Genomic DNA, 139174 nt, shown 5'->3' with positions numbered 1-139174 from the left:
AGAAAAAATAGACTGTCAGAAGAGTAAAGAGTAGTTTACCGACCCTACGTGTTTCACACACAAAATTCTACATTTTTCACTCTGTACCAATTCGATTTTCACTTTTATTTTAGGAATTGCAAAACAACGTTAGTATGATTTTCAACTTTCGCAACATAACCACTACTTTTACTGCTATGTTATATGGAGAGGTAAAATGATTCAACCACGAATCAAAACAAAACACAACTCGGATCAATTTTACACTGGTGCAAAAACGTCGTAATTAATTGAACAAAACGATGTAACATTTTATCAGTAAGATTTATAGATAAATTATAAAAAATACTATAATTGGGTGCGTGCTACTTGCATGTAAAGTTTTGAGGATACGCCTGAAGAAACAATGACAAAATGTAGATATATTTAAAAAAGATTAAGAAATTAGTTTATAAATCTTCCCAATTATTTTTCTCCAAACCGTTTGAAAAATATTTAGGTCGATTTAGGAAAATCATAAGCAGTTGCTCTTGCGACAACTTTTGAAGTTGTCAAAGCCTTTTTTTGAATCTATAGAAATTCTAAAAATATGTTAAACAATTCTATCATGAATTTTTTGAAAAAAGAATCTATTAAGTTTTCGACCAGGGAGAGTAGTGTTTGATCCTTTGCTCGCGTCGCTTGCTCCTGCGGGTGCGGGTGATGTGAGCAGGATCAATCGTGTTGCGCGTCGCTCGCACGGCATGAATAAATAGTTGCGTTTAACGGGTTAGGCATGAATGTGTCATGGATCGCATCACCAACCGTTGGTGACTCCTAGACCTTTACCTTATCCCACTAACTGGATATCCTTTCCATGACAACTGTGGAGATGCAGAAGATTCTTCGGTCTCTAGTAACAACGGTTGTCTAGCTAACATTCCTTCCCTTCCCCGATGACCGTAAGGACGTGGCCGGCGCCGTTATTGACTTTTAAAATTTGAGCTCTCGATTTGTGCACATTGAATAATGGTAAGCTAATCCCAAGCCCCATTAATTGATTCCCTGTGCAACTTCAATTGCTCTAGTCAATCACGGAGTAGCAACTACGAATTGTACGGTCATATATGCTCATGCTCATGCTCTATTAAGTTTTCGACCAGGGATTCCATTCCAAGCTTTACTGTAGCAGGAATTCCACACTATGATTTTTAAAATTATGTATTCTTGAATTCAGAACAGGAGAAAAATACCTACAAAAAGTTTAGGTTTTATTCAAGAAAACGGATTCACATTGATTATTAACAAATACACTTACTTCTGATTTTTCCCATTCACCAGCCCTTTTAGAGCCCCTCAAAGTTTGCATTGAAATAATTATGGGAAAAGTAAGCATTCCACTCAATCGGTAATAGTGTTTGTCCATGTGCTGTTACACACTGAGACGGCCTTTCAGTTAAGCTCGAAATACACGTATCTGTCAGAGGATACAAACTCTAGTGCAGTGATTCCCATAGTGGGCGTTTTCGTTCCCCTGCATACGATTTTCAGTTTCAGAGGGGCAAAAATTTGTAAAATTGAATTCAGGGGGCGAAAAAACTGAAAAGGGGGCGAAAATGTGGGGAACTGAAAACAACAATACATAACATTTGCAGAATTGGGTGTCTTCTGCAAATGTTATGTATCCAGTAGAAGATTAAACTCTAATAATTTCAAGACTAATTGATTTTGACTTTTTTTTTTGACATTTACCTTTCCCTCTAAATGATTGTAAACAATGTCAAAGACAAAACATGTTTGATTAGCATTCCATTTTTCAAGCATTTGTGTTCTCTATGATTTATGAATTGGAACCAGAAACCAACGTGAAGATTATTTATAATACAAATTGTGATACGAATTGGCACAAAGTTTACCTATAGTTCGATTAGCAAAATTTCCGTGAAAGTTTGGTCAAAGGAAAACGCTACTACTGGACCGAAATTCTTTAAATGATTTCTTCAGAGGTAGGAATGGTGTTCTTTAAGTCGATACCTCTCTAATTCGATGTTTCTTTCAATATCGACTTATGGAGAGTGAACTGTAAATCAACAGAATATAACTTTCAATCAATTAACCTTTCGGTTCTTCGCGCGAATTTTTGTAACGCGAGTAGTCGCGCGTTGTACTTTGTACAACACCCTTGGTTTTGCGAATATCCCAGGAGTTTGACCACTTAGAAAGATTACGTCTTCTGCAAAGTTGTTCAGTAGCTCAAGGGCTATCATTATTTGAGCAAAGAAATGCGAGATTTTGCCACTAGGCGTCGCTAGTGAACATGAAATTTTTGTTTCGCAGATCTCAGGATCCTGACCACTTAGAAAGATGGCGTCTTCGGCAAAGTTGCTTGGTAACTTATGGACTATCATTGTTCGAGCTATTTGATTCAAAATTTTTCCACCAGGTGGCGCTAGTGAGCATAAAACATTTGTTTCGCAAATATCTCAGGAGCCTGATCACTTAGAAAGATGGCGTATTCGGCAGAGTTGCTCGAAAGCTCAAATTATTTCGCTGTTTAATCCTTGGGCTCATTCATTTATTTCATAAAGCCAAAAATGGCCTTTTTTGATACCCACCCACCCCCTTGTAACGCTTTTTGTATGAAAATTTAACAAATTAGGTATGAGCCGTAACATCATGAGGACACCCACCCACCCCCTAAAGCGTTATGAAATTTGTGAATAAGCCCCCTTAAAGTTCGAGATTTTGTAAAATAATGATAGTTCCTGAGCTTCTGAACAACTTTGCTGATGGTGCCTGTCTAAAAAGTCAAGATCCTACAGTATCCGCAAAACAAAAATTTTATGCTCACTAGCACCGCCTGGTGGCAAAATATCCTATTTCTTGGCTCAAATAATGATGGTCCTTGAGCTACTAAACTACTTTGCCGAAAACACTATCTTTCTAAGTAGTCAGACTCCTGAGATATCTGCAAACGCAAGTTTCATGCACACTAGCACCGCCTAGTAGAAAAATTTTGAATCAACTAGCTCGAGCAATGACAGTCCTTAACTTACTTAACAACTTTGCCGAAGACACCATCCCTCTAAATGATCAGGATCCTGAAATGTTTGCATAACAAAAGTAAAACTTCCATGTCCACTAGTGCCACCTAGCTAGCTTAGCTTAGCTTAGCTTAGACTGACTACACATATCAATGGTTGCTATTCCGTGATTGACCGAAGTCAGTGAAAATGCACAAAGAATCAACTAGAAGTTTGGCTGGGATTGGCCATAATCTTCTTCAATGTGCATAATTCAGTGCCTCTATTTATACAGGGTCAATAACGGCGCCGGCCACGTCCTTGCAGTCAGGTGGGATTGGGGGAAGGAATGTTAGTGTGTAACCTTTGCTATTTGGAGACCGTGTTTGCCTCTGCATCTCCACAAAGGTTACTGGGAGGGATGTTTGTTAATGGGAAGGATCGTTGGGTCACAGGATTCACTTTGATAAGCGATTAGACCATGATAAATAATGATTTGTGAGATATATACATGCTTATTTGTAAATATAATATTTTCATTTGATATGAACAATTTCTATGTAGTGGAAAATTATGCCGACACTTGAGGTGACGAACCATTCAAAGTTTGTTGAACAAATACCTAAATGTAACATTCCTACAGCTGTCAGGACGAAAGCATGTGTTATTATATTTTACTTATTTGAAAAGAAAGAAAAAACTTGCTTGGTTGGAACATCATAGAACACTCTTATTCTTATGCCGACACTTACAGTGGCGAACCATCCAAAGTTTGTTGAATAAAGTGAACCTTTCGCAAGTCTACACTTGTAGTGTCGAACCATTCAAAGTTTTTTTTTATAATTACAAAAATAAAGATAAAAAGAAAGGGGTGTTTTGAAAACAAAAAAATGTTGTTTATTGTTTATTATGGAGTTTATGTCGACACTCACAGTGACGAAAAATTCATAGTTTGTTGAAAATTCATATTTACGTCCCACAATTGTAACGATTAAATGTGCAGTCATACATATTTTATAGATTAGAAATAGTAGCATGAAACGAGCTCACCAATTGATCCTTTATCCTTCACTGTGCAGCCACAATCCACTCTCAGCCTCACTCGTTTGCTCGGCTATATAAAAGCACTCAGAAAAAAAAGGCGCGCGACCGGAGAAGGAAAAAAAAGCTTGGCTTTCTTGACGCACTGCCCAGCAGCAAGCGTCAAGGTCAAAGGATCAAAAAGAACTAATCGATCACGCCACTTTTTCACTTACTAGACCGACGCGCGACATGTTTGATCCTGCCCTCGTCGCTGGCCCCCGTAGGAGCAAGCGTCAAGGTCGAAAGATCAAACAGAACTCCTCAACTAATGTTTGATGAACTTTCAGTAATATATTAATCAAAGTTTAGCAAAGTAAATCGTTCAATACAAATATTTCAAAACCATATCAGGGCGATTTCAAAAATATGTTGGCCTCAAGGGAGCGAAAGTCAGAAAAGTTTGGGATACATTGCTCTCGTGGAATTGAATGGTATAGTACTCAATTTGGGTTTTATTTTATTCATAGGTATTCCACTAACTAGCTCGAAGATTGACTATCACATTCTAATGCTTTCTATTCTCATTTTCCAGAGCACAAATCTCACTAACCAATGGATCTTCAAAATATCGTTTTTTGTGCAATCACTGCGAATACTGAGACGCATTTTCAGAACGATTCGGTAAAACGAAAAAAAAAATTCTCGAGAAAATAAGAGCCTAACAAGCTTAGGCTTAATCAGGCGAAGCGCACCTTAACAACAACCAATAACTCAATCAAAGTTAAAAGCACGTGCATATTATGCGAGAAAAAGTTCAATTCCTTCCGCATAAAGAAAAACTTAAAACCGTAGTGATTCAAATTGCAGACGTTATGTGTTATTGCTGAGGAAAAATTGTTTCAGGAAAAATTTCATGAAAATGTCAACCATCATGGTCTTAATTTAATGCTTCATTTCACTATCCCAATTGAATGATTCATCTTCTTGGCATTAACGTCCTCACTGGGACAGAGCCTGCTTTTTAGATTAGTGTTCTTATGAGTACTTCCACAGTGATTAACTGAGAGCTTTTTTTTGCCAAATTTGCCATTTTCACATTTATATCTCGTGTGGCAGGTACGATTATACTCTATGCCCAGAGAAGTCAAGGAAATTTTCATTACGAAAAGATCCTGGACTGACCGGGTATTGAACCCAGACATCTTCAGCATGGCTTTGCTTTGTAGCCGCGGACTCTAACCACTCGGCTAAGGACGGCCTCTTGGCTGCGAAAACAAAAATCATAGCTCAATTTAGAAAAACAACTTTAAACTATCAATCTTTGAAATCGTTTTAATGGATGCAATCCAAAAATAAACCACGTTCTCACATTTTCTACCGTAACTATAAAAAGTTAAAATCATCTTTTACTGTAGTTGGGTGAAAATCTACCAATCTACATTGCTACAAACGTTTATGGAAAACTTGCAAAAATAATAATTTATAAAAAAAATAATACAGATTCTCTTGTGATGGTCAACTAATCTAGAAAAATAAAAGACGCATGTTGTTCTATTTCGTCAAAAACGCTCTCCTTATTTCCAGATAAATTGCCATTTAAAAATCTATATTGCTTGAACACCAATTAAGCCTCAAGTGTCCGTAATATGAAACCGAACGGTGTTTAGTAAACTTCATCAGTTTCAGAGGATAACCGCATCAAGCTGCAAAACCCATATAACTACTGGCGTTACATTGTAAACCGCATATAAACACCATGCAACGGGAAAAACCTGCCCTTAAGTGGCATATTGATAAGAATCGTCTATGAGGGATGCTGGATTATGCGCGATAGACCATATATTACGTTACGTTTGCAGCGGGAAGGAGACAGATTCGATGAAGGGTGGTGATCCACATGTATCCATGCGAAAAGTGGGCCATAAAGAAAAATGGGAGTTAAAATTGATCAAATTTTACGTGAAGACGTATTTAATGGACATTCCTATATTGCCGTATCAAGATGTTTGGTTTTCCTGGCTGCCAATCGATACTCACTATGGATAAATGGCAAGGTGTAGCCGCCTATTGAACTGTTTTTGTTTTTATTCTCAAGTACTCATAAAAATTATAATGTTGTAATTGAATTTCATGTGATGGCGTAACTTATGCTTGCTTCTTCCCTGACCTCGCTTGTTTGGCATCGATTGGTTTGCCTTCCGGAGGTCTGTGGGATGCAACACCCACTCAGCGACCGGGAGGATAAGTTGTTGCTTAGGGCTCTGTTGATCGGACGGGACGCTGGCTGGGTTTCCATTGCGTCATCCGTGGGTTGTGCTCAAAACTAGGCTAATATTAATTTGGTTGTTTTTGACCAGCTATTGTCAGCCTTTGTTTTGAATCAAAACTCTGTTAGCATATTTATTTCTTTACAAATTGGAAAGTCGTCACTTCAACAGTATTTAATTGAGAGCTTTCTTTTGCCAATCAACTTTGCCATGTCGTAAGGTAAGTACGAAGATACTCTATACCATGGGAATCAATAAAATTCCCGATCCTCGATCGGCGTATGTGAAACAGTTACCATTTCGACTCAAATTTATATGAAAATCAAACAAAAGTTGATATTTAACACTAACATAATACCATAAGACGTATAGTTCTATTTCATAAAAAAAAATGTCATATTTTTTGATATTAACTCATCTACTAGCAGGATTTTTTACCGCAAATCAATATGTTTTGCATCACTTATCATAATACCCCGGGATTTGTTTTCTAGAATCTTGATAGATTAAAATCATTGGTAATTAAGTCAATCATAGCTTACTCGATATTTGGTACCGTAAAACGGGGTAACTTTGATAGTTTTTTCGAAGAAAACTTGAATATTTATACATGCTGTTTCGAAGAATTATAATTTATATTTTTAAAACAAGTAGGGGAATTCGGGGCATAATGGACACATCAAGCAAATGCTTGTTTTAAGACCATACAGTGAAATTATTTTCAAATTACTCCCGGCTAGTTTTCAAGTTTGATATTAGTACGAAGTGCTACATTAATTCGTGGTAATAAAAATCATATCATATGCCAGAAAAATGAGATAGAAAATTAGGTCCAAAACAAGGGTAGTAAAAAGGTATCGGAGCAAAATGAACACTTGCATGAAATCTAATGATTCCAAAATCCTTTCGTTCCGAAATCGTTCCGAAGTGTAAAAGGGCTCTCCCTTTATCATAAGAGCTAGAAAAAATAATTCTGGGTTTGTTATTTGTGTGTGTGTGTGTGTGTGTGTAATCCAACTAACACCCACTGTCCGGCAGTGATATTATGGAAGAAATCTTTCTGCAATGTTTTTTGATGCTATTGCAGATAGCTTTAATCCAGGAGTTAGAAGGTGATAGCTCTATTGCAGATCCAGTGACCCATTTCAGAATGGCTGGAGAGACACGTCCATTCAGAAGTCACTTTCACCAACAATAAGCCCCGCATGTGTGCATTACCGTTATCAAATGGATAATGATAATACAAACACACTTCCAAATCCAAAGATATGCTTTTTTGGAACTGGCACGTATTTAGTATATCAAGGTAACAATGCAGATCAGAACAATCTCACCAAATTTCTTGACTACGACGCTGTCGACCCAATAATTCGAAGTACTTCCTTCATATTTTCACTTAGTCAATCAAGACACTCGGTCATCGCTAGACCGCAGGCCCAAGCGGTATTACTGTGCAAATTTTGTCGCGATTAACTCCCAAACATCGAGGCAAACATCAAACGTGATACATAATTTGCATTAAACACTGCGAAGCTACATCGGTTCCATCGGTGGCATTCAAAACCATCTAAGTACTACAATCGCAAAATTAGAGTTTCAAAATCAGCCGTACACCAACACAATACACTACCGATAATTAAAATCTTCACATATTTACTATTTTTGCACGGATTACGCCGGTGAAACTTCACAAAGCAGCACTTTTCTTCTAAATCTATGTCGGGTGGCATAGCACTACCAGCCGTTTTGCTCTTTCATCGGCCGAATCGGCGGAACCGAGATAAACGTGACAGCGAATTCAAAAACGCAGCCGCTTGCGCGCACAGCCTGCTGCGATGCTCATAATTCTGGGTTTGTTATTTTGCTCAAAAATTAGATTCTCCCACCGCCTTGCTTATATGCCAAATTGAAGCAAAGAAAAACTTAAAGTAAAATTTCGAAGGACAATTGAAGCAAAACACAAACTTTTATACCGTCAAACATTTCAAACGTAATACAGATTTCATGCAGTGTATGAACTTTTGATGAAGTATGCATATTCTCAGAGATCAAGAGGGTGTCCATTTCGCCCCCGGCTGTTCATTATGCCCTAATCCCCCTACTGGCATCCTAGCTATCGATTGTAGTTGATAGATTGTTAGAAGATTTATTTTCAATGGATATATAATTTTTCATATAATCGAAAGTCGGTTTTCTGTTTTGGGGTAACTTTGATAATGGAACAAAATTAAATGAATTACATAACATTTATAGGGCATTGCATACCATTAGGCGTTTAACGTTGTAAATTTCTGACTTAGATTCCAAAAATGATCCCAGTTTATGAAAATGTTTTTCGCTAAGAGATTTGAGACCATATTCAAGTTCTATGATAACCAGGCTATTAAAGATAAGTGACCAACTATCAAAACTACATCAAATTGTAGAACAGATTGTTAGTAAGCGTTTCGAAAATGCTAAAATCATGTCAATTTTTGATATTCGTATATAAAGCCTCAAATGTTCTCGATTCAAATGAAAATAGCTCTTACATGAAGTGTCATAGTAATATTCTCTAGTTTTGAATTCGTTCTGCTTAACCGATTAACAGAAATTATGATATTTCGTTTAGTATGTGGTGGGTAACACACTATCAAAGTTACCCGCATTATCACAGATACCCCGTTTTACGGTACCTCTATTTAGAATTAGAGCGAAAAAAAAATACGTTGGTTTTTATGCCTACCTCGATGATCCCTTGGAACGCATGTGCACTGGATTTGTGTTCCATAATTCGATACCTCCCTAGCTCGATGGTCTCTTAAAATATAGTTCTGGTGAATTCACAGTACGGTTTCAGAGATATTTTAAAAATGTCCTGGGGCAGCGGTTTTCATATCGTGCTCCGTGGAGCACTTGGTGCTCCGAAAAGCCTAGACAGGTGCTCCTCGACAGATTTGAAAATTTGAACCAGTACATTGAAATATTTCAACTTTTTGCTTTGAAATAAGCTTCTAATTATATCAAACCCAACCAAACGTTGAATTTTCTTTTAAGACCACTGTTTTATTCTCCAGATTAGTTTCCTTGAAAATTTAGAGGTGATTTTTAATTCATTTTCACCTTATGATGTTTCAACGTTATGGTCTTATATTGGTATCAAAATCTCGATTTACTACAGAAAACCGTGCTTAAATCTAGAGTTATATGATGAAGCAATATTTCAATGAATAGTGATAAAATCGAGAAACTACTTATTTATCTTTCAAGTCCGTGACCACTTGAAATGTATGAGGAGATCAAGGAGAGTAGATACTTTCATTTGTATTGTAATGAGTAAAACATAGTAACTTAATGCTTCCCTTTTTCTAAGGTTGTTCTTGGTATCGGGTATTGGTATTGTGGAAAAAATCCCTTATTTCATTTATAATACATTAGATGGTTATGCTTTTCATGAATATCATTATTCGCAAACAAAAATGGAATAAAATCCACCCTGGTACTTTATAATAACTGAAATAGACCAGAGATGATCACCATAGAAATTTATAATGTTTAGGTTCATTGAAAATTCTGAAACGGAAAATGTTAATTCAAGTTTGTTACGAGAAGGGTTATGCCAATCAATATTACCTCCATTGGCATATCTAAGGGGGGAAGAATAACCATTCCAAGTGTATAGCCGCCCTTGAGAGAAAAAAGCTAGTAGCTAAAGTAGGTACTTTGCTCAAGGAGTTTTGCTAACTAATAGGGCTAGCCCTGCCATGTTGAGTAGACTGGCCCTTAAACAAAAAAGTTGTAAAATTCAACGGGGCACCCCCTAGATATGTGCCTTAGAGTAAGAAAAAAGCTCTCTCAAAATTTCAACTCATTTGGTTGCTCCCCCAGCTGGCGCATTCAATTCAATGTTTGTATGGAATATTCGTCTCAAATATATTGAAAATTGACCCTATGTCACTGTTTCGTGTCGTACACTAGTTAATCGCGTTCAATTGAGCCCAGAATGACAAATTCACTAGTTGATATGCTAATGAACATAGTTGCCGAAGGTTGTATCTGGATTTAAGCTCATTTTCATTAAGCTTTCAGTTGTTGAAAGTTAGGCTTAGATCAGCATTCCCGTATAATCACACACGTGCATGCACCTTGTACCGCAGCTCGCCCAGCGTAATAGGTGGCTATGATGCGCTTAGTGGATACCACCCAGCTAAGTTGAAGGAATACTAAGCAATATTGCAAATCTACTTCAGATAGTTAAAACACCAACTTTATCAATTTTAATCATCATACAACCTTCTACAATATTGTTCGCTATAGTATCAAGTAGTGTTTTTGACATTCTGGGTTCAATTGAACGCGATCAACAATTTTTCTGACTCAAACAGTAGATGATGTGCTGTTTCCTATATGTTGGAGCTGAAAATCCCATATTAACTTTAAATCAATTGCGCCAGGTCATGGAACGACCAAATGAGCTGAAACTTTCAGGAAGTCTTCCTCTAACCCTAAAAAATAATCCTGGTGGGTGCCCCGTGGAATTATACAACTTTATTTTTCTTCCATACTAAGGTGGGCCAGTCTAATGTTGAGCTCTAGTTACGCTAATAACCAAAGGGCGTACGAAATCAAATTGCACCACTTTCCAATGGCTGTAAATTTTTACCCGTTGGGTACTTTCTGTTCAAATTTTAGGTGTAATTTGTTCAAAGTGTATTTGTTTACGCTGTGTAAGTTCGAGATGTGGCAAAGAAACTGTCCAAAACTTTCATGCAAGATGCGAAAAAACGCGTAAAACTACATACATATAAAGGCCCTAATCGAAATGAACGGCAGAAAACGGTAGGTAAAACACGTGCACGGAAGCTCTACTCTCAGATGTTGACGAAACCACATTGCCTCGTTATTAATGTTGAGACGTATGTAAAAGCAGACTTCCGGCAGCTTACGGGGCTCCAGTTTTTCACTGCTCATCATAAATTCGATGTCTCTGAGGACGTTAGAAAGCATAAGATGTCAAAGTTTTCCAAAACATATATGATTTGGCAAGCAATTTGCTCGGGTGTAAAGCGGAGCACCCCATGACAACTGAAACGGTCAATAGGCAGGTTTGTCTAGAAGAATGTCGCCAGAAGCATCTACTTCTGCTTCTGAGGAGATGAAGAAATAGTCATATGTCAGTGTGCTAAAACGCTTCTGAGGAAACACGATGGTGCTACGATTTTCTGTTCGGATTTGGCTATGTGCCATTACTCGAAAGAGGTTTTGTAGTAGTACAAGGCTAACAAGGTCAATTTCGTGCCGAAGTACCTCAACCCACCTGAACCCCAATTAAAAAGTACTGGGCCATCATGAAGCAGGTACTTCGGAAGCATCCTAAAGAAGTTAAATTAGATAAAGACACAAAGAAAAAATGGACTGCCACGCAAAAAAAAGTTGGTCCAAGTGTTGTACAGGACCTTATGAGTAATGTGATGAGAAAAGTTCATGCATTTGTATGTGTAATTGAAATTTAATAAAACAAACATGTGAAAATATTAATAATATGTTTAATTTAACTCCCTGAAAGTTTAAAGATTAGTTAAACGTGCGAAGTTTGCCAAATGTTTGTGTGTATCGCAATTTGATTCCGTGCACCCTTTAGTTACCCCGTGCTTATCAATCACATTCTCTTTTACGATGCTTTGAAAACGGTACGAATATTCATATCTTTGGAATCGTAAATACTCGAATACCTACTTCAAACAAGTGTGAGTTCCTTATCCGAGTGTTTGAGTCCGCGGCTAAAAAGTAAAACCATGCTAAAGGTGTCTGGGTTCGAATAGAGGAAATTTCCTTGACTTCCCTGGGCATTGAGTATCATCGTACCTGCCACACTATATACGAATGCGAAAATGGCAACTTTGGCAAGGAAAGCTCTCAGTTAATAACTGTGGAAGTGCTCTTAGAACACTACGCTGAGAAGCCGGCTCTGTCCCAGTGGGGACGTTAATGCCAAGAAGAAGAAGAAGAAGAAGAAGAAGGCAGATGATTATTACATAATCATTTATTTAATTGACTTTCACAGTAGATTCTCACATTTAAATTTTTGCTAATAGCAGTGTAACGCAAGAATACATTGAGTTTCTACAAACCCTGGTAGAAATAGTGCTCTTTTGGACTCATCGGCAATGAAAACCGTTTTACAACATAATGTGTAGGTAACAAACTGATGGAGACGCATGGTGTAACATTAAATACAGTGGGAAAAAGCAGTGCGCACACTCAGTAAAAGCTCAATTCACAGTGAGCTTTCACCACAAACTAAGAACCTTCATTGTTGGATAAAGTTACTCGAAAGCCTTGTATGGATTCATTTTCCCATATTGTCTTCCATTTAGTACTGTTAAAGTTTGCACAGACGTTATAAGTAAGATGCCTATGATCACATTCGTCTTTTCGTCTAGTCTACTGGAGTGAAGAATGTTCTTTAGAATCCAATGAAGGTCACGGCTCTTGATATTTTCTTAACCCTTCAACGCTAATAGTGTCTGTTGAGCACCATCACTTTTTGGCGAATGCAGCATATACTTATTCAGTTCGGTATTATAAAGTAGGTTTTGAAATCTGATTATAAGTTTTTTGAAACTTTCATATATCCTACTTGTTGATTGTGTAACAAATGATATATAGGTAATCAAATAACTATTGACTGACAAGCAAAACTTGTTTATTCATTTCGATAAGTTTGGACCAGATAGCCGTAGCGGTAAACGCGCAGCTATTCAGCAAGACCAAGCTGAGGGTCGTGGGTTCGAATTCCACCAGTCGAGGATCTTTTCGGGGTGGAAATTTTCTCGACTTCTCAGGGCATAGAGTATCTTCGTACCTGCCACACGATATACGCATGCAAAAATGGTCATTGGCACAGTAAGCTCTCAGTTGATGCTCATAAGAACACTTAGCTGAGAAGCAGGTTCTGTCCCAGTGGGGACGTAATGCCAGAAAGAAGAAGAAGAAGAAGTTTGGACCATTTCCAACAACTTTTGTACAGGCAATTTAGAACATTTTTTCACATCCTAAATTTTGAAAAAAGACCTGGGTGAGAAGGAATTTCAATTATAAACTCGGGGCGTGGAACTGAAGATCTTTCAACTTCATTGGGAGCAAACGAATTTTCTCCTATGTACTGAAAATCCGTGAGTTTGGCATCGTAGCGCTGCTGGAGGTGTGCTGGACAGGATCGATGGTGCGAACGTTTAGAGGTAACCATACCATCTGCCAGAGCTGCGGCAACACACACGATCTAGGAACAGCTTTTATAGTGATGGGAGATATGCAGAGACGCGTGCTTGGGTGGTGGCCAATCAACGAAAGAATGTGCAAGTTGAAGAGCAAATGCCGGTTCTTTAACGTCAGCATCATAAACGTACACATCCCTCACTCCGGGAGCACTGATAATGATAAAGACGCTTTTTACGCGCATTTCGAACGCGAGTACGACAGCTGCCCAAGCCAGGAGGTCAAAATCATCATAGGAGATCTAAGCACTCAGGTTGGTCAGGAGGAGGAGTTCAGGCCGACGATTGGAAAGTTCAGCGCCCGCCGGCTGATGAACAAGAAAGGCCTACGACTGATAAATTTCACCGCCTCCAAGAATATGGCCATTCGTAGCACCTATTTTCAGCACAGCCTCCCGTATCGGTACATCTGGAGATCATCACAGCAGACGGAATCACAAATCGACCATGTTCTGATTGATGGACGGCATTTCATCTACATTATCGACGTAAGGAGGTATCGTGGCGTTAACATCGACTCCGACCACTATCAGGTCAAGGCTCAAGCAACCGGAAGTCGCAGCACCTCGAGGCTGCATTATCGGAGAAGGGTGCGCTGGATGAAACCCCTTTTGAGGACTCTCCAGCAGTCCAAGAAGTGAAAGAAGTCATCAACAATGCATCTGTGAGCAAGGGGCCCGACAGAACGTGGAACGTTATAAACGGAAACGGTAACAGTAGACCCGCCTCTTTCGGGAGAAAAAACGCCACCTGGAGGAGACGGGTCAAGAAACACGTATGTTCTATCAGAGGCTTAACGCATCCCGCAAAGGCTTCGTGACACGAGCCGAGATGTGCAGGGATAAGGATGGGAGCATTTTGACGGACGAGCGTGAGGTGATCGAAAGGTGGAAGCAGCACTTCGACGAACACCTGAATGGCGGACGATGGAAGCTGAAATCATAAAAAATAGCCCGGAGAAGCTGTCCATTTGTCTGCATCGGCAGACAGTTACTGGAGGAGTGAAAGGAAGGGGTAATATGCCCCATATACAAGAAAAGCGACAAGTTATGTTGTGAGAACTTTCGAGCGATAACCATTTTAAATCCGGCGTCTGTCACCTGTAGTATACGAGTTCGTAGGAAGTAATCAAGCTGGCTTCGTTGACAGCCGATCGACAACGGACCAGATCTTTACTGTACGGCAAATCCTCCAATAATTTCGAAAAACCCAGGTCCCAACGCATCATCTTTTCAAAAATCTCAAAGCGGTATACGGTAGTATCGACGGCGTAGAGCTATGGAAAATCATGGACGAGAACAGCCTGTTCGCTTCAAATCCTGTTGGCACAATAAGGCGTAGAGCACAGCGAGTTAGGTGGGCGGATCAAGTGCGCGTCGATTTGGCGAGCGTGGGGCAGAACCGAGGATGGAGAGATGCAGCCACGAACCGAGTATTGTGGCATGAAATTGTTGGTTCAGTGTTATCTGTTTAGATGTTAATTAAATACAATCAGATAGTGTTTACCTCCAGAACAACTTTACTAAAGAAACCAAATTTTCAAAACTATATGGATTTTGAGATATACCGATTTCAAATTGTGGTTTACTTGAATCGTATACAATGTGTTCATTAATATTCGACTTCTTTGTACATTAATAGATTTTTACAATTTCTCATCGTAATAGGCCGTTTTTCATCACGCCAATCCGTCATGAAACGGCCTACTTTCCTGCACTGAAGTATACAGTGCGAGAATAGTCATTACGTAACTGAAACCAGTGCTGTAATGATTCGTTACGCAACGCTTTCTCATATCGCAACTGTTTTGAGTTGCGTAATGAATCATAACACAACAGTTTTTTCAGAAATTGTAAAATAATGGTGCATGCATTCCGATATAATTTCTGATACCCTCAAGTGGTCTTCTACGAAATTGCAAAAAATGTTGTACATAACTCGTTGCAGAACTCGATTTTACAGCACTCGTCATAATTATCCTACTCGGCAAGCTTCGTAGGATTAACTTACGACTCGTGCAACTTGTTCCGTAAACAACTATTACCGCATCATAAAGATTCATACTGTAAACAAAAACTGTCGACTATAGTTATAAAGAAGATTTTTGAAGAATACATTTTGATTTGGTGGCGATAGATATCTCTGTTGCAAAATAGTATCATATAAATCACAACTGTTGTACAAAGTTCAACAGCGCGATAGCTCGAAGGTTAAGGTCTGTATCGAAAAGTAATAAGCAACATTTTAAAAAGTTAAAAAAGAAGTAGTAAAGATCTTACAAACTTTTTTATGGTTGAAAGTATTGTGTATATCCTCAATAATAAACATGGATGATTTTTTCAGCATTGAATCGACACAGTTTACATCAATGAGTCATTAGAACCGTAATCTTATATTATTTGAAGAGCACTTGCGAAAATTTGTCGAAAAAATAAAAACCATTTATTATTAATAAAATAGCCATTCAAGTCATCAGGCAAAAGTTTGGGTGCACCCCATAGTATGATGTGAGTATCGTTCAAAAATGTTGATAGCCGCGACGCATGCAAATCAATTTTGGTTATATCTCTGCCATTTTTCGACCAACTCCAAAAGTCTATGGCATATTTAAACGTAAATCATGAGGTGAACTCAATTTAACGTGTAATCACAGAGTTATGGACAAAACACTTTTGTATGTTTTTGAGGGGGTGAACCCAAACATTTGCACGAGAGTGTACGTTTTAAGCATTGAAAGCAAACAAAAAACGAAACATTAAACTGTTTTGCTGCCCATAAAGGCATAACAGTCCCACATGAGTTTCCGTCAATGTTTAGTTAATTATGGGAAACGTCATTAAATTGCATGCACTTTCATAGTATTACAAGAAAACAATACGTTTGTTCTAGAAATGTTAAAAAAAAACACATCAGTCTCAGCTACAGCTACTGTCGATGTACCAATAGACTGGCCCAGGTCAGTATGGGAGAAAAATAAAGTTGTATGATTCCACGGGGCACCCCCTAGGATTATTCTTTAGGGTTGAATGAAGAGTTCCTGGAAATTTCAGCTCATTTGGTCGTTCCATGAGCTGGCGCATTTGAATTCAAGTTAATATGGGATGTTCAGCTCAAACATATGAGCAACAGCACATCATGTACTATTTGGTTCAGGAAAATTGATGATCGCGTTCAATTGGACCCAGAATGTCAAATCACAATCAAGGCAGACTTGATGAAAATCACTAGTTTTCTTTTGTTGTGTTCATTCGATCGTTCTGGACAAACATGGAAAAAGGGCCAAAGATTGCTATGCATTTCATTTTCGTTTTTATTGGAAAAAGTAGAATAATGCGAATTTGAATACTTTATATTCAATCAGAATAAAAGGTGCTATTGTGACATTACTTTTAGATAAGCATGAATAGCTTTTCAAACGATTTTTTGTCACATTTGATAAAATGCAAAAATATGTTTTAATCAATTTCGCGCTTTTATCATGTTTGTCCATTGTTTAAGATCTGGGCTCACAGTGACAGTTCGTGACAGCAGAATCTCGGCTCACTATGACGTACATAAATTTCGTATCGGTTTCTCCCTCCCAGGAGGTAGCCACTAAGCACATCATAGCCACCTATGACGCTGGGCGAGCTGAGGCACATGTCGCATGCATATAAGTGACTATACGGGAGTGCTGATCTAAGCCTAACTTTCAACAACTGAAAGAGTAATGAAAATGAGATTAAATCCAGATACAACCTTCAGCAATTATGTTCATTAGGGTATCAACTAGTGTATTTGTCATTCTGGTCTTATTTGAACGCGAATAATTAGTATACGGAACGAAACAGTGACATAGGATCAATTTTCAATATATTTGAGACGAATATTCCATACAAACTTCAAATCGAATGCGCCAGCTGGTGAAGCAACCAATTGAGTTGAAATTTTGAGAGAGTATTTTTCTTACCCTAAGGCTCATATCTAGGGGGTGCCCCGTTGAGTTTTACAACTTTTTTGGTTAAGGGCCAGTCCACTATGGTTTAGGAATCAGTTTTACGCGGAAAGATGCATTTTGAGTTTTAGAATGAAACATTAGACAAAAACGGTCTTCTACAAAGTTGTTTATATTAGTTGAGCCCTTTGTTTGGTTTTATTAAAAATTAGGGTGGACCACATTTTCATAGAAATGATGCAACTAACTTTCTTATTTGTAGAAATTATACTATACATGCTTAAGCAAAGTTGTAGACCATTCAATTTCAAGCAACACTGCCAAAAAAAATTTTTGCGTCTCTTAAATTGACGGATTTAGAGCTTTTTTTCCTACGGTGACATAAAGTGGTCCGAACAAAACTGGTTTTCTGGCTCTAGAGTTTTCAATTCAAGTTTCTCATCAAAATAGTCTATGAAACACTTTTAGAGCTTTGAAAAATGCGTAATTTGGTGAGTGAAGAAACTCGCTATCTCCTTCCGTTTAGGAGTTATTGTTGATTTTCTCTCAAAAACATGCCTACTTTGATTGTGAATTTCTCTGATTAGGGCAAACATAAAAAATATCTTTTGATGGCGTTTAAAAGACAAAATAAAATTGTATGTTATATCAAAAAATTGCATATGTGTTATTTTTGTAACTCTGATAAAACGTCTTGAAAGTCAAAAAAAAATTTTATCGCAAAAACTTTAATAACTTTTGAACTAAAATAGATATTAACAATCTTTTTGCTTGAAAATTTGCGTTTTGTTAAGTTCTAAAAGTCGTTCATAAACGACTTTGACAAGAAAATAATATTAAAAAAACTAGAGTTAAAAAACTTATTTTTGTTAGACCACCGTGAGATGATTAGGAAAAAATGCTCTAGATTGGTCAAATTTTGAGCTTCAGAAAAAAATTTTTGGCAAAGTTGATCAAAATTTCAAGTTCTACCGCTTTGCCAAAGAGCATAGACCAGTATTTTTGCAAATAAAAAAGTTGATTTTATGATATGTGTGATATTGTGGACCACCCTAGTTTCAAATGACACAGTATGAAAGCTTACATTTTTAGAAGCAATTTTGTAGAAAATCATTTTTATCTAAAACTAATGGTCCCGGCAAACTTCGTCTTGCCATCAAGTAGGCTGTTGATATACGCTATGGATCGTCCCATACAAAATGACAGTTCCGTCCACTCTCGTTTTTCGGACTTTCCCGGTGAATATCCTGGGATTTTTACATACCCAAACACGTCGGAACCCTTAACGAACAAAACGGAGATATATTCATTCAAATCCGTTCACCCGTTCGTATGCCATTTCGTGACATACAAACACCATTCCATTTTTATTTATATAGATTTCATTTTCATGCTCAAAATGCAAAATAATAAAGAAATACATACTATGAAAATCTTCAAAATAGTTTTAGAGCTCTATCTTTCTTATTTCAGATTTCTCGTCAAAATGGTCTATGAACGACTTTAAGAACTTAACAAAACGCAAATTTTCATGCAAAAATATTGATGATATCTATTTTAGTTCAAAAGTTATTAAAGTTTTTCTACTTAAAATCCTTTGTTTTTCAAGGCATTTTATTAGAGTTATAAAAAATAACACATCTGTAATTTTTTGATATAATATACAATTTTATTTTGTCTTTTGAATGCCGTCAAAAGATATTTTTTATGTTTGCCCCAATCAGAGATATTCACAATCAAAGTAGGCATGTTTTTGAGAGAAAAACAACAATAACTCCTAAACGGAAGGAGATAGCGAGTTTCTTCACTCACCAAATTACGCATTTTTTTAAGTTCTAAAAGTGTTTCACAGACTACTTTGATGAGAAATTTGAATTGAAAACTCTAGAGCCAGAAAACCAGTTTTGTTCGGACCACCCTATGTCACTGCAGGAAAAAAAGCTCTAAATCGGTCAATTTAAGTTGTGTACAGAATAATAGTAGTGAAAGCCGATTTTCATACAAAATGCTCAACTCTGGCATGCTGTAACTTTGTTTCCATATGAGCAATCAGTATGAGTACTATTATTTTGAGCGATTTAACCTGGTGCTTAACTTTTAAGCCGGTAGTGTGAAAATTTTGAAATCTCGTGATAATAAAATTGAGTATATTCGTAGTTCACTGCCAAATTTTCATGCTGATTGCTCATATGAAAACAAAGTTACAGCATGCCAAAGTTGAGCATTTTGTATGAAAATCGGCTTTCACTACTATTATTCTGAACACAACTGTATGTACCGTAATATCGGGTGAAATTGATTATTTTTCTCGGTTTTTCTAGTCTGTTTTCTATAATGTTTACAATGCCAAACAACTAAATGCAAGAAAATAAGTACGAAGGTGCGCCTCATCGACTCATGTACCGAAATTATCTAACAAATGTCATTTTAGTGTTAACAAATAACTCTAAAATAAAAAATCAGGGATCTCATTTCGGGGTGAAATTGATCACTTGTCAATGCCATTATTGTTAGTTTTCAAAACAACTCTACATGATAAACTTGAGCTCCCTGAATCCGAATATGCTTGTCAAAATCTTAACAATGCAATATTTATATAAATAACGAATAATTAAATTTCAAGAATTACGCGGAAAACGCCTAAATGTATGCAATTTCCTAAGGAAATCAATGATATCTAACAGAAATTCAATTATTTCAACCATTTGAGCTAATTGGTACGAGTTTTGGTGATGAAATCTGGTTTGCGGATATATCTCAAGCATCCTCACGAACTTTCAGGTTTAGAAATAGAAGTTTATAGGTGTTTGGCAATACTGCACCGTGCATGATTTTGAAATTTTACATTATTTTCATAGTAATAAACATTCTTCAACGCAAAAAACTTCACAACACACAATTCGACAATAGTTACGACAAACAACGTTCATTTACTGCAGCTTACATTGATATTTATGCTCCATTACGAAGAAATAAAATCGTGTGATACGATGATCAATTTCACCCTTCTGATCAATTACACCCGATTTTACGGTACCCAACATGTTTCTGTGCGAGAACAAATGGAACACCAGCGACATTCATCCTCTATAGTTTTCTATCTCTGTTGAACAAACCCAAATTCAATCTTCCAACGATTTCCAAACAGCTTACCCAATGCTAAGGGTACGTTTTCGGTGGAAACTGAAAGCTGCCGTCACAGACGTCCTTATCGTCGAAACCAGCGAAGTTGTCTTCGGAGCCCGCTTCATTGTCCATCAAGCCAAATTCCTGCACTGCCATTGCCATCGGCCAAATTCCTGCACTCATTCTCGGAACTATCAGAAGTACCATAACTTTTCAAATAATTGGAAGAGCAGACATTTACGCGACTTTGAATGCGGACACTAAACTATTAAAACAACAATAATTCACATGTGAAGACCGATGCATCATAGTGATTACTGATACCGTTATGCGTTTATTCTCGTACATTCAAGAGCAAATAAACGCATATCAGTCACGCGTACATTTTCCCGTACATTAATTAAATATTTGAGAAAATTAATAAACAAAATGTACGTAATACTGTAATAAATAGTTCATTGCACCGTTTGAGTGCAAATTTGGATGCGTAAACATCGCATTTTCAATTTAATTGGAATAAATAAATCATAAAAGTGTTCACGACTTCTATCGCGTTTTTCTTAGGTGCGCTGTTTTGCTAGTGGGACTGGTATGCATTTATGGGCAGTTCAGTTGATTATAGCAGGATCTCAATATAGATCGTAGTTTTGCAGGCCACCATTTTTTCATATAATAAGTTTTCTGAAAGCTTTTTTTGTCAGAGTTTTACGAAGTTAACATAACTTTCAACATAAATGATATTTTTCCATTTATTATTTGTATAAAATCCGTTTATTATTTGTATAAAATTCGTTCAATTAATTGATGAATTGCACAGAAAAGTTTCAAAAAACACATTTTGTGCAAATTTAAAATGTATGAAAAAAAATATTGCATAAAATTCGGTACAAAATATTCATTATGCTTGGAGAGTAAGCATCATGAATGTTGCTAATTTCTTTTCGTTACACTCCTGTGTGTATTACGCTATTATATTCAGTTTTCAATTTTGAAGTAACTCGAAAAATAAATCACTTGAAAAAGCCTGGCCTTCATATTCGCTGTTAGAGGCACAAGACTTAATTTAGTAACGGTATTTTAATTCTACCGAATATTTTTTACATGTGTGATCAGTATTACCTCAGATCAGCAAGTTAAGCACTCAAATGTGACATTGTATTTTAAACATGTTCGAAACTTTTTGAATACAATGCTAGCTTTAGGTGCCAGTATTTGCTTTAAAAATATAAAACTCACAACATTCGCATTCCCAAATGCAAGTTTGAAGAAATAACGAAAAAATATCAACGTTACCCCGTAATATGGTACCGTAATTTCGGGTGAAATTGATCATTTTTCACGGTTCTTCTAGTCTGTTTTCTATAATGTTAAAAATGCCAAACAACTAAATGCAGGAAAACAAGTACGAAGGTGAGCCTCGTCGACTTATGTAACGAAAATTTCTAACAAATGTAATTTTAGTGTTAACAAATACCTCTAAAATAAAAAATCAGAGGAACTCATTTCGGGGTGAAATTGATCACTTGTCAATACCATTATTGTTAGTTTTCAAAACAACTCTATATGATAAACTTGAGCTCCCTAAATCCGAATATGCTTGTAAAATTCTTAACAATGCAATATTTATATAAATAACGAATAGTTAAATTTCAAGAATAACGCGGAAAACGCCTAAATGTATGCAATTTCCTAAGAAATTCAATGATATCTAACAGAAATTCAATTATTTCAACGATATGAGCAAATTGGTACGAGTTTTGGTGATGAAATCTAGTTTGGGGATATATCTCAAGCATCCTCACAAACTTTCAGTTTTATACCATGTTCAAATCCTTGCTTATCAATAGAAATTCATAGGTGTTTGTCAATACTGCACCGTGCATGATTTTGAAATTTTACTTTATTTTCATAGTAATAAACATTCTTTAACGCAAAAAACTTCACAACACACAATTCGACAATAGTTACGACAAGCAACGTTCATTTACTGCAACTTACATTGATATTTGTGCTCCATTACGAATAAATAAAATCGTGTGATACGATGATCAATTTCACCCTACTGATCAATTACACCCGATTTTACGGTATCTTAAAAATGGCAATAGTTTTGTTGAGTAACGCAATAAATTCAAACTATTCTCTGGGATGACGATAGTGTATAATTTTATTATACAAGAATTGCAAACTTAAAGTCTAAGGTTTCAGTTCTTTCCACTGCTGTTTTGAATCGCGGATTCTGACTGTTTCTTCTGGTGATGCCCTCGATAGATTGAAGCTGCAATTGATTGTTTTCATATTTTGTGTTTCAATTTAATACATCTTACTAACTAGTTTTATTTTATCTAACGCATCTGCATTTATCTCAGCTTTTGTTCGCTCTGCCCTCCCGTTCAGAAACAGCTAACAGCGTTGAAGTAACACTTCCAGTATCGGCCCTTTTTCGTTTTATCTTCAGTACCCCTCGTTTGAATGTCCATCTAAAATGGTTGAAAGGAAGTGCAATTAGTAACGTACCGAGAGAGCACCATTTACCGGCTTGTCCACACCAATAGAAAATTCGTTTTCTTTTAGTTTTTTACCATTTCGTCCAGGAGCTCCATACGGCCCTCGAACTCGTCAAGCTCATCGGGTATCACGTTGGCTTCCTCCGAGTCCTCGGCCTCTGCCTCTGGAATCAATCAAACTTTGGCTCAAGAGGATGCCGCACCATCGTTTTTAATGACATAAACATTAGCATGCTCAATTTACCGGCATAATACGACTTCATCAGTTGCTCCGTCTTGCTGGGTTGCGGTTGCAGTTGAGGGTGATGTTGCTTGACCATTCCGTTCGTGACCGGACGCCCACCATATTTAGCATCTCGGTATACCTTATTGATGGGCCGTCCAGAACCATCCTCGCCTTCGCCCCTCTCCAAAGCGTGATGCAGCGCCACCATCAATCGATCCAGAAGCATCGCTGCTCGCTTCGGAACTACCATCTGCAAGAAGAAAATGATAGTTTAATCCTTTCAATCTCCTAGAATTATTCAGCTGCTAGTGCGCGAGCGAAGTTGGGAGGTTGATAACATAAAAGTCATTTGCATAATGCAAAATGTGTAATCAGCCATGTGGTGTATGCTAACGCAGTTTCATATAATTAGTCAAGGAAACGTCATCTATAGAGGATTTAAAATGTCAAAATGTTGCATGATACGATAGAGCATTATGGCAATTTTTTACTTTTCTTAAAAAATGAAAACATACGCAAAACATTATACTGTTCATGGTGAGCGAGGTCTTTCCACATTTGTTGTACAAAATACAAAAACACGACAATCGACACGACTTCTGAAGTATTGATCCATAATTGAAGAATATGTTTTTCCGCACAAACAGTGTCTTGTTTCTATAATACAGCATTTTTAGAAAGTTCTCAATAATTCTGGTTGAACTTTCTCGGAAATTCCTCCAGGATATTGACGATAATATTTTTTAAATTTTCACCTCTACAAAAATTGCAACAACTTTAACGAGCAATTTATTCAATTCGCTTTATTGACGATGGGAAATACCTCCAAAAAATTATTAAGAAAAAATCAATGAAATCCACCCAAAATTTCATTAAGAATCCTATCAAATTATCATCTAGGAATTCCACCAACTACCCATAAAAGCTTTTTACCGGAATTTTCATTGAAAATTACTCTCGCCAAGGGCCATTCAAATAACGAAAAAATAAAATAATAGTATCTGTATTACTTTGCATTAATTTCCATTTTCCAAGAGAAATCCCTCTACTAACTTCATCAAATGATCGCCACAAATTCAGTCGAAACATCTTAAAAAATCTATCACTTCTTGCTCCAATAATTAGGTTTTGAATATTTAAAAACGATCTATTCAAAATTCACTACAAGTTTTCGCAATCATCATTCATAATAATCCGCCGTCGTAGAGTGCATTATAAATCAAACTTTTATCTGAACTATTTGAAAAGGTTTACTTATTATTAGTATTATTGTTATTATTATTTACCTTGCTTAAGTTATTTTAGGATCAACTGAAAGGACATATTTCTTCTTTGATTGCGTTGACAATTTAAAAGAATTCTTCCAGACACGGCTCCAGGATTTTTCCAAGTACTCCGTACTCCCACCAAAAAAGTGTACTTGGATCAAATCTTGGTATCGCTATGACTGCACTTCCAAACTGAAATTCCAGCACTAAGTCGCAGGTACGAAGTTTAGTATAGAAATTATGTTTTAGTATTGCCAAGTCTTCTTATTACTTAAGAAATTTTGCATTTGATTTTCAATAAAATTATATTGCTGTGTGCGTTTGAAATGTAAATATCAAATGCGGGAACACCAAATGCGGTAAGATTTTTCACTAGTAAGGCGAAGTCAAAGATAGCTTCTCTTTGCTAGGTTGGCGGTGATATGGATCACGGTTGCTAAGTGTCCTTTGATTATGTTGTGTTACCGCATTTGGAACGCATTTGAACAATATTTGCACGTCAAACGCAAACTAGCAATATCATTAACTGTGACGTCATGTTTTTCAATTCATACGCAGGAGAAATTTGAAACATACCAAGTCCTTTCATATGAGCTGAGAACACGTAAAACCAATTGAACTTCCATCACCCTTTGCTTAAAGTGTACCAATAGCCTCAAATATTAACCCGGAATATGAATAAAATTACATAGTTTTTATCCTAATTAATTTTTACCCAAAGCGGGGTTTGTAACAATGTATGTTACAATGTTGATATGCTGTAGTGCAAAATTTAATTATTTTAACAACTAGAGTTCCAAATTCGACTTCCCGGGAAACGGGAAATAAAATTGTCATTTCCCGGGAATTCTTAAAAACGTAAAGATCAAGCTAATTTGAAGTAGTTTTTTTGAAATAACACTGCAGAACACGTTTTTGTCTCAAGCACCAAAATACCGCTATTCACTGTTGATTTCATTGCGCACGGTGCACCAATTACCGTTATTATCAAATAAAATATACCATCTAAACGGCAGTCGGCAGTCGGCAGTTGGTTCCTGACCTTGTTCTGCACCTCTGGGCCGAATTTGAAAAAAATCCTTAGTCAGAATTTTGAGTTACGCCCTTTTGAAGTTTATATGATAGAAATCACATGGTGTATACCACTTTAATTTGTTTAAACAAACAGATTAGAATCAAATTTTGTAGTTTTATTTTTTTATCTGGTTTTAGATATTGTAAAATCCTTTTTTCTAAGATTTATCTAGACATTTGATAAGGGCCAATGCTATGTTTAGTTATTACTAATCAGCTAATACACGAAAAATGATATCTACCAATCAAACGCCTGATAGTGATTTTAGAAAATTGTTCTAAGCATTCAAATGTGTATGAATAACTCTTGGACAGGATATTAAGATACGCTCTTTTGAAGTATATGGAAAGAATATTGCATGGTGATTTCCGTTCAATCTATAATCAACGGTTAGGTTCCAATTTCATTCAATTTAGCAAGTTGGGGGTCATGCACAAATTACGTCACGCTCCAAGGGGGTCGAGCCAAGCGTGACAAGCCTTACAAAATTTTCGGAGGATTCATACAAAAAGTGTGACAAAGGGAGGGGAGGGGGTCGAAAAAGTTGAAATTTAGCGTGACATAATTTGTGTACCATCCCTTGCATATAATTTACACGTACACATATTGTCAATACTGACATTAGAAAAGAACCAAAGTATAATTGAAATATATAACAAATCAATATAGCTGAACAATGACTGTATCAAAGTTGATCGTAACACTCAAACATCACATATCTGTATCTTTATTATATATCTAGTTCATTCTATTAAAGGCTTTTCTATTTTAGTATGTGCTATTCTTTTCAATTCTACTCTACATAAATTTATTTTAGTCTGATCCACCACCATTTTTTTTTAAATGGACTTTGTAGCAATCAAAAACTACACGCAAAAGATTTGAACAGTGCACTTTAGACGTTTGTACGGCTTTATAGCGCTCCCAGGTCTGTGAAAAATCGGTATGCACAGACTCCTAATCCACGCTTCTCATATGCTCCAAGAAAATGAAGATTTGAATCTTCCCATCTCGCGAATAGGGAATCGTGGCTTCGAACCCCACCGGAGCACGTAGATTCTTTTCGCAGTTTCAATTTCAATTTGTACCGTAATTCGGGGTGTAGTTGATCAGTGGGGAGAAGTTGATCATTTCCGTACCCATATGTATGAACTGCCAGGAGAGCTATTATCCGTTTTCAATTATCACAAGTTATGTCATATCGTATTACCTGATAGTTGCTCTTGATGTTTCTAAATTCGGTTCGTCGTTCAAGATTGTTGAACCATGGAAAAAACAGATTTTTAAGGAAATGTTCGATGAACAGTTGAAGGGTTCTACCCCAAACATTCGACTATTGCCAACGCTATATAAAGACACCATTTAAATAAACTGTTTCGTACATTCCATATATGTTCTGTGATCCCAGTTTTATATTTGCATTGAGGATAAAAAATCATTTTCAGAGATAAAAATGTTCTTTTTGTGAGCGAGTTGCAAATTTCAAAGAAAATTGCATACCTCTAGGCGTTTTATTTGATGTATTCTGGATTTCACAACATTTAATTCTAAAATTGACCGATTTATCAACAAGTTGTAAGATTTTTGAGACTTGATTCGGGATAAGTGATCCCAAATTTAGTAAATAGCATATCTCTTTATTTTAGGAAACGTGTCACAGTAATTGATCAACTTCACCCCGGAATCAAAAATTCCATTTTTTGATTTATAAAAAATGTTTTTGTTATTATGATAACAATTCGTAAAAAAATCGTTTGTATAATTCGATAAACATCCAACCAGTACAGGTTTTAAAAATATTTGGATGAGAATACATGCATCCTACTAGGAATTATAGAACAGCACCGCTCAAAAGTGATCAACTTCGCCCCATTTTACGGTACATTTGACAAATGTTTCGTCGTGTAAATTTTATGCAATTTGCTAAATTGAATGAAATAAGAACAACCGCAAAGGTGTAATGACTACGTATGCACCTAACCGTTGATTATAGATGGAACGAAATTCATCATATTCTATCCATATACTTCAAAAGGGCGTATCTTAATATCCTGTCCAAGAGTTATTCATACACATTTGAATGCTTTGAACAATTTCCTAAAATCACTATCAGACGTTAGATTGGTAGATATCATTTTTCATGTATTAGCTGATTAGTAATAATTAAACATAGCATTGGCCCTTTTCAAATGTCGGTTTAAATAATTTTTAGAAAAAAAGTATTTTACAACATCTAAAACCAGATAAAAATAAAACTATATATAAACCAAATATTATTATAATCTGATCGTTTAAACAAATTAGAGTGGTATACACCATGTGATTTCTATCATATAAACTTCAAAAGGGCGTATTTCAAAATTCTGACTAAGGATGTTTTTCAAATTCGGCCCAGAGGTGCAGAACAATGTCAGGAATCAAGTGCCGACTGACATTTGGATGGTATATTTTATTTGATAATAACGGTAATTGGAGCACCGTGATTGCCGTTTTAAAAAATATCATAGCACGTCTAGTTTTTGAGATAGTGGCTGTTGAAAATGCAAAAAACTATTATTTTAGCCAACTTGCATGCAAGTTTTCCAGCTTGTAAGGCAATTTATATGCTTAATTTGCCACAGAATTCAAACTTTAGGTGTATAACAATACTTATCAACAAAGTTCATAATTCTTTCAATGTGGAAAATTTCTTTTTTGATGGTTTAAAAAAGTATTGCATTTTCCCATATAAGAGAAACGAAGAATTTTGTATAGAGATAGCAAGCATGTAGAAAAAATCGATTTAAACTAAATTTAATCAAGTCATTTCAACCAAATTATATCTAAAATGGAAGTTTAAGTCCTATTTTACATGCGTGGTGAAGTAGATCACAAAAAAGGTTGATAAATTATACATTAAATTTAATATAAACATCAATAAAACTAGAGTTTTGTACAACTTTGGCGACCTGTAGCTAAAAATTGTGACGTGCTAGAACATTTCTGAGAATGGCATCAGATTCAGCAACCCCAAATCTACTAGAGACACGTAATTTGATCCTTGAGACACGCAAAAATGTCATTTTTGTTACGCTGTGTAAATCATATTTTATGTATATTATATTTTAGCCCATTGTACGGTTATTTCATTTTTTATGAGTAATTTATTTATGTTTCTAAAAAATGTTGGCAGTCTTTATATCAAAAAAGTTAATAAAATTAAGCAAAATTCTATGTGGAGGTCATTCTAACCAAATTGCATGAAGTTCAATTGATATTTCTCATTATTTAATTAGTAGTATACGAAACAAGTTTCAGAATGATGATTTTTACAGTACGAGTCGTATAAATATCCAACGTGGCTTGCCGAGTTAGATAGTTACGACGAGTGCTGTATTTTTTTTGCCTACAAAATGTCAGTGAATTACATCCCGATTTGTTCCATTTTTTGGTTAATTACCACCATAATTTTAACTCACAAACACGTCGCATCTCTTGTAGAACTCAACAGTGAAAGAATGAAGTCGATCCGTTAACCTGTTCTCGAGGCATTTCATGACATACAATTCCATTATTCCATTTTAATTCATGTGGATAAACTTTCTTGAAAAACATATTGTTAGAAAGATATTCATTTTTCAATAAGTATTTGATTACGAACAACAACCAATAAAAATCAACACATCTAGTGAAGACATTCTTTGCAACAATATGAAAAATAAATTGTGCGATGGTTTTCATTTTAATATAGATGGTCAATTCTGTATTAAAATAGAGCTTCTTGGGAACTACGATAATCCCGGGAAACAGAAAACCATTTGCCGGGAAACGGGAGTCCCGGGAAATCTTATTTCCCGGGAAATCTCATTTCCCGGGAAATGTTCCCGGGATTGGAAGCTCTATTAACAACATCCTGCATCTAAACAATCGGAGTTACAAGAAAAGATCGTAACTAAATAAATCATCAAGTTATAATTTTGATAGCTTCAGCTAGTCGGGTAGCGATAAACAGCTTTTCAGTAAGACCAAGCTGAGGGTCGTGGGTTCCACCGGTCAAGGATCGTTTGTAAAGGAAATTTTCTCGACTTTCCAGGGCATAGAGTATCTTCGTATCTGATACATGATATCCACGTGCAAAAGTTGTCAATTAGCAAAGAAAGCTCTCAGATAATATCTGTGGAAGTGCTCATAACAACACTAAGCAACAGGCCCTGTCCCAGTTGAGACTTAACGCTAGAAAGAAGAAGAATTCATAAATTTTTAATTTGCATTTTTTCATTCAATATTATGTCAAGTGCATAAATAGCTGATGCAATTCCTCTAAATAGATTTTTTCTCTTTTTCCCGAAAGCGAAATGTTAAGTAAAATATGTAAATTTCTTGCAGTTTTTCAAAATGAAAATATAAGAAGAATAATTTGCAGAATTCATGAAGCAGCTTCTGTTTAAACTATTTGTTTTACTGTTTTACTGAAAAAAGGTTTTCATGAAATTGTAATATAATCGCGTCGTATTGTAAAGGAATACTTAATGGAATATTCAAAGGAATCTACAGACATATTTTATTTGTTTTAGATAAACCTAAGTAGTTATTCAGCTTTAAAGTGAGTCTCCCATGATAGATTTGTGGCAATGTCCTTCAAAACATAAACAATCTTAGAAACTTTTGAAAAATTCTAAAAAATGCTTCAAAAATTTGCGTTTGATTTTGCCAATAACTCTTTAATTATATGTAAATAGTAATTTAACTGTTCATTTCACTTAACAATGAAAATTAGCTTTTTCTCGGATTCCTATTAAAACAATTTCTGTGACGATGAATGCGCTAGAATTGCTTTCAGAATTAGCTGAAAAATCGTTGACTACACCATCAAGAAATTCTCCACCGGGCATTGTTCACGGATTTGTATCAACAATTCTGAATTTGATTTTTGTTTATGTTGCTCTCTGAATTCTTTTAGAGGTTATTCTTGAGTGTTTTCCGAGAAATAGTTTCAAACCACAGAGATTTCTCAAGAATTTCAAATGTTTCGATGAAAATTCATACACAATCAATCTAAAACATCTTAAATGTTTCCCAAATGAAAACATGTTTGGCCATCTGACCCATCATATCATAATCACAACAATAATTCTTGCGGAAATCCCTGATAGAATTATCCAAAAATCCTTTTTTCCTTTTGAATTTCCAGATCAAATTGTTAGACGTTTTCTTGAATGAATTGCGTCTTATATTTCCAAAAGGCTAAAAGAGTTTTCAATGAAAATTCAGGAAGAATCGAATCAGGATCGATGGTGCTATCCCAAGAAAATCCCTTCAGTTCATAGAAAAAATCCTTTAACTGAATCCTAAAGGAAAACTTTCAAAGCATTACAGGAGATATGTTTGGAAGGATTGTTGGTAGTTTTCTTTGAGTTTTTCTTTTAATATTTCTGGAGCAATCAATAAGTCTATTGATCTGGAATCTATCTCTGTAGGAATGTATAAACCAGTTGTTTAAGATAATTTTAGAGGAACGCAATGAAATAATGACAAACGGAAAATAGGTCTGAAAAAGATCTATCTAGAATAAGAAAAATCATACTAAAAGCCTATACGATGCCTTCAAAAAAGTTCTGACGGAAAAAAGCTTAAACAATTCTTGATAGAATAAAATTAGAAAAATATTTCAGAAATCACTGAATAATTCGAATAATCGATGCTTAGAATTGTTAGGGAAAAAACTAAAGATTTTTGGAGATATTCGTGCATCAAAATCTGGAAGGATTTTAGTACAATCCGTGAAATAACCTCATGTAACCCGTGGAGAAACTGCGGGAAGAATTCATGCAAAAGTATAGTGTGAATGTCTAGGGTATTCGGGAAAACTCGTGAAGTGCTTAGGTTTTTTAAAAAGTTTGAAAAAGACTTTCCCGAAAAATCTACAAGTATTACTAAAACCTTTGGAATCTTTAAAAAAAATCTCGTGGGAATCCCAGAATGCAAAAGATACGATTCTTGGAACGACTCTTCGAACGAAATTTTTTTACGGATCCAAGAATTCAATCCAATTTTTCACATTTTTTTTTTATATTATAAGTATAGGTCTAAGTCCACAAAATCAAAGGAAATTTGAAATATTTAAACGGGTTTTTATTGGTTGTTATTATAAAAAAAATAAACCTTCAAAATTTAATAAAAGTAGGTTTTTTTAGTTATTTGTAACCTCTGGGCGGAGTTTTGAACGAGAAGATCGTTGAAATTTTTAGTTACGCCCTTTTTGAAGTGTAACTATTAAAATTCTTCTTCTTGGCATTGACGTCCCCAACTGGGATAAAGCTTGCTACTCAGCTTAGTGTTCTTATGAGCACTTCCACAGTTATTAACTGAGAGCTATTTTTTTGCTCAAGTTGCCATTTTCGCATTCGTATATCATATGGCAGGTACGATTATACTTTATGCCCAGAGAAGTCAAGGAAATTTCCATTGCGAAAAGATCCTGGACTGCAGTGAAGCGTATAATACATTTTTGATGCTATTGTCGCATTGCTGTTACATTCACATGCAAGAGGTTTCGAAACATTCATTTGTGACATTCAGGTTGCTACTGATACATTCTTACTGCAGCCATGAATGTATTATCTGACATGGATAAGAGTAGCGTGCCGTTCTTTTCAGCATCCCATGAACGTTATGCTGTCGTGGATGACGGGAATGCGAAATGAATGTAAAAAAACAATCACGACGCAGCTGCGATCGTAGCGACAACTTTTCATACGTTTGCTTCTGATTCAAATCGCCACTTCATCACAGCTCTGAACTGTCAAATGCCGCCTTTATGACGTTATCTTGCAGTATTTTGTACAGCATGCGTTTTCACTGCTGCACAATGGACCGATGCACGAGTACACTATTTGACGTTTTTCGTGACCATGGCAACGAGTGAATTCGGCACCGCTCAAACGTCAAATAAGTGAACTCGTGCATTGGTCCATGGTTCTTTGCACGAGTTCACTAATTTGACATTTGAGCGGTGCCGTATTCACTAGCTACCATGGTAACGTAAATAACATGGCACCGCTCAAACGTCAACGACTGAACTCGTGCATTGGTCCATTGGAGGAGAGGGCGTTCATTGGAAGCAACAAAAAAGTGGCACAAACGGAGCAACAGGGTTTTTTTAGGTTTGCTTCTACCCGCTTTATTCGTAGGTTTCTGCTTCGAGCCGTTCTCGCACAAGGTGCTGTCCATAAACAACGTGGTCATCCATTGGGGGAGAAGGGCGGGAGTAGTTTGTTTGACCAGAGATCACGATCGACACATTTTTTTTTGTATAGACGAAAAACCGACCGACGCACAGTGCATTGAATGTTTGGAGATGCGGGACAAAAATCAAAACTGGAAGATCTAGCCATTTGAGCACCATGGTATATAAGGGAAAGTTGTTTCTGGTCAAAAGAGCTAAAATTTGCATAAATGACATACAATATACGCATAATTGCAAAACTGTCTCAAACGCCAATTTCATTATTTTCCAAGAAAAATTTGTAATTTGTACTTTTATTGCTCATAATGATGTAATAAGTTATTCGCAAATATGTCTCTTCTCACTCGTAGCTGCAAAAGTGACTTATACGTCTCCAAATAAAAAAAAAAACGATTTTTCTTAGATTTTTCAATTTTTTATATAAAAATTGAATAAAATCTTGGAAACCACATATAAGATATATTATTTTAAGCATAAACTTTCTCTGGTTTAATGTCTGATTGTGCCGAGACCACATAGCGTTGCAAGATTTTCGGATTTTTTATCACAAACAACTCATTTTCATACTTGTGCTGGTTAAGGAGTATACCTAAAAATAGTCAAAAATCTCGAAGAGTTGCAGGGAGTTGCAGCTGTATCTTTAAGACCTCTTTGAGGACATTCTAAGAAACATGTATGTGCATGATTTGTGGTGGAACTCGGTGGAACTTTTTTTGAATCGATAATCAAAGTTACATGCTTGGTTACATGTCAGTATTTCATAGGTTTGATTTCATAGCCAACTCAACGTGCCGATTTCTCATATTCAAAGTGAAAATTGGTGTTCTTATCACATCAAATATACTTTATCAACCTTCAGCCATGTTCTATTTTAGATTTTGATAGAATAAATAGGTTTCAACACTCTCCATGCTGGTTGAAAAGATTGCTGAAAACATGCGACAAAATCAAGTTTTTCTGCTACTGCGACAACTGTCACTTTCGACGCTTGTTGTGGTAGTTTTAGTGCTTTCTATAGCTTATAAATACATGTTTCAATAACGGATGCCATCTATAAACACTTGTGGATACTTATTATCGCCGGATAAAATAACTTGAAATTCGATTCTTGGCTATGGAGCAACGCACTGTGCGACGAAGGAAGAGAAGCCTAAAAATAGAAAAATAACCCGTGAGTTATGGACAACCCTCAAGCTGGTGCGGCTGGTTGATACAAGAATGAAAAGAAAAACATATTTCAATCGGTGCCTATTGTGACTGGCACATTATGATAATACAGATTAACGTCTACTATAGTAATTCATTACAACCATGATACATTTATTGCTGACCAAAAAAAAGTCACAGTCGCGCATGACTTTTATTTTCAGTATCACATGAATGTGTTTGTTGCATGAGAGTCATGCTAGTCTATGTGTGATTGTCACGCTCACTACAGTTTTTGATGGTACATTTTGGTTCACTGTCCTGGACCGACCGGGAATCGAACCCAAGATACCTTCAGCTTGGCTTTGCTTAGTAGCCGCGGACTCTAACCACTCGGCTAAGGAAGGCCCTATTAAGATTACTAATTTTAAATAGATTAATTAGGAATTTTAATTTCGGTAAGCATGTTCAAATGTTTTCAATGACTCATTGCACTTATATGCCATCAAAATCTTTCACAATCGACTGAGGCTCAAGCGAAATATGACATTACGGTACCAATTTCGTAATGTACCCAAATTAGTTTTTATACAACATTATTCAGGATTGTGGGGTGAAGCAATGAACTCACGGTTCAGAATATTTAACATGCAATATCGAAGCGGGAGTTGACGTCAAAGAATACTTTCGGACTTGTGTTTTCGGTTATGAGTAGTAGGGTATGGAATAAAATGAAAACAACAATTTAGCATATACGTTATTATTTTGTATAATATTATTTTAAATCGTAGCACTTACAGAGATGTTTGCCTTTCTCACCTATGAAAAGTTTGTTTAGCGAAATATGATTTATTTTCGTTTGTCTTCACTAACTATAGCAGTGGGTGAGTCTTAACTTAACAGGCATTTGTTTGTTTTCCAGTACCAAAAACTGTCAGTTAAGTCTTTTTTTTAAGTAGATGAAAAAACCGAATTTAGTACTATACCATTTAATTCCACTAGAGTTTGTATCCTTTGACAGATACGCGTATTTCGACCTCAACTGTAAGGCCGTCTTCAGTGTCGTGTACGAGTCTAGTACACGACACTGAAGACGGCCTTACAGTTGAGGTCGAAATACGCGTATCTGTCAAAGGATACAAACTCTAGTGGAATTAAATGGTATAGTACTAAATTCGGTTTTTTCATCTACTTATAGGTATTCTACTAAACAGCTCGAAGATTTATTATCATCTTTTTTTTAATTATATCCCTCTGAATACTACCCGGAATATCATGAACCCGAAGACCATAATCTCGAGGGGTTATGGGGTAGAATCTTTTCAAGAGAGATTTGATTTGAGTGTTGATTTTTAGGGAAGATATGTGAAATTAAGACAAAATCCCCGTGTCGAAACGTTAGGTTAAGTTCCATAGTTTTGCCAATAGTGCATTACTCTGTAATTGAGGTTTAAGTTCTGGGGCAGTACTAAGTTAGCCAGAACAGCCGGGGGCAGCTAGTTGGGTTATAACAATATTTTATGACTTATAATAACAATACAAAATTCGCTCCGTAATGCCTTCTATCGCTTGAACCTATGAAAAATCAGTCAATTATGAAATACTTTGACGGCATAAACGTTCAATGTGCCTAATGTATGGCATGTACGTGTAGAATTCCTAATTATTCTATTCAAAATTATGTATTTTTGTATTATGTTGTATTATGTATTGTTTTTTCAAGCAACACTTTAAAATGTTGATCATTTTTATTCATTCATATATTTTCATATTAAAAACTATATTCATCGATCTTTTAGACCAAAGGTTTTGAGCCTGCTTGGCTTGTGGAGCACTTTTTGAAATGAAATTGTTGCGCGGAACACCTGTCCTTCATCATCACTTCGTTCGAAATTGATTTTATTCACACTGTAAATCCTACGCAAATCTTGAAATAAGACTTATGTTGTTTTATCTTTCATTAACTTCAAGTTAATTTTTGAATTGTAATCTAAAAGGAGTTGTTTCAATCAATTGAGCAAACTTGTTTATAGCAAAGTTAAACTCTGACAATAAAGCAAATAAATCTAAATAAGTTATATTTGTTTTTTCGTTAAATATTTCTAAATTCGTGGCTTGAAATTGCTTTAGTTGGGAACTCTTTGATGAATGTTCGAATCCTCTGAGCAGAATCTCAAATAGAGAAACTTTAAAGTAGATGGAGTACCGTGGATCCCCTGGATACGAGTAACTGAAACTGAAGAAGACTGCAAGTGGTAGTCGAAATACGCGTATCTGTCAAAGATAAGCATTTAGGAGCGGAATTAAAAGGTACACGGTACTCCATCTACTTTTTAGTTGGGAAGTTTACCGTCTTTTGTTGTTAGTTCTATTAACTGAGCGAGCTAGCGAAATATCTCTTAAGTCTTCATTAATATGTCTGAATGGATTAACCATAAGTTCAGTACTCTCGGAAATTGTCATAATATTGACAAAACTCGTGAATTACTCATAACGGGAAGATTAACAAATAAGATCATAAATCTGGAGAACGAAACAGTGGTCTTAACTAAATGGTCGACCAAATGTTCATCGTGATCGGTTGTTTTGTTCTTCGAATTTATAATCTTGAAAATCCTAGATATGGCTTGTTTGGTATAATTAAAAGAGTATTTTAAAGGAAAAAGTTGACATAGCTCAAGGCAATGGTACAAATTTTCAAAACTGTCGCGGAGCACCTGCCAAGGTTTTTCGGAGCATCAAGTTATTTATTTATAATATAATATTTATAACTATAATAATTATATCTATTTATCATTAACACTTATACATCTGTGGCCCTTTAACTTGCGTGACTTTGAATATTTACATAAAACATTTGTCGTATCTCAAAAACTTCCCAGAGATCACTGGCCATAAGCTTAAGTTTGAGCTTGATTGGCCGTCCATGGTTTTAGTATTACTAGATCCAGTATTCTCTTGCAGTTCATTTACTTATTTCTTGAGTAATTCGTATGTACAATCTCCATGAACCTTCAAAATTTCATTAAAGGTTTCACACCAAGTTCAACCGATACTCAAGTTATTATTTCGCTTAAAACTCTTGATTTGTTAAATCACTCATGCATTCCCCAGGTTTCTCAGTTTGTAAAAGAATAACAAAATGATGGCTCCAGAAAGAATTCTAGAGAAAATTTCTGAATTGAATTTTTCTTTTTTCAAGAAAATTATGAAAAAATACATACAGTAATACGAGCATACATGTCGAAATTTTACGAGAAATTCCCGAAGAACCTGTTAGCAATCTCTGAGAAAGTCTTATGTAGACTCTTATCTCATGACTCCTTTAAAATTTATTTTAATTTATTTATTAATTCCTGTTATGTCCCTTTTTGGTCTCTTTCTGGATCCTGTTTGGTTTCTCTTTAGACTCTTTTTTCAGAAATGATATCTCTAAAGATTGTACGTTTAATTCCTTCAGTCGTCATCAGCCCTGTATCAGTTGCGTTTAGACTGAAGAGTGGCTTTTGATTTTATGAAAAAATAGTGACGTATCTTGATCATACATAGTACAAATATTATGATTTTTCAAATAGTCAGCTAGTTTCAAACAAGTTGTTGAAACATATTTTCCAAAACTATTATTTACAAAAATAATATAGCTAGATCCCAGAAGTGACCATAAATGTGTTTGGAGTAGAGAAATACGATCCTTTTATTCTAAGATTTTTTGTGTAAATATGATCTATAACTTTATAATTTGATAAGTCGATGGTCCCTTGAATCGAGTTAAGAAGAGTTGACTGTAATCCTTAACGGCAGTTTATTATTAACATGTACTTGCAGAAATATATAGATTTTTCCTTGATACTAGCTGCATTCTCTCCAATAGTATGAAATCGTTTCATCTAATTTTGCAACACTCCTGGATGTCTAATATCAGTGTCACACTCACAAAATATCAGTAATGAGTTTTAATTCTATCTATATTAAAATTAAATCCAATAATCATCAGCAATCCTTGGTAATCCTTACCGGATAATCATCATATTGTACTTCCAAATATTTGGGTGTCTCCACTGCTTTGCTATTAACTGAGTTTGTGTTCGCCTTGCCATTGATCGCTTTCCCGAACACGACATTAGAATCCAACAGCATCATTATCCATAGAGTTGTTTGAAATACCGCGCGCTGCATGATTAATCCAACCAGAGATACAGTCGTACACCAAATTGATCATAAACCGGGTCCGATTGTGGAGATTTAGCGCGCCAGTTTCACTCGATTTGTTCACCACTAGCTCACTCACTGGGCAATGGCTGATGCAGCGATTAGCAGTTTAAATTATGCACTATTCCATTCATCACTATTTCACAACTATCGGCCATAGATAGATCACTACCACCTGATTAACTATCCTTCGGGTTCAAATGTCCAACCGTAAATGCCTTTGCTCCCTTGCAAAAGGTGTTTGTCACCCAATCGGTCAATCTCGGAACACTCGTGCCAGTGCGTCGATGAAAGCAGTCTAAACTGTCTCGCAGGGCTTCCATGCTCTTTTATAGAGTGCGCTGGAAAAACCGTTGCCCGATGCAAGGAAAACTGGATAACCTATGGGTGGAAAGCAGTAACGGAAACAGCACGAGGAACAACGATGTTCTTTGCCATGCTTTAACTCGTGATAGTGGAGGCGGTTTGAAAAACACATCAAACGCTTTTCGTTATGTTAACTCTGCTGACAGATCTACTAATTTTGATTTTTTTTTATTATAATTACTCAATGAAGGAGCAAAACGTAGCCATCTCAGTAAAAATTTAATAACATTTCACAGAATGTCATACTTTGTTTGTTCGAATGATCTAACGTCCTATTGAAATATCGAGGATAAAGTGGGAAATGAAGTTGAAAGTAAGAGTGATCGGAAATTAGAAAATAACTAAATGAAGTACAAGCACGAGTACATATTATAAATCCAAAAGTGTATATGGGGTAAGGAGTGGCAAGATGGATCACCTAAGAAAATGATCTCCTTAACTTTCCATACATAAATCAAATTAACTTTTTTCTCTCTAGACCTACCTTGATACCTTGATGGCTACAGCGTAGCCTAGACCATCGTTTCCCAAACTTAGGTTTTGTGATCCTCCAGCCTGTCAGTGCCTCTCTTGTACTATGAAAAGCGAGCTAACGAGGCGTTTGGGGTCGCGAAACCCAAGTTTGGGAAACGACGATGCCCTAGACTCTTCCACACACTAACAAATTATGAAAGATGAATGAAAAATCATAGAGTTTCATATGCGCTATTTAACGAGATGTTAGTAGAACGTATTTTCAAGCTATACTTTAAAACCCAGGAGCAAAATGGGCCAACCTTTGCTAAATCATTTTTTCTGAACAATTTTTCAATATTTACTGTATGTCCTACACTCACCTAATTTTTACAAACAAATTGACTAAACAAGCGTACCTTATAAACACATTTTGTTGGCTCTTTTAATTTTTTTTATTTCTTTATTAGTATCATTCCAAACATTACATTCATTTCTTATATCTAGGAGTTCTGTGTTATTAGACAAAACTATCATCCTAATTTGGTAAAACAAATTTAAGATTTTATTAACATTTCATTTGCTGTAGCAGTTCAGATTTTTTACAGGTGAGTTGATTTCACTTGCTTATAAGAGAAAAAAAACACGTTTTCAATTTACTTAACTAACTTAATTTAAATATACAACGCATTAATCGTGACAATAGAAGATTGTAACGATTTTTGCCTGAAATTATTAATTATTTTATTTGACATTTGTTTCAATATTTCAACATTGGATATTCTATGTAACTGATTGGTACTATACCAGGGAGGAAGCCTCAGAAACATTTTCAAAATTTTATTTTGAATTCTCTGCAGAGCTTTCTTTCTGGTATTACAACAGCTAGTCCATATTGGTACAGCATACAACATGGCTGGCCTGGAAATTTGTTTGAATATCAAAAGCTTGTTCTTAAGACAAAGTTTTGATTTTCTATTAATAAGGGGATAAAGACATTTTACATATTTATTACATTTGGCTTGAATGCCCTTAATGTGGTTTTTGAAAGTTAAATTCTTATCTAGCATGAGCTCTAGATACTTAATTTATTGGAACCCCTCTCATCGTGACAACATGTCTACTTGAAGGTTTCAAATAAAGAGCTTTTGGTTTATGTGGGAATATTATTAGTTGAGTTTTGGAAGCATTAGGAGAAATCTTCCATTTTTGCAAGTATGAAGAAAAAATATCCAAACTTTTTTGCAATCGACTACAGATGACACGCAGGCTTCGTCCTTTGGCGGAGAGGCCTGTGTCATCCGGTAAGTCAGATGCGAAAATATAGTATAATATTGGTCCCAAAATACTGCCTTGAGGAACACCAGCTCTTACAGGAAGTCTTTCAAATCTGGAGTTCTGATAATTTACCTGAAGTGTACGATTTGACAGATAACTTTGAATTATTCTAACAATGTATGTTGGAAAATTAAAGTTTTTTAATTTTACGATCAAACCTTCATGCCAAACACTGTCGAATGCTTTTTCTATGTCTAGAAGAGCAAGACCAGTAGAATAGCCTTCAGATTTGTTGGAACGGATCAAATTTGTTACACGTAAAAGTTGATGAGTGGTCGAATGTCCATGGCGGAATCCGAACTGTTCATTGGCAAAAATTGAATTTTCGTTGATGTGGGCCATCATTCTGTTCAAAATGACCTTTTCAAAAAGTTTACTGATGGAGGAAAGCAAACTGATTGGACGATAGCTAGAAGCTTCTGCAGGATTTTTGTCTGGTTTTAAAATTGGAACAACCTTAGCATTTTTCCATTTGTCAGGAAAATATGCTAATTGAAAACATTTGTTAAATATATCAACTAAAAATGATAAGCTACTTTCTGGAAGTTTCTTGATGAGGATGTAGAAAATTTCATCATCGCCAGGAGCTTTCATGTTTTTGAATTTTTAATAATAGTTCTCACTTCTTCCAAATCAGTCTCCCAAGCATTATCGAAACGTTCTCTTGGTTGAGAATATTTTCGAAGTCCTGAGTAACTTGATTTTCAATTGGACTAGTAAGTCCTAAATTGAAATCGTGTGCGCTTTCAAACTGCATAGCAAATTTTTCGCAGTTAATTAGTAATAATTTGTTTTCCTCTTCCAATGCCGATATTGGCTTCTGAGGTTTTTTTTTTCAAAATTTTAGATAATTTCCAAAAGGACTAGAGCCAGGGGATTGTACCCCGTTTGGCATAAAGTCGTTTGGCATAAGGTCGTTTGGCATAAAGTCGTTTGGCATAAAGTCGTTTGGCATAATGGTCGTTTGGCATAATGGCCGTTTGGCATAATGGTCATTTGGCATAATAGCCGTTTGGCATAATGATTGACTTGAAATAAATATCGGCATTTTTTAAGCTTTTATCGAGATCAGCACCACCGAGCACACAGCAAAAAATTTTGGTAGGCTCTAAACAAGCGTGGTGTTCGTTCAGAGATTATCCGAGCTAAGAATTTCAAAAATTGTTGTGATATTATAGAGCATTACTAAATAAAACTCGTGACGGGTCTCTACATCTCAGAACATAGAGTACCCTTGAGCTTGTTGCGATATATATATTTGAAAACAGTAAATTGGCAAGGAAAGTTCGCAGTTATTCATCAAGGGAACGCTCATAGAATATTTCGCTGCATATCAAGCTCTGTCCCAGTTTGGACGTAACACTCGCTGAAAATTACTTGATAACAGAATTATTTTTTTTTTTGCAAAATATCAAAAGTTCTAATCAAAAGATCTATTAATGCGACTTAATGCAAAAATAGCCTTTATCTGCTCTCGAGATTATTTTTCGTTTAAAATGTTTCAGACTCTAACGCAAAAAAAAATCTTTTCACAGCACAGCTGAAATGAACAACACATCTTTAAAAGGAAATATTTGTGGCAAAGCTTTTCAACGGTTCAATATAAATTCTAATTTTGGAAGTGTACATCAAAAACACCGTCTATTATCGAGAAAAGAGAAAATTTGTGATTGAAATAATATATTTTCCAGCATATTTCGTAAGGAGATCACGCGTTTGTCTCAAAAAAATGTATATATTGAATATTGGCAGGTTCTGAAATAATTAAAATTCTAACAACACATCTGGCAGGAATTGATAATAAAAATGGTTCACAATTAACTTTACTAAATAATTAAATTTATAACAGTATAAACATAAAGAACAGCCTATTTTTAAAAGAAGGCAAAATTTACAATTAAACCAATACAAGAATTGACGCCATGACTGGTTCCCCCGAAAAGTGGTGACGAGAAAGAACGATAAACAGTCAAAAGAAGGAAGTATTCTGTCATTCTTGGCAAAAATGCTGAAGACGGTAAAACTCGAAAGAACAGCCAATTAAATAAAGAAGGGTGCATATTAGATGGTCAGTACGTTCACCCTCTGAAATGTATATAGTTACGACAGTTATGGGTGCTAAAAATTTTCTGGGGGAGTGGGCTAGTTGAGGAAACGGGATATTCGGGAAATGGCATTGGGGGAACCGACATTCGGGGAAAAGTAGCACAACCCATCAAAGTAACTGCAGTAATCGATTTCTCTTTTCGCTGATAATTTGAGCAGATCAATGTTATCGATTGCCGCCCTTTTGTCAGTTGTATACAAAAATACTTAAAAAATATAGCTCCAAAGAACAGCCTATGCATAAAAGAAGGAAAAGTTTATTAAAATTTAAAATAAACAGTTTTCATACCTATAATAATGGTTACATCATATTTAGGAAAAAATAGAACAATCAATAGAAGGGTAAATTTGTGCTAAATATATAAAAATCTTCAGTGCAAAAATATGTACCAATAGCGAAACTCAAAAGATGAATTAATATATGAAAGAAGGGTAATTTCAGGATAAATAATAAAATACTATTGGCAATAACTTTCCTAATATGCTTAAATTTATTCAAGAGCGAATGATTGTTGAATAGAGTATCATTTTGTATCAATTGACTCCAAAACAAGCCTAGTGTCATCAGAGAGATTCAATAGAAACGTAAAAAACGAAAATTGAGAAATTCTTGGTTTCAGACTCATTATGCCAAACGACTATTATGCCAAACGACCATTATGCCAAACGACTTTATGCCAAACGGCTTTATGCCAAACGACTTTATGCCAAATGACCTACCACCGAGCCAGGGTCCAATTGAGAAATCTTATTTTCAAAATTTTTGAAAATTCTTGATTTCTTTCTGCAAATCCTGCCATATAATTTTCATAGCAGGATCGCGAGTGCGTTGAAATTGCCTTCTTCTCACGTTTATAAGACGGATCAAGAGTTCAAGATCATCGTCCATAATACAAGAATCAAATTTTACTTCACATTTTGGAATTGCAATGCTCCTGGCTTCAACAATGGAATTTGTTAAAGTTTCAAGAGCATTGTCAATATCAAGTTTTGTTTGTAAGGGAATATTAACATCAAAATTAGAGTCAATAAATGTTTCATATATATTCCAGTCGGCTCGAAAATAATTGAAAGTGGAGCTGATAGGATTGAGAATCGCTTCATGGGATATTTGAAATGTAACAAGGACATGATCAGAATCACAATCAGCATGAGTAAGTAATTGGCTACAAAGATGACTAGAGTCGGTTAAGACCAAGTCAATCGTAGATGGATTTCTAGAGGAGGAAAAACATGTAGGGCTATCAGGGTATTGAATTGAGAAATATCCTAAAGAGCACTCATCAAATAAAATTCTGCCGTTGGAATTACTTTGAGAATTAATCCATGACCGATGTTTGGCATTAAAGTCACCAATGACAAATTTCACAAGTTAGTTTGAAGCAAATTAACTTGCTGTCCAGAGCATTGAAAAGGCAAAAAGGCAGCTTTGAAAGTATGTTTACCAATCTGTGGTTCAACAGAAACACCTCAAGTTTCAAAAACTTTAGTTTCAAATGACGATAACAGTTGATGTTTTATACGCCTATGAATGATGATTGCAACTTCCCCACATGCCCCATCAAGTCGATCATAACGATAAACAAAAAAGTTGGGATCTTTTTTTAGTTTAGATCCAGGTTTCAAATATGTTTCAGTAATAACTGCTATATGCACGTTATTAGCTGTAAGAAAATTAAACACCTCGTCCTTTTTACCATTTGAAAAACGAGCATTCCAATTTAAAATATTTGAATTATTATTTTATTCAGTGCGCGTCGTACCTTCGTGCTGTGCGTACACGAATTCTCTCTGCTCTTGGAAGTTTTCTTAAAAACTACCTAAAGCAATAAGACAGTACTTTTCAGTGCTAAAATTAAAACGGTACTTTTCAGTACTATTTTTTCTAGTATTGATCACTTTACAATCCTTGTTTGGACCCGTGCCTTCGATTTTTCGTTGGACCCGTTGGCGAAAGCAAGCGGTGGTCATCCTTCTTGGACACCGTCTGGGGAAAAAACCTCTCGAAGGTCACGTCTTCTTTTGTTTATTAACTAAACATGGTATCAACAACAAACAAAAGGAAGGATGAATCTCTGAATTCACTACTTCCTTCCAAAAAAGTGTGTTTTCAAACTGTCACTACACGTGGCAAGAATGGAAGAAAGGACGTTTCCCAGGAATGCGAAGTTCCTTCCAAGGGTGAAATGAATAATTGTATCGAAATGAGCAATCAGTTCGATGCTCTAGACAAAAAGCCCAGGCTCTTTGATTCAAGTGAGGAAGCAAAGAGTGCCGCCTATCGTAGTCAGTTGTTCCGAATTTGGAAGATTTAGGCAGGAGATCTTGAACTCCATTAGGGGAATCAAGGTTTCCTTCCAAATCGCAAAGAAAGGCGACTGTCACGTTTTGCCGGAAACTCTTAAAGATCGCGAACTTCTTCTCAAACATCTTGAAGAGAAGAAGCACAATTTTTTTACTTATGACGACAAAACTGAATGTTTATTCAAAGTCGTCTTGAAAGGTCTCTCATGTGACTATAAGTCACCTGAAGAGATCAAAAATGGAATAAATGATTTGCTTGGATTTTCCCCAGTCCAAGTACAGTCGAAGCTTGTTATAACGACATCGCAAGGGACCGTCGTAATAAAGAAATGTCACTATAGAGAATAGTTATAACATCAAAATATTTTTCAAGGGACCGAAAAATGTCGCTATAGAGAGCTTTTGTCGCTATAAAAGTTGTCGTTATAACGAGCTTCGACTGTAATCATTATGAAAAAGAGATCCCAATCTGGCATTGGTCGGAAAGGGCTTTCTCATGAATTTTATTTAGTTCACTTTAACAAAAGAGAACTAAATAATATTAAAGCTTTAGAAAAAGCAAAACTTTTGTTTGATGTCCGTGTGACATGGGAACATTTCCAGAAACCTGGAGGAAATTATCAGAACCCCACTCAGTGCCGTCGGTGCCAAAAGTGGGGTCATGGTACAAAAAATTGTCGCATGGATGCTAAATGCATGATTTGCGGAGGTTCTTCTCACGCCAAGGACGTCTGTCCAGTGAAGGAAGATACCACCAAGTTTATTTGCTCGGATTGCGGGGCTAATCATAAGTCAATTTTTTGGACTTGCCCTTCACGCAAAAGGGTCATTGAGGCTCGTGCCAGGCAGATGAAAGATAATGTCCGTTACGATAACGGTCGTTTCCGGAATTTCCGTGGTAAAATATCGAATAATACTCATTTTTAAGTTAACGATCGCTTGATCATGAATCATACCCATCAGGAAGATTATTAAAAGGGTCATTGAGGCTCGTGCCAGGCAGATGAAAGATAATGTCCGTTACGATAACGGTCGTTTCCGGAATTTCCGTGGTAAAATATCGAACAATACTCATTTTTAAGTTAACGATCGCTTGATCATGAATCATACCCATCAGGAAGATTATAATCATGCTCATTCACGAACTATTTTAGATCCGTCGGGTAGCCGTTCGAATCTTTCACTTTCGAATGTATCTACCCACGGAAAATCCTTTGCCGATATCGTAGCAGGTAATTTGAACTCCTCCCCTATTCATTCTATGAACAATTGAATCTAATGATTGATGCAATGTTCAATGCCACCACTATGGCTGAAGCAGTCAAAGTTGGTGTAAAGTTTACAAATCTACGTTTTTCTAATGGATCCAAAGAATAATTTAAATATTTTAAATTGGAATGCTTGTTCTCTGAATGGTAAAGAGGACGAGCTGTTTAATTTTCTTACGGTTACTAACGTGCATATAGCAGTTATTACCGAAACGAATTTAAAACCTGGATCTAAACTCAAAAGAGATCCTAACTTTTTTGTTTATCGTAATGATCGACTTGATGGTGCATGTGGGGGAGTTGCAGTCATCATTCATAGACGTGTAAAACATCAACTGTTTTCATCATTTGAAACTAAAGTTTTTGAAACTTTAGGTGTTTCTATTGTGTTTGGTAAATATTCTTTCATAGCTGCCTATTTGCCTTTTCAATGCTCTGGACAGCAAGTTAATTTGGTCCAAACTGACTTGCGAAAATTGACTCGCAATAAGTCAAAAATTTTTGTCATTGTTGACTTTAATGCCAAACATCGGTCATGGATTAATTCTCAAAGTAATTCCAACGGTAGAATTTTATTTGATGAGTGCTATGAAAATTGTATGTTAAAATTTGCAGAAAGAAATCAAGAAACGTTTTTTACAATTAAGAAACAAAAATTTTGAAAATAAAATTTCTCAATTGGACCCTGGCTCTAAGCCCTTTTGGAAATTATCTAAAATCTTGAAAAAAAACCTCAGAAGCCAATACCGGCATTGAAAGAGGAAAACAAATTATTACTAACTAATTGCGAAAAAGCTCAAAAACTTGCTATGCAGTTTGAAAGTGCGCACAATTTTAATTTAGGACTTACTAGTCCAATTGAAAATCAAGTTACTCAGGACTTCGAAAATATTCTCAATCAAGAGAACGTTTTCGAAAATGCCTGTGAGACTAATTTGGAAGAAGTGAGAACTATTATTAAAAAAATCAAAAATATGAAAGCTCCTGGCGATGATGGAATTTTCTACATCCTCATCAAGAAACTTCCAGAAAATAGCTTATCATTTTTAGTTGATATATTTAACAAATGTTTTCAATTAGCATATTTTCCTGACAAATGGAAAAATGCTAAGGTTGTTCCAATTTTAAATCCAGACAAAAATCCTGCAGAAGCTTCTAGCTATCGTCCAATCAGTTTGCTTTCCTCCATCAGTAAACTTTTTGAAAAGGTCATTTTGAACAGAATGATGGTCACATCAACGAAAATTCATTTTTTGCCAATGAAAAGTTCAGATCCCGCCATGGACATTCGACTACTCATCAACTTTTACGTGTAACAAATTTGATCCGTTCCAACAAATCTGAACGCTATTCTACTGGTCTTGCTCTTCTAGACATAGAAAAAGCATTCGACAGTGTTTGGCATGAAGGTTTGATTGTAAAATTAAAAAACTTTAATTTTCCAACATACATTGTTAGAATAATTCAAAGTTATCTGTCAAATCGTACACTTCAGGTTAATTATCAGACCTCCAGGTCTGAATGACTTCCTGTAAGAGCTGGTGTTCCCCAAGGTAGCATTTTGGGACCAATGTTATACAATATTTTCACATCTGACTTACCTTAATTACCTCAGGGATGTCAAAAATCCCTGTTTGCGGATGACACAGGCCTCTCCGCCAAAGGACGAAGCTTGCGTGTCATCTGTAGTCGATTGCAAAAAAGTTTGGATATTTTTTCTTCATACTTTCAGAAATGGAAGATTTCTCCTAATGCTTCCAAAACTCAACTAATAATATTCCCACATAAACCAAAAGCTCTTTATTTGTAGGCTGACCATACGTACCGTATTTAACGGGACAGTACCGTTTTCACGACCTTATCGGGCTGTCCCGTCATATTATTGAAAATGCCAAATTTGTCCCGTTTTTCTGGAAATAGGTACATTCCTTATAACATAATTTAACTATTTTTAAAATACTAATAAGCTACTTATCTTTGTTTTCAATAGTTTTCATTTTGTCAATCAGAGCCATATTTCAGTAGTATCGAACACAAATATTTTATTAAAATGTCGTGTAGGTAATCCCTGTTAACATGACAATTTCATGTTCATTATTTTTTTTTGCTTTTTCTAAGTGGTTTTTCGTCTTTGGCGAGTGCCCCATTATCTTCTGTGCTCATATTTATGACATTTTCAATAAAATTTGGGTCTTATAATAATTCAACAAGAAGATACAAAAATTTCCTAAATTAGACCTAAGGTTTGAAGTTAGTTTCCTAAAACTTGAGTATATCATTTTCTTAGATGTGTTTATTACAAAACTTGACCCTAAACAAACTTGTTTCTGCGTTTTCAGAATTTCAGAAATTCACAAACTCAGAATTGATGTACCGTTAAATCACCCGTCACCGTGCGGGCTCCATTCATCGTGCACATATACAAATTCCTACAGAATATTCATACAATTTTCACAAATTATTCTTTTGTCAGCAAAATAAGATAAAACTGATAAAATGAAATAGTTTTTGTCACGAAGCATTTTGAAAAACCTAGTTTATGTAGTCAAAATCATGTGAAATCTGTTTGATAATGAGGTTTTTCAACACTCTTAGTAGAAACGCCAAAAATAACCATTTTTCATTTTAACGTTAGAGTATGAAATTTTTCAAAATTTCAACAAGTCTACACTGTGGATACTACTAGTTAGATGTATTTCATCGTATGAGCAATGAAATTTTATGCAATTTATAATTTTTTATTGTGTTTCAGTCAAAACCCAAATGCACGGTAAATGGACTCTTTTCAATATGTATGGTTCCCATTACCGTGCATTACTGTAAAAAGCTTGAAATTATTCGGTAATATTAGATTTATTGTTATGTCGTGATTGAAAAAAACTTTATATTGAGTGTTTGAGTGAATATAAAATGGTTTGGACAATACAGTCAAACCTCCTATAACGATTTTAATGTAAAATTATTTATTTAGTAAATTTTTAAACTTTTTATGGTTTTTATTATAAATGAAGATTTTAATACTCTTATAAATGAGTGCGCACACTAATAGCAACATAGTTGCTCCATTACCAACGTTTCTTCAAGATACAAAATTAAATCATGACGAAAACTATATGCACGGTGAATGGTGCACTAGTGTGCACGGTAAATGGTGACATAGAACGGTACGAGGCGACCTTAACATGACATTTTCAAACATATTTTAGAGTATTATTTTGTTATCCAACACTAGTTTTATATTTTTTCCTGAATTATTATATAATTGCACGCTACGTAGTGGTATTCTAGCACGCATCAAATTATTTGGCAAAGTTATACAATTCGTTGAAGTGCAAATTTTTCTTAAATGCACGGTGAATGGTAGCTTGGCGGTATCACCAAAACAAAAATAATTTTTGCAATTTCTCATCGTAATAGGCTGTTTTTCATCACGTCAATCGGTCATGAAACAGCCTACTTTCCTGCACTGAAGTATGCAGTGCGGGATTAGTCATTACGCAACTGAAACCAGTGCTGTAATGATTCATTACGCAACGCTTTCTCATTACACTACTGTTTTGAGTTGCGTAATGAATCATAACACACAATTTTTTCAGGAATTGTAAATGATGGTGAATGCATTCTGATACAATTTCTGATACCCTCAAGTGGTCTTCTACGAAATTGCAAAAAATGTTGTACGTAACTCGTTGCAGAACTCGATTTTTACGGCACTCGTCGTAATTATCCTACTCGGCAAGCCTCGTAGGATAAATTTATCGCTCGTGCTGTAAAAATCATCATTCTGCAACTTGTTCCGTAAACTACTATTATTGGGTTTCAAACAGTCCTTAGAGAATAAAAATTGAATGGAGAATGACGCGGTCAAAAAAAATCTTTCATATGAAAGAGAAATTATCTAATAAATTCTTAAGGTTATTTTAAACAACAAATCTACTTTCATCACTGATTCATCATTCATAAAATAAATTCTGAAAAATAAATTGTTAGGACCATGAAACTATTAAGTTTCTTCTACAATTTTCAGTCAAAATCATTATTAAATTGTCTAATTTTTTTATGAATCGGCCCTGCTCTTCATGCAAACCAGAAGCAATTTTTGTTTATTTAAAATTCGAGAGTTGTAACTCATTTTCTTAAGGCTTTAAAGGGTGATAATTTTTTCCTGTTAGTAAAATTAATGATCATAGAAAATATATGCTTGAATGAATTCAATTTCTAATGTACTTTCAGTTTTGAACAACTTTAACATCTGCCCTGAATATTTAAAGGTTACTTACATGTTTTTGACCTTGATTTCTAACGATATGCATTAAGTGGCGTTTCATTAAAAAATCATATCTGTGGAAAACGTGCGTGCCAACTGTAACGCCTTTGTAACAATACATGCGATCAAAATATAAGGCATATGAAAAAAATCAACTTATATTTTTACGCTTATAAACGTAAATAGCAGAATATAAAATGAGAGAGACCCCCGTCTCCAAGCCTTAGGGTCGGCGCTACGCTCGTGCCACTCCGCGAAAGAAAACACTTAAGGTGATTATAAAACGAAGCCAAACTTTGAATTTTCAAGTGCACAAGACGAGAGTACCTGACAACAGTTCACGTTGAAAACCAATCAACTTGTTTGCTTGCTGGTGGTGTCCAATGGGATAGATTTTTAGCGCGGAGCGCTGTTTGGTTCTCAAGTCTTGTGCTCTTCAAAATTTGAGGTGTGGCTTCGTTCTATAATCACCTTAAAGATAGCTCAAATAAAATTCCCTCTATTTTCGGTCTCGGTGCACACTTGTATTCACACTTCCTTGACGTTCTACTCCCTGTTCTACTCCTGACTTTCCCTTCTCTATCCTTGCGTCCGTCCTCAACACCGGACGACGCCTCCCACTTTCTTATCCTACTCCTACCCTACAATTCCTTCACTTCTTCGGGCCCCTTTCACTGCAGCACCTTTTCCGCTGCTCCTCCTCCGTTGCTCCTTCACCGACCGCTCAGACTTGTCCTTCTCTTCTGGCCAAGGGCGACGATGCTTCCTTCTCTCTTCTTCTTCGGCTGCAGCCTCTCGTGAAACTCCTGCCTGCCCCGTGCGCCCCTCGAGTGTGGTGACAAACTCGAGGCTTCAAGGATCCGTGGATTCACTGGAAAACCTGGTTTTTGTGGCGCACTTGAAGTTCGAACTCGGTTCAGGGCTTTAGGGACACACTACTGGCGAGTAGGTTCTTCAAAGGCGATTCTGAATAAAAACCGCGATGGCGATTTCAAAATGGTGGGTTTCGCACGATACGGTCGAACTAGGTTCAGGGTTATTTTGAGACGGGATTTACCTGGATGTCTAGATTCTCACTCACTTCCTCTTCTTCCTTTTGAACTATCTTTCCTCTTACGATTTTCACTACTTGAATTTTATGCAACTGCTGTAAAGCGCGACTGTTCTCGTTGAAGATCACCAGACTTATGAAGTGTCTTGCTGGTGAACGTTGACCTCGAACCTTTGGCCGTTGACCCATGTCCATCTACGTCATCGATCCGTCTCATTATGGTCACCCTCATGGCCGCCCATTCGTGTGGTTTAGCGCAGCCCTGGTGGTGACTAACACTACTACTACCTATCTACAAACGTTTTCTTTTTCTTTACAATACCTCTACGAAACTGAACGCGACAAATCTCATCAACACTAGACATCACACTGACACTGTGATTTGTAACACAACAAAAATAAACAATTACGAGTGAATAGAAATCGTTATTAAGATTGTAGTAGAAGAATTTAAAATATGGATGAAGATTATGTACCTTTTTTTATAAGCCTATGTCCCGTTTTTTGTTCGCCATGTGTCCCGTTTTTGCTCTGTTAGCATATGGTCAGCCTATTTATTTGAAACTTTCAAGTAGACATGTTGTCACGATGAGAGGGGTTCCAATAAATTGGTCAGATGAAGTGAAGAATCTAGGGCTCATGCTAGATAAGAATTTAACTTTCAAAAATCACTTTGAGGGCATTCAAGCCAAATGTAACAAATATGTAAAATGTCTCTATCCCCTTATTAGTCTTAAGAACAAGCTTTTGATATCCAAACAAATTTTCAGGCAAGCCATGTTGTATGCTGTACCAATATGGACTAGCTGTTGTAATACCAGAAAGAAAGCTCTGCAGAGAATTCAAAATAAAATTTTGAAAATGATTCTGAAACTTCCTCCCTGGTATAGTACCAATGAGTTACATAGAATATCCAATGTTGAAACATTGGAACAAATGTCAAATAAAATAATTAATAATTTCAGGCAAAAATCGTTACAATCTTCTATTGCCATGATTAATGCGTTATATGTTTAGGTTAAGTTAGGTTTAGTATATTCAAAGCGTTTTTTTTCTCTTATAAGCAGGTGAAATCAACTCACCTGTAAAAAATCTGAACTGCTACGGCAAATGAAATGTAATATATTGTTAACAAAATGTTAATAAAATCTTAAATTTGTTTTACCAAATTAGGATGATAGTGTTGTCTAATAACACAGAACACCTAGATATAAGAAATGAATGTAATGTTTGAAGAAATTAAAAAAAAATATTATTTATTTGATCCATTAGAAAAACGTAATCCAATAACAATTTGATTAGTAAATTAGATTCAGTTACTCAGTTAGAAATTAAAATCAGAGGCAGACATATCACTTGAAGTGGGTACATTATCTGATGATTTCCCGTTAGAATTTTCGGTAGACGAAGAGGCGGAGTAGAAGTTTCCTGTGGCGGCAGGGTTTTTTTTTCATTTGATTTGTAACAATTAGAATAGTATGAATAGGGGAGGAGTTCAAATTACCTGCTACGATATCGGCAAATAATTTTCCGTGGGTAGATGCATTCGAAATTAAAAGATTCGAACGGCTACCCGACGGATTAAATTTAGTTTATGAATGAGCATCATTATGATCTTCCTGATGGGTATGATTCCTAATCAAGCGATCGTTTACTGAAAAATGAGCAATGTTCGATACTCTACCAGGAAAATTCCGGAAACAACCGTTATCGTAACTGATATTACTGTTCATCTGCCTGGCACGAGCCTCAACGACTCGCCTACGCGAAGGGCAAGCCCAAAAGTTAGCTTTGTGAGGGCCCTTGCAATTGGCGCATTCAAACTTTCTGGTATCTTCTTTCACAGGACAGTCGTCCTTAGCGTGAGAAGATCCTCCGCAAATCATGCATTTAGCATCCATGCGACAATTTTTTGTACCATGACCCCACTTTTGGCACTGACGGCACTGAGCGGGGTTTCGATAATTTCCTCCAGGTTTCTGGAAATGTTCCCATGTCACACGGACATCGAACGTAAGTAAAGCTTTTTTCTAAAGCTTTAATATTATTTAGTTCTCTTTTGTTAAAGTGAACTAAATAATATTCTTGAGAAAGCCCTTTCCGAACAATGCCAGATTGGGTTCTCTTTTTCATAATGATTACTGAATGAAGAAAATCATTTTTTCACTCATAAGTCATATATTTACAAATTTTAGCAGCCTACTATGTTCTACAAAGTTTTTGGTACTGCTATATTCTACAACTTTGGTGAATATACCACAGTTGTATTTCTTCTCGTTTTAATTTATAACCATTGAAACTTATAATTCGCATGTTGTCATATTTCTCCTGGCATCTGGCGAGGGAAGCGATTAAAGATCAAATGGCAGATTATTGTGTCACTTAGTAACTCTGGTAATCACCGGACAATAAATCGCATCGAATATGATGAGTCATCGAGGCATCAAAAATTTCCACCAACGAGAAATAATCTATCGATACATTTCCCATTGCTAGGCAGTTGTAGCTTTTTGTTTGATGGGGCTGAAACACCCATCCTGTGCAATCAGAGATACAAGCTGATTGGATTTGTTGTTCTTTCGAAAAGGATGAGTTGTGTGACACGAAACAACCATGACGTTTACGATAAACTTATGACTTTTCCGAACATTGGCGCATTCAATTGAGAACATGATTACAGGCGTTGGCTGCAAAGCTTGCATCATCGACGAGATGAAAATGTCGTCACATGTCTTTTACAAAGGGGGGAAACGTGTAATGCAACGTTTTCCGTTCAGCATTCCCAGGAAAACTCATATGTCTTGATCTAGCTCGAAAAAAAAGTGCGAGGGCTATAATATTCCTGTAATTGGGTTGAGAAAGGCTCGCGCGTCCTATTTTATTAATTACAAATCTTGTTCACGATTCGAATGTGAGTCAATGCCAAATCGGACCAACATTAATTGCGTCTACCCAAATCCGAACAAGCCGGCTTATTTATGTAGGCCTTAACCATTCGCATGCAATGGACATCCCCTTTTTCTTCGGAGGTCGTAATTACTGCGCCAAATGTAGACATTCACCCCAAAAAAGTCAACAATTCCAAACCACAATCCAAAGGGAAAATGTTTCGAAATGCACAATCGATGTTCGATTCTCTTCGGAAAGGCTCAAACAGTCATCGTCGCTGTCGTCGTTAACGATTTACTTACTTCAGCTTCCATTGGTGGGTATCAACCAGCCAGAACGGATCTCCCGCAAAGAGTTCAAACAGAACAACACTCTTAAACGGCCCAGCGGGAAGGATTTCAGCGTTGCATGCCTGTACTTATGTCATATGAATATGATGGGGTGTAACTTGATGGTTAATCAATTTTACGAGTCATGCGTTTCGCCAGGACTTTCGTTGAATGATTAATGGTACATTGACGTTATCCACCAGGCGACTCCTTTCACTCACAGCTATAAGGATTGTCGAGTGGGAGCTTCTATGGTTTTGGACAAACTTGTTGATATTGTAGTTTAAATTTTTGTTGAATTATCAAAACAACTTAGATAAAAAAATCCCAACTAGCTTATGATTTGTAAGAAAGGTAGCTAATGTTGCTTGCCTACACCTGTTAGGCAAAAAACGTTAAGGAAGTGAGTGGCATTACCAGGAGCCTGGTACACTTATCAAACTGTTGATTTATCTCACTTTAATGGTGGTACAGTGGGTTTTCGTTTTTTTGGTTCCCCCGGGTTTATGAAACAAATTGTATCGGTTTTTGGTAACATTTTTACACACCAGTAAAATTTCTCAATTTTTGTAAATGCAATTTTGTGACTAAAACAACAATTTGAACGACAGCATTCATTTATTGTATAGGGGAAAGGGTGGTAAAATGAACACCTTAAGGAAATAATCTTGTTTCTGATAGAAAAAAAGAGGAATTTGTAAAGTTCTATCGCACAACATCAAAAATAGGGATATAATCTATAGCAGCGACATGGATTCAGACTAAAATAGCTAAATTTTCACATATTTTCATCGCTATCAAAAAGCGATGCAAATGTACATTTTACCTGCACTATGTGGGTAAAATGAACAGCTGTTGGTGGTAAAATGAACACCGCCGCATAAACGTGAGCAAAACAAATATTTCTGAAAAATTTCATTGCCCCACCGAAAATACATCCATTAATGATTGTAACCCATTCAAAAAGAATTCTAAAGGCTTCAGATTTGACATCATATCATAACGAAGGTGAATCCTCACTCAAAAACCTCAAGTTTTCCGAGCTTAAAGTTACGTCAGCTCTAATTTTCAAACGTGGTTTTCTAAAATATTAATTTTCATTGATATTTTCATTTCAATTGACCTCCGTATCAACTCGAACACTCAGATTTATGCTCTAAATCGTTCGTGCGTGATAAAAATTCATCGGAATTTGTTTTTTCTCGGTAAAAGGAACGGTGTTCATTTTACCACCCCTGTTCATTTTACCACCACTTCCCCTAACGATAAAATTGAAAATTGTTTTATCAACTCTTCATAACGCATTTTATTAGACTAATTTAAAAAAAATTGTATGAATCGTCACGTTTAACTACCCGAGCAAAGTCTAACATCTAAAAGAAAGCAAGTCGAAAACATATCTTGTTTTCAGCATCTAGTTGATGTAATAATTTGATATCAATTTGTCATTGAAATATTCGATATCTTGTTTTGTTTTTGTTCTGCTATCATTTTACATTTTAGTTAATGTTTTCATTTTATATAATTATCAATTTACTCGTGCTATATATAAACACTATAAGAATATAAAATTGAAGCATTTATTTTGTCGCAGACTCGTTCCAATCTCAATGGGTTCTCAATTTACCCTCCACGATAGCAGAAACAGTTTTCAAGTTGCTGTAACTGATAGCAAAATTAGTTTTCAATTTGATTTCATGGAAACATTTTTCTGCTCTCAGTTTGATATTTTAACCGTTAACCCGACCAAAATGACAGTAAACTGAGTTATCAAAGTTCGCGACATCACAACATCAAAATTAGTTTTCAATAATATCTCAAGCTTTGCTCGGATACCCCCTCCATATCACCCTTAATCGCACCAACTACTAGGGCTCCCGTACGCGCTTATCCAGCTTTTTACGCTGGCCATAAAACGAAAAAGGGTGATTCGATTTTGACACATCTTGTCAACGTTTTTTATAGCAAAGTCTAAGCAGGCCATGCATTAAGTTTGTTGATTGGATTGTCAAAAATATTCACAATATTTGTTATTAGTTTTTTGGCTAAAAGTATAATTGGCATACGTATTAATTAAACTCAAAATTTAGATAAACAATTTTCTCCGTGTATGCTTGTAATGCTGTATGATTTCGAAAATGAGTTCAGTAGTTCACGACATTTTAAACACTCAAAGAATGCGTGTAGGCTTAATTCGCGGATTACGGTAAAATAATTTAGGTGTATAGCATCAGCGGATTGTTTAGTACCGTAAAACGGGGTAACTTTGATAGTTTTTTCGAAGAAAACTTGAATATTTTTGCATGCTGTTTCAAAGATTTACAATTTATATTTTTAAAACAAGTACTGGCATCCTAGCTATCGATTACAGTCGATAAATTGGTAAAAGATTCATTTTGAATGGATAGGGCAAGTGTACCATTAGTGGTGCACCTAAGGGAAAACTGCTAAAACACGGTGTTAAGATCATGAAATATATGATTTTAACGTATCATTCGAAAGATCTCAAATCCTTCTATCATTCAAATGTATAAAAATCACGATTCATTTGAAATTTGCCTGCAAAAAGCCTTGCACCAATAATAGGAACACTGTTCCTTTAGTGGAGGTATATTTTAAGGATGGTTCCTTTAGTGGCGCAATCCATTGATTTCTTATGGGACCCTCCACTATGGATACTGATGCACCACTATAGGTGCAAAGGAGCAAAAAAATTAAGCAAAATAATTGTTTTAAATAGTTTTACGGTTAAATTTCATGAATATTATTCGATTACTTGTATCATTTTCGCATCGTACATAATACAAAAATATCACATAATCATTTATTAGCGCGAAACATGCCAAAACACACTACCTCCACTATTGGAGCTACCTCCACTAAGGGAGCGTTTGCCCTATATAATTTTTCATATAATCGAAAGTTGGTTTTCTGTTTTGGGGTAACTTTGATAATGGAGTATGATTCGAACAAAATTGAATGAATAACAAACATTTGTAGGGCATTGCATACCTCTAGGCGTTTAACGTTATATGAAATTTTTTGACTTAGGTTACAAAAATGGTCCCAGTTTGTGAATATGCTTTTCGCTAAGAGTTTTGAGACCGTATTCAAGTTCTATGAGAACTAGGCCATCAAAAATAAGTGGCCAACTATTCAAAACTACATCAAATAGTGATCGTAGAACAGATTGTTTGTAAGCGTTTTGAAAATGCTAAAATTGTGTAATTTTTTTAAATTCGTATAAAAAGCCTAAAATGTTCTTGATTCAAATGAAAACCGCTTTTACATGAAGTGTCATACTAATATTCTTTAGTTTTGCATTCGTTTTGCTTAACTGATTAACAAAAATTATGATATTTCATTTAGTATGCGGTGGGTTACGCACTATCAAAGTTACCCGCATTATCAAAGTTAGCCCGTTTTACGGTACCGAAATTTTCTAACAATTGTCATTTTAGTGTTAACAAATATATCTTAAATAAAAATCAGGGGATCTCATTTCGGGGTGAAATTGATCACTTGTCAATGCAATTATTGCTAGTTTTAAAAACAACTCTACATGATAAACATGAGCTCCCTGAATCCGAATATGCTTGTCAAAATCTTAACAATGCAATATTTATATAAATAACGAATAATTAAATTTCAAGAATTACGCGGAAAACGCCTAAATGTATGCAATTTCCTAAGGAATTCAATGATATCTAACAGAAATTCAATTATTTCAACCATATGAGCTAATTGGTACGAGTTTTGGTGATGAAATCTGGTTTGGGGATATATCTCAAGCATCCTTACAAATTTTCAGGTTTATACCATGTTCAAATCCTTGCTTAAAAATAGAAGTTCATAGGTGTTTGTCAATACTTCACCGTGCATGATTTTGAAATTTTACATTATTTCCATAGTAATAAACATTCTTTGACGCAAAAAACTTCACAACACACAATTCGACAATAGTTACGACAAACAACGTTCACTTACTGCCACTTACATTGATATTTGTACTCCATTACGAATAAAAAAAATCGTGTGATAAGATGATCAATTTCACCCTTGTGATCAATTACACCAGATTTTACCAATTATACTCGTACCGCTCATATGGTTGAAATAATTGAATTTCTGTTAGATATCATTGAATTCCTTAGGAAATTGCATACATTTAGGCGTTTTCCGCTTAATTCTTGAAATTTAAATTTAAACGTACCGTAAAACGGGGTAACTTTGATAGTTTTTTTCGAAGAAAACTTGAATATTTATGCATGCTGTTTCAAAGAATTTTAATTCATATTTTTAAAACAAGTACTGGTTTTCTAACTATCGATTCCAGCGGTTAGATTTTCAAAAGATTTATTCTTAATGGATATATAATTTTTAATATAATCAAAAGTCGGTTTTCTGTTTTGGGGTAACTTTGATAATGGAGCATCACTCGAACAAAATTAAATGAATTACAGAACATTTGTAGGGCGTTGCATATCTTTAGGTGTTTAACGCTATATGTAAATTTCTGACTAAGATTACAAAAATGGTCCCAGTTTGTAAAAATAGTATTCGCTAAGAGTTTTGAGACCGAATTCGAGTTCTACTATAACTAGGCTGTCAAGTATAAGTGACGAATTCATTATGACTTCATCAAATAGTGATCGTAGAACAGATTGTTTGAGAGCATTTCAAAATTGCTAAAATCTTATAAATTTTCCATATTTGCATATAAATCCTCAAATGTACTCGATTTCAACGGAAATAGCTTTAACATGAAGTGTCATACTAATACTCTTTACTTTTGCATTCGTTTTGCTTAACAGATTAATAGGAACTTTATTATTTCGTTTAGTATGTTGAGAGTCTCGCATTATCAAAGTTACCCGCATTATCAAAGTTACCCCGTTTTACGGTACCTTTTAAGGATTATTCAATTCAGATATATGGATGTGGATGCCTTTTCGTTCGGCCTAGGTAGAGCTCCATCACCACATCACTCCATCACCATCAACACATTAATAAAAAAAAACTACTCTGTCACCGATATTCACTTCACTTTTTATTATGTTTAAACCAATATGTAGTCAGCCTCAAAATATACATTAGGCCCTCTATTCAGTATTTATATATGCTTTTTCACTGCGACTAGTTTTATTTGTAATCTAATTAGTAGAAAGATTTATAACTTCACTGGGAATCAAAACAGACTGAGAAATGTCAAACTATGAAGTTCACAAACAGCTCGTCGTGAACTTTTTCAAACTTTTAAGTTCGGTTTAGTTTAAAGTGAACTATTAGGAGAACTTCAAGTTCAGAATAAGTTCCTATGGAAATAGATTTAGCCTCGATCAATGAAATCACCATATCGAGTAAAATAATGTGCTATTCCACTACACGTACATACAGCAGTGGTAAGCACTACCCAAGTAACCACGAAGCTATATATGCATACTTTATGTTTGCTCTATAGTGTGCTATCAGATTTTGTTTTAAAGTGACATAACCTTTAAGAGCTTTATAAAGCATAATTAAAGTGGGAAAGGGCCCCACAACAACCAAATTAATGCAATTCGGGACTACGAAGCTGCTGCTATTTTCCTCGGTTTTCTGTAAGAAAAACAAGGAGAGATATATTTTTTGCTTTTTTTTCACGCACACGATGACAGTTCCTTACGAGGTTTTCCATAAGTGCGAGTGCTTTGTAAATCTCTTTTTGTTTCGTAGTCGCGAATACTTGGTAGCGGAATTTGGGGCAAGTGTGCCACCTTAAGCAAATTGATCTCTAACTTTGTCTAAAGCTTATAAAATCCACCAATTTAGCCTCACGATGTTAGTTTCACATCTTTTCATAACCACTAGGCCATTTAAAAAGAAAATTATTTCAAAAAGTATTAGTTTTGGAGCTTGTCAAATATCATCCAAAATAACCTATTTTTCGACACTATGGGGCAAGTGTGCCAGACACTATGGGGCAAGTGTGCCACCCATATGGGGCAAGACGGCCACCGAATGAACATCGCATGTAATTCTACTTGTAATGAAATTTTCTTTATTTCATATTAATATTACTTACAAAGCAGACGCTAATCGATAGTTTAAAAAATAATTTTAAGTTTACCGTACTAAGGGGATGCTTTATAACAAGGTTCAAAACATGCGTAACTTCCTATTACTCAATTCGAATAACTAAAATGGTTATTTTTGTATCCATTTAATACAATATATGTATTACCCTAATATTACGGCGAATATGTATAATATTAAAGTAGATCAGCACTAAATAACGGTAAAATATTAATGAAGTTACCGTAATTTCGGGTGAAATTGATCATTTTTCACGATTTTTCTAGTCTGTTTTCTATAATGTTAACAATGCCAAACAACTAAATGCAGGAAAACAAGTACGAAGGTGAGCCTCATCGACTTATGTACCGAAATTTTCTAACAAATGTCATTTAAGTGTTAACAAATATCTCCAAAATAAAAAATCAGAGGATCTCATTTCGGGGTGAAATTGATCACTTGTCAATCCCATTATTGTTAGTTTTTAAAACAACTCTATATGATAAATTGGAGCTCCCTGAATCCGAATATGCTTGTCAAATTCTTAACAACACAATATTTATACAAATAACAAACAGTTAACTTTCAAGAGTAGCGTGGAAAACGCCTAAATGTATGCAATTTCCTAAGGAATTCAATGATATCTAACTGAAATTCAATTATTTCAACCATATGAGCTAATTGGTACGAGTTTTGGTGATGAAATCTGGTTTAGGGATATATCTCAAGCATCCTCACAAACTTTCAGGTTTATACCATGTTCGAATTCTTGCTTATGAATAGAAGTTTATAGTTGTTTGTCAATACTGCACCGTGCATGATTTTGAAATTTTACATTATTTTCATAGTAATAAACATTCTTCAACGCAAAAAACTTCACAACACACAATTCGACAATAGTTACGACAAGCAACGTTCATTTACTGCAGCGCACATTGATATTTGTGGTCCATTGCGAATAAATAAAATCGTGTGATACGATGATCAATTTCACCCTTCTGATCAATTACACCCGATTTTACGGTATGTAAATTGTAAATTATTGAATATATTGTGAAAAAATCACTTTAGGGGCAAAAATGTCAGTTATTGCCCTACTATACTCCAGAAACTACTACTGGTGCCTCATTTTGGTTTATTATTATGATTTTGTTGATGACGTTTACATTTTTATAAATTTCACTCCAACAATTTTTGCTTACCAAATAGGTGGCACACTTGCCCCAATAAGTATACATTTCAACCAAACTGGATTTCGTATGTAAAACTAAATAATTTTTTCGTTCAAATGCCACAATAACTTACACATTTGAATAGTTTCAAGATATACAGAACGTTAGAAAAATCTGGTAATAATTTACCCTCCACCATGCTATTTTGAAACACAGGAATCTTATAAAAATTCACTCAAATTTGGTGGTCTTTGCACAAGTCGATGTAAATACGTGAAAAATAGAGCAATTTTTATCATATTTTGATCATCGTATTGTGAACTATAAGGGAACATATTGTTAAGCTCAAAGAGAAAATAAATATTATAGTTTTTATAAAAAAGCAGGGGTGGCACACTTGCCCCTATGGCACACTTGCCCCAAAGTCCGCTAAAGCAGTTTTAATGCACAAGCCCTACTAAAGAGTGGATACGAGTAACTGACACTGAAGAAGACTGCAAGTGGTAGTCGAAATACGCGTATCTGTCAAAGATAAGCATTTAGGAGCGGAATTAAAAGGTACACGGTACTCCATCTACTTTTTTTTAAGTTTCTCTATTTATGTTTGTATATTTAGGGTTCATGATGTATATTAGCTTAAAATAATGTATGTTTAGGGCTTGCGTTAAAAATAAACAAAACAATAAATCCATTGACTACCTTTTCAATGGTTTTCTTTACCAGCTTAATGATTTTTTTTTGTTGGAATCAGGATTTGAACCCACAACAAGGATGATGGTGTGCTGGATGCCTGGCGCGTTGGTGTCCTGTGCTTAAGCTGTTGATGTAATAAGGTAGGATAAAAGTTCCTTATAAACGAAGCCACTGTGTGTGTTAACATTACTATTCGCCCAGTTATTGCGAATAGAAAGAATTCTCTTCGGCGATTGATTTCCTTTCCTCACCAAATGAAACATCAATAGAAAGAATTTGATCACCATTCTTTCTCGTAGAGGAAAAAACAGAATTTAACCCACAAAACAAAGCCCTAGCGCATTAAAAAGATTTCAGGGTAGAAAAATTGATCGACATTTCTTTTCGCTCCTTATGAGTAAAAGAGTCTCATAGATAAAATACAACAATTCTGATTGAATACATATATCCTTAGATCATGAAATGGGGGTTCGAGATGAAAGAAAGTCATTTCCTTATTCTTTCATATCCCACAAAACGTAATGAGCGAGTGCGAACGTGCTCGATCGTCTTACTTATTTATTACAGATTCAAGTGCGTTTAATGAGGTTATGCAATCTTGTATGACAGCATAACTGTATATTCACTCTAAACGCTTAGCATAATGCTATATTAAAATAATGCTACAAAGCATTTACAATGTTAATCAAATGCATCATTGCTTGACAGTTATTGAATAAATGCATGATAACAATATTAATGCAAAAAATGTTGACTTTCGACCAAATTAATGCAATAATATAATGGAAGTGATCAATTTCATCCCGAAATGAGATCCCCTGATTTTTCATTTTAGGTATATTTGTTACCACTAAAATAACATTTGTTAGTACTGTGGGTACTGTGGGATATAGAATCCACTGCGTTGGGAAGTGATAATAGGATTGATCACAGCAAGAGGTTTTATATGTTCAAATGGAATGCACACTGTCATGTTGGCGAAATTGGTCTCCCTTATGTCAAATTCGTTTTTGTTCAGTTCCAACCTAGGTTCGCACTAGTTCCAACCTAACTGCTGTCAAAACGTTTTTTTATTCGCTCAGGTTGGACCTAGTTTCGCACTAGTTCCAACCCCAAAACCGATAGGTTCGCACTGTGATAAATTACGGTTTCATGACTGGGTTCACCAATACAACTTCATACGAATTGTCAAGATTGTAACAACAAGAACTGTTCTTCAGTACAAACCAACAAAAAGACATCCAAAATGCAAAAGTGTGTGCTTGCGGTCACGCTCGCTGCTTCCGAGGTCAAATTATTTGAATCAGAATCTGAATCAAATTTTAACTCGAAACTCCTGCCAGTGAGGTGCAGATTTGGTTTTATCAGTTATTTCGAAAAAAAATATAATTAAGCGAAAGCGTGTGGGCAATTTTATGAACGACGTGGTGGAGAACTACATGGTATGGATAAAAAGGTAGTATGTACCGTAATCCGGGGTCAAATTGATCACTGGAATGATCAGTAGGTAAATTCCGGCGAACAATTTCTTCGAAGAGCAGTAATTTTCTTCCATTACTCGCCAGCAAGAATTTTTTTTTTTCGAAGAAAATACGCGCCGGAATTCGTCTACAGATTAGTTGTTTAATGTTTCGTTAACATCACAGACATGTCATATTTTCTACTTTATAAACATCTAATGATGATTTTGAACTACAGTCGACTCTCCACAACTCGATATATGCTATAAATAGATGGATTTATCGGTAACTTCGAATTTCTTTACATCGTGCTCTCCTTAGGTCGATATTCCCGTAACTCGATATCTCCACTAGTCGCTGTCACGTTAGAGGTAAATGTCTCCATAACTCGATATTTATTTTAAAATACTAGTTCTTGTTTGGAGGTTGAAGGTTTGGTGGAATCAATCCTTGTAAGTTGTAATAAAAGTTCAGAACATTAACAAATAAAATTATTGATTGTTAGTAAAGTAACGTAATTTTACAAAAAAAAAGTTTTCAAATAATAGTTTTTAAAATACTTTTACCAAAATAATATTGCCTTCTTAAGGATGTGATCATTAATGTATTGGAAATACAGAAATTTGTTCCTTTGATTTTGGGATCGTGTCCGTATATTCTACAACTCAATAATTCTTTAAGTCGATGGTCTCTTGGATATCGAGTTATGGAGATTCCAAAGGATGGCATAACAAAAAGTTGTGAAACGTGCCTTGTGATCAATATGCCCCCGGATTACGGTATATGCATTTGTATACAATTTGAGTACAGAATTATTTTATTCTAGTGTCGACGAAATTTCCGCCTGTAAAAAGCAACAGCTGAAATTATTGTCATGAGATTTGCGCAGTTTTGGAAACGGATACGAAATAATAGTTTATTGTTCCGTAAACCGTTCCGTTGCAGAATGATGATTTTTACAGCACGCGCCGTAAATTTATCCTACGAGGTTTGCCGAGTGCTGTAAAAATCGAGTTCTGCAACGAGTTACGTACAACATTTTTTGCAATTTCGTAGAAGATCACTTGACGGTATCAAAAATTGTATCGGAATGCATAAACCATAATTTTACAATTTCTGATTTTTTTTTGTAATGATTCTTTACGCAACTTAAAACAGTTGCGTAATGAGAAGGCGTTGCGTAATGAATCTTTACAGCACTGGTTTCAGTTGCGTAATAACTATTCCCGCACTGCATAATAATATAATACTTGTAATATTTATTGTATTTTTGTGTTAGCTTGGTAAAACACAAAACACAAAACACAGGTTGAACAAGAATATTATAGCGAAGCAACGTTTGACAAGACAGCTCCGCGTGATGGCACACACACCAACACACGGTTTGACAGATTAACCTGAAAACGTTTTTTTATTCTGGAGTCAGGTTAACACTAACCCAGGTTTAAAAACGAAAACGACATTAGATGCAAACGCCGAAAAGTATACTTTCCCGCACGTACTTTTCCTATTCCCCACCAGAGCTCGACCACTGCATCACCCCTCGCACAGGATGACAGCGAGAAACGTCAAATTCATTCAAAACGATGGAATTTGCAACAGGGCTGCCAGATGTACAGATTTCTCTGTATTACACAGATATTTTTATTCTGACACAGATTCAATTTGTATGGAACACAGATTTTCTTTCAATAATTTTTGTATGGACACAGATTTTTTTGTATGGGACACAGATTTTTTAACCTCGTGGATACAGATTTTCTATCAAATCATCTGGCAGCTCTGATTTGCAACCCAATCGCAGTCAACTTCACTTTGTCCTCCGACTCGTCAAAAATTTCGTCTCCGTCTCCATTTTTCTTCGTGCTTGATCGTGAGGTGAAAATTCTACGCTGTAATATTTTCGGATTTTTCGCGGAAAAGTTGACGTGTTTCCATAAAATTATTGTGTTAAAGTGAAATCGGTGCTGTGATAATCAAAAGTTGCTAGTGGAAGTAAAGGTTCGATTGGGCCTTGAATGAGAAAAAGAGCTTAGAATATTCGGCCTTGTTCATTAGCACCTAAGCAGCGAAAAGCAAGAGCAGAGAAAAAAAAATCCAATAATGGGTCGCAAAAAGAAGAAGGCATCGAAGCCCTGGTGCTGGTATCCTTTTATAGAGCAAAAATCAATTATTTATCATTTACTGTACGGTGTTTTTTGAGCGGGATTCTCTATTGGGTTCTGGTTACATAATTCGGGTTTGGGAAAATGTGCCAAACAATGTCAACAAAACAGAAATTTTCCTTAGCTTAGCGTTCCGCCCTCGTGTGGCGCGATTTTCCCCCCACTTCTTCCAGGTACTGCAATCGTGAATTCGATGACGAGAAGATTCTGGTGCAGCATCAAAAGGCCAAGCACTTCAAGTGTCACATCTGCCACAAGAAACTCTACACCGGTCCCGGGCTGTCCATCCACTGTATGCAGGTGCACAAGGAATCGATCGATAAGGTGCCAAACTCGCTGCCGAATCGGTCCAACATTTCGATCGAGATCTACGGCATGGAGGGAATTCCGCCGGAGGACATCCGGGAGCACGAGAAGCAGAAGAATGGTGGTGGCGGTGGCACCCGGTCCGACTCGGAGGAGGACGAGCCCGTGCACAAGAAACCGAAACAGGAAGGTAGGTTACATTTTTTCTATGCTGACGGAAGTTTCTAAACTATTGCATGGCTTATAGCAGGTCTCTGTTTTTAATGCAGGGTGTCTACTACCTGAAACCCTTGAATTATCAGGGAATATTATTTAAAAAAAACCGGAAATTCTCAGGGAATTTTGGCTACTCTCAGGGAAATTATTTTGAAGCAGTGGTACATGGTAGAATATGTCGTTTTTGTGTAAGCATTTGGCCCCTTGGAAGCCCCCCCCCTCAAATCCGGGCCTGAGGTGAGATGTGAAGACGAATATAACATGTAACGTAACGTTTTTCAACATCAGTAAGAGAACGGGTTGCATGGGCAACTGCTTTGACGAGCCATCGGGAAATTTATACATTATGCAAGCTCCAATTCCTGATTGAGATGCGTCTGCTGCAACGATTATTTCCAATGTTGGGTCGTAATGGGTGAGTGGAAGGTCTGACTAGAGTACTTCTTTGAATTTCTCGAAAGATTTCTGGCATTCGTTGCTCCTGACAAACTGAGCATCTTTCTTGAGAAGTGCATCAAGTGGTTTCCGTAGTTGGTGCATTTCCGATGCAAACTTGCCATAAAAATTTACTGCACCGAGGAATGATCGAAGACTGTTGATGTCACTTGGAGGGGGCATCTTGACAATAGTTTCTATTTTTGCAGGATCCGGACGTATACCAGATTCTTCAACGATATGTGCAAGATACTTGATTTGATGTTGAAATAGATTGCACTTTTCTTCACGAAGAATGACGCCATATTCTTGCAGCCGTTGAAATAGTTCAGTGAGAATTTCATGATGCTCCTTTTCGGTGTTGCTGAATACCATCAAGTCATCCAGGAACGATTCTACACCCTTGAGATCTGCGATCATAGTGTTCATAAGCTGTTGAAATGCTCCAGAAGCGGACTTTACGCCAGGTGCTAGCCGGTTCAATCGAAAAAGTCCTCATTGGGTGTTGATTGTCAGTAATTTTTTTGAGTTGTCGTCTACTTCCACTTGCAGGTAAGCGTCGCTTAAATCGATTATGCTGAATTATTTGCAGCCATTCAGCTTGCTGAAAATGTCTCTGGAACTGGCAATGGGTAGTTGTTTGATTCCAGGGCGGCGTTTAGTCCGGTCGAATAATCGGCACAGGTCCGTATCTTTCCTCCTGGTTTCTTAACCGATTGGTGCAGCCCACTGTGAAAAATCAACCGGAGTGATGATATCCAGTTTTTGTAGGCGGTCCATTTCAGCAACGACTTTTTCCACTGACGTGAATGGGGCCCAGATAGCCGTAGCGGTAAACGCGCAGCTATTCAGCATGACCAAGCTGAGGGTCGTGGGTTCGAATCCCACCGGTCGAGGATCTTTTCGGGTTGGAAATTTTCTCGACTTCCCAGGGCATAGAGTATCTTCGTACCTGCCACACGATATACGCATGCAAAAATGGTCATTGGCATAGTAAGCTCTCAGTTAATAACTGTGGAAGTGCTCATAAGAACACTAAGCTGAGAAGCAGGCTCTGTCCCAGTGGGGACGTAACGCCAGAAAGAAGAAGAAGAAGTGAATGGAACGGGGCGTTTCGGTTTGTAGACTGGCATAGCTTCGGGCTTCAGGAACAGACGTACCTTGGTTTTTGTGCAGTGTACAAGACCTTGCCGGAAAACTTTGTGAAATCTTGCCTTGTAATGCTGTATTGCGTTCGACCCATCAGCGTGAACTTGATTGCAAATCGTTGAAAATGGCATGTTCCAAAGTCCGAACAAGTCGATCCATTCCAGACCAAAAAGGTTGAGGTCGTTGTTGGCTACGTAAAGCTTTCCAATTTTGGTGACACCTCCAAAAGTGACTGAGCTTTGAAGTTCGCCAAGAAGCTGGAGAGGCTTGCCAGACGCTGTTGTTGCTGCCCTTGTGGTAGGTAGTAGATTGGGTGATCCGAGTTTTCTCCAGGGTTTCTGAGAGATAATCGTGATGTTCGAAGCCATGTAAAATTGGAACGTTACTTCAGAGCCATCGATCGTCACAGTCAGGAACTTCCGTCTGGACTCGCTTGCTTGATTGCGAAAACACTGTTGACCTTGGAATTTTTCTTCTTCGAAAAGGATGTCTTCGACGAATAGCAGCTACAGTAGCCCTCTTTGTGTCCGGTTTGCTTGCAGTCAGTGCTGGAAAAGTTCGCATCACGATGCAGCTCACGAGTGTATACCAACGCATAACAAACATCATAGACTCGGGAACTGGCTAGGTGTGAGTAAGTCCGCGCCCGTCTGCTCGGGAGACCATGTCAAAAAAAGCAGCAACAAGCTCGGGAGCGTTTACTCGCGAGTAACCGAGCAAGGTGTGATTTATTATGGTTTTGACGGACAAATTAATTATATAACCATCATATTGACAGTAAACTACTAGTTTGTAGTCAAAAGTCCTTGAGAACCATAAATCTCGGAGGGGAAGCAGCTTTTCCCCAAAAGCACAATATGACTCTGAACAGCGAATCACTTTTAGCTTCAGTTACTCGGGAGGCGACAGATGCGAGTAAACCAGCGCTCTGACGCTCGGGAGCGTTTGGTTTTGTTTTTGTTCCAGTTCAGAAGAAGTGTTCGCCACTTTCCATCACTGGTCCTTACAAACTCTTGAACTGGTCTGCGGTTAACTTGTTCAGTTCGAAATCTTTACAGTACTTGTTGACTGTCCCCGCGTAAGTGACAAAATCGTCCGCATCGTGTTTTGTCAGCTGGAAGCACTGGTACCTTTTGCTGAAGAGCGAAATCCGGATGCTGAACAATTCCTTGAGTCGCTTCACGTTTTCTTCGAATGTGAACTCGAATGTGGGATGTTTCGGAAGGACGAAATTGACGTAGCGATCGAAAACGTTGACGCTGAGGCTTCTTAGGGGCAAACGTACTTTCGCAGCATCGTCTAATTTCGCACCATCCTTCAGGAAGAGATCCTCGTATTTGCGGTACCACCGGTCGAAAACCTGGCCATTATTGTCCGGATCGTAGGAGAACTCGCTGATGTTCGATGCCAAAGATTCAATAATAAATTCCGGGTTGCTTGAAGATCGCCCGGATGCGGAGCCCTCTTGAATGCCGAAGCGCTCCAGCAAGACCATCAATCGCTGCAAACCTTGTGACCAACATCTAGTATGCGAGATTTGGAGGTGATACCCAAAGTGTCAAATTTTCTCCACTTAACCTTCTTAACCATAGTAACCTACTTTGGAAATCAACAAATAAACTTTGCCACAGTACTAATGATTACTTTCCATTTTGAAAAATCTAGTAAATTATACGATGCTACTGGTACTGTTTCGATCCACTCCTCTGCGTCATTCGGCCCAAAGTGCTTGTCCAGAAATTGGTTTGCTGCATTGGAGTCATCTAATAGAGTGTTGTTTTCGATACGTTTTATTCTCTTTCCAGCGAGTCTACCTACTTTGTTCCACAATTCTTTGAAACTAATTTGTGGTCCAATTTCAAAAGAAAACTCTTCAAATTGGTTTCTAATTTCTGCACGCTTCAATTTCTGGAAGATGGCCGCTTTACGTTTGAATTCAATTAGATTTTTAACAGAGGATTCTCTGTTGAAAACCCGCCTTGCCTCCGTTTTTTCCTTCCATGGTTGGTCAACAGTATCCGACCACCAAAACTTAGGTGTTCTATTGTCTTTCCTCCTATTACACTTTCTAATACGGTTCACTGCTGACTTTAAATCCTCTACATTGCGTATTTTCGTCGGCTCCAGATTTGCAATTGAAGTCGCAATTTTTTTGTTATCATAGCAATACTTCGGACGTTCATCTACTTTGTTGCTTATTGTAATCTCGATCGCCAAGTGGTGACTGCCAATTCCGTACGCTAATGTTCGCCACTGAGCCTTTGACTGTATCTGCGGGGAACACATGGTCAAGTCAATTGCGGAAATAGAATTATTAGTAGTAGAACGCTAATAGCGTAGTTGTCACAAAACTGATTTCAATTTTTTTACCTTAAACTATGGTTTTTCATTGTTTGTTCTATACCATGATGTTGTTTTGGTTCTTAAAATTAATCTGACACTTTGAAGCCCGGTACTCACGCTGTCAGTTCGTGGCAAACTAGATGTTGGTAACACGAACAGCAGCGACATTAGCATTCTTAGGTTAATGCTTCTACTATTGCGGAAGACCTACATCCTAACCGTACTGGAACAAATGTAGCGGATCCATCATTCAAAAGAAGGCAGCTCTAATCATGTCCGCAAGTATGTCTCCTTTCCTGTCCATATTTTCATCTCCCCAGTCTCCGTGATGGGCATTAAAATCCCCTCCTATAATTACGTTCTCAAACTGTCTCACAGAGTCGAACAAAATCTGCAGATCTTCCTTGAAGTCGGGTACGCTGATCGATGGGCTCACATACACAGAAAACAAGACTAATTTCATCGATAGCACTGAAATCGCTACAGCTTGTGTTTTATTGGACAGGGCGGGTAGATTTATTTTAGTATAGCTATGGTTGTTCCTAGAAATCCTTTATAAGAGAGATTCGCGGAAGCTGACATTTCTGTCAAAGTGTGAGCCAATCGAGCAACGAGAGCTGTCAAAGTGTGAGCCAAACGAACATGCGTTATGTTTGTTTTGAACTTTTCTTGAGGAGTAATGTTATCCGCTTGAAATTATATCGGTAAAAGTAATTTTGCATGAAGCAAAAATATGAAATATTTTTCTTTTTAAATTTTATGTCAATGCGATTTTTAGTTGTTGATTTTTTGGGCTGTTTATTAGTTTGAATATGTAGCTCAAAGATCTATAATGAAACAAAATATTTTTTTTTAGCAATGAGGAAGTCATGTCCGTGTTACAATATTGTTCTCGACGCCGAGCAAAATCAGCACTGCTGGTCTGTTGTCTTTCTATTTTACTTTCGCTTATCTTTCTATAAAGGATCACTAGTTGTTCCGCAAGAGGATTGCGCTACCTCCGTAGCCGTCATCTCTTGAACAGGCAATTAGGTGGCATCCTACTTTTTAGAGGTTTCAAGAGTTGCATTTGTCCATGTCTCTGATAAGAAACTTGCATCGAAGCCTTCGCCGAAAAAAACCCTGTGGATCTCTGCCTTATTTTTATCGAGACTCTGCACGTTACACTGTCATATTTTTATTTTACTTAACTCCCCGAATTTTAATTTGGTATGAGGTAGAGGCTAATTTTATTTATTTTCATCTTGTACTGGCTACGAGCTATTATAATGAAGAAGTGCTTACCTTACTTTGTGTCGCAGTGGTGTATTACTGACTTTGCGAAGTTGAAGTGCCTTTTGGTGCACGTCATAAATTTTTCTTTGGTGGTTTCGTCATTATCCAACTGAGCGATAAAGTCTGCGTAGAAAGTCATCAGAAGATTATGCTGCTCCTTCTGCACTCGTTCCATGATTTGCCTTGACATGTTCTCCCATCTTTCCTTTTCGTCGACGCGGTGATTGTTGATTAGAGCCACTCCGTTTGTGGCCTCTGCTGCTTCCTTTCCAAGGATGTGATTTCGCTTCTCGGTTGTCTTGTCCGTGTTCGTGGTTGTTTTCCTCTTCCTGTTCGGCTGTTTGTCTGGGGACTTCCCAATGTTCACTGAAGCTTGCATTTTTACCCTCTCGTTGTTGGCCTGCATCCATTGTTCTCGCAGCGGGTCCTTCCAACGGAAATTGCCGCGTGTCATATCCGCAAAGGATTCCGCCGGAGTCGGAAAATCCTCAGCATCATACAGGGTTTCGTACAAATTTTGATTTGCAATCGGAATCTGCTCTTTCGCTTCGGCGTATGTAAGGTTCCTCTTTGCCATCAGCTTTTTGATTTTATCCTGTCGTTTGATTTCGGGGCAGTTCGGATCTGTTGTAGTGTGATCCGTACTTCTGCAGTTCACGCACTTCTTACCCTTTTCACATCTGTCGTACTCATGAATGTCATCGTGACGTTCTGAGCATCGCTGGCAGCGTTTTGCACTTCGGCAATTTGCAGTGCGATGATTTATACGAAGGCAGTTTAGGCAAATGACTACTTTTTGCACGAATGGTTGCACACGACTTGAGCAGCAGAACAATCTGACCTTGTCAGGTAGACTGTCCGTTCTGAACGTTACACTGACGCGGTTGGTTGGCATCTTCACTCCATCGATGAATCGCGTGAGCCGGCGAACACCCACGATTGGCACATCACATTCCAAATCATCCTCGATTTGCTCGATCGGAATTTCTGCAGGGATCCCAGCGATAGCACCTGTAACACATACGAGGTGTTGCGGAACGTACGCTCTGTAGATATTGCTGTTTGCGTTTGACGTGCAAACCTTGGCTAACTAGGCTTCAAATGCGGTAACACAAAGCAATCAAAGGATACTTAGCAACCATGATCCATATCACCGCCAACCTAGCAAAGAAAATCAAATTTTGACTTTGCATTACTTGTGAAAAATCTTACCGCGTTTGGTGTTCCCGCATTTGATATTTGCGTTTCAAATGCACACAGCAATACTGTTCGACTCGTTGATGCTTTTGACCAGTTGATTCGCTTTCACATAGCTGTTCAGGAAGACCAGGATTTTCTGTCTTCCTGCATACTTCATGTCGACAATGTGACGTTTGAACGTGTCGTTGCTACGCAGTGTTGAGCCCAGCCCAAACTTGTTGATTTTCTTCGCTCCATTTTCTTCATTCCTCAATTCAAAATACACTCTGTACGGTGCGGCGTCTCTGTGGGTGTAGATCACATCCTCTCGTTTTGATTTGTTGTCATCTTGAATTCCGTTGCGTACTACGGCGGCTGCCGCCTCTCCGTCTTGTCCCCAGTCCAGTCGACATGATGTACATCCCCCACCATCTGGTGGGTCGTCCTACGCTCCCATTCCGACGCTAACCTAACTTTTTCCTTCTACCGATGAGATCACAGATTTTTGGCTTTCTTTCGTAATATTCTCCACAAAACTACTTTTGTCCGGTAGCACTTAACTTTATTCTTGCTTTACACCGCTTGTTTGTAACTTTTTTACAATATTTGCACCGATATTACAGTTTTTCACCAAGCCGAAAACGTGTCAACTTTCACTCGCTTCAATGCGTCGCACTCCAATGTTTCTGGTCCTTGAGACGCCTCAAATTTACGCTAAAGTAGCCAATTTGTATCTAAACATCTGTACCAAGCTTATAGGGACGCATTTTAGTGAACTATTATGTTTGATCTCAAGTTTTCGAGTATTGAAACGGCTTAGTATCCATCAAATCTATAACCGGTTCTTCAGGGCATTAAGTCCAAATGGCAACATCCGGTACATTCTAAATGGTACAAACCTCTTCATTTATAATTGAATATCAGATCTTAATTATATATGCAAATTAATCTCATTGTCATTGCAAATAAATAAACATAACATGGCATGTCACAAAAAATTGCCATTTTCTACCTGACTACGCAGTGACCCACCGGAATAACTCCGGCCACAGGAATAAGCATTCTCGAGTTCGTATGGCAACTTTAAGAAACTACATATGTGTACCAGTTTACTGACGAAAAATTATTGATGGGGGTTTTATCATTTTTGCTTTCACTCAAGCCTACACGGATTGATACATAATTTAAAAAAAATCGATCTGTTTTTGAAAACACTATTATGGATCAATTTTTATAATATGGATCAAATTGTGACATATTATGGATCAGTGTGAAAAATTACGAGATTTTCAAATCAATGCCTTTTTGTTGCAGTAATGATTGAAACTATGCTTTAGAATTTCGAAATTAGAAAAAGGATAGTAGCTCAATGCCATATTCTCCTCCTTTGCAGCACCTGTTTCTCAGGGCATGGTCATGCCTAATATGATCACACCTCATCTGCAGCCGTACGGAATGAATCCGATGATGGCAACGATGGGTCACATGCCCTACATGGTTCCCCCAGGAATGCAGATGATGCCCCAGATGATGGGAGGTCACCCGAGGCCACTGTTCCCGGCAGCCGCCTCGTCAACTACAATCTCCGCCAATCCCGCTATCAACAAGGCAACTTTCCCTGCCTACAGGTCTGTGTTTGATTGAAGGTACAATAAATGTAGGAAATTCTCATCCAAAGCACCGATTCTTTGCAGTAGTGCGACGATCAGTGCCCCGCCTACAACCAATTCGGCCAACGCGGCAAATGCAGCAGCTACGGGCGATGCGGCCAAATCTTCGACTGTGATACCCGCCACCGGTACAACTTCCAAAATAGTTCACCCCCCTGAGGATCTAAGCTTAGAGGAAATTCGAGCCCGGAAGCCTCAGTACCAGAAAAAGATAAGTCTGGCAACGCAACAGCTGCTGCAGCAGAAACAGCAGGAGAAACATGCGGCAGCGGCCGTAGCGGCGGCCACGGCAGCCGCTCAACAGCAGCAACAACAGGTCCAAGCCCATCTCAAAGCGCTCTCTTCGGCGGCGGCGGCCAGTGGGACCAACACCATCGTGACCAGCCACCCTGGCAAAGATAGCCGGCTAATGTCGCCCCATGAGGTAAGTGCTTCACTCCCCAACACAACGATACCTATACACGTTTCGACATTCTTCAACCGTACGTACATTTGTTCATACTTTCGCTATTTTTTCTGTTTTGTTTTACTTGACATTTTCATTGCCTTTTAGTTCTTTCATCAGTTTCTGTAGTTTGTATTTCATATTTTGTTTTGTAACTTCTCGTTAATTCCTTCAAAATCTGTTTGATAACAATGACTCAAATTACTTCTCGTCTCGAGCACTGTTATCACATCAAGTTGGTAAAAAAAACTATCGAATTACCTATATGTCAAACTCCAAATACTCCATCAATACTGAACGTCATAGATGTTATATATTATTTGACAAGAATAAACTGTTTTATGGTTGATGTATCATTTGATAGTTTGTAAGCAACTTGGTGCGAAAACAGTGCCCCTGTGCGAGTATGAAATTGAGTCTTTGTATCTGCATCGAAAACAACCGGGTGATCACGCATCACAAGAATCGGAAATTTAATCAACCCATCGAGTACCAACAACTGTTGTTAACCACATTTGATCGCACTTCATACTACGAAGCACTTCCCTGAGCCAGCACGGAACTTACCTTCGAAAATGCATTCTTTCGTCGTCTGGCAACTGTCTGGTTCCGTGTGGGGTGGGGAGCTGGCTTTTTTGTTGAGGTTTTTCCTAATAACGGTAGACTTGAATATCTTTCTGTAAACGATCAATTGACATATTGTATTACACTACTTTTGTGCATGGGTGTGGGACGCGTACTGAGGTATGTTTTAATGCTTTACGATTGTAATACTTTCCTAGCTACTGTACTATTTCTTAAGCGTTTGTATTTATGTTTGAAGGAGGAACTGACCAACTTCAATTGACGGTAAGGGAGCGACGAATTTTCTGTGCGTTTGGCGAAAATTTCTCGCGTCGGTTATCTTGAAGATGATCTGCTATTTCTTTAAATCATTTTGTTGTTTTCAGCTTTGACTGATGTAATTGATTTACGTGGTATCGCAAGAAAATGTTTTGTTTTTGTTTGAAAATTGTTTTATGTGGAAACAAAAATTCCGACTAAGATTTTTCAATCGTTTTTTGAAACAACGTGGTTATCTTTTACGTCGTTTTTGAAAAAACGTGGTTTTTACGCGGGACAATGACCCATGTAAAAACATCTTATGGCGTTTTCGGTTTTGCACCTGGGGTCAGAGCTGACCCGACTCGCAATAAACGAACGAAAACGGATCCAGGTTCGAGTCAAATCGAATGTGTCATACTTCCATTCGAACTGTCAGCCACACAGTTTCATGAAATTTCGCTTCTCTGAGTGCAAAATCACAAAATAAAGTCTCAATATTAATGCAATAAATATTGCCGAATGCTTTTGTAAACACCTCCTGTTATTAAAATTTTGCTTTAATCGTTAATTTTGATAATTATAAAAATGTAAACAATCATTTTTGAAAGTTGAACCCCGCTCAGGTTGGATCGCAAAAAATCGGCAGAGCGAACCTCGTTTTGTTTGGGTCGAACCTGAGGCAGATCCGGGTTCGACCCGGCCCAATAAAAAAACATTTTGACAGCTGTTAGAGCGGTTCGCCCCAGCAATAAACGAAAATAAAAGTGTACCTCAACCTGGAGTTATAAAGGGTTTTTTTGGTGACGTAGAAATAATTTTTATTGTATTTCCTTAAGATGTTTTTTCTAAATAAAACGTAACTACATGTCTAAAAACTTTCATTTTGAATAAAAAATAAATGATTTTAGGATGTTGAATTACAGTTTCAATATTCTTCTCTGAAGAGAAACATTATTCATCAACACAGTTTATCTGGGGTTTCTGTATTCCACGTTTCTGTCTTCTACTAAAACTTCTAGTCTATCAATTTGTTAATGAAAGTCATGGATAAATATGATGGTTATCAAACCAAATATTTTGGATAATCTCTTGAAACCTTATTCATTAGATTAAATTCATGAACTAGGTAGTTCCTGTTATGACTGAACATTTATGACAACAGCAGACACACGGGGAGCCCAATGGTGATCCCACGAAAGCTACGCAAATTCCTCGATTGACAGTTGCTCATTCTTATTAAAACGCGGCCACCAGAACCTCAATAGCCTCATGTGGCTTAGTAATACTGACTTGGTATCTGTTAATACATATTTCAACACCTTGATTGTTGAATCACGCATACAACTGTGATCTTACAGATGCCACGTAACAGATCTATTGTCATTTAAACGGTTGTCCGACATTTGGCGGTAAACCATTCCGCGGTATGCCATTTTGCGGCCTATACCATTTAGCGGTTACCGCTTTTCTTAGATTATAAGGTATAAGAGTCAATTCTCCATAACTCGATACTGAAAAGACCATCGAGTTAGGGAGCTATCGAGTCAAAGAACACAAAAACAGTGTAACTGCGTTAGTAATGAAAACCAGCATTTACTATGGTTGTCTAACTCGATTATTATTATTATCTTTATTAACGAGATTTGCAGCCCGAGGCTGGCTCATCTCGGATATAACTCGATATCGGGTAAGGCAGAGTTGACTGTATTTTGAATGGTGTCCAGCAATTTGACCGAATGTTATTTGGCCAAATTGCGAACTTAAAATTAATCAGATAGCTTCAACGCTGATATGTAGGATTTATTTTGGTTAATGACGAATCCTACTGTTTTTTTATAATTTCATCATTATTTTTTTATTCAAACATATGCTATTCTTTTGAGTTTTTGAGGCAAAATTTCGCTTGTTTCAATAGACAATTTTACTTTAAGTCCTTAGCTTTTTGTAGTTATACTGGTTTAACGATTATTTGTATTACACTTGCTTACATTTTCATCAAATATTTTTTCTTCTTCTGATCATAGACTATCCATTCAAAACTTGTTTTTCTCATAATTATCGCCATTGAGTCTATAACACGTTCATTAAGAGTCTTCTTCAAAACACATTTTTTTCTTCTGTCTTTAAAGTGAAAACTAACGTGTTATACGATAACATTGTTATCCGAGATTTTGCCTTCTGTCATAAAAAGTATATTCTTTTATTTTAGCACTGTCAAACTGGTTGTTTTTCAAAGACAGTTATTTCTTAATCAATGATGAATTGTCCCTCTTTTTTTTCTTTAGTGAAAAAAGTCACTAATTTGTAACAAAATGTCGCTAAAGTCACTTTCAAAAAAATGGTCACTAAAGTCACTATTTTCGTAAACTGTTGACAAGGAAACTAAAGGCTGGGTCAAGTTTTCAAACTCGAAACAGTAAGCAGCGGATAATTATTTATCTAAAGACAAACAAGGTGTGATTTGGATGTTTTAAGAAATTAGGTGTATATTTTATAGATATTTCCAGCCATTTTTTTAAGAACATTCTGACAAATAGGAATAATAATAGGAATTAGGAATAACAACTAAACAACTGGGTAGTGATTTTGTTAGAAATCATTCCGGTGTCTCATAAGAAAGGAAAAAAAAAACATTTCTGAAATTACACTAGAAGTTCCAACTTATGTATCTCTCCGTTGATTAACCCGGTTTTTACCCATAAGTTTGGTCGAAAAAAGTGTCAATAATTAATGCTTGAACAAAAAGTGTTGGCCAATGAATGTTAATCAATAATGTCGATTCCGCCCCAACCTCAAATTCACCACTATAAATTTTAGCATCAAGTTTGCTAAAAGAGGTTTGGTAGAAAGATCGGTTCCAATCATTTACTGTTTGCTTTGTTATATAAGTATCTTTTTTTGAAATTCTGTCTACTACTGAAAAAGCTCCTTCGAATTGTTCCACAAATTTGTCCAAAAATGCTTGAAGGTATTCTTGTTGTAAACCTTTACGACATATGAAAAATCTTCAAAGAATTTTGGTCTTGTTCAACATACCGTCGATGGGGGTGACAATGGGTCTAGGGGGTGAGATTGGGTCAAAACGGAAAAATATGTTTTATGAAATATTTCAGCTAATAACGTTGATATTACTCAAATTAATAATTCACATGTTAGGAAACATATTATTACACATAATTCATCACAATATACATTCTTAGAAATAGTAGTTTTTGTTTACTATATCAATAAACTTGTATGTTGAAACTAGATAAAATTTACAACATTTAATTTCTCCTGTGCAAAGTACCACGCATGAACTTTAACCTCTATCGTTATATTAGTAGAAGGTTGGAAGTCTTTTCATTGCACTTCACACGTATTTTCCGGAATCTAATTGATTTTTCCACAAAAATTTCATTTTTTTCGGTACGGTGTCCAAAACATTAGAAATGGGGGTGAGATTGGGTCAAGCAAGAACGATAGTAAATGAAATTGCAAGCCCACTTTTTCGACATTATACGGTGCCGGGTGTTCTCTTTTTTCATTGAGATGTGTTTATTCTTTTTAAATACAGCATATCTGTAACATTAAACAAGTCTACTTGAGGATTCCTTGCATTGAATAACAATGCAACGCATTTTGACAACTTCCCAAACCAGCAAATGTGTTTCGTGCGCAGCAACATCGTAAAATTTTATCAAATGAATTGTTTTTTTTTTAATTCAATTATTTATCAGTGTTTTCATATTATAGAAACTTCTCACAGAAGTACAAATGAGTTGGATCGCTGAAATACCGGGATAATGACGTCAACATTTGCCAAACATGTATCGATCGTGGAATGACGCACCGAAATTTCAATATTTTCGAAGATTTAAAATAATCGCTGTTCCAGTACACCTTTGGGGCTTTATGGTAATGGGGATGATATTTTGAAGACAATTTTAGGGAAATAAGAAGAAAATTATTGTAAACTCTACGATAAATTCTGGGTTTACATATTTTTCTCATAGCTCTTCAATTTTTTGGTATAATCGTTCTTTTAAGTGGGTTTATCATACTTGTGAAACATCTTAGATATCTTTTCGTCTTGTTTGCATCGTATTCCATCAATATTTTTCAGCTGTGAATGGTTTTGCAATCATATTCTCAAAAACAAGTTTTTTCAATTACAGTGACCCAATGTCACCCCCTCTATGGGGTGAGATTGGGTCATTTTTCATTCACTTGTGGTGCCGCTGTGAATAAATATTTTTCTTTAGTTTTCGAGACAGTTGTTAATGTAACATCAAAGTACATACACACCAAATTTAATGTTTATTGAAGTTAATTTGCGATAGTTATTCCATAAATAAATCGTACGTATCCCTTTTTGACCCATTGTCACCCCCAACGACGGTACGATAAAAATTCTTCGCGATTTAATAAACAATGAGTTCTCTACCGATCGAAAACAGAGATTTAAAATAGTAGCCTATACTAGAGATGGGCAAAATGAATCGCAGCCGATTAGAAGTTACACAACAGATCAGAAATTAAATGACATGTATAAAGTCTGCATCTCAAAATGCGTTCGCAGTGTGGTCTTTTCATTGTTGCTTCTGTGGGGCGAGTGACCTGTCTGATTTACGTTGTACGAGTGCGAAAAGATATTCATGTTCAGGCGAAGATGGATTACCAACTGATGAGCTCGTTTCATGCTTGTGATACACATATTTATTGTTGCAATGTCACGTTTAATTTTAAAACAAACTATGGTTGGTTCGTCACTACAAGTGTCGTCAAATCCCTCATTCCTGTTTTATATAATTTTGATAATCACATAAATATCTGTTTTCGTCATTACGAAAAGTAACTTATGAAAAGTTCAACATTATGAATGTCGACGTACTCTTTTAATCTTCTACCAAAATATATTGGTCTTCGCTAAACAAAAATGTAAAACTAGTTTTAATTAGGAGTCGTTTTTTCCTCTCTCACTAATAAACACCCTTCCCCTGATGATTGTGGAAATGCAGAGGTATTCTCGGTCGCTAGAAGACACAATCACATTCGAACTTTTCTTCCCTATTCCAACTAACTGTAAAGACTATCGTTATTGACCAATAATATAAGATCTTCTAAAATGTGCACTTATTTGGATCGAAGTGCAATTCTAATCAATACCAATCAATCACGGAGTAGTAACCAGTTTACATGTACAGTTTGTCTATGCTATTGGGCTCTGCACAGTTTCGATTTTGTATGGGATTTTGACGTTTACTGGCCTTTGGAATTTTCACGTTAAAGTGAAAGAGAGAGGAAAATTTTCTTTGCAGTTGCTTATTGTTGTCATAGCTCAAGTTGCCATAGCGAAAAACTTACAGCAACCAAAAAAAAGTCCACCAAAATTCTCGTATCCAACCTATCGAAACATTTTAAACTTGAACCTAGATAATAAATTAAAATAATGAAAACACTGTCTGATTGAAATATATTCTTTAAAAAGAAATGACAGAAAAAGTGGTACTGTGCAAGAACTTATGTGTGGAATTTATAAAAAAGTTAGAAAATTCAACCGGAAATCTATAATTGTTTCTTAGATTTTGTCCTTGAAACATTATAAAAATCCTACAAAAATGTGAATTGTGTGTACGTTTTTTTCTCTAGGAAAAATCACTCTTTTTTGCGACCAATTCAAATTTTACTGCATTCTAAACTTCATACAATATGTAGATTGGTTAACACTCTCTTTCCCACGACTTAGATCTACAATTTCTTCATGAAAAAGACGTTTACATAAAAAGTGCTTGAGAGAAAAGGTTTATATCAATATAGAACGTATTTTCATTTCTAGTCATATTTTTGACTAATAATGCTTATAGTTTTGAAGTCAACATTTCGCATAACTCATTATCTCGCCCCAAAAGCCATGGGTAACCGAGTGTGTAGCTCGTTGTTTTTGAGCAATGGATCCAGATAAAAAAGAGGAAAATCTTCTCCTCATCGTAGGATTGTTAAATAACGTGTAAATCCATTCTTTTGTTCAGTAACAACAAACTACTTTTAAGGTCTTGCTAACGTCTAGTATATTCTCAGCGAAAAAAAAACGGTGGCTTCAAAGACAGTTGTTTGACACAGTTTTTTCACAATTGTTATTGATTTTTTGTGAAATGTTTTGCAAATTTCTTGAAAGGTGTTTAGAAGATTACTTATGTTGTTTTCGTTTTTAGGAACTGGGTCGGTGATCAACACATAAACAAACCAACGTCAAACAAATTGTAGTTCGGTAAAGATAATTCCAAGCTCAGGAGACTTCAAAACTTTAAAAAATTATAAATAAAAAAGATCGCTGGTAGCGGTCAGATAGCAAAATAGTATGTAGTGACTTTAGTAGGGTGTCCAATCAAATTCAGTTTTCCAATTCTTGGATTTTTCCCAATAGCCTAAAAGTTCAAAACCGGATAACATAATGGTACTCGGCATCATATATTTTACATTTTTAATTGACAGCAATGATATATGATTTTACTTTCAAAATATTCGTTTTTAAACTATGGATTTTGATGCATCTTTAAATACATAAGTTTTATTTTCATCGATCCAAAAAAAGTTGTTTATTCATTAGATTAGTATAGAATCGGTGTACCCTTAGTAGACAATCCCCTATAGTCGCACTAGTGGCTTATTACGGCCGTTTTGCGTTTTGCTATAAATCTGACGTGAAGGTCAGGAGCTATTTATCTAAGTACCATTGATTTACAGCTCGATTTTGTTCAAAAAATTATCGAAATAAATAGTTTTGCTTGAAATGTAGGCTTCCTTGCTATAGGTCCAGAGTTCTATAAAAGTACTACTAAGAGAAAATATTCTTATTAAACAAAATAATTGAAGGTTTAAGTACATTTTGATATCAAGCGAAAGCTCTATACTTAAAAAGAAAAATATAAAAGTTTTGTAAAAGCACGATTTTGATTTGTTTTGCCTACGCCTTTAAGCTAGTGCTACTATAGGAACAGAAATTAGAAATAATGCTACTATAGGCACATGTGTTCCTATAGTGGCCCAAGCGATCTAATATTCAAAAATGTCCCAGTGAGGACGTTAATGCCAAGAAGAAGAAGATCTCTATGACAAAAACGAAATATCGCACCAAAAAATTTTACATTGATTACATGCAGAAAATAATGACATACACACTTAAATCAGAATGCCGAATCTCGGCTAATTTTAACCGAGATCCACACAGCCCAGAAGTCGGCAAACAAATTTCCTGGGATCTCAGTAAATAAAAGCCGAGTATCAGTAAATCGTGTCCGTTGCTAAGCAACCGGACAAATTATTAGCTGAGTCTCGGTTAAAATCGGGAAACCGAGATTCGCACAGCCGAGCTCGTGAAAAAAAAATCTAAGTGTGTAACTCCAAACAAGCATATTCCTAGGAATCCATCAATGATTTAGCCAAGAATGTTGTCAAGATATAGGCAGAAATCAGCATAAGAATACCTAAAGTACCTTTCCATTTATCCATCAAAAAGCTTTCCATGAGTTCATTATGGATCTCATATGCAATACGCTGAGAATGTCAAGAAAATATCGCTGTAAATCTGCAGAAATTCAAGTAATGTTTCGTCACGAATCTCACAAGGACTTTGTCATAGACAACGGATTAGTGCAGTTAGTAATCCAAACAAAGATTCTTCAAGTTCCTCCAGGAATCCGCTAGAAAGCAATTCTCAATGAACGTTAGAATTTCATTGAAAAACTACTTAGATCTCACTATAAATTTCCCAATTTTTTTTAAGCTCAGTTTTTTACCAACCGTTAGGGATTTGCTCAAAATTTCAAGAAAAATCCGTCAAAACTCTTCTCAAGAAACCACTAAAAACCTTATTTGCGATGCACTAAATATTCTCAGTTTTAAGAAACTTTCAAGTAACTAATCAATTACCACCTCGATACAATGTAGGATTCCTGAAAGGATGCTAAAAAAACGAGCATCGAATTTCAACCAGGCTTTGGAAAATTTAACGATCATTGCATTGACACACGAGCCATAATTTCATTTTATTTATCCGCCTGCATTCATACAACATGCATGACACTTATCGTTCATGGAATCATGAACGAGCCATGAACGAAAACAAGACTGACATACACCACCCGCTGTTTGGCCCCGATAACTGCGTGTCAACACTTGTAACATTCGCTGACCCACTCTCATTCTGATCACGAAACAGAGGCGAATATTTTCCATTTTCTGTGCTATGTTTGCAACCAAAGAGGTGTTCAATAATCCAATAGATTATAATTAGGTTGTTTAAGGCTGCATTGTCAGAATATATGAAAGCTATTACCAATTTTATGCAAAACATAAATGTCCCGAATGGCTCGATACTGTTGCAGTCTGTGAGAGTTGCTGCTCTTGAACGCTCTTGTGCCACGTAACAAACGAGAGAGTAAATGTTTACATTCATAGGGCTACATGGGTAGATGCCATTCTAAGTTTATTTCTCAAATTTTCATTCAGCGGATTTCATTTTTTTTCTGAATATTGTTTTTTTACATATGTTCTATTTGTTAAAAATACTATTTCAATATTAAATTACTTTGATCGTAGGCTTTAAAATAGTCAATGGAATTGTTTGATCTACGGATTCATTGCATTTTGTAGCATTTTTAGCATTATTTTGTCAAGTCTATCCCATTTACTTAACACCCAAGCCAATCCAATTTTCCTTCTCCCATGGTCAGCATAGACTACTCAGCCATTACCCCTCCTATCATCGGCTTTGGATTGACCTGCGCTCTTATTGCCCCACCAAACGTTGCAAAATGAAAATGAAATAATTTTTTGATGTTTTGATAATTTTAGTCACTAAAGTCACTATTATAAATTTCGCTGTTTTGTTGCTATCAGCTCTGCTATCGCTTTCAAAAAAACAAAAACTGCAACTCATTCGGCCAACGCGACAAGCTAGTTCTTTAGAATCGTTCGCGAACGGTTACCCCATCTTTAGCTTGAAACGAAATTTGAAGAACACTTTAGGCGTATATCATATTGTTTGTGAAATTTTAACCTTTCAAACAATTTTGGCTAAGAAGTTATGCGTGTGACCTGGCCACGAGGTCCTGAGTAAATTGATGCACTGGTCATGCACAATGAAGACGATTAAGGTAAACTCCAGTCGATCTTTATGTTGATTCTCTTTGTGCATATTCATTGACAGGTCAATCACGAAATAGAAACCATAGATATGTGCACTCAGTCTCAACCCTAAGCTAAGCTAAATAAAAGTTTGCTCGACGCATATGCACATTATAGAAAACACATCCGTTTATCAAACAGATTTCTTTCAGAACTTATCTATACAGTTTTTAGTTAAACCACATTACACTTCAGTTATTTCATCATTCGCCACAACAAAAAACACACAATACCTATTACAAACCAATCAACAAGCAATAGTATCAGAACCAAGCAACAATAGAACTTTTCTTTCTCCTTGTCAAACAGCAAGCAGCCGTGATAGCGCACGCCCAGGCTGCAGCGGCCAACCATCAAAAGCACATTGACGACCTTAATCGAGCCGCCATGATCCAACGGTTACAAGCAGCAAATGCAGCAGCCGCTTCGGCTGCGGCAGCTCGACCCGGAATGCCAATTGGAATGGTCAGTTTAGCCTATATGTGTGCATGTATGGGTGTAATTGTAGTTAACTGTAATCGAACAATTGGAACTAATCGAGAGTAATGTTTTAAAATTAACTTCCTCAACCTTTCCCCGCCCTCTTTCAAAAGCGTTATATTATTTGGTAATGTATAATTATATTTTTTTATATTGCTGAGGCAATGCGAGTTCAACATATTCTCAAATGTCATTAGACTATGGTTTGAAAAATGTCAGATGAAAATGATAACTGATATTAAACTGACCACTATTTCAAAAGTACATCCGCTAAAGAACAGCCTATGATAAAAGAAGAAAAAATCCACTGTTGAAAGCGTCAATAATTATGATGCCAACAATCACTTTGCTAGTGCAACTTCAGAAAGAATAAGCCGATAACTAAAGAAGGACAAATCTCTTCTTGGAAATTGTAATACTGACAAGATGTAATACAGACAAGTAATGGCAGGGGCTTATTTTCATTTTACTTTTTTAAAGTCACTGCAACTTTGAATTTCGCTCAAGACAATTTTGTCAGTCGATTTTTTTACCACTATTGCTCAAACTTCAACTCAAACGGTACAACTCGAAAAGAACAGCCTATAACTCAATGAAGAGAAAATCATTGATTAAATTTTTACCACTGCCATTAATACAACCTCGAAAGAACAGCCGATGTTTGAAAGAATAAAAAATCACCAATAGGAATACTAGTAACTTAACTCTCCCTTACTCGATATTCTTGTATCTCGATATTTCCCCTAACTCGATGGAATGCACGGTCCCTTCAATCTAGCATAACTTTGATCCCCTCTGTAAGTCGAAACCTCTCTAACTCGATGTTCCCTAACTCGATGCGATCTGTTTCAGTTCCTATGCAAGTTTACCTCTCTAACTCGATATTTTCATGGAAATTCCAAATATTCTCCAAATGTTCATTAAATTTCATAAATTTGATTAATTATGATTATATGATAGTAAAATGAAGGTTCACAAGTCATTTCAGGGGTGATAAGAAATTAAATTTTTGAAGACTATGCAAAAAGTGTCACGTTGGCAAATGTACAAAAAATTTACTATTTTTCACATTTAATTTACTATTTTAAATGTACAAAAGTGACTAACATGAAATTGTGAAAAATTTTGAATGACAAATAATACAGGGTCCAACTCTCATCTTTTCGATTCCAGGTACCAATGTCGTTAAACGGTCCCATGCAGCTCGTAAATCCGATGATGCGACAGGGGCTGGCAATTGGCCATCCAGGGGCGGCTTTAATTGGCGGTAATATGCTCCGCCCTGGTCATCCACAGATGGGGATTGGTCCAGGTAGGTACAACCAATACTATCGAAGATAAAGTCACACCTCCCCGCCTAAACATCAATAAAAAAAAAATACATGCATTAAAAAACAAGAAAAAAAAAACCACGCGCGAATGGAGCTCGACTTAAAATCTACAGAAAATCTACTCATTCTTTAGATTGTATAAGATCGTTTCAAAATTTTTACACCTATATTTTTTTATTTTTCACATTTTTCCTCCAAAAGTGTAACGTAACAAAACATATGACATGAAAAGATAATCATATACAAGTAGGATTTGTAATATAGACCAATAAACGCGCCAGACAAGCAAGTTAAATCAGTAGGCACTATTAAACAATTCACTCAGCTTTTTACGTTTAAACAATAGCACGAACGGCTGTACGTGCGTTTGTGATACAATTGTCTCCCGTGTTTGTTTGCTATCTGACCCAGTTTACGCATTTCACAACACATTGCCACTAGTTTTTGTTTTTCTCGCGATAATCTCATGCGCCACTCATCATACTCGTTTTAGCACACGTAAAAATCCTTCACCTCTGAGAGCACAGAATTCAGTGTTTCTTTTTAATAAGTCCCGTATTCAGATACTCTTGATTTCTCTCTATCCTAAGGATAAAACTCCTTCCGACTCAATGTAAACTGCATTATGCCATAGTGATGTTAGGACAGCTGTTGTAACAAAGTGTCGCTCTGATTCTCTGCTTGAAAAGTTCACCCTAGCGCGTTTGTTTGTTTTAGCTTGATTCCTATCGATGTTTCCGTTTTCTAGTTTTACGCTCATAATTATAATCCCGGCATAACAAGTAGCATCCCGAGTCTCTGACTGACAGTACCGAAAAATATCCATTATACAGAATGATGTATCACTCAAGATGAAACCGAATACACGTAGTAGTATGGAGCTCTGAAGCGAACAACTCTGCAGACTTTTCTTTTGTTTTGTACATTCGAATGACCCCTCCCCGAAACCCTTGCTGCGTCTGTTGCCTTGCTCTAACATCAATTGCCAACAGGCGAATATTTATACTGCCCATAGCTATATAAGTATGACACTTACTTAAGTATTTGTACAAATAAGAGTTTATCCTGCTCATTACTTTTTTATATGCACTTTTATCGACACAAATTGTGTTTTTTCTTAGGTCATCCTTAAAACCTCCATATAAGTGTTTTGCCCATACAGGACATGTCTCTAATTTCGTAATATACCCTAGTAGCAGGTTTCTTTTTAGAGACTTGGTCTCTATTTTTAGTGGAAGGGTTTTTATCACTTCTTTACCCAAATTGACCTCTGAAGTCACTATTTTCCTTCTCCTTGCGGTGAACTCTAATTTGAAATACCGAATCAGGAATTTCTACAGGGATTATTCTAATAATTTTCCATTGTGCTATTCTTGGATTTCCTTTAGAGATTTCTTCTACCATTTTCAGTTTTCCCTCTAAATTCCAGTAGTTAATTTAGCAGATCTGTCAAAGATTCCTCCAGAAGTTCTTTCAAGAAAATCCACAAGGGTACACTCTTTAAAATAATGAAACTTACTGCGGACGTAATTCTCATTATGATTGAATGATACATGATGTAAGTGATGGAACGACACAAAACCGTGTGTTTGAAGGTGTATTAAGGCGAAGTAGGCCATCATTGAAATTTATACGTGCCGTTGATGTTTGCTGCTTATTCATCTCACGATTTCGAATCAAAGAAAATCAGTTGGTTTTGCTTTATCACAGCTGAAAAAGTATCAGAAAACTTCATGTATGTTGGCGCGAACAGTGATACTTTTTCAAGTCAATATAAACTATCAAGAATGAGTTTTATCACTTTGAAATTGCACGCTGCAAAGTCATCATTACTGCCAAAACAAACGACGGGCTACTTTGCCCTAAACAACAAATATAATTTTACATGCTGAAGGACACAAAATTTCCTTGATTTCCCTGGGCATGGGGTATCATCGTACCTGCCACAAGATATACGAATGCGTTAATGGAACCTTTGGCAAAGAAAGCTCTCAGTTAATAACTGTGGAAGTGCTCCTAAGAACACTAAGCTGAGAAGCAGCCATTGTGCCAGTGAGGACGTTAATGCCAAAAATATATCAGTTTTTGAAGAAATTGGTTGAAGGTTTTTTCAAAAACCATTACAACGATTTTTTTTATTTTTTTTTTTAGGAAAATTTTTGAAAACAATCCTCTTTAGAAGGAATTCTAAACCTCACCAAAATTCCCCGGAAGATAAGGCAGCGAAGGTTAGGAACAGTTTGTCAGAAATTCGTCAAGGACTTCAAAGGCGAGTTCTAATTTTGCTGGAGATCATTTCAGATATTTAATTAGAAATTACAGCAAATAAGTTATATAAGTTAATAAGTTTTTTCCACGACTATGGTCAACTATTTCTATACGAAAAACACGTTTCTATAATGTATGCTTGAATATTGTTGGACAATAATAATCAATCAATAGTGACATCAATGTCGATTGCCTAACGTTCACCTGTTCATGCATTTCAGCAACAATTATGCATATATATACATAGAGATTTCTTAAAAAGGACGATTTCAATCGATTACTGTTCATTTTTAATCTAATTACGTAGAATTAGTAATTTTCAGGGTCGTAGATGTTAATTACTTATAGGGTGTCCCAAAAAGTATAGGCAGGACTTCGATAACGAGGATCACAATATTTTTTTCAAACAAGTAAATATTTTTATTTTTTTTTTGTATTTATCCTTGGGGCAATTTCAATGCTGCCTGTGGAAATTTTGTTTGAAAAAACTAACTTTTACATTGATTTTTTTTTATTATAAAAAATCTATTTCTTATCCAGTCCAGTGTTTTATAGAAACTTAACTAGTAATGAATGATTTTTTTTCAAATTCCACTCACCACGTTCAAGTACATTGTATCTAAGACGTTCCACAAGAATTTTTGTTTAAAATTTTATTTGGCCTTGTTAGAAAATATTTGACAAAATAGTAAAAATTTAAAAAAATCGCAAGTTTTTCTCTCCACATACGTTAATTTCAGGAAATCATAGTTTTTCAGGTATTTTCAATATAAATAAAATTATTTCATTTCAATTTTACTTATGTCAAATATATATACTTTTGGTAAGGCAACGGCAATTCCAGGTTTGTACATGTTTTATTGGATACACATGGACATGGTTTTGACTCTTTCAAAAATTGACCACAGCAGAAATCGAATTTTTAGTTTCTATTCACATTTCATATACTACTTAAGTTTATGATTTCCAATATAATAAGTGATAGTCGGATCATTTATCGTATCGGCAATGATGAACATATTTTTTCGTATTTGTATTCGACGTACTTTATGATCCAGCACAAATTTCGTACAACAAAGTCGCTCAGAAATAACGCGATTTGTGCAAAACTCATAGAAAGAGCTTCCAGAAATGTAGCACCATCAACAAACAGTTAGCGAAAAATCGCTCAAAATTCAAAATCTATTCTTGATAAGTGAAAGAATAAAATGTGTGAAAATCAGATTTTTATCTGCATTAGTCTAAAAATGGCAGTATGATAGAGTTGTGCCCATACTTTCTGGGCAACCTAAAGGCACAAGAATCATCTCGGTTTGTCTTGAGCTCGTCAAACAACAATTGTTCTGGAGTTACTACTTATAGGAAAGAAAAGGTTTAATTTTACAGTATTTCCGTCACAAATTTCGGCCTTGCTCAGGATTTTGCTTGTGCTTGTATTTTGAATTGTACCAGGATTTTTTTTAATATTCTAGTATTTATTCAGGTTTTCTAAGAAATCGGCCACAATGTTGCTTACAACTGGCAATTTTCCCTCGATTTATATCACAAATTTGTTAAAAAATGCTTCAAGTAATTCGTTTTGTATCTCTACTTTAAAATTTTTAATGAATTTATGCTAGTAAGTTCCTCATGAACAGGATTGCTTTAAATTCTACATTCTATCACTACGAGTTTTCTTCCGACTGAAATCAGAAATTAAAAATTATAACCTCTACCAAACAAATATTCGTCTCTTAAAATAAATGAGTTTTGAAATCTCCAAAGCATCAACTTATTGACCATTCATGACAATCAAGTCTTATCCCGGGCAGATAAATGTTAATAAACTTTTCTGCCAGCGGTCAGACAGCCCTGGAATTAGTAAGGTGAGATAGCTTACATGCTTCATCATATGTGGCTTTTTTCATCCTTACCTTAAACTTATTTGCTTTAGTAAACTCTTTATTTTTATGAAGGAAAAATAATCGAAAGATAAGGTATTGGAATCTTTTCAATAGAGTAATAAGATGCACAAAAGAGCATATTGGTTGCTTTTAAAACAAACCCCTGTTGATGTAAGTCAAAAGTGCCAAGAATAGAAAGCGTCCTGCTAGTAGCACAATTCAGGGGGTTAAAAGCAAAGGAGTTTAAGTGACTGAAACCTAGTTCAGAGAAAATCGACATAAAAATCCAATCTTCTACGCATTATATTATCGGACGGAAAAATCACCTAAAAATGCCGTTGAAAAACTTGAAAACAAGATTTTTTTAGTATGTTCAACTCAAAACCGGCCGAAGTGTCACTTTTTTGCGTTTTAATTAAAAACCGGGAAAATTTTGAAAAGTATACCGGGAAAAGCGGGAATTTAAAAATGGATATTTGGTGGACACCCTGAATATATCAAATTTTATATGCTCTCCAACTTTTGATTGTGTCCTCGATTTTCAACAATAGATTTTTTTTAAGTTCCTTATTATTTATTGATTAGGCATCAGGTTAGTTGCCACTAACAGCCACTCTATACTGTTTAAGGGAATTTAAACCTGAAACAACGATTGAAAGCCGATTTCCAGGAAATTTGAGAAAAGTGGATCGTCATCATTGGAATCACTAGCTGTATTATTTTGCTGAATTTCATTGAGATGAATATTTCAGAGCTTCACTCGATGAACTGTAACTCAAAGGGCTGGACTGAACATCCGCCATTTTTAAGCACAAGCATACAATTTACTGAATTTCTCAGCTCGTCAAAATGTAGCAAAATATTCCTGACAGCTAGCAAAAATGTCTTCAATTATTAAAATAGTTTTAGCATAAAGAGCTGCTTATTTTGCCTGGTAAAACTGATGAATATGTAAACTTTTACCGTGATTAATTATTTGTCTAGTGATACTAGTTGCTCTGATTCTTCTTTTTTTTTCTCTCTTATCAGATCAGATTGTGTCATCATGATATATCGTTTATGACATTCAAATTTGAAAGCATCACCCCGTTCAGAAAACTTAGGATAGAAAAAAACAATTAATTCAGTGATAATATCAAGTACCATCAGTGTACCAGTATCCGCTCATGCCCCTATTTCCGCTCACTAGTGTAAACATTGATTTTTCGTGTCATAAACCAACATTTTTCGCACGGATATATTCTAGCAATACCTACTAACAACTTTTAAATGAAGTCGTCTGACATTATTTTCATTTGATAAAATAATTCTTTATATTGAAAACACAAGACCTCGTGAGCAGTTATTGGATCACTAGGTATTGTTGTGTGTTCCAATAATCGCTCATGCAAAAATATAAACAAAACTTCGATTGTCGATTTTAGCATACAGCCTCCTTTATTGCAGTAATAGCTAAAATATATCAGGATAAATGCATTTTTTAGTAAGTTTGTCCCGAAATCTGTTTACCGTGAGCGGAAATAGGAACACTTAGATGCAGTAACAAATGCAATTAAATATTTTGTTATCAAAGTTCTTCAAACTCTTTTTATTTTGCCGCTGATTACCTACACTTGGAGCTACATTGTGACATGAAAATAGTTTTGATCGACATAATAGTTATTTTATAATGAACATTTGGACACATAACTTCCGTTAAATGGTGCACTGATGGTATCTTACATATTAACTGTAGCTTTGTTTGTATGTTTTGTTATAATTACTTAATTTGTCAAATACTGTCGAACAGCACGGTGCCAGCAATGTTTTTACCAATCTTTTGTTCAACAGTTTGAGTCGCTCTGGCATGCTCCTTTTTCCAACATTTTTTTCAAACCTCAGAGGTCGATTGTTTTTTTCAGGCTCTGCTTTCTGATCGAAATGACACGAGTTCATTCCTTGATGTTAGGGTTTCGTTCTACTTCGTCGTAAGCGTTATTATTCGTCTTATCAAACTTAAAATGTTCCACTACGGCGGATATTCCAACTTACCTGCAAAATAGATTCATTTTCCAAGTGTAATTTTGTGAAAGCTGTTATGGTTTGTACACTTGTGCACCAAATATGCAATTAAACTACTATATCGTTAAATAACTTCAGTTCAAGTATTCACTTTGCACTTTTTCACCGAAACCGCGATTTGAGAGAAATGCTTAACGATCTACACCAGTCACACCACTTTCTTCCCGCCCCCCTGTGTGACTTACTTCGCCGGGCACTTATTTTCACTATGGAAAACCTTCGTACTTCTGCACTGAAGGATTTCATTCCAATCACACGCCATAAAACTTCTATAATTCACGAAATTTAATGAAATTTTCTCAACGGCCGCGTAAAATTGAAAATGTAAACAAAGTTCAATCCGTCGTACTGAGAAAAAAAAGCTTGTGCGCATCAATGTGTGCGCTATGCTCGACGTAAAAATACGGCTCCTTTGATTGTGTTGTTTTCGCTGCACTGTGAGCAAATGCCATAACTGTACGGTCAAAAGGAATTGTGTTCATATGTTTGGGCGGAAATTTGATGACGATCAATGAATTTTAATGGAAATTAGTATATTCCATCATGCTGAAGGGATGGAGGGAGATGCCCGTAGATCTATATATTCTTGTAAAACATTTTATTATAGCGTTGATATCATGTGTTTTGACCACTCACTATACACAGTGAGCCGTAAGTTGTGAGACGAATCTGGAAACTGATTGCGACAGAAAATAAAACGATACGACGGATTGAGAATTCGGCAAGATGCATTTTCTTTTTCCAAAAAGAGATCAAGATTTATCAAAATCTTACTGTACAATGCTAAAGCCGTTTTGAGAAAGAATTGTTTGGCATCGGCTTGTATCAGCATCATGCACTGCGATACTGGGAAAAATGCAGTTTTCACTTATCAATGCTTAATACGATGGATACTAGCACATCACCCTACCATTTTCTAGTTTTCTTCATAATTTTGTTCAACAGTTTTACAGATCATTCGATGTTTTTTTACAAAATAATCAATTGTGCTTATTCTGCGCGGTGTGTGAGTCGAGACGAGTCGCTCTCACCGCGAGTGACGTGAGACGACTAATGTTAATCAAATGAGAGCGAGTCGACAATTGTCACCTAATTCGACTCGTCTTACCTCACGCGCCGCGCAGAATAAGCACAAATTATTGCGATTACGGTTCAAATTCACAGATAATTTGAGAAATTATTCACCCAAGTAACCACTTGCCCGCTAATTCGTCTTTCTGAGCTTATATGGCTAATATATTTTCTAATGTAGGAACTGTACTCTCTATAATAGCACTATTTTAGCACGCAGAGCAAATTAAAGCGCTGTTTAGATACCTGGGTAATAACCTACAAAATTCATTTCTTATTGATTTCCTCCTAGTGGGTCGCGAGGAAGACACTTAACGTCAAGGTGGGTCGCGCACTCGAAAAGCTTGGGAACCTATGATCTATGGTTTATCTCAATAATTGAAGAAAATCTATGAAAACTCTTTTTTATTGAGGAACTTAATAAATTCGACCAATGATTCATTATTAGGTTTATCAAGAAAGTTATCTACCGTGGTGAATCAAAATCCGGACGGTACCAATATCCGGATACTCTTGTAATATTCATTAATTAAGAGAAAATTAAATGTTAATATGTTAGTTTCAGTTCTTGGCTTCTTTTATGAACATAGCTGATCATTTAACATTCATTTATAATCTAGTTACCATTGCTAATTAATAAATAACAACAAAAATAAAATTTTACTTCAGTTGAATGCTCTTTCTTAGCGGTACCTACAAGTGATTTTTGTGATTGCGTCAACGAATGCATCCACAACATTTAGCAAACTATAATGCATTTAAATGAATCTATTCGTGTAGTGTTTCCTGAAAAATGTGTACGAAGTGATAGTTAAAGAATTCAGTGACACCACATTTCACAAAAATGAAATAAACGTATATTTAAAACAGTGAAAACGAGCTGTTCTGCATTGGAATCAAGTGTATTGAAATCCGGACATTGGTATTATATTGTGTAGTTTGATAGTGTAGGAACATAGTTTCCAACTGATATTAAAAAGGAAGATTTTGACATGTTTTAAACATGTAAAATGAATAACAAGAACAATTCAGTGCATCGTTTTAAGCAGAGAAATGAATGAATCAGTGGTTGTTGCAGTTCGTAGCACAGGCATTTCCGATCAGGTAATCAAACCACAATTTTCTCTTACATTTAAATGTTGAAATGATTATATGGCACACGCATTGCTTAGGTTCTTGAAAGTGTTTTAAACTCTGTTAGTTCCAAAACCTTAACATGGTTTAATTTGATAATTCCTCGTTAAAATAGAGCTGTCCGGATTTATAAACAAGACTTGATTAGGTGTCCGGATTTAAGGACAAGACAAGCTTCTGTATTTTAACAATTTGCATGACATAATAATAATTTTCGTCGTAAAATTCATCATTTTCACTAAGATCTATCATTAAACTGTTTGTTATATAATAATATTTAAAAAAAAATAAGAAAGACATTTATTGAAACTGGGGATTAAACATTTGTGACAGCTTAAGTGTCCGGAAATTGATGCAGCACGGTATAATGAAATGTCCATCTACGAATTACTCCTGCTGTTCCCCCAAAAAATTATGAGTAATTTTCCAAGTAAAATTGATGGATTCTTTAATATTGCATTTGAGGTTTCCAACTAGCAGATACTACAGCAATGATTCCGACCATTTTTACAAAAGAGGAAGAGAAATTCACGGTAATGACACTTTTTGAGTTTGCAAATTGCATTTATTTTATGATTCATTACACGGTATCGTTGTTCAACCTCCAATCGTTATTACCAGCTACAATTGTAAAATTCCAACCGGTCTGATGGATATCTTCTTTTTGTTTCTCGCTTACCGTTTAACTCTTTAGGCATTATTTGAGTAAATCTTCCCCATTTTCCACACCTCTTTCAACGATGATAGAACCTAAAAGTAATTATAACGCGCACTGTATTATAATTGTTTAACTTGATACGAAACATCAAAAAGCAAGACATCATCCCACTTCTACCGCAAATTCTGTTTCGTGCAACCAATCCAACCGAGAAAAGCATACGCCAAATTCGTAACTCCATTTGCAGCAATCATGTGAGTGAAGTTCTCTTTTCCATTCGTTTATAAAACTTTGGCTTCAATCGAATTCTCTTCCTAACACCCTTTATTGATCGTTTCTTAGTTTGTGCGCGTGTGTTTTTTTATTGATCACTTAGTGTGTTAACTATTCTCTTTACAAATATTGTGACTAGAAATTATATCCTAGTTGTATTCGATTAACGGTAAGAATTTGAGTGTTTTAGGATTTACACTTGACCAATTACGAAGTTGGTTCCAACTAGACATGCAAGTATTCATGCATTTGAATTGATCTAATGGATTCACGTTGAGCTGATAGAAATCGATTTCAGTAAGTTAGTTTCATTTTGCCAATCGGTCAAACCAAATCCTCTCATCACTGTGGCATATTCACGTTTAGCGAAATCAAGGTACCGATTTTAGAAGCATTTCCTCGTAGCAATTGTTGCATGTGTTGAAAATGTACGCCGCAATCGTCTTCCGTTCATTGGCATTTCATATTTCCCTTTTGTAAATTGAAAAATTACACGGACACAACATATGGAGCGTGCGGGTTTAACTCATTTGTTTGTATTATGGATCCGCGAAATATGATTATTTTTCACCATTCGTAAGCATTACTCGTTGCAGGCGTTGTGATAAGCTCAGAAGAAACTAATGCATTGAGTACATATCTACCTGGTATTTTCTTTGTGATTCATCTACGTGCTTATCGTTGTGATCCAGATTTTATTTGCTGAGTTGAGTTTTGATGTGTTTCTTACTTCGTTTTAACTAATCTAATTATGTTGTATGATAAGTGAATTGTATGCACGTAAAATTTGTGAAAAATATACGCTAATGTACCATAGCATGTAGTGTAGTAGTGTTAAGCCTTCGTTTTAGTTTTCCATATGACAAATTATATAAATTTTCAATTGCATCTAATCAATTAGACGGATTGTAGTATTACAAAATACAATAAAAGGATATAAAACGCGTATAGATTAGACCGTCTCCAAATTTTACTAAATGATAGCAATGGAAGATAGAAACATATTTTTGTGTGGCGATTCCTCTGATCTAAGGTGTTTACAGGGCTGATCTTCTTCTTCTTCTTCCTCTTTCTGGCGTTAAGCCCCCACTCACTGGGACAGAACCTGCTTTTCAGCTTAGTGTTCGTATGGGCACTTTCACAGTTATAAACTAAGAGCTTTCTTTGTGAATTGACATTTTTGGTTTCGTACATATTGTGGCAAGTACGATAATACTCTGCTTTGCGAAGGCAGGAAAATTTCCATTACGAAAAGATCCTCGACCAGCTGGATTCGAACCCACGGCCCTCAGCTTGGTCTTTTTGTATAACTGCGTTATTATCGCTACGGCTATATGGGCCCCAGCTGGGCTGTTAGCAGGTCTGTATAGGAGACTTGATCACTATTTTAATGCAAGTCTTCAAAAAGTTTCTATTTTTAATGAAAGGTCTCCAATGCCTTTATATAACCTTTACATAAAACGGCTAGTTGCTCTCTTCAGTGAGCTTTTCCGTTGGCCAGGGATCCTTGGACCGCTAGTTTAGAGTCTCCTCTATTTCGCCTAGAATTTCTTCAATAGATTTTCAAGGGATGTCTTGGTTTTTGTAGCTTTATCGAAAAAGTACATTTTTCTAGGCATAACACAATTTTAATGCGCTTCAATATGCTAATTTTAACATTATAAACGTTTGAAGAAGACTTCAATCTGTAGACTCAATGACATTTCTATATGCATAATGACAGCTTGTCCCGTAGTAAAATTCGCCGAGGGGTGATGCAAACGCGATTCCGATACTAACTTCAGACGTGTTTTTAAAATAGTTTCAGTGCACGGAAAATTATTAAACTTTGGGTTCTAATATGTAGAAGAACTGAATATTTATGGGTATTATTACTAGAGATGGTCGGGTTAGAAAAATGTAAATTTCTAACCCGAACCCGACCCATACCCGACTTATTTTATTTCTTAAAACCCGGACCCGACCCGAACCCGAGACAATAATTGAAAAGGAAACCCGGACCCGAAAAATATTTACTTTGTAAACCCGAACCCGTCCCGAAACCCGAAAAAACTTAAGAAAATCCGAATAATGCCCGATTTTGAAAAGATTCATCATTTCTGATGCATAAGGAAGCTTTTAGGGTTACTCTGTTCACAATTCTCACCAAACCCGACCTAAACCCGACTTTTTGTAAGCTCGAACCCGACCCGTACTCGATAATTTTGTAGCCTTCAAACCCAATGAGAATATATACTAAGGTGTGGAAGAAGAAGCAATGGCTATGTATTAGTAAAGAGAAAAAAACGTAAACAAAAATAACTACGTCACTAATTTACACGGCTTCTTATGGGAGGTCACTTGCTTGTAGTTGTGGAACATTTTGCACCGTACACGGATGTCACGCACACTAAATGTCTTCTTCCTCACCTCGGTATATATTCTCATTGCTTCAAACCCGACTCGAACCCTAACCCGAAAAAAATCAAATTTTCAAACCCGAACCCGACGGGTTTCGAGTTTGAAAACCCGAGACCCGACCATCTCTAATTATTACCCATACCCAAGCCAATTATTACTTTAGATAGGAGATCTTTCAAACATTTTTACAGGAGTTTTCCTAAAAAAAAATCACAAAGGTTTATTGAAAATTCAAGGTGCCCTCCAGACCGTTTATGTCAGAGGAAAAGCTTTATAAAGTTTGTGCTCACAGCTTAGTTAGAAGCTGCATGTCTGGATAAAATTTAAAAAAACGTAGAGCCCGTTTTGAAGTTACGCGTTTTTTAAGTTATTTGTCCAAAAATTCAAAGAAATCATTGATATTCAAACATGTTTTTTCGTTTTCCGTCGTCAAAAGAAATATGTCATCAAAACTTAGTTCAAAGTAGGTTTTTCTTGTTGTATGTAACCTCTGGGAGAAGTTTTGAGTCACAAATCGATCAAATTTGAAGTTACGCCCTTTTTGAGGCGTAACATATAGAATTTAATTTTATGGTGATACAGTTTGGAATCACTTTCTAAGATTGCACTGAAACTTCAAAGGCACAAATCTCGCAAAGAAAGCATCCAAGAACAGTATACTTTTTATTTTGGCTTTGGGCGCTAGCAGAAAGCTTAAAATAAGAAGATCAGAAACATTTGCCAGTTTAATGCCTTTAAAAACGTGAGTACACGCAAAAAAAATTGTGCGGTAAAATCTACCATTTTAGGGGGTTAACTTAAGCGCTCGCACCGGCAATTTTCAGCAAACCAGAAATGCGCTTGATTTTACCATGTCTGTAGTCGAAATCAGATTGTTGTAAATTATTTCTGTCAAATGTACCAGTAATGTGGTGGGAAGTACCATAAACATAGTAAATTGGTCTGAAATTGCATGGTAATTTCAAGAATGGCCGTAGTCAGCTAAAATAGTAATTTTTACTACAGAATTTTTTCCCGTGTAGGGGCACAAGTCGGTCATTGCGGCGATTATCTTTTCAATCTGAGATGTTCACCTTAAATAGATTAAAAAGGGATTCTTTTGTCATTAATCATGTTGAAAAGTTGTCAATGATAAACAGTAATTACATTTCACAATAGTCTTTCAAGAATTACTGAATTTTCGAAAATTGAAGCGCTTTAAGGCCAGTTTAATCATGTGACTAAATTGTTTTTTCTTGCACAATATTCTGGATAATTTAGTGAACTGACAAACGTTTCAATACATTTCATATTCAGTACATAGCTACTTGTTTTACTTAACTTGTTAGCTTGTTAAGTTCCTTCTTTGGGGTCATGTACAAATTACGTCACGCTCCGAGGGGGGGAGGGGGTCAAGCCAAGCGTGACAAGCCTTACTAAAAATTTTGGAGGACTCATACAAAAAACGTGACAAAGGGAGGTGGTCAAAAAATTTAGCGTGACATAATTTGTGTACCATCCCTTTCCGGTTTTGAATTTTCGAACAAGTTCTTCTAAGTCTTACAGAAAAAATCTAGTTTTATTACCATTTTAAATTCAGGTAGTGTAATGAATAAAAGGAAATCAACGACATAAAAAGCAACAGTAAAAAATTGAAGGAAATAATAAAATTATATTTTATTTTATTTTATTCCATGGAGTTAAACATCTTCGCAAATTCCCATGCAGATTTTAATTTTAAATGTTAGTCTTGAGAGCGAACTGTTTCTTCACCACAGCTTAGGCCTTAGACCTAGTTAAATCGTATGGGTAAACGTGGTTTACGTCTTAAGTGAAGACGAAGAACTCGGCCCTAAAAAGTACAGAGTTCAAGATAATAAAGCTTGGCAAAATTTTTATAGCTCAAACAGTATGATTTCTTTAGTTTGCCTTTACCGGTTATTATGGCTGGAGAACTTGAAACGTTTTGTGTGAGCCGGGGAAAAATCAAACTCTGTAAGTACTACGATTTTGAATTATATAAAACAATACAAAATGGGATAATCCCTACTTTTCATAAACATCTTACAAGTGTTGCTATGTTTCCTTCATTCAGTTCTAGTGTCCATCTATCCGGGAAATCCAGGAATTACAAATGACCAGGAAAAACACGGAAAATATCCGGGAATTTTGAGAACTCACCGGGAACATATGTATTTCAAATATAAGACTTCCGGTTTGTTTCAATTTCAAGCACAATGTGCAAAACTAGAGTTTTCTTCAGAAGGTTTACGACTGCTTGTCATTCGTATTTTGCATCATTACTAACTTTTGGAGAGTTGGTAGAGAAATAGTTAACGATTAAGATTTTTTAAACATTTCTTGAAGGGTACTTAGGGATTCCTGCTTGTTAGGATTTCATTTTGTTTCATGGCAAAATTTTAAAGAGATCTTTGCTGGAATCCTAACGGAAATATAATCGATAATTGTCCAGTTCCTTGGAAGTACTTTCAGAGAGATCACTGAAGAGGTTATTAGTAGATTGCTAATATGATTTTTAGTAGGTTCTAGAAAAGATCCTTGAGGAATTTTGCTTGAAATTCTTAGTAAATTTGTAGAAGTTGGCGAAAAGCTGAGTCAGAAAAATTGTGACATATTTCTTGGGAGATAAACCGATATCCTGGACAGATATTAATTAAGGATTTCGTTTGAAGGATATCTGGGGTTAATTATAATACTGATTCTTGGTCTGGATTACTAGTTGCACTAGTCTTTGATCCATGGGCGCCTGAAGAGATGTTGTATGGATTATCGAATTTTTCCAATCGTCCCCAACAAATTTCTTGTATGATTTTTCATGAATTCATGGCAAGATCTATGATGCATAAATAAATAGCAAGATCCTTATTCTTGACCAGATTTGTGATATGTTCTTGACGTGATTCTTGGCCAAATCTCAATAGAATGCTTAGAAGATGCAATTTTGGATCCATGTCAAAAGTGTTAGTCAGGTTCATAGGTTCAAAATATAATGTATTGGGATGTCATATCAGGTCATTTTTATTAAATATCACTGTTTTCCTTTGATTTTGTGGATCACTTCTAACGGGCATAAATTCAAAACGGGCATTTTAGTTATAAAAAACGACTGGTGAGCACAGATTTTATAGAGATTGTTTATGATAATAACGATCTGGATTACACCGTCAAGTGAAAGTCAAGGACATCCGGGAGAGAACAGTTTAGTTTTTCTAGGGTGTCCGGCCATTTGGGCATTTTAGGCAAGTTCTTCTTGTGATACACATTAGATAGAAAACTCAAATCTTCGGCAAATTTAACTTAAGAACATCCGGAAGGCAGACTCTTTAATTAAAAAAATGTCTGCTTGGTACCGCTAGTCAGCAAATACAATTAAGAATTTCAATGGATTTACATCTTTTGATTATTCGAATATCCAATGATTTTGACCTGATCCACTAGAAAATGTAGTGAATTAGTACTAAATCACTGGAAAATGAAGTGACTCAGACCTGAATATGATGTGAGTCAGACCTGAATCACTTAATTATGGGATGAATCAAACATGATTTGTTAAAATTAATTAGACCAATCTGGAATCTGTTGAAAGTAATGCGAATCAGTTATAAATTATTTGAACACGAAGTGAAATAGACCTGAATTATTACAAAATAAAGTGAATCAGTCTTAAACTACTTGAAAATGAAGGGAATCAGATATGATTCACTGAATATGAAGTATATCAGACCTGAAACACTTAAATATAAAGCGAGTCAGTCTCGATTAAGTAGAGTTTACAACCTAAATCATTTGAATAATGAAAGCATCAGACCTGAGTCGAACAAAACATAAAATATAACTTAATTACTTGAAACTAAAATAAATCAGACCTGATTCACATGGAAATTAAATAAATCAGTGCTGAATTCCTTAAATATAAAGCAAATCTGACCCGAATCACTAAAAAATAAATTGAATCAAACTTGAAACACTGGAATATGAAGTGAATCAATCCTAAATCACTTGAACGTAAGGTGAATCACCTGATTATGATACTGACCTTAATCAATTCCAAATGACAAAGGCTTTCTGAACAACATTCTGGACCATTCTGAACAACTGCGACGAAGACTCAAACTTTCTATTTCATCTGGTTCACAAGATACAATTTGTTTCATGGTGGGCTTCGTGGCCGAGCGGTTAGCGGCGTCAGTCGTTTAGGCGTATTGTGTCACGAAGCGTGGGTTCAATTCCCGCTCCAGTAGAAGAAAACTTTTCGTCAAACGAAGAATTCTTCACTGGGCTACTGGGTGTTCCGTGTTGTCCGTTGCCTAATGTTAGTGATTGTTCAGTCTGTGCAGCCTTTGTCTGTAAGTTGTCTTTTTTTATATGTTTGATTTGCTTACTAGTGCCACATAGCGGCAAAATTATGAACCAAACGGTTTGCCTTTCGAATGTCTTTGGTTTCTGAACAACTTTGCCGAAGAGTCGATTTTTATATCTCATTTGGAATACAATACAAAACTAGTTTAGAATACTGTTTTGCTATGCTCACTAGCGCCTCCAAGCGGCAAAATTTAGAATCAAATTGCAGTTTGAAGAATGCAAAATTATCGGGTACGGGTCGGGTTTGGGGTTGTAAAATGTCGGGTTTGGTAAGAATTGTGAATAGAATAATATCCTGAAAGCTTCCATATGCATCATAAACAATGTATTTCTCATCTTTTCGAACCCGAATATTCTTCTTACAAATTACAATCGGGTTTCGGGTCGGGCTCGAGTGTCAGCGGATTTTTTTCAGGTTCGGGTCAGGTCCGGGTTTGCTTTTCAATTATTGTATCGAGTTCGGGCCGGGTTCGAAACAATAAAATAACATGCTCAAAATGCTCAATTTTACATGATGTACAACTTTGCTGAAGACCGCATCCTCTGAAGACATCATCATCTCGAGAACATGAATGTTCCTGTTTTGAGGTGATGCCTAGGGGCCGTCCATTAATTACGTAAGGTAAGGGTATAGGGGGGGAGGGGGTGTCTGAGATTTCTTCAATTTATTTTCAATGTTCATGCAAAAAATCTTACCATGGGGGAGGGGGGGTTGAAAAACCTCGAAAATTGTCTTACGTAATTAATGGAGCGCCCCCTAACTTTTCAGGGTAATTCAATATTCAGCTGAGTACACTGAAACAAGCGTTGTAGTCAGGCGTTGCAGAATTCGCTCTCATTTGAGAATGAAGCACGATCAAAGCAAGCAAAGAAAAACATCCCATCTGTTGCGGTCCACGATCGTCATTGTATCGCAAGGTGTAACAGGTCTGATAAATGGAAGCAGCGAGCGAGAGCCCCAACGAGAGAGCGATGATAAAATCCATTTTTCTCGCTTGTTTACCGTTGGGGATAGGTGTTTTTCTTTACTGGCACGATAAACAATCCACGAACTTCCAATAACAACAGTGTCCCCCAGGCTTGGAGCATGTTTAGAGGGGTTTTATCATGCACTACTATCCCCCCAATCTGATCAAACTTGTAGCAGTATACGATAAACAGTCTCTCATAATGTGCAGCATGTTATGATAGTTACAGAGAGCGATACGTGAGAGATTCTCTCAATTTTCTCAGGATTCAATCCCTGGTTGTAGTAATGAGAACCATGAACGTGTTTTTGAATTTTCTATTCCAACCACGATTGAGCTATCATGAACGCTTTTTATGTGCGTTTTGTTCCCCCTCAATCCAACCGCGTCGATAGCCGAGCGGCTAGCGTTCGCGCTTGACAATCGCCAGATCCTCGGTTCGATTCTGGTTTGCTGCAAGTTTTTAACCATGATATAGTAATTTTTACTATACAAATGGTGCCATGGTAAAATTGAATGCACAAAATATTCTAAATAAATGCGAATTTAGTCTGCACAAATCAAGTGGCGTTGTGTATTTAATTTAACCCTCTGATATAGTATTTTCAACCGCAACGCTGTTCTCAGTGTATTGAAAGTATTGCAAGAAAAGCCAAGCGAGCCCTTATTTACACGGGCCCTCCAAGCTTGTCAACCACATATATATGAATCGTGGCCAACATGATCTTGACATTTTTGGGAATCTAGCACTTTTGGGAAATCTGACAGTTTTGGGTTGTACACATTAACTTATGTTGCGGCGTGCAACAGGGTTTGCTCTGTTGAGCTTCAACGGAACGATCTGTTGATCGTCCGCTAACCTGTTACTTGGTGCAACAGGGCACAGGACCGATAGCTCAACTGGAATGTGATTCAAGCCTTCAAAAAGGCTGCTTGGCTTCCACTGAGGAGGAGGAAAAGATGATTTGCTTCACTTGATTACTGTATTCTCGACTTGATGTTACAAAGCTTGAAACGAAACTGATTGAAACTGAATCGAAACTGATGATGTTCTTGCGCATGCAAGCTGCTTATATAGGCTGCAGGTAAACAAAGTCTTGCATGTGCAACGGTGTGGGGAATGATGGAAATTTCCACTGCCTGGAAGATGCTGCAGTGGGTTCGATGATGATGATGATGATGATGATGAAGTTTGTGCTAGTGGTGGTGCAATCTGTTTGGTTGATGCGTTCACGCTATACATAGCTGGCTAGATGGATGGCAATTAAATGAACAGAAAAGGGACGCAAATTGTCCTTTGGGGTATTTTCCGCTCCCTATTTTGATGCTGCAAACCGGGTAGCACAATGCAAGGATGTAGATGATGGAATATTCCGCTGCTGCCGCAGCCGTTTCTCGAACTGAATTTTGTGACGTCGGGACGGAACAACTTATAACTAATAATTAACGTGGGTTTAAGTTGGGTAAGGCGCATAATGACGGAATTGACTTTAGTGTGCTACTGCTCAAAAATTACACGATTGCTAGAAATACGCAAGTAAATGAGTAAACAATTGTGTGAACCACTAAATAAAAAAAGAAACTATTTTCAACGTGTTTTTATTGTAAGCTTTGGGGAAATCGTCATTTGATGCCCCCTGCTTATTTATGATGGGTAGTGTGTGTTTAAAGCGAAACAGTTTGGAATCAACTTCTAAAATTGCACTAAAACTTCAAAGGCACAAATCTCGCGAAGAAAGCACCCAATAACAGTGTACTTTTTATTTTGGCTTTGTGCACTAGCAGAAAGCTGAAAATGAGAAGATCAGAAACATTTGCTAACTATTTCTCAGTTTAGTGCCTTTGAAAACGTGAGTAGAGGATTTGGTCAGCCATTGTGACGGCCATCTTTGGATTCCGAGATGTTCACCTTAATTCAAGAGCGGTCGCGCAATTAGTCATTACCTGGGAGGGAGAAACCAATACTAAATTTCTGTACGTCATAGTGAGCCGAGATTCCGCTGTCACGAACTGTTACTGTGAGCCCAGATCTCGAACATTGGACTAACATGGAAAAAGCGCGTAACTGATTAAAACACATTTTCGCATTTCATCAAAAGTGACAAAAATTGAATGAAAATCAATTCATACACAAAATGTAAGTAATGTCACGTGAGCACCTTCCAACTGATTGAATATAAAGCATTGAAAAACGCATCGTTTTACTTTTTTCAATGAAAATTATTATTTATTGCATAGAAAACTGTGGCCCTTTTTCCATGTTTGTCAGGAAAGATAGAAAGTACACAACAAAAGAAAACTAGCGGTTTTCCCCAAGCCTGTCTTGATTGTTGTTGGCAAGCTGGAGTTATCTTGCAGTTCAAACAAACGTTGTTCTATATTTCGTGTGTAGTATCGGTGCCTCCCTCCCAGGTCATTACCAGCGCCACATCGCTTGAGCTGCGTATGAAAGAGCTACGTGTACTCAGTACACGCATCCGACCGGTCTTGGGATAAGACTGAGATCAACTCAATTTTGGCAAAAATGCACGGCAGTCGAAGCCTTTTAAAAGACCAAGAAGATATATGAACCTTAGGGTGCGGCTAATTTTTGAAAAGGCACTAAAGGCATCTACAACTATTTTCACCTCATTATACAGGCATCTAGATGGTCCACATCATATAGTCGAAGACTCGCGATCCGAGAGTTACTATTCCGATCTTCGTTGAAAAATGTTGTCATCACTTCAATTATTGCGCTCTGTTTTTTACAGCATATGACGGAGCGCATGAGACCGCATCGACACACATTCAAGAAATATTAGGCGAACCGAAAAAGATGTACAGCGCGTCCTTGTGCCTGCAAGCAATGTGGTCCCTACACATAAGGTTACAGCGCGTGTACAGTAACCCTATGTAAGGGTTTCCAATTCATGTGACACCCATAACAAGACAAAGAATCAGTCAATCAGGCACATTTTTTTTTAAATTTTGACTATGAAATCCTGGTACCGTAAAATGGGGTGAAGTCCATAATTTTTGAGCGATTCTGTTCTATAATCCTTAGTAGGATGCATGTATTATCGTCCAAATATTTTTGAAACCTGTACTGATTGGATGTTTATCGAATTATACAAACGAAATGTTATCAAAATAACAAAAACATTTTTTAGAAATCAAAAAGTGGAATATTTGATTCTGGGGCGAAGTTGATCAATCATTGCGACAGGTTTTCTTAAATAAAGAGACATGCTATTTACTAAATTTGGAGTCACTGATCCCGAATCAAAACTCAAAAATCTTACAACTTGTTGATAAATCGGTCAATTTTAGAATTGAATGTTGTGAATTACAGAATAGACAACATTAAACGCCTAAAGGTATGTAATTACCTTTGAAATTAGCAACTCGCTCACAAAAAGAACATTTTTTTTCCGGAAATGAATTTTTATCCTTAGAGCAAATTTAAAAATGAGTTTACAGAACATATCTGGAATGTATGAAACAGTGTTTTTAAATGGTGTCTTTATACACACTTAAATCAGGATGCCGATCTCAGCTGTGCAGATCTCGGTTAAAGTTCGTTTGCTGACATCTCAGCAAATGTGACGTTTGATGTCAGCGGCATCCAAAGGTGCTGCTATAAACAAACTTGATATTTTGCTGACATATCAGTTGAAATTCAGTTGCTGACCGCTCGGCTGTGCGGATCTCGGCAAAAGAATGAAAATTAGCCGAGCTCAACTGAGTGTGTAGATAGCCTTGGTAATGGTCAAATGTTGGGAGTAGAACCCTTCAACAGTTCATCGAAAATTTCTTTGAAAATCTGTGTTTTCCATGGCACAACTATATTGAACGGTGAACCGAATTTAGAATCATCAAGAGCAGCTATCAGGTAGTGCGATATGACAAAAGTTATAATAATTGAAAACGGATCATAGCTCTCTTGGCAGTTTATACATGTGGGTACGGGAATGATCAACTTCTCCCCACTGATCAACTACACCCCGTATTACGGTACCTAGTTTGTTTTGCACTGTTCTCTCTGAAATATATTTGATTTCATTATCAGAAATGATTGCCGATTGACTGCATTTATCGGGAAGGAATGGGTCTGAACTCCGATCCGGGTTAAAAAAGTGACCACACATCCGGATCTGACTGATGTTCCAATAATATGGCGCAGCAACTTTCAAGGTTTCAAGTCTGTTATGATATTGTTTTCTTTCAATGTGGCCATCACTGTGTATTTATGTTTCGTTTTTATTTTTCACCCATTACTATTTATTTAGTTGTATCCGGTGAGTACACATCCTCTACTATACGGATAACAAATTAATCATTGCAACCCTGCGGGTAATTGGGTACTATTTTACATGTCGATGTTCAGTATTCTCACTTGCTTTACCTCTAGAGTTCAAAAACTAACACATGTAGGCCCTGTTACTAATCCTTTTGATTCTGCCTTTTGTACGTAGCATTTAAAATAATGTAAGCCTTTATGTACATTGCTCACCACATTTTGCTCTGACTTATGATTTTTATCGTTCCGCTTTCATTGTTAAACATTTTTCGTTGTCCAATTTTGTCTTCTTTCTCTTTCCGAACAACCAAACGGCAGTACGCAAATATTAGGTCAAACAATTGGCTCAAAACATCCGACGAACGTAAAATATGATCCAACCAATACGGTCAGTGGTCAAAAACGTTCTATAGTGTCCATATGTTCATCTGTTATTTTCTCTCATAAGATGGTGTACTGTTTGCTACTTGATCATGCAGCGATGACTGATTGAAAGAGAACTGTGATAAACAAGGTTACTTTTCAGCAGTTTTACAATTTAATAACTGTTAGTCTTAAAGAAAAGTTTACATTTTATACTCTTGCAGGGCTGTTATAGTAGAGCCTAATGAATGGCAGCTTTTTGTGTGTTTCAATGGGTTTGTTAATATTATAGCTAACAAAGTATTAATAAGAGTAGTTCCTAAATGATTGGCTTCATAACTGTTTTGTTTGAACTCATTGCGATTGCTTGATATACTAACTAATGTTAGTGAAATATATACTAACCATAGTTGTAAGAATCACGAAACATTTATTTTAAATAATTCCAGCAAATCTACATTCGATAACACCTTATAATTTTAATTGTTGACGATTGAACAATTATTGAATTAAATTGCGACTAAATAGACTGTTTTTCACCAATACCCCATCACGTAACCCCCGCTGAAACAAGAGCTATCACTAACTATGTACGTATCCAAGACACTCCCTGAACGTCGATCATTTTGCCCTCCATCCACTCCACTGTCTCACACACACAAACATGTATTGATTGGAGTTTGTAGTAATTTTTATCAAAAAAAGTTGACCAAAATGCCAGAATACCCAACAAGAATCACATTTGCCCAGCTCAAGGTTAGTTAAAGTTTTCATTTCTACACTTACTTTCGCGATGTCAACGTAAGTTGCTTTTACATTTATTATTACACTTTAGTCTATCTGTTTTTGGGGTTTTAGTTTATAATACACTGTTCTCTTCTACTGCTCCTGTGGGTATCGTCTTTCATTTTCTATTTCTAATTTTAGTTTTAATTTTTCATGTATTTAGTCTGATTTATCCGTTTCATAGAGATTGTAATTTTTTATTCAGAAACATATGTTGGTTGAGGATTATTTTGATTTTGGGCTCGCAGATCAATGAAAATATTTCTTCCAGATGTGAAATGCGTTGTTGGGATCAAAACAAAGGCGCCACTGTATATGGGATTTAACATCGTGACAGCATTGCTGTTCTGTCAAACACACAAGGCTACGGTGGCGCTATCTATGCTTTCCATAGCGGCCGTTTTGGTTATTTTAATGATCCATTATCATTTCTACCTTTATTGGCTATCATATTCAGTTGAAATCAAATGTTTACTTTTATAACTGCTCATTTCAACCATTGGATTGGAACCTATACTACCTATGAAACAATTATTGTCCCATATTGAAAAACTGGGCATTGGTAAATGTCGCTCAAAGTTTGAAGTTTGTCGATAATTTTCATAAAGGCTCCGATCAGGATTCAATTGTGATATCTTTCTTATCAAGTGTTTTATTCCTCAATTTAAAAAAAAAAAAAAAACAATTTTTACTTTCTTTTGGCTGATCCTGCTATATAATTTTCATAGCAGAATTTTAATACGTTGAAATTGCTTTCAATTAATGTTTTTGAGACAGCTTTGGAGTTTAAGTTAGTTGTTTGTAGAACAGATTCGAATTCCACTTCTCATTTTGGCATTGTGATGCCCCTGGAACAATGGAATTTGCTAATTTTTCGAATACATTGTCTATCACCCCTATTCTTGTTTTCATTCGAATGCTTTTTCGATCGAAAATCGTTTTGCATTCCTGTTTACGCCAGCAAAATCATATGGGCCGGACGAATAGGATTTGATCGTAAGTAGGGGCATAATGAACATACGGAGAACGTGGGCCAAAATCGAAGTTGGAAAGACACAGCCATGGACCGAGTGAATTGGCGTAACATCGTAAACGAGGTTTTATCAAATTAATTGATGTAACACCAACTAAATAAATAAATAATAGGGCAATGTATTTGTTGTTGCGTTTTTATTGACAATTGATACACTGATTTTAACTATAATGGATTATTTTAATTATTATGTGTAATCATCAATGCTCTGACTTTGCTGCTGTTCAAGTTTAAATAATCAATACAAAAAATATTCTCAGGTAAGAAAGTTTCATCGGATTCACGAAATTAGTAGAGAAACAGTGCAACCAAACTGACTATGCTTGACGATTAACCCGTATAGGCCTGAGTGAAAGAAAAATCACTAAAATTCTCACCGCTCAGCGAGTACTTAACTGATTTAAATTATTTTTGTCAGTATACTGGCACACATAAAAGTGACAAAAGGATTTCGGGAATGTTCATGTGCCCGGAGTTATTCAGGTGGGTAACTGGGTCAGGTCGGCTGAAAAGGGCGCTGTACTTCTGTGGTAGGCAAATTTCAAGTTACAGATAATTTCCTTAATCGGCTATAATGTGGCCACTATATCAAGGAATTTTAAGAAAAGCGCATCAGCGTAAACCTTTTGAGAAACGATTGGATTGGATTACCTTGTGTCCTGCATTTGTTTGACCCTTGAAACAACCATTTTGGGTCCCCATGATGCCTCAAATTTACGACAAAGTTGCCAATTTGTATTTTATCATATGTGTCAAGCTCATGGCAACGTATTTCAGTAAATTGTTATGTTTAATCTCTACTGTTAGAGAATTGAAACAGTTTAGTATCCAACAAATCCATAGCCGGTTCTTTAGGGCATTAAGCCCGAGCTGCCACATCCAGTACATTCTTAACAGTGCTTATCTCTTCATTAATAATGATGAATATCAGATCTTAATGATTTATGCAAATTAAAATGATTGCCATTGCAAATAAATAAAGACAACTTGGCATGTCCCAAAAAATAGCCCTTTTCACCCGACCTGACCCAATGACCCACCAAAATATCTCCGACCACAGGAACATTCCCGAGATCCCTTGGCCACTTTTAGGAACTAGATATGTGGGCCAGTATACTGACAAAAAATTATTTGAATCCTATTCGCCTATCCGTATTCGCTGAGCGGTGACGGTTTTAGTATTTTTGCTTTCACTCAGGCCAATACGGGTTAAATATGTTGTGAAGGTTGGGTTGTGAAGATTTTACAAATTCAAAAGAACATTTACAGTTTCCTGTGCTTTGAATTGACGAGATCCTAATTTTAAAAGATCTTCATCAAAACTTTCGAAAGATTTCTGGGGCTTTAAATGTTTACATTCATATCTATTTTGTGAGTATTCTGCCATGCCAACCGACATATCACCTTCCGGAAGTATGTTTTCATTGATGTTGCGAATTGCTAGCTACCATACTTCGTCAAAACCTGTGTAAAATGATCTCAATTTCCATTCTCATTAGGCATGGGTTCAGTCTGAAGATAGCACCACTTGAATATTTTACTTCACTCACTGTGTTCCTTTTTAGTCCGAGTTCAATTCTTCTTCTACTAATCTGTGTGTGTGTGCGTGTGTGTCTTACAATTCAAAAAAACTTCACTGGTGTTGTTTAACTTTGTCACCTTTTCACTAATTACTAAAATCAAAGTTGGTTTTCGTTATCTTTCTAACACTTTAGATTAGTATTTTTCATTCTTTTACTTTTCCCCTAAATCGTTTGTGTGCCAACATTTGTTTGCATCATTAGTTTAATATGCCTTTAGCTCTAAGTATTCTTACTGTACTTGCTGTACTCGTATATATTGAAGTATATCCCAGGGTAAATTGCCAAGCAATTCATTTTTTTTCTTTTGGATATTGTGAAATGATATACTTAGTATTGATTTGATTGAAAACAGAATAAAGAATATACACAATTGTATGCTTTGTCGCCACGGTTTCGCCCGTCACGGTCCGAACGGCACTAATCCCCATTTCGAATTGCTTTCTCTTCCCTTCTCTGTCTTTCCTGGCCTGTCTGGGTTCGTTGTTCCAAAAAACAGGTGGCCTCATCACGCAGATCCCGGGGGTGCCCGGTATGGGGATGATGTTTCCGGGGCCGCCGATGTTGCCGATGCTGCCTCCCCGTTTCCGGTGATCAGTTCAGGGACCAGTGGTGCTGCAGACCGCTGCCGGGCCTCTGTTGAACCTTGGCCTGCCGATTGTGTTCCCTTGAGCGGATGATAGATAGGGAAGACCACCAGCGGATTGTGGTAGGCCACAAGAGCGATAGCAGCAAACCACGCAAATGGAAGGGAGCGAAAGGACATCCGGCTCCGGCAGGATCTTCAGCGACTCTACATAGCAAGCAAGTGGCAATTTTTCTTCTATGATGTTTTATATAATCCTAATCACCTAGTGGGTAGTTACTAAGATAGTAAGGCCTTACACAGTTTTTTCAAAGCGTGGGTTGTTACGAGATTCGGAAGATTCTCTCTTTGCTTTCATTTCTGCAGTTCAGGTAGAGATAATCGTGTAACAGTGTATTACGATATCAAGATATTAGTGGACTATAGTAATTTAAACGTGTCAGGATATTCCTTATGTATAATTATTGCAGCTTGAAGCTGTAGGCTTGTTGGTAGTGCCATTCGTGCTACCATCGCTGTAATCGATGTCAGAATGTGTATCATTAATATAGAATCATAAACTAATTCATCTTCGTTGGACGTTGGTGCTTCTTCTAGAAATGGTACTGCCAAATTAAAAGTTTACTGTACCCGAGATATTGAGCGTTGTCTTTCAACATCGGACATTTTACGGTCAGATACAACCAGTGAGGAACACTGTACTTTGTCTAGAAGAAGCCTTCCTAGCGAAGCTCGCCGTTTTCCTGGCAAACAATACGACACCCAGTAGCTCTGTTATACCAATGATTAAATAGCACCCTCGAGTCGTAATAATCCTTAATAGTAGTGTACGTATATGTATATTCGACAGGTTCACTCCCACACGTATCTCCGAGATATTTAAACCCACGAAACTGAGCGCAAACAGATAAGCAATGCTTTCGACTACTATTTTCCACTAGCGCCTACCGGTTAAAAAGAAACACTGCTAAAACATGATGGCCTTCCTCTGCGTAAGTCACAAAAGGGGTATGTCATTCTACTATTTTTTACTAGTATTTACCAAACTTAATCAACATCAAGTTCTTTTCCTACACATGAGAAAAGTTAAAAAGAATCGTTGTGAAGGTTACTAGGTCGTTTGCAGGGAGCATTTAGAATAAATTTTCAAATGTAACAATTTTCGAACAGGAATTTTCATGACAAATATGTTAGTTTTCAAATTCAAAATAGGAAGGTAAAATTTGCTCAATAGAACAACATTAGAGGCACACATAAGTATATGCTCTTCATTAGTTTTCTTTTCCATAGACATTCAATACCTAGTAATCGTTCAGATACCACGAAGATCAGCTATTCTTGCACCTTATTTTGAGAAGCATGCATTGAAAAACTATCGATATTCAGAGCAGAACATAGGATTTATCCCAGTTAAATTGAAAAAAAAAAAAAACAATACTAACCTTTTTTGCCATAGACATAAGACACGTTTTCAAATCGATTCCGCGATTCCCATAAAAAAATCAACAAATAACCAATATTTACTCTGTATGTTTCGTTCGAACAGAATTTACGTTTTCCTTAGAATTACCGAGTAGCGAAAGACCCCTCTGCTTTGCGGCAACGTGAGAGTAAAACAAATTTGAAAACAAAAAAACAGTAGGTACACACATGCCTGTAAAGACTCACTCGGCGCAAGGTAAGGGGTTCTCCATTTTATCCATTTATTACATATTACGCCTAACCAGAATCTATATACACTATTAAAATACATCGCGAGGATGGCCCATTTCAATGCCCGTTTCTTGTGTGGTTCGGTTCTTGTCCTGTCCTATATCCATGCAGGGAGGAGGACAGCTGAGGGGCGCGTTGCTTTGTTTGTCAGCTAGTATTGATCTGATTTTTTTTTCTGCGGAAGTATCGCACGTCATTCAATGGGAAGTTTGACCAATCTAGTTAAAAAAAAACTATCACATAACTTTCTATGTTGTGAATATAAATACATTATAAACATGAGGGACCCAACTAGTCGTAAAATCTGAGAATCAGACTCTGTCCCAGTTGGAAGTTAACGTTATAAGAAAGAAGAAGTAGAATATTTACATGCGAAAGCTTTAAACATAGCTGGTTATGAAAAACCTTAATTCGTAAGTTTCATGAGAAACCTCAGTTCTTAAAGTTACCTATCACTTTATTTATACTCAATAAATCATGTTTTCTGACAAATTGGTCTAATTACCCATTGTACGTCGGTAAGGGTGGTAACACTGACGGAATAAGCTATTTTTAAGAAACGGCAGCGTTTTTGGTACTACTACATGTTATCTTCACGTATCCTGTCAAAATTTCATTCATAATATGATGGATAAGCTGTTCCGAAATTTCTCGTTAAATGGCTTATTCCTATTGTTTGGCAGCACTGTCGACGAGGGAAAAGTGTTATCATTTTAAAGAATTAAACCTCGTTTTTGGTAAACAACTGTAATACAGTAAATGTTCGATAAATGCTACAATAGAGAGGCCCAGAATTAAAAGTGCAACAATCTCAAGTTGCGCCCTCACAGGGATGTTAGTAGGTCTCTTTTTAGAGACTCGGTCTCTATTTTGATGCAAGTCTCTAAAAAGTCTCAATTTCAAATGGAAGGCCTCTAAAGTCTCTTTTTTAACCAAAATCAAAATGGTCTCTAAAATCACTCTTTTCGTTCTCCTTGCAGTGAATTTTTATTCGAAATATCTAACCAGGAATTGCTTTAAAAAGTTAATGGTTCAAGGTCACATGATGAGATTTTATTGAAGATGTTCCTTCGCCGATTTTTTAGTTACTCCTCCAGTCATTCCTATATGAATACCTTCGTGAATTCATCTACGGTTTACATCAAGAATCGCTCAGATTTTTTTCCTGTTATTTTTTCAGGAAATCTCTTCTATGGACCAATAGGCCAGGGGAAGTGGTTCACCTAGAGTGAATTTATTTATTTATTAGTCTTCATCTTCAACACTTATTGTTGCACAGACTGTGACTTAATCTAGATTTGGAATCATTTTGGAATCCAAAGATGGTCATCAAAATGGCCGACACATTTTCAATGGCACTAAACTGAAAAATCTTCTAATTTTAAGCTTTCTATTTGTGCACAAAGCCAAAATAAGAAGTAAAATTTCATCGAATTATATATTTTTTTAATCATTATCCTACAAATCACTTAGGAAAATTTGCAAGTCTTTCTTAGAAGTTAGGGAGTTTTTCAGAGACCCTCGCAGGAGTTCACCAGGAAAGTTTCATCATTTACTATTGGATTTGTTATAGTGATACTATCAGGATTTTTGCAGACATCTTGAATGATCTCCTGTTATTTTTGTCCCTTTGCGATCCCTTTTCGGCATCTATTTTCAAAAATAAGGTATCTGAAGTTGCTATTTCAAGAGTCGCTGCCCTCAAATTTGTTGATTCGGGGCCCTAGGGTGAAAAATGTAATTTGGAGAGAACGTTACGCGTATATAATTTGGACATTTACGGCAAAATCAAATAAAAAATCCAAATTATGTTCACGTAACGGACTGTCTAAATTAATTTCAAATTCCTAGAAACTATTGTAAAAATTTAAACAGAATTCATGTTCCTTGGGGGACCGACATTCTCCATACAATAAATCTTTGGCCGCCATTTTGTTTTCAGTCGATTTATTGAAACACTAAAATGTGGGCTATGCAATGTCAGGTTATAAGAATCGTCTCTGAAAAAAATCATGGAAATTGGTTGAGTTGCCTTCGAGGAATCTGAAAATTACAAAAAGATGTTTTTTGAAGATTTCAAAACCTTCATTCGGCCAGATTGGTGCCAGAATTAAAGATGTTCATTACTCCAAAACGGTTGCACCAGTTTGCTTCATTTTTTCACAGCACACTCTCATTCAAGTATTATTTCGAAAAGCGAGCGATTGGACAGTCGGTCCCCCATGAAATTTCGGAATATCTCTGGATCCAGATGCCCAATGATCAACCTCGTCACAGGTTCTTAGAAAAGAAGAGTTTTTTGAGAACTTGTCGAAAAATGGTGTAAAAACATCGAAAAACAAAAAGTTATCGCTGTTTTAATATTTATTTGTGGTGAAACAATGAAGCTACTGGTAGAGGGGTTAAGATACATTAATCAATAGAGAAGAGACGGCTGTATACCGAAAGTTTGAAAATAACTACTTGGTAGCAGTCCCTTCTCAAATGATTAGACATCAATCCCTAGAAGGATACCTAAATAAATTCCTTAAGAATTTCTTTTGGGAAATATTAGGACGAATATTTGGAGTTTCTCCTGAAGGAATCTGTTAAATAATTCCTAAAGGTGTCAATAGAGAAACATGATTGAAATTTTTTAAGAAATTTCGAGCGAAAATGTTTCAAAATGTTTCTGGAAGAATATCTAAAGAAAATTTCCATACAAGTCCCTGAAGGAATCTTTTGAGTAATTTCAGGAGATATCCATTGAGAATTAAGGGTATACGCCCCGGGTTTTGCCAGCTCAAGAGAAAATGTTTATAAAAATTTTTTGGAAATTCCTGCATACTCTTCAAATACGCTAAATGAAAGCTTTTAATCCATATTACGAATGAACAATATCGGAACTGAGCAGAAATCTTATTTTTGCATTTAAAATTACGTTCAAATCGATATAAGCCACTAGAACCAGAATCGACCACATTTTACACTTCGATCCCTAAATTGGCCAATCACATTAATTTATCATAAAAGTGGCCAAACAAGGAATACTCTTGCCTAATTAGGTGTATAAAAGTTGAAATTACAAGGAAAATTATGTTTTTCTCTTATTTTCTTAAAACAATCCGGACGAACAAATGAATGCAGCTCTTCGTGAATATGTACTATTTAACACGAAATGATGTATCCTAATTTGCTGTGTAGAATGGTGTAAAGTGGGTATTCGCTCGTTGGAGGTCCGCTACATGGAATGAATCGATGGTTGGCTGTTCGCTGGTTGGAAAAAAAATCTTACTAAAAAGCACTCGAATGTCAAGAGAAGATGTCAAACCGACTTTGACGTCTGAGTACCGTCGCATTGAAGTATCCATATATAGAACAAATGTGTATGTATATGTACATTTTATGACGGTTTGCTCTCCAGATGCGTTAGTTTGGAGCATTTTCACCAGCTGTCAGTCGTTCCAACTAATGGATCGAATTCGCTAGATGGAAGGCAGTCTGTTCCAACCAGGGAATCGCTACTGTATAATCCTCTATGGTAACAATTAGCGCTATGGCCACAACCGGTGCATCTACTCTACAGGTTAAAAGATATCCAAAACAAAAATCTTGGTGCAAATCCCACGAAACCTCCTGGATGTCTCTCTCGCAACAGCATTGTTGTCAAAAACAGAGAGAGAGAGAGAGAGAGAGAGAGAGAGAGAGAGAGAGAGAGAGAGAGAGAGAGAGAGAGAGAGAGAGAGAGAGAGAGAGAGAGAGAGAGAGAGAGAGAGAGAGAGAGAGAGAGAGAGAGAGAGAGAGAGAGAGAGAGAGAGAGAGAGAGAGAGAGAGAGAGAGAGAGAGAGAGAGAGAGAGAGAGAGAGAGAGAGAGAGAGAGAGAGAGAGAGAGAGAGAGAGAGAGAGAGAGAGAGAGAGAGAGAGAGAGAGAGAGAGAGAGAGAGAGAGAGAGAGAGAAAGAGAGAGAGAGAGAGAGAGAGAGAGAGAGAGAGAGAGAGAGAGAGAGAGAGAGAGAGAGAGAGAGAGAGAGAGAGAGAGAGAGAGAGAGAGAGAGAGAGAGAGAGAGAGAGAGAGAGAGAGAGAGAGAGAGAGAGAGAGAGACGCACCGACCCAGCGTCGAAGTTCAATGAAATAAGTCAAATTTGGGTTCTTTCAAGTTTACCTAACTTTAAGTTGTTTTAACCCACTACGGAGACTTAGAAAGTTAACGCTAGGTAGTTGTTTTCATTGAGTTGTTTATTTTCGCTGTTAAACGAAAACTACTTAATACTGAACTTATAACAATTAATCCAAATTTGGGTTATTCCAAGGAAGAGCTGAATTGGGTCAAAAGAAGTCAAAGTTCGGTTGATTTGTGGCTCCGTGTACAGACGAGTGACATGAATCTGACGATTTACAAAGTAGGCCCCGAAATTAAACTGCCGTGTACGGTGAGATTCCGTTTTTGGCATGCTTCGTTTTTGGCACCCCCGATTTTGGCAGCTAAACGGATCCATTTTTGGCAATATTCTAGAATACAATTAAAATCAGTATTTGATTGTAAATATCAACGAGTTTTTGCTTTGAACAGCAGCACAGCTTCACTACAGATAACAAATATTTATGCCAGAAAAAAAAAACTTCTGAAAACCTGTGTAAATATTCAAACTGAAATCAGTATCCTAAAATATTTCATATTCACCACTGACATCGTTATGGGAATTTAGTGATAACAGCGCCACCACGATGTTGCTACTCGTATTGCCATTTAAAATTACCGTGAATTGCCTTACACAGTTTTACAATCGAATTTAAACGTCTGTTACCTGTGGCTTCACGCTTATTATATCCCGGAGTCCCATCTTCGTCGATATTCTGTCAAATACTTCATTCTAGTAGGGTTCTCAATTCTTTCACGGAATCAGCGATTTCTACTGGATTCTCAACATCTCTTCTCATACATTCACATTTAGTGAATAGCCTACTCAAGTCTGCCGGATTTAATTAAGATTGTCTGCACAACACACATGCATTCATTTCAAAAGCTAGCAATGCTATCCAGTCCAGACATGTCCTGATATTACAATTTTGTTTTTGGGTTTTGGTAAGTCACCTGCAGTATGGGTATCAAAGTCCCGAAAACTATGTCAGAAAACTGTTGCTGTTTATTACGGTTTCATCTGATGTGCTGATCTCGAATCGGTCATTCAAGAACAGATTTTTCAGTGGTCTATGTTTGACTACAAGCTTACCAGTGCTGTAAACGTTCGATGCTTTGCGTGACGTTCGTTTTATTGCCATGGTTAAGCAGTCATTTTAATTTCCAACATGCATCCGTAACAGTCACTTCTCATACATAGCATGAACGGAAGAATGAACATCGAGAAATACAAAAAAATTGTCAATTGGATGTCGCTTGACACGATGATATTTGCATAAATCATATGTTTTGCATACAATTCCGACAAATCGGATGATTTACAAACAGTGAATCAAATTGTCATAGAAACAAACGAAATACAATAAACAAAGCAGGCTCGCTCACAACTGTTTGTCCCAACTGTTGCGGATTGGGATACAGTCAAAAGCAAAATTGTCATGACAATCACAGGGCGCAACATTGTTGCACCCTTCTCAACTCGCGATTAATCAGTTATTTTCAACAAAAAAAAAAACAAGTTTGTTTTATTGATGATGTTCGATAATGTGGCAATGTTTACCAACTCGGAGAAAGTTCTCGAAAATTGCAAAGCTCAGAAATAGATTTTCCACTGTTGCAAATCCTTACCGAAAAAAGTATAGTTTCATGTAAAACTGTTTTTGAGATGTAAGCGTCCAAAGTTTCTTTATTTCACTTTTTTTACCTTTTTTCACATTAACCTCTCTCTGCCATGAACCATCCCATGAATTTTCTTATAGTTTCTAGAAAAACTGAATTGAAGTTTCTTTCCAAAACAGCTAAAATCTAAAATTAATTGAAATTCCGTGAATACATCACGATTTCTTCTCTTCTTCTTCTTGGCATTTACGTCCTCACTGGGAGGACGCCTGCTTCTCCGCTTAGTGTTCTTATGAGCACTTCCACTGTTATTAACTGAGAGCATTCTTTGCCAATCACGATTTGAATTTGGGGTTTTTATGACCCCAAGACACAAACGGAAGCTTAAACGAAACATTTGGGTCAACTTCTTGGGAAATCTGTGAAAGTATTACTGGATGAAGTCCTGAAGGAATCCTTGGAGTAATACCTAAAGACCTGAATGGGAAATGATTTCTAATCAACATCCTCGAGAAGAAACCATAAGAATTTTTAGCAGTACCATTAGAACATTGTTTTGAGGAACTATTTCAAAAGTTCTCGGAGCATTCAATGGCTCCTGTTTGGTCTTATTTTCAAGAGTGTTACCTCTAAAGGTTTAGAATTTAGAGAATGAGTACCAGATCTGTTATCAAAGTTGCAGTAAAGAATGATTGCGTTTAAATACTTTGCATCTATCGAACGTTTACTGTATTGAGCAGGAGAATTCTCGCGGAACATTACTAAAGGACCTATGTACAAATGAGAGATTCTCTCCTCTCTCGTTCTCTTTCGATTATAACAGTGGAATACTGAAGATTTTGGGAAGTTTTTCACTATAGATCGAATGTCAATTTCCTTGACTAGCGTTTCATACAAAAAACGCAACAGAAGAGGTTAATGTGACTCAGTTATTAATGAAAGAGAAAGTAAACAAAGAGAGCCTCTCAATGTTAGATAGGTCCTTTAGTAATGTTTCGCGAGAATTCAAGTTTTGAATGACCTTATTTAAAATGCTATTCCGAGCATTCGTGCCATTTTGGCTACCTACCAGTTTTACTCATGGATCATACGCCATGAACCAAATGACTTGTACCAATCGATCAATACATTTAGAGCTGACTTTCATAATTTCTGTTGGTTGGTAAAGGCTTTCACTGTGCGTGCGTGTGTGTGTTTTCCGAAAATTATACTTTTATTTTCACTTGGATGATACACATAAAACGTATTGTTTCATTAGCTGTTGGTCTTTCATCATTGTTTGTATCGAATTTTTCGTTTTATTCGTTTAGTCTTCACCAGATTTCTATGCTATGCTGTGTTCGAACGTAATATATCTAGTTGGAAGAATGAGTACTTACCTACACACAGACGTAAATTGCATACATCGATAGAAAGCGGCTTTCATTTCCGTAAATTTGTAGTGTTTCTAGTTTCGGACAAATGGGTTTTCCAGGGTTATTTCCCAACTGGCACGGTTGTGGGATCCTATTCATGTGCAAGTAGATGGTCGCTTCTATCATGATTTTTGGCCCCTTCCTCCCTTCCACCTAACAAGTACCCGGTAGAGGTCCAAAAGCGTAGGCTAGCCATCACAACAATCTATATCTGTTTATCGTTTCCAATTTACTAACCAATCACCACTCTCCGAAAGCGTAAGTACACATCTGTTTTTATTTTATTTTGCTCACATTTAATTTATTTACCCTTATCATTTCTCGAACTTTCGTCATAAGCCTTCGAACATCACTACAGGCAAGTAATCACCAAATTATGGAATGCAAATAGACGTACTGGCAGCCAAACTTACCGGGGAAGTGTGGTTGGACATTTTTATTAAGACATTTGGACCAGAAGGTGTTCGTTAAAATCTTTCGTTGACAATATGTCGGATATTTCGTATTAATTGTGGCAAAGTTTTCCCATAAGTTTTGCAGAACGAGTTATAACTCTAAAAGCATTAAATCTTCATCTCAGAAATATGATCATTAGAATCAAAGTACTTGCCGGTCACGGACTAATACAGGTGCGATGTTTTTCTTCGCTTTCTTTGATCGTGCTTCAAAATCAAATGAGAACAAATTTTGCAATTCTTGATGCAGAATGAAGGGACCGGAAAAAACACGCGTCACTTTACCAAAGGACAAAAGGACTTTTTTACTTTCTTTTTACTCAATAACTGAGGCACATGAGCCTCTTCTGTTGCGTTTTTAGTATGAAACGTTAGCCAAGGACATTGTCTTGCAATCTACAGTGAAAAACTTCCCAAAAGTATTACTATTGCATTTACTGTTGTAATCGAAAGAGATGCAAGGCGCGTAATGCGAAATTTCATAGGTGATGCTTTAAGTTAAGAATTAATGTTGCTCTTAGAGAACTGAAAACATTAAGAAACACAAATTTGGTATTATTAAAAACCGACAATTAGACGATATATTTCAGCACCTAATTCGTCCAAACAGTACGATATCAATGCCAACCACACCACCCAATTTGCTTCTTTCCGTAGTGATGTGTGAGTTCGCAAACTTCATCCTCAACCCTCCCCCCTGTAAAATTAGTCCAAACCCTCAAAATCAGAAAGCCAGAAAATTAAAAAAAAACCAACGAAACTCACTTCAACTACTTCTACTTTTGCTTTATTTCTTCCTCTTCAAGATGCTCTGTGAGAGAGTGCGCGTACTTAAGCCCTTTCGAATCCTGACTCTCGATTACGCGCAAATGTGTAGAAAAAGTGTGTGTCGGATAGTGGCAAACGTGCTCGAACCGAAACCGATAAGTACCTCATATTATTCTTATTTTAATTTCTCTCTTCATTTTTATCATTAATACTATTGATAGTTTGCCTAAGCAGCGCACATGTTGCACAAAAGTTGTAGGAAACATTCTTGCGAGTGCAACTCGCCCGGAAGTAACGGCAACGCAACTGTGTAACGTTTGTGCTGCTCGGCAAATCTGAGTTCAAAATTTCTTTGGGCTCAGATCCTAAAAAAAATACTATTGATTCAACTTATTTCACGTGTAAAACCAACCCAGGCAGGTGATAGTTCGAGACGGGTGTCCGTTATCACAAACTTGATGTTGGATAATCGCTTATCCCTTGCACGTGGATGGACACTTGTCGCGCAGTTTCCGACGATAGGATAAAATCAAATCGCTTGATAAATGTCCATCCCGCAGGCGACACAGTGGCGATGGAGGAAGCGTTGGAGTGTATCTTTCGGGTTAATATGAAACAAACAAAAAATTGACTAAGTACTTCAACGTTTTCCCCAGGGATCATATGTGTCACATCAAGTTTGTTGAGTGAGAAGTCCCTTGTCGATGGTTCGCGCCACCGACAGGCGAAATTTCCTTTCGCTGGAGTTTCACAGCCCGGTCCAGATTTATCAGATTTTCTATAAATGTGGTGGAGACGGTTTTTATTGGTTATATTTTGCGTCATTGGAGGTTTTCAATGTAAGCTGTTTTTTTTTTCTCACAATAATGACTATAGTAATATTGAAGGCATAATGCGTTTTCCGAGACCGAACGGCTGTTGGACTTTTCATCCCCTGCCTGGAATAATGGGCTTCTAGTGCAGTTTTTCTCAAACGGTTCGTAAAACTAGAAAAGCATCGTTTCGTTTTAAGTTTAGTTAACTACTACAGATCAACATCAGCTGCCTTTAGTTTCCCTTTTGTTCCACTACATCTACTAATACCATTCACCCTCTGTCGGCAAGCAAGTTTTCCTTTTCTTATAATTTCGTATTCTCCTGTTTGTATGGCAAGAGAAGTGGGTACTCGGATTGATTTCAGTAATATGTTTTTTCCTGTTTCGTATACAAAAGATAACTCGGTGTGTTGTATAGTGAGTGACTCAGTCCAAATATTGTTATTGTTAGTCTTAATTGAATATCGATTTTCTAGATAAGACACCCGCATCAAGCATTTCTCACCTCACCACAGACAAAGTACGAATGCCCGTTCCTCTAGTTAGTTCTCATTTTCTTATTTTTGCATCCATCGTATCATTCCTACTAGTAAATTCGAACCGAAATTCCCACAACTATTGGTTTTCCCTGACTCATCACACATTCATTTTCCCCCATTTTCACGCTAGTCTCTTTGCATCATCCATCATCATTCGGTATGGGGTCTTGAATTCTTTAGTTTACTCAATAGGCGTTCGTACATTCGTTTCTTTATGCAACTTAATAGCGTTGTAATTACTAAGCAACATAGCAAAAAAAATACAGAATATTAAACATTTAACACAAAATCACAATCACACTCTGGTAGATGGTATGTTGAACTACTCCTTGTATAACGTTAAGAACCATAAACGAGTAAAACCGGCGTCAAAATTCGACTTCCACGTAGCTCCGTTGTGGTTTAATGGTACCAAGTGCAAAAGCGACTAAAAGCAATTATTATCGTGTTAGTTTCGGAGTTTTTGTTTGGAAATTTTGGACTACCTTGCATAATAGACCGTTAACGTGAAAAACCAAAATCACCATTCTAAGTATGGACAGTCATCATTTGTGTAAAAGGAAAGAACGCTGCCTACCGGTGGTAATCTTCGAAGTGAAATAAACAAGAGTTCAGTGAAACGTGGTGTAAATGTACAAGAGTAGTTGTTATTATGGGTAAGATGATGACATCCTTTTGCGGTTTGGATAATGATTGGTTCTCCCAGCAGTTGCCAAGGTTCATGGATGGTTCGCATTCGCCACGTTCCATCTTCTAAGGACTGTGACGAACTGAACTTGGAATTTTCAAAATCCTATACCTTTTTGCATAGCTTAATTTCCACCCTTCACATGTTATTGAAGTTTGAGTCCATTTTTGACTAAACATCGTACACGTTGCCCCGACAGATCGTTATTATGAAAAAAAAATGTACTTCAAATCTGAGTACAAGGCTCGATTCCTGAGGTTATTCTGCACCTCTGGGCCAATTTTTAAAAAAACTCCCTAAAAGGAATCTCGAGAAATCTTGATTTGAAGTTTCAATATAAACTTTATTTAAAAATCGCAATATCACTGAATAAAAAAACAAGTAGCATATAATTGTTACCGTTATTATGTATAATCAGAACGGGGTGGTTTACCTCCACCTGAATGATGTAACTTTTTATTCTGACATTCGCACTATATGATCAGCTCACTAAAGTTTGCCGTATTTTATTCGCTTAATAATTTTTGCTCCTGTTCTTAAACAAATAGGGCTAGAGAACTAAAAATTATCGGTTTATACAGGGCACATTGACAATGATGTTTCATTTGGGCATGCTTGCATTCATCGTTACTCTTTTTGCATTATTATTGAGAACTGATTTAATTTTCGCAAGATGTTTTGGCGAAGTCATTAAAGAATATATCTCTGAAGTCAGGTAAGCCTTTATCAAGCAAGTTGCGGGTCCCTAAGTTGGTTGCGTAATCCGAAAAAGGAGATATTCGCAGCCAAAACAGTACACGGGAAACATAATTATTACACGTCACTAGTGTTTATGGCTCTTCAACAACTTCAACTACATCTCCATCAAGCACTGCCTTAGCACCAACACAACTGAACCTACTTTTTTCTTTATATGCAACCATATATGTTTGGGTAGAGTAAATAGCAATGTAAATGTATTGTAAATGTAAATGTAAATGTATTTATCAGCTTTCCCAGTTCTCCATCTTCTTTCAAAGTCCATGATATTACATGGAAAAGCTGGATTTTCTATACTGATTCGAACGCGACCTAGACATCAATTAACAGATTGACGATGAATTCTATTAAAATTAAGTAAATGGGGGCATATATAGAGACTGGAAGCCCTTTTTTTTTTTCTTTATTAGTATCATTCCAAACATTACATTCATTATTTCTTATATCTAGGTGTTCTGTGTTATTAGACAACACTATCATCCTAATTTTGTAAAACAAATCTAAGATTTTATTAACATTTTGTTAACAACATATCACATTTTGTTAACAACATATCACATTTCGTTTACCGTAGCAGTTCAGATTTTTTACAGGTGAGTTGATTTCACCTGCTTATAAGAGAAAAAAAAACGTTTTGAATATACTTAACCTAACTTAACCTAAACATATAACGCATTAATCGTGGCAATAGAAGATTGTAACTATTTTTGCCTGAAATCATTAATGATTTTATTTGACATTTGTTCCAATGTTTCAACATTGGATATTCTATGTAACTCATTGGTACTATATCAGGGAGGAAGCTTCAGAATCATTCTCAAAATTTTATTTTGAATTCTCGGCAGATTTTTCTTCCTGGTAGTACAACAGCTAGTCCATATTGGTACAGCATACAACATGGCTGGCCTGAAAATTTGTTTGAATATCAAAAGCTTGTTCTTAAGACAAAGTTTTGATTTTCTATTAATAAGTGGATAGAGACATTTTACATATTTGTTACATTTGGATTGAATGCCCTCAATGTGATTTTTGAAAGTTAAATTCTTATCTAGCATGAGCCGTAGATACTTAACTTCATCTGACCAATTTATTGGAACCCCCCACATCGTGACAACATGTCTTCTTGAAGGTTTCAAATAAAGGGCTTATGATTTATCTTCCATTTTTGCAAGTATGAAGAAAAAATATCCAAACTTTTTTGCAATCGACTTCAGATGACACGCAGGCTTCGTCCTTTGGCGGAGAGGCCTGTGTCATCCGCAAACAAAGATTTTTGACATCCCCGAGGTGGCTCAGGTATCAGGTATCAGAAGGCCGGCTCCAAAGGCACGTTCCCCACCAGTTGGGAGATTTGTGCCATCGCCATATTTGAGCCTATTTCATCATCTACCCGATGGGAGAGGAAAGGGAAGGGAAAGATGGGAGGAAATAGGAGTGGGGTCCCTTGAAGAGGGAAGATCGCATAAGCGAAATGAGAGCATGTAGCTCCATACCACAATGGGTTCGAACAGCGCCCTAAAAAGGGCACTGCAAAACGCATGAGCGTAAAGAGAGCCTATAGCTCATTACCACAGCGGGTTAAGAATAACAGAATGTCCTGAAGATTCAGGCTTCTGAATTCAGTTTCACTTAATAAGTGTTTACCAAGTAATTGGAATCGCATTTGCGCAAAAACTGGACAGTTACATATCAGGTGATACGAAGTTCCATAATCGGAGTCACAACTATCACACACAAATGAGTCAGCACGCTGAATATTTGCCATGTGATAGTTGAGTCGGCAGTGGCCTGTCAACGCTCTGACCAAGAGGCTGCAATTCTGCTTTGACAGATTTGTTAAATACTTCGCCACCCTTGGAGATGGCTCAGTAATGTACAATTTTGATTGACGACATGACTCCAAACTATTCCAATATTGCTTGTGCTGAGTTGCCGCCCAAGAGTTTATCTGAAGCTTCACCCAGCATTTAGAAATTGGAATAGCCGGCTCAGGGCCAATGAAGTCATGCGATGCTCCATCACGAGCTAGCTCATCAGCCAATGGCCAGGTACCCATACAAGGTTTACAGAGTTGACTGAATTCAGTTCCTCAATTTGAGTTCGACATGCGATAACAAGCTTCGACCTTGAGTTGGCCGAAGCGAGAGCTTTTATAGCAGCTTGACTATCTGAACAGAAGTATATGACTTTACCCATTACGCGCTGTTGAAGTGCTGATTGCACTCCACACATAAGGGCAAATATTTCCGCCTGAAAAACGGTGCAGTTTCTACCAAGTGAGTAAAACTGATTCAGCCTTAGCTCACGAGAATATACTCCTGCACCAGCTCTACCTTCAAGAAGGGAGCCATCAGTGTAACATACTATATTGTTTGATATACTTCTTTCCAAATAGCCAGACGTCCACTCTTCCCGTGAAGGGAATTGTGTGGTAAATGTCCTGTAAGGAAAGTTACAAGCAATTGTGAGATCACTTGGAGCAAGGACAATTTTGTCCCAATTCACCAAAAGTGGAAACAACGAAGTGTGTGTAGATCTACGATTCACTGGATTTTTCTCCAGTAGATCCAGTACCCATAAACGGTAAGAGCAAGAAAGTGCTTCTTGTTTAAGATATGTGTGTAGTGGCGCAACGTCGAAAAGGGCTCGAGCGCTGCTGTGGGAGTTGTAGAGAACGCACCAGACATCGCCATCAAGCACATCCTTTGGAGATGGCCCAATTTTGATTGGATTGTTCTCACTTCGCCCTTTTGCCACCGCACAAGACATCCATATGCCAATATTGGTCGAACAACTGTTGTGTAAATCCATTTGATATATTTGGGTTTGAGGCCCCAAGTTTTACCAAAGGTTCGCCGGCATTGACCGAAGGCCATGCAAGCTTTTTTGACTCTGAAATCAATGTGAGGTGTCCATGAAAGTTTGGAATCTAGAATGACTCCGACATACTTTACTTGATCAGTCACATTAATCTCAGTGCCAAAAAGACGTAAAGGTCGAATTCCATCGCGGTTTCGTCTTTCCGTAAACAGAACAATAGATGTTTTATTCGGGTTAACCGAAAGGCCATATTGGCGACACCAACTCTCGACTACCTGAAGAGCACTTTGCATCAGGTCGAATAGGGTGCTTATGCACATACCAACTATCAGAGCTAGATAGTCGTCGGCAAATCCATATGTTGGAAAACCGCTATTATTGAGTTGCCTCAATAGCGTATCTGCTACGAGATTCCACAAAAGTGGTGACAAGACTCCCCCTTGGGGGCATCCGCAAATACTCAATTTTCGAATCGCTGCTTGACGCAATGTCGAGAAGAGATGTCGGTTTTTGAGCATTTGATGAATCCAATTGGTAATCATTGTAGGTAGCCCATGGTTTCGTGCTGCTTCCAATATGGCATCGAAAGACACGTTATCAAAGGCACCCTCAATATCCAAGAAAACACCCAAGCAAGATTGCTTCTGAGCGAATGCTTTCTCGATATCGTATACAACTTTGTGTAAAAGAGTCACAGTGGACTTTCCAGATTGGTAAGCATGTTGATTCACATGAAGAGGCATGTTTGCCAAATAAACATCACGGATGTGATGATCGATAATGCGTTCCAGACATTTCAGAAGAAAAGAGGTCAGACTGATTGGTCTAAAACTCTTCGCTTCTTCATACGACGCACGTCCTCCTTTCGGGATAAACTTTACAGTAATATCACGCCAGGATTTGGGAATATACCCGGTAGCAAAACTGCTTACAAGTAGCTTTTTCAAAACATGTTTGATAAACTCAAACCCCTTTTGGAGCAGAACAGGATAAATCCCATCCGCTCCTGGAGATTTGAAAGGAGCAAAACTATTAAGTGCCCATTGAATCGATTCAGTAGTTACGATACTGCGAGCCGAGGCCAGAGACTCGTAACTACATGAAAAGACATTTGGTTCATCCGTAGATGCTATGTCCACACATCCGGGGAAGTGTGTATTGAATAAACATTCTAAAACTTCTTCATCGGAAGAAGTAAAGTCACCATTAGGTAAGCGATCAATATAGAGTTCCCAGTTTGTTGATCGGGGATTCCTAAAACGCAAAGTCTGCGCAGTTACATTTGAATGTTCAAAGAAGATGTAGCGATGATCAGATAATGATTCCTCATCTGATACATGCCAATTCGTCAACTCGTGACTGATTCTATTCAAGCAGAGCGTTATGTCTAACACTTCTTCTCTATTAGAAACCATGAAGGTTGGGCGATTGCCTATGTTAAGTAATCCAAGGTCTGTACTACTTAAGTATTCCATCAGACTGGAGCCTCTCAAATTGATATCTGAGCTGCCCCAGATGATGTGATGAGCATTGGCATCACTGCCTACAATCAGCGGAAGGCCTTTTGTTACGCAGTGTACGACAACTCGTTTGAAGTCATCCGTTGGGGATGGTTCATCATGTGGTAAATATACCGAACAATAGACGTATTTCCTGTTGAGGTCACCAACAGAAACATCAATTGTGACAGCACATACATCTCTGGTCGTCAACTCATAAATGAGTGTAGCAACGATTGCTTTATTTACGAGCACGCATGCGCGGGGCATGGAGCGCGAGTTTGCCATTTCAAGTTTGCTGAAAGTAGCAAAAACTGGGTCCACAAGGTTACCTAGATAGAAGTTTCCTCTACGAAAGTAGGGTTCTTGAACTAGCGCCACTTGGGCTGCACCATTTTGCATGAGTCTGCAAAGATTGATCGTTGCTGTTCTTTTATGCTGAAGATTGATCTGCGCTAACCTAACCGTAGCCACTACCCAAACTAGGCAGGATTAAGCTTTTTGCAAACTCAGCACGAAAAAGACCAGCAACGAAAAAACCAGATCGGTATCTATTAAAAGTCGCCAAAGGCGAAAGAGCACAGAATACACTGTGTAAAACGCATAATGCGAATCCATAAAGGTGATAATTTAAATTAAATGTCAACATATTCATAATCCCACCCTTATTAAGCCTCAGGATAGAGACTGAAGAAGGGCAGCCGATTATCTCGGAGAAACACAAGGTCACCTGCACCATTGCTCCGGGTAGCACAGGAAGGACTCAATACTGTGGAGGGCGCCCTGGTACTCCACAGGCTCCGTTTGCGGTTAGGTTTTATTTAGACCCCCCTAACCATTCATTCCTAGGCACGGTACGCATCACACCATAAATTAGCGGTCACCTGTGAGGTGGACTTTTACCACCGGAACAGGCAGTCCGTAGTGTTAATTCTTAGCCAGTTGAAACAACCGCTACCGACACTACGCGGCTATCTAGGCTGCTCGGGAAAAGGAGGTTAATATTGATGACTAACTCCTGACGTGCCCAAAGCCTTCAGATGACACGCAGGCTTCGTCCTTTGGCGGAGAGGCCTGTGTCATCCGCAAACAAAGATTTTTGACATCCCCGAGGTAGCTCAGGTAAGTCAGATGTGAATATATTGTATAATATTGGTCCCAAAATGCTGCTTTGAGGAACACCAGCTCTTACAGGAAGTCTTTCAGATCTGGAGTTCTGATAATTAACCTGAAGTGTACGATTTGACAGATAACTTTGAATTATTCTAACAATGTATGTTGGAAAATTAAAGTTTTTCAATTTTACAATCAAACTTTCATGCCAAACACTGTCGAATGCTTTTTATATGTCTAGAAAAGCAAGACCAGTAGAGTAGCCTTCAGATTTGTTGGAACGGATCAAATTTGTTACACGTAGAAGTTGATGAGTGGTCGAATGTCCATGGCGGAATCCGAACTGTTCATTGGCAAAAATTGAATTTTCGTTGATGTGGGCCATCATTCTGTTCAAAATAACCTTTTCAAAAAGTTTACTGATGGAGGAAAGCAAACTGATTGGACGATAGCTAGAAGCTTCTGCAGGATTTTTGTCTGGATTTAAAATTTGAACAACCTTAGCATTTTTCCATTTGTCAGGAAAATATGCTAATTGAAAACATTTGTTGAATATATCAACTAAAAATGATAAGCTATTTTCTGGAAGTTTCTTGATGAGGATGTAGAAAATTCCATCATCGCCAGGAGCTTTCATATTTTTGAACTTTTTAATAATAGTTCTCACTTCTTCCAAATCAGTCTCCCAGGCATTTTCGAAAACGTTCTCTTGATTGAGAATATTTTCGAACTCCTGAGTAATTTGATTTTCAATTGGACTAGTAAGTCCTAAATTAAAATTGTGCGCACTTTCAAAATGCCTAGCAAGTTTTTGAGCTTTTTCGCAATTAGTTAGTAATAATTTGTTTTCCTCTTTCAATGCCGGTATTGGCTTCTGAGGTTTTTTCAAGATTTTAGATAATTTCCAAAAGGGCTTAGAGCCAGGGTCCAATTGAGGAATCTTAATTTCAAAATTTTTGTTTCTTACTTGTGAAAAACGTTTCTTGATTTCTTTCTGCAAATCTTGCCATATAATTTTCATAGCAGGATCACGAGTGCGTTGAAATTGCCTTATCCTAACGTTTTTAAGACGGATCAAGAGTTTAAGATCATCGTCTATAATTACGGATTCAAATTTTACTTCACATTTTGGAATTGCAATGCTCCTGGCTTCAACAAATTAAAGTTTCAAGAGCATTGTCAATATCAAGTTTAGCTTGTAAAGAAATGTTAACATCAAGATTAGAGTCAATATACGTTTCATATGTATTCCAGTCGGCTCGAAAATAATTGAAAGTGGAGCTGATAGGATTGAGAATCGCTTCATGGGATATTTGAAATGTAACAGGGACATGATCAGAATCAAAATCAGCATGAGTAACTAATTGGCTACAAAGATGACTAGAGTTGGTTAAGACCAAGTCAATCGTAGATGGATTTCTAGAAGAGGAAAAACATGTAGGGCTATCAGGGTATTGAATTGAGAAATATCCTGAAGAGCACTCATCAAATAAAATTCTGCCGTTGGAATTACTTTGAGAATTATTCCATGACCGATGTTTGGCATTAAAGTCACCATTGACAAACAATTTTGACTTATTGCGAGTCAGTTTTCGCAAGTCAGTTTGGAGAAAATTAACTTGCTGTCCAGAGCATTGAAAAGGCAAATAAGCAGCTATGAAAGTATATTTACCAATTTGTGTTTCAACAGAAACACCTAAAGTTTCAAAAACTTTAGTTTCAAATGACGAAAACAGTTGATATTTTATACGCCTATGAATGATGATTGCAACTCCCCCACATGCCCCATCAAGTCGATCATTACAATAAAAAAAAAGTTAGGATCTCTTTTGAGTTTGGATCCAGGTTTTAAATAAGTTTCGGTAATTACTGCTATATGTACGTTATTAACTGTAAGAAAATTAAACAGCTCGTCTTCTTTTCCATTCAGAGAACGAGCATTCCAATTTAAAATATTTAAATTATTATTTGGATCCATTAGAAAAACGTAATCCAATAACAATTTGATTTGTAAATTTTACACCTACTTGGACTGCTTCAGTCATAGTGGTGGCTTTGAACATTGCATCAATCATTAGATTCAATTGTTCAGTTAGAAAATTAAAATCAGAGGCAGACATATCACTTGAAGTGGGTACATCTGATTTCCCATTAGAATTTTCGATAGGCAAAGAAGCGGAGTAGGGGTTACCTGTGACGGTAGGGTTTTTTTTCATTTGATTTAAAACAAGTAGAATGGGTACTCATGGAACGAATAAAGGAAGAGTTCAAATTACCTGCTACGATATCGGCAAAGGATTTACCGTGGGTAGATACATTTGAATTTGAAAGATTCGAACGGCCACCCGACGGATTAAAATTAGATTGTGAATGAGCATGATTATGATCTTCCTGATGGGTATGATTCCTAATTAAGCGATCGTTAACTGAAAATGACACGAGCCTCAACGACTCTCTTGCGTTAAGGGCAATTCCAAAAATTGGACTTATGATTAGCCCCGCAATTAGAGCATATAAACTTGGTGGTATCTTCCTTCACTGGATAGACGTCCTTGGCGTGAGAAGAACCTTCACAAATCATGCATTTAGCATCCATGCGACAATTTTTTTGTACCATGACCCCATTTTTGGCACCGACGGCACTGAGTGGGGTTCTGGCAATTTCCCCCAGGTTTCTGGAAGTGTTCCCACGTCACACGGGCATCGAACAAAAGTTTTGCTTTTTTAAAAGCTTTAATATTATTTAGTTCTTTTTTGTTAAAGTGAACTAAATAAAATTCTTGGGAAAGCCCTTTCCGAACAATGCCAGATTGGGTTCTCTTTTTCATAATGATTACTTGGACTGGGGAAAATCCAAGTAAATCATTTATTCCATTTTTGATCTCTTCAGGTGACTTATAGTCACTTGAGAGATCTTTCAAGACAACTTTGAACAAACGTTCAGTTTTGTCGTCATAAGTAAAAAAATTGTGCTTCTTCTCTTCAAGATGTTTGAGAAGAAGTTCGCGATCTTTAAGAGTTTCCGACAAAACGCGACAGTCTCCTTTCTTTGCGATTTGGAAGGAAACTGATTGCTCATTTCGATACAATTATTCATTTCACCCTTGGAAGAAAGTTCACATTCCGGAGAAACGTCCTTTCTTCCATTCTTGCCACGTTTAGTGACAGTTTTAAATCCCACTTTTTTGGAAGGAAGTTGTGAATTCAGAGATTTACCCTTCCTTTTGTTTGTTGTTGCAACCATGTTTAGTGAATAAGAAGACGTGACCTACGAGAGGTTTTTTTTTTCCAAGACGGTGTACAAGAAGGAATACCACCGCTAGCTTTCGCCAACGAGTCCAACGAAAAATCGAAGGCACGGGTCCAAACAAGGATCGTAAAGGGATCAATAGTAGAAAAAATAGTACTGAAAAGTACTGTTTTAGTAGCACTGAAAAGTGCCGTTTTTAATTTTAGCACTGAAAAGTACTGTTTTTGTAGCACTGAAAAGTACTGTTTATTGCTTTAGGTGGTTTTTAAAAAAACTTCCAAGAGCAGAGAGAATTCGTGTACGCACAGCACGAAGGTACGATGCGCACTCAAAAAAACGTAAATTATTCACAATTTGGAAACTGGATCGAAAAAGTGGTGACTAGAAATCAAGCGTAATGTTAACGCATAACTTTTTGTGTTTAGTTCATCTTCCGTCGGGCTTTCTTTGCTTCAGGATTTCGTTTTTACTACCAATGAAAAAGAGCCATCTATTGCCTTTTCAGTTTTGAATATCACCCTATTTTGCTGAAAACGTTGACTACAGACTGGAATGCGCAAACATTGGTCAACCTCAAATTGACGTGTTTCTATTGAAAATGCATTTAAAAAAACCTTAGATGTTACATTTGGAAGTTGAGTGTACAACATGATTAGTTATTATCTTTTGATCTCCAGTTTTCAAAATGACGTCCAAGTAAGAGGAACAGCGTGTCATTCTCTTGCTCGCACAGCAAGAGAATCTGACGTTCTCGTGCGATACATATGTAAAGGCGGATTTCCAACAACTTCAAAATTGCAAATGCTAAATTTTATGGAAAGGATTAACCTAAAGACACGGCAGTTCGGATTTGGCAAACCAATATAATAAATGAACATTTTTCCATCAAATATATGAATTAAGCTACCAAAAAAAAAATATGAAGGTTTCTCTATTATGAATTTTGAATGAAAGTTACGATTTTTTTGTCGTCTAATTTTTGCGCGTTCTAGTCCTCATTAGCTGTTTTGCCAATATGTATATTTCTAACTAACCAATACTTAATAAAGTAGACCTTTCTCTGTTGTAAAACTTCAATGAAAAATGCATAATTTTATGTATAACTCCTTCTGAGATATAAGCGTGTAAAGTATCAAAAATTCGCTGTTTTTGACACATCCCGCGATGAACCATCGATCGGTCAATATGACCCCAAACAAAGAAAACGTTATTTTTCTTTCGCACAGACAGGATTAAAGAATTAGATAAAATTCAGCGCATAGATACTGTGTATATTGGTCCTAAACTAATATAATTTGTTTCCGAATGAAAACAACAATGCGGTGATCAATCTCATCACTGTTCGGCGAGTCCCTACCATGGGAGCCATAGCCAGGCGAAGGTGATCAAGTTTGCGATGCTTTTGTATCATCTTGCCAACCCGTCGAATGACTGTATAGCGACCAGACTTAAGGAACCACAAAAATGCTGCATAATCTTTACGGGTTCACGGACAAATCAACGTACTTTGACTTATTGTTGCTTGATGCTTCCCAAGCTACATGATGTTGACTAATAAACATATAAGATTCCTTAGAATCTTCCCACTTGTTCGTTGCCTGAATTCCCTATGAAGAATCAACCGCAATGATTACAACATTCGGCGGTTGCATTACGTCTTCGACGACTGAATGATCTTGAAAGTGAATCACGGCTTGCATTCCCCATACGCTCGGGTGCTTTATTCCAATCACTCTCATCGGCTGTGGTGCGTCATAGTCAGTTAGGGCAAACGCTCCCTTAGTGGAGGTAGCTCCAATAGTGGAGGTAGTGTGTTTTGACATGTTTCGCACTTTTTTATGGCTATGTGATATTTTTCTATGATGTACGATGTGATAATGATACAAGTTATCGAAAAATATTCATGAAATTTAACCATAAACCTATTTTAAACAATTATTTTACTTAAATTTTTTGCTCCTTTGCACCTATAGTGGTGCATCAGTACCCATAGTGGAGGGTCCCATAAGAAATCAATGGTTTGCGCCACTAAAGGAACCATTCTTAAAACATACCTCCACTAAAGGAACAGTGTTCCTATTGTTGGTGCAAGGCTTTTTGCAGGGAAATTTCAAATGAATCGTGATTTTTATACATTTGAATGATAGAAGGATTTGAGATCTAGCGATTGATACGCTAAAATCATATAATTCATGATTTTATCACCATGTTTTAGCAGTTTTCGCTTAGGTGCACCACTAATGGTACATTTGCCCTACCTATATAAAACATTCAAAAACTCTCATCAACCGACAGAGTCGCACCAGACCAGTGTTGTTCGCTCAAGTGAATCATCCGGGGTGGTTTTCTGTGCAGAATATCTTCTTCTTCTTTCTGGCGTTACGTCCTCACTGGGACAGAGCCTGCTTCTCAGCTTAGTGTTCTTATGAGCACTTCCACAGTTATTAACTGAGAGCTTACTATGCCAATGACCATTTTTGCATGTGTATATCGTGTGGCAGGTACGAAGATACTCTACGCCCTGGGAAGTCGAGAAAATTTCCAATTCTAAAAGATCCTCGACCGGTGGGATTCGAACCCACGACCCTCAGCTTGGTCTTGCTGAATAGCTGCGCGTTTACCGCTACGGCTATCTGGGCCCCTCTGTGCAGAATATGCAGAGCGGAAAATGTGATCAGCTTGGGGCAGTAGGGCGGTTCAAATTTTAAAAGTTATAAAATTCGATTTTCCATATCTATCTCACAATTCTTACGATAAAAATAGTGTTTAATGAAATTTTCATAATTTTTGTTGGTGTGTTTAAGGTGGCCGAAAGACAATGTAGGTTTATATAGAAAATACTATAACTAACAGTTACGAACACGATAGTTGGGCGTATTATACGAGTGGCGTGAGGTGAGAGTTGTCGGTTTCGCATAGCGAGGTGACAATTCTCGACTCGAGTGAAGTGACTCGCCGTGTAAATCAAATGGAGAGTCATTTCACTCGAATCTAGAATTGTAACCTCGCTATACGATACCGACAATTCTCACCTCACGCCACTCGTGGAATAAATCCAAGTACTATAATGTAAGTACAAGCGTATCATCTTAAAAAGAGGAATTCTGCAAACCAGAATAAAGGAAGATGCTGGAGAGAGCAATTCAAACTGACGGATGGATAGAAAGATTTCCATCAATTTGTCTGCTATTTTTTAGCTCCATGTGGGATCATAGCCCTGTAAAGTTATGCTAAAACCCCAAACAGAATTTGCTCAAAATGGATTTTTTCTTGAGCAACATTTTTCATTCAATCTTGGATTACATGTTTCAATGCAGAATTGTAGCATCAACTTGAATATGATAGTTTTATCGGTAAAAAAGTATCTTTTATTTAAGGTTCTCCAAATAAAGCTAAAAAAAACCTTCCATGTGTTAGAACCACCTTCAAATCCTTACTAAAATGGATGAACATTTGACAGATCTCTATTTTTATCATAAAGATTGTGAGGAAGATGTAGGAGATAGATTTTGAATTTTTTTTTTTATCATTTGAATCGCCCTATTGTAGCAGTCGGTGGATGGGAGAGTAATAATATTCAGATCACCATCGCATCATCCAATTGGCTCTAGATGGAATGGAATAACCCACAAAAACAAACATTGTATGCACCAGCATCAACTGGTTTTGGTGGACTCGGTGGCAACACGTGTGTGCTGTTGAGAATATGTTCATTGGCGGAGCACATACACGCCTCAATATTTGCAATGGTCAGTTAACAACAGTCCATCGGTTGTGCGTCTTATGTTCGGTAATATAGCAATGTGGGTGATAGCATTTCGCTATGCAAAAATCTTTTTGTTTGAGGTGATGTGCAATGGCACACAGTATAAAACTTCAATCAATTGCAAAAAGAAACATATATGTCTTCCAAGAAGCCAGGAATTTTTCAAGAGATTTCTGTAAAAATGTCCGAAAGAATTCCTAGTAGTTGGTGGTGTAAATTCTATAGAAATCCTAAGCACAAGTTTTAGAGACATATCAAAATGAATCATTTCATTTATTCTTGAAAGTTTTCAACGGAGGCTGGATTATTTATTGGATAAATTCACATGAATATATTTTTTTTGTAGGAATTCAAGAAGAATTTTTAATGGAACCTTTTGCAGAGTTCTTGGAGACATTCCTGTAGACATTTCAGAAAAAAATCCTTAGAAAATTTATGAAAAAACTCTAGGTATTCTAACATATTTTGAAACATTTCGAAACAAATGTTTGATATAATCTCTGAAATAATTTGGGTATGGGTAATGAATTATTTCGTATTAAAAAATGGAATTTCTTTGTTTGATTCTCTAGAAAAATCTTGACAAAGTCCTTAGAGGAATATTTTATAAACTAATACGAATAACTGCTAAACAAATTATCAGAGTACCGTCATTTGAAGTGTAATTGACCATTGGGAAAAAGTTGATCATTCCCTCACCCACATGTATAGACTATCAAGAGAGCTGTAATTCGATTTCAAGTACCAAAATTTGTGTGAAGCCCCGTTATCTGATAAATACTCTTGTTCATTTTTGAATTTGATTCGACACTCAATATAAAATCAAACTATGAAAAACCATTTTTTTCATATGTAGTTCATTATCAAGAGTTTTTCTCCAAACCATCAACTATTGCTAAGGCCGTATATGGACACCGTAGAAATATTGAATCCAGCAGGCTTTGGAAATTTAACGATCATTGACACACGAGCCATAATTTCATCCCATTTATCCGCCTGCATTCATACAATACGCATGACATTTATCGTTCGTGGAAGATAACGAACCATGAACGAAAACAAGAGAGACACAGACCACCACTGTTTAGCGCCGATCACTGTGTGTCAACACTTGTAACATTGGCTCACACACTCTCATTTTTTTAATTT

The 139174-nt window shown here is 36.6% G+C and overlaps 2 protein-coding genes across 8 annotated transcripts; one reads left to right on the top strand and one right to left on the bottom strand.

Annotated features, from left to right (window-relative positions):
* Window positions 1-22898: 22898 nt before the first annotated feature.
* On the bottom strand, window positions 22899-38531 carry LOC110676661. Of its 2 annotated transcripts, none has more exons than XM_021845413.1 (4): window positions 38049-38531; window positions 23339-23570; window positions 23137-23258; window positions 22899-23067 (listed from the first exon to the last, which is right to left on the bottom strand). In XM_021845413.1, the coding sequence occupies exons 1-3, from the start codon at window positions 38208-38210 to the stop codon at window positions 23158-23160; spliced, it is 495 nt and encodes a 164-aa protein (XP_021701105.1). In that variant the 5' UTR covers window positions 38211-38531; the 3' UTR covers window positions 22899-23067; window positions 23137-23157. The 2 variants fall into 2 exon arrangements, with proteins under 2 accessions (XP_021701105.1, XP_021701104.1); XM_021845412.1 differs by having other exon boundaries at window positions 23170-23258.
* Window positions 38532-65773: 27242 nt separating this feature from the next.
* On the top strand, window positions 65774-115153 carry LOC5566966 (BUB3-interacting and GLEBS motif-containing protein ZNF207). 6 transcript variants are annotated; one of them, XR_002500607.1, is made up of 8 exons: window positions 65775-66137; window positions 66332-66654; window positions 74455-74689; window positions 74756-75155; window positions 85479-85634; window positions 86823-86961; window positions 96092-96309; window positions 112602-112691. XR_002500607.1 is itself a non-coding variant. In XM_001651333.2 (7 exons), exons 1-7 carry the CDS (start codon window positions 66097-66099, stop codon window positions 112694-112696), a joined length of 1386 nt encoding a protein of 461 aa, XP_001651383.2. In that variant the 5' UTR covers window positions 65775-66096; the 3' UTR covers window positions 112697-115153. The 6 variants fall into 6 exon arrangements, 5 of the variants coding, with proteins under 5 accessions (XP_001651382.2, XP_001651383.2, XP_021701101.1 ...); XM_001651333.2 differs by lacking the exon at window positions 96092-96309 and having other exon boundaries at window positions 74759-75155; window positions 112602-115153; XM_021845409.1 differs by lacking the exon at window positions 96092-96309 and having other exon boundaries at window positions 112602-115153.
* The last annotated feature ends 24021 nt before the right edge of the window (window positions 115154-139174 follow it).

The sequence above is a fragment of the Aedes aegypti genome, chromosome 2 (genome assembly GCF_002204515.2).
Source record: "Aedes aegypti strain LVP_AGWG chromosome 2, AaegL5.0 Primary Assembly, whole genome shotgun sequence".
Taxonomy (NCBI): domain Eukaryota; kingdom Metazoa; phylum Arthropoda; class Insecta; order Diptera; family Culicidae; genus Aedes; species Aedes aegypti.
This window is presented reverse-complemented; position numbering and strand designations above follow the sequence as displayed.

Coding starts and splice junctions, on each gene's coding strand:
- LOC110676661 (XM_021845412.1), bottom strand. CDS start 38,210: ATGCAGCGCGCGGTATTTCAAACAACTCTATGGATAATGATGCTGTTG. Junction 23,571..38,048: donor TACAATATGATGATTATCCG/GTAAGGATTACC, acceptor TTCTTCTTGCAG/ATGGTAGTTCCGAAGCGAGC. Junction 23,068..23,169: donor TGGAGCTCCTGGACGAAATG/GTAAAAAACTAA, acceptor CAACCATTTTAG/ATGGACATTCAAACGAGGGG.
- LOC5566966 (XM_021845409.1), top strand. CDS start 66,097: ATGGGTCGCAAAAAGAAGAAGGCATCGAAGCCCTGGTGCTG. Junction 75,156..85,478: donor GGCTAATGTCGCCCCATGAG/GTAAGTGCTTCA, acceptor CTTGTCAAACAG/CAAGCAGCCGTGATAGCGCA. Junction 85,635..86,822: donor CCGGAATGCCAATTGGAATG/GTCAGTTTAGCC, acceptor TTTCGATTCCAG/GTACCAATGTCGTTAAACGG.